Source organism: Mesoplodon mirus (assembly GCF_964341445.2).
Source record: "Mesoplodon mirus genome assembly, chromosome: 6".
NCBI classification, from domain to species: Eukaryota; Metazoa; Chordata; class Mammalia; order Artiodactyla; family Ziphiidae; genus Mesoplodon; species Mesoplodon mirus.
In genome coordinates this window covers 59,289,741-59,421,231 of record NC_138982.1, presented here as the reverse complement: position 1 = coordinate 59,421,231, position 131,491 = coordinate 59,289,741, and the positions used below count along the sequence as shown (strand labels likewise).

The 131,491-nt window shown below is 42.5% G+C and overlaps 2 protein-coding genes across 2 annotated transcripts; one reads left to right on the top strand and one right to left on the bottom strand.

Annotated features, from left to right (window-relative positions):
- The first annotated feature begins 14,756 nt into the window (after positions 1-14,756).
- On the top strand, positions 14,757-29,583 carry CLDN11 (claudin 11). The gene is made up of 3 exons (XM_082625110.1): positions 14,757-15,148; positions 18,695-18,859; positions 28,279-29,583. Exons 1-3 carry the CDS (start codon positions 14,923-14,925, stop codon positions 28,509-28,511), a joined length of 624 nt encoding a protein of 207 aa, XP_082481236.1. The 5' UTR covers positions 14,757-14,922; the 3' UTR covers positions 28,512-29,583.
- Positions 29,584-54,065: 24,482 nt separating this feature from the next.
- Positions 54,066-124,228, bottom strand: SLC7A14 (solute carrier family 7 member 14; the record flags this gene model as incomplete). The annotated part of the gene is made up of 7 exons (XM_082625735.1): positions 54,066-54,388; positions 77,771-78,648; positions 80,833-81,041; positions 83,578-83,724; positions 92,511-92,728; positions 94,314-94,550; positions 123,925-124,228. 7 exons carry the CDS (start codon positions 124,226-124,228, stop codon positions 54,066-54,068), a joined length of 2,316 nt encoding a protein of 771 aa, XP_082481861.1.
- Positions 124,229-131,491: the final 7,263 nt, after the last annotated feature.

The window sequence follows — 131,491 nt, the reverse complement described above, 5'->3', positions numbered from 1 at the left end:
AAACTATTCTAAAATCTAGCAGCTTAAAACAACATATCTCACACAGTATCTGAGGGTCAGAAATCCAAGAGCAGTTTAGTTGAACGTGATGGCTCAAGAGCTCTTAGAAAGTGCTTTTATGATGTTACCTGTGGCTGAAGTCATATGAGAGCTTGACAACTGTTGGATCTGCTTCTGAGCTCACTCAGGGCTATTGACAGGCAGTCAGTTCCCCACTGTACGGACCTGTTCATGGAGCTCTTCACAGCATGGTGGATGGCTTCCCCCGAATGAGTGATCCAAAGGAGAGAGTGATGCCACAATTTGATGACCTGGACTCTTAAGTCATATACTGTTACTTTTGCCTTGTACTATTTGTTAGAAGTCAGTCACTAAGTCCAGCCCATACTCAGTTGGAGGAGATTATACAAGGGAATGAATCCCAGGAGGCAAGTATTATTGGGGGATATCTTAGAGTCTGGTTACCATATCCTCCAAACTTTTTGTGTGTGTGGCAAAAGGTACATATAAAATTTACCATTTTAACCATTTAAGGTGTGTGTATAATTCAGTGGCATTAAGTACATTCACAATGTTCTGTAATTATCACCACTATATCCAGAACTTTTTCACTATCCCAAACAGAAGCTCTGCGCCTATTAAACAATAACTCCCTATTCCCCCTCCCTCCCTCCCTCCCTCCAGCCTTTGGTATCCTCTATTCTACTTCCTATCTCTATGAATTTGCCTATTCTAGGTATCTCATATAAGTGGAATCTAAATATTTGTCCTTTTGTGTCTGATTTAGCATTGTGTTTCAATTAGCATAATGTTTTCAAGGTACATCCATGTTGTAGCATGTATCAATTTCATTCCTTTTTATGGCTGAATAATATGCCATTGTGTATGTATACAACTGGAGAAATGTCTATCCAAGTTCTTTGCCCATTTTTAAATTGGGTTGTTTATTTTTTGTTGTTGAGTGGTAGGACTTCTTTATATGTTCAAGGTATTAATCCCTTATCAGATATATGATTTGCAAATATTTTCTCCCATTCTTTAGGTTGTCTTTTCACTCTTAATAATGTCCTTTGATACACAAAGTTTTAAGTTTTGATCAAGTCCAACTTTTCTATTTTTTCTTTTGTTGTCTGTATTTGTAGTGTTACATCTAAGAAATCATTGCCAAATACAGTGTCATGAAGCTTTCCCCCTGTATTTTCTTCTACGAGTTGTAGTTTTAGCTCTTACTGGAATTGTTTTCTTAGTTTCCATTTCAGATTGTTCATTGCCAGTGTGTAGAAAATGCAGTTGATTTTTGGTGTTGATTTTGTATCCTGGGACTTTGCTAAATTTATTTATTAGCTCTAACGGTTTTTGTGTGTGGAATCTTTAGGGTTTTCTGTGTATAAGATCACATCACTTGTGAATAGAGATAATTTTACTGCTTCCTTTCCAATTTGGATGCTTTTTTTTTCTTGCCTAATTGCTCTAGCTAGAACCTCCAATGCTATGCTGAAGAGAAGTGGTTAAAGCAGGCGTCCTTGTTTTGTTCTCAGAGGGAAAGCTTTCAGTCTTTTATCATTGAGTATGATATTAGCTGTGGTTTTTTCATATATGGCCTATTCATTATGTTGAAGAAGTTCCCTTTTATACCTAGTTTACTGAGTTTTTTTTTTTTATCATGAAAGGGTGTTGAATTTTGTCAAATGCCTTTTCTGTATCAGTTGAGATGATAATGTAGTTTTTTCCCTTCATTTTATTGCTGTGATATATTACATTGCTTGGTTTTCATAAGTTGAAATTTCTTTTGCATTCCAAGAATAAATCTCACTTGTTCATGGTGTATAATCCTTTCATATGCTGTTATTTATTTATTTGAAATAATTTGACATATAACATTCTATAAATTTAAGGTGTATATGTTCATTTCATATATTTATATATAGTCTAATATGCTGATTTTGATTTGCTAGGGTTTTGTTGAGGATGTTTGAAGCAATATTCATAAGGGATACTGGTCTGCAGTTTTTTGTTTTGTTTTTTGTTATTTTATAGTGTCTTTGTTGTTGTTATTAGGTTAATCCTGCTTCATAGAATGAGCTAGAAAGTGTTCTTTCTTGCTTTGATGGTTTTGGAAGAGTTTGAGAAGAATCGGTGTTAATTCTTCTTTCAATATTTGGTAGAATTCACCAGTGAAGCCATCTGGTCCGGGGCTTTGCTCTGTTGGGAGGTTTTTGATTGCTGATTTAATCTCCTTACTAGTGATAAGTTTACCTATTTCCTATTTCTTCATGAGTTGTTTTCATAGATTGTGTATTTCTAGGAATTTATCAATTTCATCTAGGTTATCTAATTTGATGGCATACAATTGTTCACAGTATTCTCAAAATCCTTTTTATTTCTATAAAATCAGTGAAAATGTTCCTATTTTCATTTCTGATTTTAGGAATTTGAGTCTTTTTCCCCCTTATTCAATCTAGCTAAGGGTTTTTTAATGTTGTTGATCTTTTCAAAGAACCAACTTTTGATTTTTATAAATTTTCTCCTTTTTATATTCTTTATTTATTTCCACTCTAATCTATATTATTTCCTTCTACTAGTTTTGAGTTTAGTTTGTTCTTCTTTTTCTAGTTCCTCAAAGTTTACAGCTTGCTTATTGATTTGAGATTTTTTTTTTTTTTTTGCGGTACACGGGCCTCTCACCGCTGCAGCCTCTCCCGCCGCGGAGCACAGGCTCCGGACGCACAGGCTCAGCAACCATGGCTCACGGGCCCAGCCGCTCTGTGGCATGCGGGAACCTCCTGGACCGGGGCACGAACCTGTGTCCCCTGCATCGGCAGGCGGACCCTCAACCACTGCGCCACCAGGGAAGCCCGAGATCTTTTTAAATGGATGCCTTTAAAGCTATAAATTTCCATCTTAGAAAATGAAAAGTAGTTACAAACCAAAACTGCAATAATTCTGGCTTTTATATTTGCCTATGTATTCACCTTTACTGGAGATCTTTATTTCTTCTTACTTCTTCAAGTTATTGTCTAGTGTCCTTTTGTTTCAATCTAAAGATTCCTTTTAATGTCTTGTAGGGCTGGTCTAGCGGTAGTCAGCTTTTGTTTATCTGGGAATGTCTTAATTTCTCCCTCATTTTGGAAGGACAGTTTTGCCAGATATAAATTTGTTGGTTGAAAGTTTTTTCTTTTGACATTTTACATCATTCCACTGACTTCTAGTGTCCAAGGTTTCTTCTGAGTAGTCAGCTAGTAAATCTTATTGAGGATTCCTTATTTGTGATGTCACTTTTCTCTTGCTGCTTTCAAGATTCTCTCTTTGACTTTGTCTCTCAACAGTTTGATTATAATGTGTCAGTTTGTCTTATGCGCAATACATTAAGCTTCTTAGATTTGTAGATTTAAGCATTTCATCATATCTGCAAGGTTTTCAGACATTATTTCTTCAAATAATCTCTTTGCCCCTTTCTTTCTTCTTCTAGGACACCCCCATAATTCTTCAAAATTCGTTTGGTTTATTTTTATAATTTCTATCTCTTAATTGATATTCTTATTTTGTTCATAAAATGTTTTCCTGATTTCTTTAGCTCTTTGTCCAGATTTTCCTTTAGCTTTTTGAGCATATTTAATAGTTGTTTTGAAGTTTTTGTCTAGCAAGTCCAATGTCTGTGCTTTTTCAATGGTGGTTTCTATCAATTTTTTTTTGGATGGATTATATTTTTCACTTTTTTTGTATGCCTTGTGATTTTGTTGCTGTTGAAAGTTGAGCATCTGACAGTTATAATGCGGTAACTCTGGAAATCAGATTTTCCTTATTCCCCAGGGTTTGCTTTTCCTTTTTTAAAATTATTACTGCTGTAGGCTGTGGTAGTCCACATGCTTTGAGATTTTTCCACACCTTTTGCAAAGACTATTCCTTATTGTGTGTGGTCATGGAAGTGTCTGTTCCTTTAGCTCATGTTCAGCTAATTTTTTTTTTTTTTTCCAGTACGCGGGCCTCTCACTGTTGTGGCCTCTCCCATTGCGGAGCACAGGCTCCAGACATGCAGGTTCAGTGGCCATGGCTCACGGGCCTAGCCGCTCCGTGGCATGTGGGATCTTCCCGGACCGGGGCACGAACCCATGTCCCCTGCATCAGCAGGCGGACTCTCATCCACTGTGCCACCAGGGAAGCCCCAGCTAATGTTTTGACAGATTTCCTTGAATGTCAGGAGTTAAAAAACAAGACGACAACAAAAACTCACAAAAAATTTTAAAAAGAAGCAGAAAGACAAAAAAACCCAACTAGTTCTCACAGTCTCTGCATCTTGGCTCTATGTTAAAACACTCCTTCAAATACTCCAGTAGGCTTTCTCTGATCCTAGGAATCAGCCCAAAGTGAAAACTTAAGGCCTTTTCAGGCCTTCCTGGGTATGCAGCTTGCCTGGGCATGTGTGTAACTTTCTAAATTCCCCCTATAGACAGCTGCTTTTGAATGTCCTAATTTCCCAAAGAATCACATCCTAACTCATCCTCCAGTTCTTAGACAATCTATAGGTTGTTTACACCTGTAATCTTTTTTTTTTTCTTCTTCTATTTTTTTGGCCATGTGGCATGTGGGATCTTAGTTCCCTGACCAGGGATGAACCCATGCTCCCTGCAATGGAAGCGCATTGTCTTAACCACTGGACCACCAGGAAAGTTCCTCTATCTGTAATCTTTTGTCGCAGGCATCTGTGAGTCTGTAGTCCACCTTGCATCTTTTACAAGCAGTGCCCACTGCTTTTTCCAAGTTCCAAGTTAGGCAAATTGAAGATGAGCGTCTTGTGTCTGTAGTTCAAGCACCTCCAGAGATGTCAGAATAGATGTACATGATGCTTTTCAAATAAAGCCTGCTCTGTTCCCTTGTCAAGGGAGGGAACTGGGAACTGGGCTGCTGCTGCTTCAAGATCAAGACTGCTGTTGCACTGGGGTGGGAAGGTGAAAGGGTGAATAAAAATGCCCCCAAACTTTCCTATCATTTTGAAGATGGCTTTTTCTTGATTGGGTATTTGTTTTGTTGCTATAAACCTTTGACTATTTTTCAGAGCATCAACAATGGTCCTGACATTTTCTCCTTCTCTCTCTCTCTTTTTCTGTCTCTCTTTTCTGTGGAAACATATCAGTGTTTATCCAATATCAAACATATTGGAGTTTCCTAGTTCATCATTTGTCTTTACCACTCTTTTATTTAGCCCGTCTTTTTATAACCTGATCTTGCAAGTGATATACCATCACTTCTGTCATGTGCTATTGTTCATTCAGACTCACCCTGGAACAATGTAGGAGGAACTACACAAGAGTGTGAATACCAGGAGGTGGGGATCACTGGGAGTCATCTTAGAGGTTGCTTACCACAGCATAGGATGAGAACTTTCCTCTAAAGTGATGTTGGTTGAAACCACAGTTTTTATTTTATTTATTTTTTCCCTTGTTTTTTGGCCACGCAGCTTGAGGGATCTTAGTTCCCTGACCAGGGATTGAACCCGGGACCCGGCAGTGAAAACTCAGAGTCCTAACCACTGAACTGATAGGGAATTCCCTACCACAATTCCCTAGACATTAAGCTAGAACTTTAGTTTGGAAAACATTAAGAGAAGGTGTTTAGCTCAGATAACAATGATTACTGTTTGCCCTGGCCTCACACTGATACTCTACTAGATATTGGACTTCTTAGGGGAATGAGTCAGGCACAGCTTCCGCCTTTGAGGAACTCCCAGACAGCTGGACAGATAATTTGAAAGCAGCACGGCTCAGTCCTATACAGAGGGCTAGGGGAACCTGAGGGGTAGACTTCGCTCACCCTGGAGGGTGAGGGATGTTCCTGTTCCAAATGACACCTGGATAGAACTTAGAGAGAGTGAGCTGTGGCTGTGCTGGAAGGCATTCTAGGTAGAAGGATCTGCATGAGGATAGGTTGGAGGCTAGTAATGAATGCAATATTATTCTTGCTGAGAAAACAATCCACATGGTTAAATTAGAAACTAGACAGCATAGTATGGGTAATTTATGTTTTGATAAAAGCATGCACAAGGTCTTATGGGACCCTTCAGAACTTCATAGGAAGAGGTAGGAAATCCTGTCATAGGAGGTTCTTGGGCTAATTTTGGGTGACTGCAAAGTAGCTGGGTGGAGAGGTCACTTCTTGCAGAATGAAGGTGTAAAGCTTAGGGGACCAGAAAGTGTGGTGTTCTGCTATGAGGAACGTCCAAGGAGTTCATTATGATTGGTGTGGACATTGCATGGGGTAGGGAGCTGCACAGTGGAGGGGATTTCACTTAACTGAAATGTAAGGGTTGTTGAGGGGTTTGTGTCATAAAGGGCCTGTGTGACCCTATATCCTAAAGGGCTTGAACTACGTTCTGAAGGTAAAGAGGACTGCTGGTGAGGTAGTCACATAATCATCAGGAGGGTCACATAGTGTATAGGGACTTGAGTACTCTTCGTAGACCCTAATAATAATGAATATTTAAAAATTTTAAAAATATTTTATTTTAGTTATTTATTTTTTGGCTATGCTGCATGGCTTGCGGGATCTTAGTTCCCAGACCAGGGATTGAACCTGTGCCCCACTGCAGTGCAAACATGGAGTTCTAATCACTGGACCACCAGGGAATTCCCCCAAAATACTTTAAATTTAAAAATTAAACATTTTTTTTCTCATCATAAAATCAACTCATGTTCATTATGGAAAATTGGAAAATGCCTAAAGAACAAAAGAGAGTAAAACCCCTCAATCTCACTACTCCAAGGAACGCTTGTTAATATTTCAGTGTATATTTTCCAAATATATTTATTTATATTTAAAAACTAGTCTCCAACTGTACAGGTATTTTGAAATAAAATTTAGCAATTTCCATTTTGAAATTAATATTTTATAACATTATCATCTAGTTCTTAGTTGAACACTTAATTGAAATGTAAACTGAAAAAGTTAACTGAACACTTTCATAATAATTATTTTATTTTTTGTAGGTAACTAATACTGAATTTTATTTTATTTTAAAAAATTTTATTGAAGTATAGTTGATTTACAGTGTTGTGTTAGTTTCTGCTGTACAGCAAAGTGACTCAGTTAATACATATACATATTCTTTTTCATATTCTTTTCCATTATGGTTTATTACAGGATATTGAGTATAGTTCCCTGTGCCATACAGTAGGACCTTGTTGTTAATTCATCCTATATATACTAGTTTGCATCTGCTAATCCCAAACTCCCAATCCGTTCCTCTCCTAATACCCACCCCCCTTGGCAACCACAAGTCTGTTCTCTATGTCTGAGAGTCTGTTTCTCTTTTGTAGACAGGTTCATTTGTGTTGTATTTTAGATTCCATGTATAAGTGATATCATCAACATAATTTTTTAGATAGACTTTTAGAAGCTGGATCAAAGAATATACATATTTTATTCTATTTGATATATATTGCTGAATTACTTTTGAAAAGGGGTTTATCAGTTGTGTTATTGGTATTTGGTGATGTTCATTCTTTGTGTTAGTTATTTTTATTGAATCACTTTTAAATAGCATTAATGAGAGCCTGTGAGAGCCCCCCAGTGGCCAAGCTAATTTCTGCAAAAATATTATCAGTTGATTAAAAAGGAATTGTATCTAGTTGTTAAATCTTAATGGCAAAAAGAGGGGAGTGGCTAGAAATATCTTAGCTGTTTTAAAGGCCTTATCCTATAGTTAGAGAAGAGGTGCAATTTGCTTTCCTTTCAAATTCTTGTTCATCAGACTACGAAATGTTTTGAATTTCACTGCTGTGTAATTTGAAGGTTAAGATTATGTTAATTTCAGGGCTTCCCTGATAGTGCAGTGGTTAAGAATCCGCCTGCCAATGCAGGGGACACGGGTTTGAGCCCTGGTCTGGGAAGATCCCATATGTCGTGGAGCAACTACTTAGCACCACAGCTACTAAGCCTGTGATCTAGAGCCTGCGAGCCACAACTACTGAACCTGAGTGCCACAACTACTGAAGCCCACGCCCCTAGAGCCTGTGCTCCACAACAAGAGAAGCTGCCACAATGAGAAGCTTGTGCGCCTCAACGAAGAGTGGCCCCCCTCTGCAACTAGAGAAAAGCCCGTGCGCAGCAATGAAGACCCAATGCAGCGAAAAATAAAATAAATAATAACAATTTTAAAGAAAAGATTATGTAATTTCAAACAGGTTTAATATCAACTGATTATTTTTTGGTGTTAAAGCTAATATTTATTGAGTACTTACTATGTGTCAGTGCTCCAAGCATTTTACATGTAGCAATGCATTTAATTCTCATGGCTATTATGAAATAATTACTATTTTAAATACCATTTTACTGGCAGGAAATAGAATATTAGTTTCTAACCAGAGTTACTTATCAAAAAGGTTAAATAACTTGCCCAAGGCCACACAGCTAGTAAGTATTGGAGCCAAGATTCCAACCAGGGCCCTTAACCTCCCTGCTCTAATGTCTCCCTGGGACTTTGGTGTCCAAGAATGTTCCCATTCAGAATAATTTCATAAAATAGGATCTTTATTTATGTAAGAAACAAACAACAAAAACTATTAGTAAGATTGACACATAAGCTTCTCTTCTAGCCATTTTTAAATTGGAACAATATAATATTGATAACATAATCTATGACTTTATATTATATATTGAATGAGTAATGACACATGATAGTTTTGATCACTTTATAGTTCATACATTTTCAGTAAAAGAAAAAGTTTGACAAATTGCTCTGTACTTTGTTGCCTTAGGTAGCTAAATGCAAACACCTGCTCTTAATTTCTAAGCAAATTTAATAGTGTGGCTTTCTAGTTAATTTTCTTATTTTCCCTTTCCATACTTCCATACTTTATTATTATTATATTTTAGTAAATGTGATCCCCAGTTAGAGCTAAAACTAAGGACTTTTACTGCTCTTCAGGAAGTATGATCTCATTGGTTGAATTAGACGTGATTTCATCCAATGTATTCTGAAACTTCTGGTAGAGAAGCAGATAAATAGAATTGGCTGTTAGAAAGCAGAAGAGAGAAAACATTTTGGAAAGGACTCAAACCTTATACCCCAGGTACAAGCTTTTCATTATTTTGCTTTATCTCCAAGTGGACAAAGGGGAAATTTGGAATAAAATGGCTTCTGAAGGAACAGTATTTTAATTGCACCATGAAGGCCAAGAAATGGGACCCTGAAAATGCAAATTTTTCCTTAGTTGAATTTGAAATTCTAGATGGAAGTAATTTGTGAAGATGCTGCTCTTCTCTTGATGGAGAAACCTTGACTGAGGCCAGCATCTCTCGATAATCAGAGATTTTCCTGCTTGAGACCTGAGTAGCACACATCTCCTCCTCCTACTGGAGAGAGCTCCACTTTAGGCCTTCACTCTGCCTCTTGCCCACCCCCTAGACCAGTTATAATCCCCATCTCCTGATTTCTTCTGCGCTGTCTTCAGATTCCCATCTGTCATGGACTGCATATTTGTGTCCTACCAAAATTCATATGTTGAAACCTAATCTCCAATGTGATGATGTGTGGAGTTGGGGTCTTTGGGAGGTGATTAAGTCACGAGGATGGAGCCTTCATTAATGGGATTAGTGCCCTTATAAAAAGAGACCCCAGTGAACATGGTCTTCCACCATGAGAGGACACAGTGAGAAGACTGCTATCGGTGAACCAGGAGGAGGACTCTCACCAGACACGAATCTGCTAGTTGGTGTCCTGATCTTGGATTTATATAAGTTTCATGTGTATGACATCATATTTCTATTTCTGTATACCCTACAGCATGCTCCCCACCAAAAATTTAGTTTCTATCCATCACTATACGGTTGATTCCCTTTATCCATTTTGCCTTCCTTTTGCCTCTTCCCCTCTGATAATCACTACTCTATTCTCTGTATCTACATGTTTGTTTTCATTTGGTTTGTTCATTTATTTTGTTTGTTTGTTATATTCCACATATGAGGGAAATAATACAGTATTTGTCTCTCTGACATATTTCACTTAGCATAATACCCTCAAGGTCCATTCATGTTGTCACAAATGGCAAGATGTCATCTTCTTTTATGGCTGAGTAGTATTTCACTGTGTATATACCACATCTTTATCCATTCACCTGTTGATGGACACTTAGGTTGTTTCCATATCTTAGCTATTGTAACTGGCATTTCATTTTTTAAAGCTTATGTCTGATACATTATTTTACACTATGAATTGGTACTACAATGTTTCTAAAAATGTGTGTGTATGTGGAATTTTTGCATTACCAAATAGCGAAATCCACCAGAGAAATTTCTCCTTTTAAAAAGGGGTCTTATTAAAAGTATTTTTAAATGAATAATCTCACTTAAGTAATTTCATATATGTCCTATGTTTTCATGTTTGGTTTCCTAAAGAGATACATTTTAATATATGAGGAAAGCTTTCACAAATAAGTGTACATTCCACTTGGATCTAATGATCACACATTTGGAATTTGCGGTTAATCATGTTTCCCTACGAGTCATAGGCTTCTTTACACAGAAAATGTTTTTACCAGCTATGCAATGATAAAAGACAGCCACTAGTAGGCGCTGCGAGCCCACTCCTTTGGCCCAAGCTTTGCTTTCAATGTGGGCTTTCGATGCTTGTCAACAAATACATTCGCCAGTACGATATGTATTTGTACTCTAACTGAATCACACTTAGTTTGATTAACTACTTTTAGGTATAAATGGTAGAAGAACAGTTAACCAGGCTGCTTCCTTTGTTCAGTACACATCTGGGGTTTAGGGCACTGACAATCTCTCTAATCCTCCCCTTTAAATATCTTTGAATAAGTTGAGGAACTTATGCTCAGACCATAGGAAAGACTCTTACATTTTTCATCATGGAAAGAGTATTGGACTTAGGGTCAGAAGACCTGGAATCAGATTTCAGGTATACCTTACCAGTTCTGTTACATACTACAGAAATATGAAGAGATGGCATGGCAAAATTTTCTGGGAGAAAATTAACTGGAAAAACCTCCATCTGGGAGGTCTGGGGATCCATTGTGCTCACTTATCTGGGGTGACTGGACCCTGAGAGACTGCTTCTCACAACTAAAAGGGTACCTGGGACTGTGGTAGACCTGGAATGTCAGTTTGTTAAGTTATGCTATGTAGGAAGTCAGATTCTAATGAAGAGTAGGGCTTGGGGAGTACAGTCACAGCCAAAGAATGCAGATGATTTTAGGAAAAGCACCTCGGCTGAGATAGCTTGAGGGACTTCCCCACTTTACAGAGAGCCTTGCCAAAGGGACCACATCCTCGGATTCTGTGGCCACCATACCATTTCCATCTCCTGTGGATAGTAGAGGATTCTCACGGCCTCTCTCTGCCTCTTGGTTTTGAAACATTGGCTGGTGTTAGGACCCTCCATTTGAGAACCAGGAAAAGGGAATTATCCTTCTTGGTTCCCCAAGAGGGATCCAGGGATGAGGAGGGAGTAACAGGAGAGTGTTGCTCGGATTCAGCCTCCTGCCTGGACCCTTCCCATGGGATGGAGATGCCAGGAGAAGGAGGATAAACGGGGGGACCAGGGAGCTGGCCCCAGTTCTCTATTCTTCCATGGCTGCCCAACTTTCTTTTCAAGGGACACACTCTCTCTTTATTTATGGCTAATTCGTTCAAATAGGTTACATTTTGATGGCCTCCCTTGAGTGGCCTTTTGTACATCTGTGCTGTGATCATTTAAACATTCATTTTAGGATTTTTTCTCCCATTAATAGATAACAATAGCAATAACCTAATTATTTTAGTTTTAGTCTTTATCAAAGGCAACTCATATTTCCAGTCGATCAATATTGCCTGTGAATAATACTAAAAGTAGCTAACATTTATGAGTGCCCATCAGTGCCGGGCACTGTGCTATGTACTTCGTAAAAGTTATCTCACTTAATCCTCGCAATAACTGTATCGGGGCATCTGCTAGTCTCACTTTATAGATGAAAAACCTGAGAGTCACATAGGATAAGGGACAGCCCAAGTAATAAAGTTGGAATATGAACTCAGGAAGTTCCATTCCAAGATCTTAACTTCACAACTCCTTCTACCAGTTAGAGCCTGAGTTCTGAAATCTGCCTTTACAGATGTCTCTGTGTGTCTGTGAGACCTCTGGGTGATCTGGGCATCGTTGAATTATGATTGGTTGAATTTTTATTGTTAGAATGTCAAATGCTCATGGAGTCGCAAGAGTGCAGATTGCATAACTTCTTTTTTAATGAATTGATGTTGCTTGGGTTTTATGTTTTACTTCTTACAAAAGCTCTTTTTTATGTTATAAGGAAATATCTGAAAGCATCCAGGTCAATAGACCCTGGTGATGAAATGCCCCAAACACAATGACTCACTCAAAAAAGGGACATATTCCTATAATAGAGTATTTCCTACAAATCAAACTTGTATTTCAAGGAGACCACATAAGAGTGCAAAAGCAAGGGTTCTGAATTATATATTAAAATATGTGTATGTATGTATATATATATATAAAATCATATTATATATATCATATATAATAGCAGCCCAGGTTCCCTGAGGCCCTACTTTGTACCAGACATTGTTTAAAGCTCTGTATGTATATTAACTCACATAATCATCAAGAAACCTATGAGTCAGGCACTATTTTAACCCTTATTTTACAAATGAGAAAACTGAGGCCCAGAGAAGTGAGGTAACTTGAATCCACAGCTAGTAAATGGTGGAGACAGGATTCGAGGCCAGGCAGCCTGCATTCTTACCCACTGTGCTCTCCTGGGTGATTACTGCAGCTTTTTACTCGACACTCTCTCATCTCTTACAGAGCCTTTTCTGTCTGTGCAGTTGATTTCTTTGGGGTCTCCTTGAGGCAAGACTTCTCTAGAAGACATGGTGGTTTGCCCAGCAGAGATATGGGAAAGCTTAATACCTGTGACTTATGATCTATATCTTAGAGTGTTGAGTAGGAAGTTTTGTGCTTGCTGAAATCCGTCTCATCTTTAAATCTCATGATTGTTGATAGAGGGATATAATAAGCCAAATGTATCAAAGGGAGTTAAAACTGTTTAATGTAAATACAGCCCAAGGACAACTTCTCTACATGATAGAAAAGTACATATAATAGGTCTTACCTGAATGCATGGAGAGAAGGGGGCTTGATGATGGTGATGATGACAGCTTACACTCGCAGAGCACTGACTCTAGGCTAGGCAGTGTTCTCAGTGGAGTGCAGATACTAACTTATCTACAGTGAGCAGGAGCCGTCAGCCTAGCTTTTAGTGCCAAAAATGAGACACGAGCCCTTCAGGAATTTTCAGAAAGTGACAATCAGGACAGGTTCCCAGGAATGGTTAATGAGGTGGGATGCAGGCTACCCCTTCCTTGTTATGTGAAGTTGGGCAACTTAACCTCTCTCATGCTGTTTCTTCATGAGTATTATGTGTAAACAATCGTCCCTACCATGAAGGGTTGCTAAGAGAACTAAATGCGATGATTTATAACATATAAACGCGTGCACATGGCACATGGCACATGGCACATGGCACATGGCAGCTGCGTAAATGTGAGTTCCTATTGTTGTTGTTACCATTACTCTGGCCATGGCCACCTCTGAGGAGTTTTGACCACGGGCAAAGGATCATTTTCTTTCTACCAGTAACTATGGTATGATGAATGCTGCAAGTCTGTTTCTTAGGGCAACTCTCAGCTCATCAGTTACCATCCTGGAATATTCCTGGACAATGGACTATTACTCAGCCATAAAAAGAAATGAAATTGAGTTATTTGTAGTGAGGTGGATGGACCTAGAGTCCGTCATACAGAGTGAAGTAAGTCCGAAAGAGAAAAACAAATACCGTACGCTGACACATATATATGGAATCTAAAAAAAAAAAAAAAAAAAAAAAGGTACAGAGGAACCTAGTGGCAGGGCAGGAATAAAGACACAGACATAGAGAATGGACTTGGTGGGGGAGGGGGAAGCTGGGGTGAAGTGAGAGTAGCATCGACACTATATATATATATATATATATATATATATATATATATATATATATATAGCTAGTGGGAAGCAGCCGCGTAGCACAGGGAGATCAGCTCCGTGCTTTGGGAAACCTAGAGGGGTGGGATAGGGAGGGCGGAGGGAGGCTCAAGAGGGAGGGGTTATGGGGATTTATGTATGCGTGTGGCTGATTCACTTTGTTGTACAACAGAAACTAACACAGTACTGTGAAGCGGTTATACTCCAATAAAGATGCATTAAAAAATAAAAACAAAAACAAAACAATCCTGGGCCAAGGAGGAACTGTACTGGGCGCTCTTGGGAGTACCATGGTCCTTGCTCTCAGCTGGGAAGGAGTAGGGAGAAGCTGAGGAGGGATGGAGCGAAGCGGAGACCCAGAGATAGGATGAGAGAGGGGCAGCAAGAAGAGAAAAAGAATTCGCAGCAAAATAGAACTCGTGCCTGACGCGGGCCCTCTTGTCGCTGTCCATTACTTGGACCTGGATCGAATTATTTTCTTTCCAAATTTTATTATTTCCAACACTCACCGTGCGACGCTCGCCGGCGGGGCGGCGGGATCACCCCCTCCCTAACTCCGCTTCCCTCCACATCCCACTCCTGACCCCGCCCGGCAATTGGCCTGCTGGACCCGGGGCCGTCGCGGATTGGAGCTCGCCGGCCGGGTCTGCGGGGTTTAAAGAGGGGGGCGGGGACGCGCTGCCCAGCCGCGCTGCTGTCCTCGCCGCGCGCCCGTCGTGCAGCTGGGCTCGCTGCGTCTCGTGGCTTCCCGCTTCCTCCAGCATCCCGCATCTCGCCGTCGCAGGCCAGCGGCTCGCCAGCGCGGGAGAAGGAGGACCGGGCCAGGCGCCGTCGAGCCCGGGCGCGGGCACAGCTAGTGAGGGGCGAGGCGCAGGGACTCCAGGGCGGCCACGATGGTGGCTACATGCCTGCAGATAGTGGGTTTCGTCACGAGCTTCGTGGGCTGGATCGGCATCATCGTCACCACGTCCACCAATGACTGGGTGGTGACCTGCGGCTACACTATCCCCACCTGCCGCAAGCTGGACGAGCTGGGCTCCAAGGGGCTGTGGGCCGACTGCGTCCTGGCCACGGGGCTGTACCACTGCAAGCCCCTGGTGGACATTCTCATCCTGCCGGGTAAGGACCCTGCCTTGCAAGTGGCTGTCCTAAATAAACCCTTTCCTTCCGGGCAGACGGGGGAGGGGAGCATTAGGCAGCGTTCACAGAATCATTTGGGGGCTTGAAGACTTTGGGGCATCTTTTGACACCTTCCGTCCTACTTTGTTGAGGAGGAATTAGGTAGCCCTGAACTTAACCTCTCTCAGCTTCAGTTTTCGTATCTGGAATTTGGGATGACAGTGGTGGCCACTGGCCGGGTCACCCTGAGAAGGTAATGAACTGAGACAGAGACACATAGTTGGAACTCCGTACGTGTTAATTACCGTAGCCTCACCTGCCGCGTGCTCCCACTGTGGGTGGATCAGAAGCACTTCATCCCCCGGCCTCCTCCTGCAGGCGCCCTGCTTTCCCTGTTAGAATCCACCCGCAGAGGCTGGAGGAGGAAAGAGAGAAACAAAAGCATTCCAGCTATCCGAACAGGCGCAGGCTGAGTTTCCCAGTCCTTGTGGGACGGCCGAGGTGTCCTGGCCAAGTTAGGGCCCTCCTACCTGCGCGCAGTCGGTTCCCACAGGCCCCGGGGCCTGTCCCATTTCCCCCACCCCTTGCCCCCGCAGTGAAGGGCGTCGGTCCTCGGGCCTGCCGAGACTCCCCTCCCAGTCTCCGCACCCTGGGGTCGGAGAGGGAAGAACGGGCGCCCCTGGGAGGGCCCATTCACTTTGGGAAAAGGCGCACCTCCGCGGGTCGCCCCCTCCCCTACGGCTGTGCCTCAGAGTGGGGAGGGGAGGGAAGAGTTGCCTAGTTTCCACCTTCCCCGACGCCAGCCGGTGCCGAATCTTAACTTGCTGCCCCGTTGAAAAATTCTGGGCAAGTTTCAATTCAGATTTAAACCTCGAGCCAGTTGGATGATTGACAAGGTCTCCGGAGCCCCTTCAGGTTTTCTGCTCGGAATCATGGCTTATCCCGGCCCAGGCCTAAGAACGACTGTCTTGCTAGCCTTTGAGGATGGTGCGCCTTTAAAGGCCTATCCCAGTTTCCTTAACAAGTGGAGTAACTGGGCAGTCTGCCGGAGTAACTGGCCCCGAGGCCGCCGCCAGTCTGGGAGGCTTTGGCTTTGGCCTTCTCCTGGATGAGCCTTTCGCTCCCGAAGACTGCCCCCCTTTAAGCCTCACCTCAAGTGCTTCCTATTTCCAGGTCCTTGTCGGAATCTATCCGCCCTTCCTCCTTGCCACCCTGGTATTTGACCCCTATCCCCGTCAGTGCACGTTTCGACTTTTCTGTTCATTGTTTGTGAGCCAAGTTCACCTACCACATTTTAAATTCCTCAAAGATATAGCTAGCATCCTACCCTCTTTGCATCTTCCCCTGTACTTGGCACTGCCCCTGACACACAGCAGGTACGCACAGTGCGTGCCAGTCCTGCCCTCCATTTTGGACTTTCAGAATGACAGAGGTCTGGGGAACCCAGATGTGGACCCACCTTCAGTTAAAGCTGCCGTTGGTAGACCTGGGCCAGACTCTGGGATGCAGTGCTCACAATCCGAGTGATTTGGGACACGTTCCTAACCTCTGTGAACCCCAGTTGTCTTCTTTTAAAAATTAAAATGAAACCAACCGCCTATCTTTCAGAGTTGTTTTGGGGATTAAATGAGATGAGAAGTGTAAGCCTCCTTAGATGTAGTAGAGGCTCCATAAATGGTAGCTATATTTTTTATTAAAAGCCGGGCATGGTATTTTTAAGAATCTGACTTGAAGCATAAAATGACTCTCTGCTTCCTTCCTCCTGAAATTAAGTTTGCTGAGCATTCAGTGACAAGTGGTTTATTTTTAGAGAACATAGACCATCCTACAGATGGAGTACATTTTAGGGAGGGCCTACTCCTTCCTGTGGTCCCCTCCCTCACACAGTAGGTGGGCACAAGGACAGATCTCAGTCTCCATCTTTAGATTCTCAAATGTGGCCTTGGCACCTAGCATGTTCACAGACTGTGCCATGAATTTCAGAATCCGGGTGGCTAGCTGACTCTCCTTTATGCCAGCCCTGGTTCTCTGACCAGTCGCAGGGGCTTAGGACTGAGGTCAGAGGTCTTGCCTCAGACCTCCTATGGCTCCTTTCTGGGGGTCTTCAAGTCAACAGATACTTGATTGATTGATTGCTCTTAATTCGGAAGAAACTGAGTTGGACGATTGTTGGGAGTGTGTCCTTGTGGAGTCTGAATTCTGGCAAAACAAATCTTGCTAAGAGGCAATCTTGCAGTTGGGTCTTGGTGCACAGGTAGGCTGGCCACATTTAGTGTGAGGGTCCTGGCACATGAGGCAGAAGCTGGGGCTTGTTTTGGGGTTTGCCATTAACTCTGCTTCCCCCACGTCACTAGCTCTACTTTCCTCTGAGTCAAGAGGGAGAGTTACAACTCCCCCACCCCCTTTTTTTGAAGGAGGGAGAGTGTTTTAGTGAGAAACGATACATTTAATTGTATCATATTCTCCCAGCATCTTGTCAGATTTATTTTACATAAATATTGCACATATTATAATCTGTTTCTTAATAAAGTAGTTACCTGGCATTTTATTTGACAGTATAAAGTTCAGGTAGCTTTGCTCCACTCTTATTATTCAACTCGTTAATTCCTTCATTCATAATTGTATGTTTACATCATCTATTGTGGGCACTGTGTTAACTCCATGAAGACCAAGGCAGGTGTCTGTCTTCTAGGAATCCCTGGGACTGGAGAGATGCCTTTATGGAAAGTGGACCATTGTGGAAGCATGCCCAGGGCCCAGTCGGGGAGGCAGGAGATGGAGCCTGACCATCTATAGGGGACAGGATTCATGAGCAAGCAGTATCTGGGGAGATATCAAGAGAGGAAGCCTGAGCCTCAGCTTAGTCTAGTTAGGGCCACATACTGTTTATACACAATGTGAATTAAAAGCACATGGTTAAGGGACAAAATCACCTAGTACACCTGGAGATAAAAGTACTGCCTTGACACAGAGTAATATTAGGAATACCAGTAATAATAGCTGACCCTTTTTGGAGTACTTAGCCTGTGCTAGGCACTGTTCTGAGCACTTCATGAATTAACGAATTTAATCTTAGTTGAATTCCATTGGAGAGATGTAGGTACTATTATTATTTTTACTCTATAGGTGAGGAAAGTGTCAAGACACTTGCCCAAGGTCACACAGGTAGAGCATATCAACAGCAGGCTGGGATCAACACAGACCATCACAGAAGAATTCTTCAAAGATTTGAATTTTAATCTGAATTTTTCACAAGGTGATGTAACAGTGTAATTGTACTCTTGGCCTCTTCATCTCGGAAGCTTGGATGAGTGGTCTAAACCAGGGATCCCCATTCAGTCTCTCCAGCCCCCAACCTTCCTTTTTTTGTCACTGAATCCCTTTAAAAGTTGAACATGCAAAGTGATCTTGGACAACATTTAACATATGTCCTGGAGTGGGACAAGAGGGAGGAAGGCAGATGGTGCTGAATTCCCGTGAGGCAGGATTGAGGATTCAAGGGGACCCGTGGCCTAACCCCCACCCTGTCTGCACTCTTGTTCCCAGGCTACGTGCAGGCTTGCCGAGCCCTGATGATCGCTGCCTCAGTCCTGGGTCTGCCGGCCATTCTCTTGCTGCTGACGGTTCTCCCCTTCATCCGAATGGGCCAGGAGCCTGGCGTGGCCAAGTACAGGCGGGCCCAGCTGGCTGGCGTCATGCTCATTCTGCTGGGTAAGACAGCTTTCTGTAGAGCACCCCAGCTCCCAGCAAACCTGAAGAATCTCGGGTCTTGCTGATGCTTCATCGAGTTCAAGAGACGTGTGCAAGGAAGGCATGTGAATCCACTGGGGGAAAAGCCCCCCACAATGTGTATCCCTTTATGTTTCTTGGGCGGTTGATGCAGAGGGATAAGTAATGTCTGTGGGAGTCACTGAACATAAAAGTAAGTTAAGGGACTTCCTTGGCTGTCCAGTGGTTAGGGCTTTGCACGTCCATTGCAGGGGGTGCAGGTTCAATCCCTGGTCCAGGAACTGAGATCCCACAGGCCGTTTGGCGCCACCAAGGAAAAAAAAAAGTGTAAAAAAACAAACAAAAAGGATTTTGAGGGTATACCTAAGAGAGAGAACAGAAGGCAGAAGAGAGTTACAGGGCAGCTCTCCACTCAGGCTTCACGATAGAATCCCTTTTTGGAAACACCTGTGTCCAGGTCCCACTGCAGGTCCATTGAGTCAGAATTTCTGGGCATTAGACCAGGCAAAGATATTTTTTGAAAGCTTCCCAGGTGACTCTTGAGTGCAACCAGGATTGAGAACTTCAGTTAACATATAAAGAAAGACCAGAGAAAGAGGAGGGCAAGATAAAAGTAAGATGCTGAGGGTAGTAGATCACTAGGTGATGATTCCATCTTTTATTCAGTAGGCATTCACTGAGCATCTGCTGAGTGCCAGGCACTATGGTAGGCACTGGGGATATTGGAGAAAAGAAGGTAGTCTCTGCTTTGAGTGTCCTTGGACATCTTGATGTACTTGGTGTGCTTGCTCACCTAAAAAAGGTACACAGGCTGTGCATACACATAGGAAGGCACCTGATCCAGATTGGAGGAGTTTTCCAGAGCAGAGGACCCTAGCGATGAATTTTGAGAGTTGGATAGAAGGTGGTCAGGTCATGGATTGGAGAGAGGGACAGCTCAGGCCAAGGACACGACATGTGCTTGTTCAGTGTTCCTGATTACACCTGCACACGGGGGTCTTGATTTAACAACCTAGGGAGGGTCCTTCTAGCTCTACACTCTGACATGCATTTTAAGAACAACAGCTCTTGTCACCAAGTGCCCTGAGACATTGTGAGGAGACATTGGTGTGGATATGAGTTAGATATAAATCATGTTCTCCTGGGACAGGAAATTCCCATCCCCAAACTGGTATCAGACCATGTGTTTGAGGGGGAAAGGTAAGGAGCCAGGGTTCTGTGTGGATCAGTACCACTTAGTGATGGTCACCCACAGTGACACCGGTGAGGTGAGGGGACATGAGACATAGGGGTAAGGTTTCCCTTGATTGCAAAGGGATGGAGGTTTTTAGAGGCTTGTGAAGCCACGGAGAATTCAGAGGAGGGGCTTGCGTGTGTGTGTGTGTGTGTGTGTGTGTGTGTGTGTGAATAGGAGTGAAAAGACCAGAAAACCTCTGTAATTTCCAGAGAAGAATTTGGGCATGGACATTTTGGTTCCCGCCACAAAGAATTTGTGTGGGAGTGCCACACGGAACACACAATCAGCATCACATGCTTCATCCAACTCACAGGGTCCTTCCTTGTAGTGCTTTTCGATGCCCAGATCTTTGCATCTGAACTCCCTTTCCAGTAGGTAGACAAAAGCTCTACGAGTAAACTGGTTTGCAGAATCCAGGTGAAACCCTTTTCATCCTAGATATTTGCAGTTGTTTGTAACTTTCCTCACATTCTTACAGAAGCCTCAGAAGGATTTCTCTTTAGCTCTGAGGATCCCAAAACCAAAGGATGAGTCCGTTGTGTTGAGTGTTCATCTTTAGAAATCCTAGCCTTCCATATGAGAGTCACGGAATATCCACAAGTAAGAGAATACATGAGAAAACCCCAAACCCAAACCCTGTAGAAAATAAAGATATAAAAGCAAAGTCATAGAGACAAATTGGTATTTTAAAAACCCCTGAAAACAACTTAATTGTCCAGTTGAATATAATGATTATTAAAAAATAACAACCCGTTGTTTGAAACTTCCTAGACGAATTAAATACTGTTTTTCTTCATCTTTTTCAAGTGGGTTGGTGGATGCAGACAGAATCATAGAGAGGAGAGTGAGAGGGATGGGCAGGTATGGGTGTGAGCTTCTCAGTCCTTGTTTGCTTCCCAGAGGGAGACGATGGAGGGGGCATTGAGTGATCTGACACCCCTTCCCCCAGGGAGGCTGCCCCTTTCTGGCCACTCGCTGTAAGGATGGGATGAGGGCACTGCTCCTTGCCCTCTTGTAGCCTTGCATCTCCAGTGGTACTTGCGTCCTCTTTGATGGCTCCTGCCTGGATTTGTTTCTCAGTGGGTCGCAGCTTGCCTTTGGGTTGGATGTTGTTTAGACTGGAACGAGCTCGCTTGCTTGCTTGATCTGGAAATGTAAAGCTCATTGTCTCAAGTGTGGCATCTGCTGGCCTCCCCTAGGTGTTCTCGGCAGGGAGCCCGAGTGCCTTGTTTCCCCTGCTGGGCAGTGGGTGGGAGGAACAAGAGAGAGTGAAGCCTCCCTTTGTGTGGCTCAGGATGGGCTTCTGTCCTAGGGGTCACCAGAGGTGCTCCAGTTGAGGTGTGGTCCCCTTCCAACGGGGGCCAGGCACACTGGGGTGTGGGAGCCTGGGAACCGGAAATGGTGTCAAAGCTAATCTTGGGATGAAAACTGTAAGCACTTTTAATTAAAATCAATTCTTCCTGACTCTGAAAACCTTTCATTATTTTTCAGAAAGCTTAAAAAAAATTATGTCTGTGGTACAACAGCTTATCTTCTCAGGAGTCTGAGTTCAGTGTTGTGAGGATTTGGTTCCTGCTGTGGGGGGAAGGAATGGGCGCCTGATGCTGCCGACTTCTTAAGCCAGATGAGTAGTTCAAAGAGCAGCAGGTGCCTCAGATCCAGGACGGAGCAGAGGCAAATCTAATTCTAACCTATGGCTTTTCTAGAGCCCCTGCTGAGGCAAGAGGTACCTATGCCCTGAGATGCTTCATCTTATTATGTGGAGTCAGACCAACTGTACTAAATCTTGGACCTACCGCTTTCCAGCTGTGTGAATGGGGCCAGTTACTTAATGTCTCTGAGGCTTTATATAAAATGGGGACAATACTGCCTGCTTCTGAGGTTGGTAAGAATAGTGAAATGATGTATGCAAGTTATTTAGCATGCATGGTGTCTGGCGCCTAGTAGGTGCTCAACAACTGGTTGCTATTTTATAGATGTTGTTTAGAGGAAATAGAGAGCTAACCTAGAAGGCAACTGGGTATTCCTTCCATCACATCTGATTTCTGCAGGGTCATCTCCACACGTGAAACTGGTAAGGAGAGATGACGAACTGTTCCTGGAAACACCAGGTCACATCCTGGTCTAATGGAAATATTTTCTTTGCTTACTTTGTAAAAACCAGAGTGTAGGGATCAATAGTTTGAGTTTTTGACTTATTCCATTATGAAAAGTCATGATAAGCTACCCAACTGAAAATGCTCAAGCTTAGTTCTGATTCAGTCTAATTCTCATCTCACTATAAGTTACAAAGTACTTGATTTGGGTGTTTCTTGGGGAGATGGGGTAGGGAATGGAAGGAAAGGAAATGTATTTTCCTTCCTAAGTGGAATCCTTTGTCTTCTCTCCTCCTTTTAAAAAGTATGGCCTCAGGAATCCTATTTGTATTGGAAAAAAGTTTTCAACTTGGAACTTATAGGCTAATAATGAAAGTGCCGTAAAATAAAGGGTATATGCAAATGTGGGAAAAATTGAGCTTGTCACACACAGAGAATCGGATGTCCTAGGGGGATTGGGAATCCTTGGGTGTGAAATAAACAGTGATGCCCTTAATCCCGGAGTATTGAGATAATAGAAAAAGTCTTCTTTCAAACTCATTAACTTTACACAAAGTTCCTAATCTAAATCAAATTTCATGTGGGTAGAAGAAAGGATGTAGCATCTTAGTATGGTTGTGGCTTAAAATGACCTTATTAGTAAAATTGGAGGAATTAACTGCTTTATGAGGTCTTTTCTGTCTCTAACTTCAGTGTTTTTTAAAAAATTAACAAATAACCACGAAGTTGGCTTTTAAAAAATGTTGTAGGAAAAAAAGAGATAACGATGTGTGGAATAGAAATAAAGAGAAAAAAGTGCTGAAAGCAGGCCAGGAAAATAATGTACTCAAATGTTCCATTGACTTGATGATTGTTGTAAATGTTAGATCTTCATAAAAGTCATTGCATAGAGGCCTGTGTCCTTTGGCAGCTGTTTTCTTAAGTCAAAATTTAGACAGTGACAAATGAAAAAAGGAAAGACAAAAAATTTTCTGGTTTCAAATTATAAGGAAACAACAAATACATATGACTCCAACCAACAGCTAGTTAGAAATCTGATTACTTGTTGTCTTGAGTTAGCTGGCTTCTTTGTGAAAAGCTAAAGTGAATTGCTAGTTAGATCGTATGACATAATAGCAGCAATTGCGGAAGATGGCGTTCGGTGCACTGTAAAATGTTAAATGGAAGGGGATTTTAAAAAAAGGTGTTGTGGAAAATTGGAAACATACACAAAAGTAGAGGCTAGTGTAATGAACCCCTGTGAACCCAAACTCATTCCCAATAATGATCAACTCACATTCAATCTGCTTCGTCTCTGTACGTCTACTTTTCTCCCAGTCCCCAGATTTTTTGTTTGTTTGTTTGTTTGTTTGTTTGCGGTACGCGGGCCTCTCACTGCTGTGGCCTCTCCCGCTGTGGAGCACAGGCTCCGGACACGCAGGCTCAGTGGCCATGGCTCACGGACCCAGACGCTCCGCGGCATGTGGGATCCTCCCAGACCGGGGCACAAACCCGTGTCCCCTGCATCGGCAGGCGGACCCTCAACCACTGCGCCACCAGGGAAGCCTTCCCCAGATTTTTTTGAAGCAAATCTCAGATATCAGATCAAGGAAGATTTTTTCCAGTATTACTAATGTAAGTCAGAGTAATTTAAGTTATTTTAATGAAAATATTGCTTTGTGCTGGAAATTATGCCTTTAAAATTTCTTTCAATGCTTAATACTGAAAGTGACAAAGCCTGAAAACAGAGGTGTTCATTGGAGGAAGGAAGAAATGTCAGGGTCTGCTGCTCTTCTGTCTTTCTGGGCTTCTTTGTCTGTCTGTCCGTCTCTCTCTCTCTCTAAGTTGTTACCTCCAAAGCCAAACACACCTGTACCAATTTTATTCAACTTCATCACATTTATTTAACTCCATGTATCATGTATCACCCTGTGTCATCTAATCCCTAAATAGATGAAAAGCTACACTTACATTTCATTCCTCTTAAACTGCCTTCCCAAATATTTTCTGTGTTTGGCTACATCACGATCATTGCTAACTTTTAATAAGGATATTTCCTATCAACTAAAGAACTGACTGTATTAAATTATTTGAAATTTATCAAAAAGGGCAAACAATTTTATTCTATGAAGAGCAAGGAATTCTGCTTGTGAGAGGACCAAGTCCAGATGAATCTACATCTACACAGTGAAGCTTTCTTCTCCCCTTCTCCTTCTTTTGTTTTTTTCAGATGAAGATATTCCTAATTTTCACTTTCTAGTCCCCCACAAGTGGCAGAATTTTTTTCCTCTTGTGCAGGTAACTGTTGCATCTTCTGAAGGTAGAAGAGGAGAAACAAATTGAAAAATCTAAGTGTTAAAATTGCCCCTGTCCTATTTTTAGAGACTTAATTTAAAAATAAATTCTGATGACATAAAAAGAAATGAAAATTCCCTTTATCTTCCTTCAATGTTCTTTACCTTATGGGTAACTGTGACTTTTTAAGAAAAACATTTTCTTTATTTTCCCCAAATATGGAGAGAATCATTACAAACTCTTTGTATGTGTGTGTGTCTCTGCAAATAGCAATAATTCTAGCAGGCCTCCTATGTCTTTAAGAAAGCCAAAAATTACTGCCAGTTCTATTAATGTGTCACATCTTTTAGTTGAGTATGATATGACTTGCATTTTTAACTTTACTGATTAAAACTAGTAAATCAGTAAATCCCCTTTCCCTTCAAACCATGCTGAAATTGAGTAAACTCCTTTTTTAGTTTTTAAACATTCTTCATTGTGAGTTCAGTTGAAGGTCACAGTGAACCTCTCATTCCCTTTATGTTGTGTGGCAGTCTGTCATCTTCTAGTGGTTTTTGATGTGGTCCATCTTTGAGAGCCACAGGAATTCCACCCAGAGTTCAATTATCTACTAGGAAATAAAGAGCCTGCTGGTGCTCATTTGCCTTGTTTTGCATGGATTGTAAAAGAAGGAAATCTTTAATGAGGTAAATCATGAGCTTGTAGCTTTGAGTGTGTTAAAGTCACATTAAAGTTTTATAATTTTGGAAGTCAGTTTTGGTGTGGATGAGGTGGAGAATAGACTAGAAATGAATCTACCTCTCATCTCTCCATCTGTCTGTCCATCCATCCACCCATTCACTCACCCAGTCCTATAAGTTCATTATTTAAATGTTCAGACATTTTTATGATTTTTCCTTTTCTAGTGAATTATATAGGAATAAAATCTAACAAAATCTCTAAAACATTCAAAATCAAGACTGATAATTACTTTTGAATAGCGAGCCTGATTCTTTCCCTACGTGAAGATAACCTAGCTTTATTACTTTGCTTAGGAAAAGGGAAAGAGTTCAGTGAAATTAGAGGCAACTTTTAAATCTTATTCTATAAAATCTAAACCAACCTGCAAGTTAAGTGAGGTTTAAATGAAATGTGGAGAATGCTTTTGTTTGTGTGTGTGTGAGTGTGTGTGTGGTATATATAAATACAAAGTAATTGAAAAACATAAAACTTAATTTGAACCATAACTTGTTTTGAATCCAGTTAATAGTTTATAGGAAAGATCAATTGGATTGAACCAAATCAACTGGGAATCAAATCTTTTTTTTTTTCCCCTATGGAATTCGGCTTTTCCCTCCCCACCTTTCCCTCTAATCAAGCTTGGGTGTTTGGAAGCCCTTGCTAGGTTGCTGTTTTTTCCTGTATCAGAACGAATGCCCCTTTTTGGCATCTAGGGGTGTGTAGCAGGATTGTGTCTTGATATGAAGAATCTAGAGCAATTCTTTCTGGCTCAAACACTCTAGAAAAAGCTTGTGCCCCTTTCATGATAGAGAAAAGGCTTTTCTCTGTGCCTCACTGAGAGTATAACTATGACAATAGCCAAGCAGTTCTCCAAGAGTGCCAGATTTGGAATCTGTGGCCAGAGGAAGAGAAAGAAAAAAATTGTACCTTAAGTATTCAAAGCCCTGCGTTGGAAAGGGAAGGTTCCATCAACCAGATCAACTGGTGTTCTTGAGAATACTCTATTCACAGAAGGAAAATACATCTTCTTATGGTATCGCATATAAAAACATTACAGAAGCTGGCATGATGGTGCTTTACTCTTTAAGTGAAGCTATTAACATATGGATAGATTTTAGCTTCTTAGATAATCTATCAATATATAAACTGCTTAAATATATGAATAGTTCACAGTTAATGGAATGAATTTAAACTGTTAGAAAGCCAGTTGGAGCAATTCAAAGCCCCCAAATTCACTTTCTTACTTCTGACTTCCAACTGGGATCTATACTTTTTTAGGACAGGAATCACATCTATTTATATATATCTATACACACCTTGTGGGGATGGGCTTAGTGTGTTGTCAACAAAACCCTATGTTACAAGCTACACAAGTGCAATGAGATAGTCTAAAAGGTCTTTCAAAATGGGTAAGACTTAAATCTTTTCTTCAGTTTAGAACTAATGTACAGGGCTGTTAGATTTGAGTGCTATGTTAAAGAAAAATTACATTTTTTTCTCTGTGGACATAGAAGTAAGTTAGAAAATTACTCTGTATGAGCAGAAAAAAGCTTTCTGAGTTGAAAGTGACAAGGGTACCCCTTGTAGCAAACAGTGCAGTGCCCTGAAGTGAATTTATCAAAGGCTTTTTGACTAACAATTAGAAACCTTATTATTATTATTACTTTTTGGTCTGTCAACTTTAATGTGCCATCCCAACCTACATCTTTAACTAAAATTTCTGTCCTGCTGTAGTTGTGAGAGATCAGATGATACCAAAAGAAGAAGGGAGTTACTTTGTCTAGAGCGTTGTCGTGTAGTACATTAGCCACTAGCTACATGTGTTCATTTAAATTTAAATTAATTAAAATTCAAAATTTGGTTTTCAGTCTCACTAGCCTCATAAATGTTCAATAGCCCATGTAGCTTGTAGCTACCCTATTTGACAGTGCTAGTGTAGAGGTTTAAAATGTTTTGTCAAGTCTTTATAGGCTCCTGCCTGCCCTGTTTTTTTTTTTTTTTTTTTTTTTTTTTGCAGTACGCGGGCCTCTCACTGTTGTGGCCTCTCCCATTGCGGAGCACAGGCTCCAGACACACAGGCTCAGCGGCCATGGCTCACAGGCCCAGCCGCTCCGTGGCATGTGGGATCTTCCCGGACCGGGCACGAACCTGTGTCCCCTGCATTGGCAGGCGGACTCTCAACCACTGCGCCACCAGGGAAGCCCATGCCTGCCCTGTTTTGTTACTTTGCTTGGGAGGAGGTGAAGAACTAAATGATGTAGAGGCTATTTCTTATGGTGATGACATTTGTTGTGATGGGTCACAACCCTTGAATGGGTAACTTCTTTTACTCTGAGAACTGTTCATGTGTGTATGGAGATTTTGTGACTGTGAAGCAGCACAATACAAACTCAGACTCTTCGCCGATACTCCACTGAGGTCTGGCAGTATTCACCACAGCAAGAGAATTTTCATAGCTTCTTCCGGTCTTTGTACTATGAATTGACCAAACTGAAAGAATAGAGTGGAAATTGGAGTGGACACTGTCTTGTTTCTCATTTTCGAATAGCTCAGGTCATCCAGTCATTCAACTGGTATACATTGAGCACATACTCTGTGCTTTGTACTGAGCTAAACTCTGACTTTACAAACATAAGACATGGGCCCTGCCTTCAAGGAACTCAGAACTTGGAATGGGAAGTAGACATGTAAAGAGAGAATTATAATGCAATTAGGTAGGTGTAAGAGTAGAATTATAATTATAGGTATATAAAGTCAAGATATATAAATAAATACAAATACATATTTTTTGGACTTAAATGATGTATTTCTAGGTTTTTACATCAGAGTTCTTTTGTCTCCATCACCTGTTGAAAAAATAAGGACCTAGCAGTTTGGTACAAGCTTTTGATCAGCTTATTCCATAGATTCAAACCTTTAGGTTCAGATTGCCCCTGCGGGAGCAGAACTGAGTGTATTGAGTTTGGGGAGTTGGTTGGAAGCCAGAGGGGTGCGTATGTGGGGTGAAGGGGAGCCTGCCCGCTGCTGGTGTGTGATGGGGATGCCCAGTCACAGCCCTCTCCATGTCTCCCCAGCTCTCTGTGCCATGGTCGCCACCATCTGGTTTCCTGTGTGCGCCCACCGTGAGACCACCATCGTGAGCTTTGGCTACTCCCTGTACGCGGGCTGGATCGGTGCTATGCTGTGCCTTGTGGGTGGCTGTGTCATCATCTGCTGCGCCGGAGATGCCCAGTCGTTTGGTGAAAACCGTTTCTACTACTCTTCGGGCTCCAGTTCCCCCACTCATGCCAAGAGCGCCCATGTATAAGAGAGCTACCAGCCTACCCATGGAGGTGCTATAGATGCTGGGCCCATGGCCCTAGGTTTGCTTGCCACAGTGAGGGGGTGGGAAGCCCACCCCTCTGCCAGGCTCCAAAGCCAAAGGTCTAGAAAAGCATCCTGTCTGGCATTTTGTAGTCTTAACACCCCCTCTCCTTTTGTTGCCTTAAGAGAAATCTTTAGCTCAGATGCCACACATTTTTTCCATGGTTTTGCCCACTATTAGCTGTTTTCTGGGGGCATTCCTTTGTCATATATATATATATATATATATATATATATATATGTATATATATATATATATATATGTATACACATATATATGGGAAAAAAATTTCCCTCTCTCTTTAACTTTTAAATATCTTGCAAACATTGCTGAGTTGGGTGTGGGGAGAGAAATAAAAGACACTTTCAAAGTGTTACAGATGACAATGGGAGCCTCATAAACATGCCTCTCTGTTCCCTCCCTCCTCTGTCAGCTCCAAGGTCACTTAGTTATAACCAATAGAAAAAGATAGAATTGGGAACATGGGGTGGGGAAGGGAGGGGAATTGTGGAACTTTCCCTCCATGGGAAAGTTTCCCTTTTGTAAGTTGAGGGCAAGGGGTGGAGATATTTTTTAGTTTGTGATTTTACATTTATCTGTACATACTTTTTCAAGATTGCTCATTTTTATAACCATGGTTTTCCTGAAATTCTCAATTCATCAGTATGAAGGAAATGAACCAAATAGACTTTAATGATACCATAAGTAACAGTACAAGTGAGTATAACTCTAACTGACATTCCACAAAACGTTTTTGATTTCCAGGTTTGTATGATGTAGTTTTGAATCCTACACTTGCATGTGCTTCAATTTAACACATTTTAGAAGCTTTTCCCCATTTCTCTCTATTTTCATTCTGTTAGCTGCCTTGAAGCGATATTGTTTAACAAAAATTGTACTGTTGAATTTGGCTTTCTGGGTGCAAACACTGATGGTGTATCAGTATCTGAGACCCCAAACTCTCCAAACATTGATGGTGCATTTTGTTCTTTAAATGAAATCTGTGCAATAAAGTAACGGACTGTCTGCAAAACTGGCCTTTAATATTCTGTTGTATCCAGAGGTATTCATTCATCAATTGAAAATTTTTTCATTAATCTCTACTAGTAATTTATAGGGAACCTGGTCAGGGATTCAAAAACAAGTCATTCTGCACTGCCATGAATAATTGAAAAGTTATATTTTATTCGCTGTATTGTGGTGGTAATGTGTGGTAGTAAAAATGTAACCTAGATGCTCTCTAGGTCTCTTAAGTGGGGATGTTATGGCTTCTTTAAGTCATATATAAATAGGCAGCCATCAATATCAAGTGCCAAGTATCACACAGTTAAACTCCTTTATCTATGTTGAGTGCTTAGTAAAGGAATTGGCTAGGTATAAAGGGAACTATAAAACAATCCCATTTTATTGGATCTTTAGGTCATAATATCTAAATGTATTTCGTTCAAACATATGTATGTATATGTTTGGTAATTTTGAACAAAGACAAATACATTGAATTGATTTATGTGTGTTTTCTATACCAGAAACTTTGTCAAGTTACAAGTCTGCTCTAAAAAAACAGATTACAGTCTATTTTGGCCGTATTTTTCCAAAAATACTAATTTCATTAGCTGATAGTATAATGATTGGCAAACATTTCCTCTTTGGAAATATCCACTTGGGCTAGTCATTTTTGTAGAGATCTGTGTACATCAGGAGATTATAACCTGGTGGAAACTATTTCTAAATTACCTATGGAGAAAAGATAATCTTCTTGTTGACCAAAATATTTGCTTAGTTATGATACAGTCTTGTAAGGGCACAAGTGGTGTGATTGATTATATTGGAGGACTCTCCCTACCTCATGAAAACTTGTCAGGGAGTAATGATTGGGAACATGGATAGAGCAGGAGGCTCTCAGGGGGCGTGGACAAGGAAGGCCCTAGGTCCCCACAACCGTCCCCCTCGTCACAACCACCGGCTTGAATCAGAAGTGTCCTCTTACGGATGCATGCACTCACTGACCCACCCACCTCCCTGAGACTGCTGCTTGCTTTCTCTCATGAGGGGGTATGCTTTAGGAGCCCCACTTTTCCCTACAGCAGGAGAAGAGATACCCCAGTCTCTCCAAGGTGATCGTTGCCCACCTAGTTAGGGAATCCCATATTGTAGGTCATAACTCCAGTGTTGGGTCTTATTATCAGTGTGAGGGTAGGAGGGAGGGGTATAGCTGTTCCTCCAGAACAACACTGTCCAGTAGAAATGTAATATGAGCCACGTGTATAACTTAAAATTTTCTAGGGGCCACATTAAAAAGCTAAAAGTAAACAAGCAAAACTAATTTTAATATATTCTATTTTAATCCAGTGCATCAAAATATTATCATTTCATTATGTAATCCATTATTATTATTATTATTATTATTATTATTATTATTTTTGGCTGTGCCACACGGCCAGTGGGATCTTAGTTCCCTGACAAGGGATTGAACCCGGGCCCTTGGCAGTGTGAGAGAATGGAGTCCTAACTACTGGACCGCCAGGGAATTCCCTGTAATCAATTATTAATGGGATATTTTATGCTCTTCTTTTTGTATTAAGTCTTTGGATTCCAGTGTGGCTTTTACACTTACAGCACCTCTCCATTTGTCCTGGCCACACTGCAAGTGCTCAGTGGCCATGGCCACATATGGCTAATGGCTATTGGATTGGACAGCACAGCTATAGAACAGCAGGTTCTCCCTTAGCAACAGAAGGGGATTCAGTCTTGATGATTTTAGCTGCCTTCATCAGAGCTCCGTTAGAATCTGGCACATATCGTAATTGTCACTCAGGGGAAGACAATGACCCCTGGTCACAGGTAAAATGGCAGACCCAAAGAGCTCTACCTGAATAACGGGGAAAAGGGAAGTCCTGCTCTTGAGACCTGTTTGTGCCAGGAACTTCACACACTCAATCCTTCCCTGTTGTATAGATGAGGAGAAGAACATGTAGAGAGTTCAGGTTATTTGTCAAGGTCAGATTGCCCCTGTAGAGAACTAAAATTGATTCAAGTCTAGCTCTAAAGCCCTTATTCTCCAAGATAAGGATCACTACAGGAAGTCAGGTAAATTGCAGATTCACCTTGGACACCGACTCAATAGATATGGGTTGTTTCCCAAGAAGCTGCATTTTTACTGTGCGTCCCCAGTGATTCTGAAGAGGTGGTTCCCACGCCGCACTTTGATAAACAGTGAAGGGAAGGACCTCTTCCTCATGCCTTTTTTGTAGTGCAGCTAATCCCTTCCTTCATCCCTCTTAGATGGTCCTCGGTGGCAAGATTACTCTAACAGTTATATGCAGCTTCCCTCCAACTCTTTGGCCTATTCGGAAGGGACCACATGCAGGGGACCTTTGGTTTGAAATGAACCAGTTCTGCTCAAGCTTTCCAAGAATTTGATAGAAACCACATTAGAGAAAGAATGTTTCAAGGAAATCTCTGAATCTACAGATGCTAGTTACAATGACAGAAAAAAAGAGAAAAGAGAGAGAGAGAAGATTGTCTACTTTAAGAATACAAGTTACATATTTGTGCTGAACTGGTGGTTAGGGATAACAATAGAACAAGGTTTGGTTGTATCTTGCCCTGTAGTTTTGTTTTTTTTTTAATTTCAAATCTGCGTTTCAGTGTTTCTCTATACAATGTACACAATGTGAACTGCAACATCTTAAATGTTTGGCAGGACATTCATGCTCATGACCTCACATGCTGGGAGGACAGGGAGGCCACTGTAGGGCTGGCTTTGGGCAAAGGCAGCATCAGTGCTGCCATTGAGATGTCCCCACAAAAGAGTGTGTGACAGCCAGATGTGCAGCTTAAAGGAGACTAAACCAGAATTGTGGGTGGAACATTGGCACATGCTGCTTATGGCTTGAATAGCAGCTCTTGAGGAATCTATATTTCTTTACCTCACGCAGAATCTCAGAGCTCAGGCTTTGTGGCCCTGGGGCTGGGGGAGGGAGTGGAGATGGAAGGGCTTGTCACTGCTCCATGCCGCATTGTTGAAATGAAAAACATGGAAACTGTAAGCCATTTCTAGAGGATTGTAGAAGGTAAGAATTGCTTATGCTTTATAGCAAAATTACCTTCCAAATGGCAAAGAGCACCTAGTTGTCACAGTCTGGGGCTTTCTTTAATTAAAATGTTATGTCAAGTTACATTCAACTTTGCTTTTCAAACTGTGATGTTCATACCTATCACCTAGGGGTCTGGTTAAAATGCAGCTTCTGATTCAGCAGGTCTGGGGTGGGGCCTGGGACTCTGCATATCTAACCAGCTCTCAGGGGATGCTGATGCTTTTGGTCTAGACTCATACCTGGAGTTGTATACACTCATTAAAGAAAATTTGAACACTAGAAAAAGACAAGTCACAAGCTCTTAGAACTTTAGTCATCCTAAAATGGATTTTAAGAGCATCTGTTAAAAGTATTTATTTATTCATTAATTGATTCATTGGTTAATTAATTAAGCAAACATTTGATGAGCACTTGTTATGTGCCGGCCATGCATTAGCCACCAGATATGAAAAAGAATCTCAAAGTCAATCCCAGCCCTCAGTTAACTCACAGCCTAGTGGTGTAGTCAGGAACGTCATGAACCGTGATGCCGTTAGCTTCTTATCATTGCCATCTTTAATCTACTTTGGAAATTTATACCCTGACTGAGAGGAGAAAATAAAATACCAGCAGAAGCACATTAGTGCACAGATTAAGAGTTTACAGAATATTTGATATATAAAGGCATATTGACCAGATCTTCTCCCAACTTTGCACCTTTTTTATGGGTGTTGAAAGTCAGCCAATCCCCAAACTCCTTAATCTCTGTTGATTTAATTATGCACAGAAGAGTGAGTAATGGGCAGAGAAGGCCTTCTCCAGGTTTCTGCACCGTGTCCTGCTGAGACCTTCCACAGAGGAGCATGCTGTTTTTTAGGGGTGGAATTTAGTTGAAGTTGTCAATCTTTTCTTGTTTGAATGATATAAAAACTTCCTCTCCAGGTGTCAGAGCTCAGCTTTTATTACGATAGGTGCAACAAGAACAGTGAAGTCAACTGCTACTGACTTGTCGTAGAAGGCTCAACCAGGTATAGTGAGCAAAGAGGAAACTTGAAGCAGTGACCCCATGCTGGGGATTGTAGATGGTCCAAGGGTGCTGAACTGTTCCCAAGAAAAATATGAAGAATAATATTTCTTTTCTTAGCTGACTAAAAAACAAACAATAAAAGTAAAAATCCGGGCATTCACCGAGTGACTAATACAGGCACATGCTATTACCAAGTCATTTCATGAAATCCATTCTACACACGGTAAAAGTTTAGCAATTCACAGTCTTGGCCTATTAGATGGTTCTTCTTCACAAAACCCTCAGGGACCCTGGCTCCTTCCAACTCACTGCTTTGCTAGCCCCAGGGGGTGACTCTTGAACTCATGGTGCAAGATGGCAGCATCTACATTGCAGCTGGAGAAAGGATCAAAGAAAAGGGCCAAAGGCTCATGCCCACCATCTCATCTCAGGGAACTATCGTTCCCTGAAGCTGCTGCAGGAATCTGCTTGCAGTAAGTCACATGGCCACATGTAGCTGCAAGAGAGGCTGGGAAGTATGGTCTTTATCAAGATTGGCTACATAATCTGCAGTGCCCAGGATAAAATGAAAATATGTAGCTCCTTTTACAAAAAGCAGGGAAAAAGTGTGGTTAAAAATACTTAAAACATAAAGCTTTTTCCTTTTTTTTGTGGTCTCTCTCTTGACTTGTCATGGTGGATTTTTCTTTCTTTTTTTTTTTTTTTTTGCTATTTAATGTTGTTCTAAGTAAAGAAAAATTAAAATTTTAAATTACAAGCCTGAATTTTACCATTCTTCTTTCTTTTGTGCATCTGTTTTAAATGCAAATAAAAGAACAGTTCACTTTTACATGGAAACACTAAAATTCCACAATTTCTATTTGGTAGCATGTACACATATTAGTATTTCTTATTAGAATGGTGGAAACATTGCACAAAAGTAACTCATTTTTTATTTTACTTCTTGATATGCACACATTCTGCCAACATGCTCTACCTTCAGCTTACTGATAAGTAAGGAAGGATTGAAATGAATAGGACCTATAAGTTGCCCTATCTTTCCCTTTCCTTCTATGTCATCATTTTCATTGTAAAGTGGTTGGTGAATACAGGGAATTAATACAAAGATAATGTTCCTTGGTCATTCATGTTTCTTAGAATTCCATTGTCTTCTTTCTCTATTTGAAGAAAGTTGTTTGAATGGTAAGTGTGGCCTCTGGGGACTGTCCGTGTACCTGTTTACCTAGGTTTAGTCTGTTCAGGCTGCTATAACAAAATACCACAGACCGGAAGCTTATAAACAACAGAAATTTATTTCTCACAGTTCTGGGAAGTCCAAGATCAAGACACCAGCATGGTCAACTAATGAGGACCCTCTTCCTGCTTCATAGCTGGCACCCTTTCCCTGTGTCCTCACATGGTAGAAGGAGTGAGGGTGCTCTGTGGGGCCTCCTTTATAAAATCACAAATCCCTTCATGAGGGCTCCACTCTCATGACCTAAGTACCTCCCAAAGGCCCCACCTCCTAATACCATCATTTGTGGGTGTTGGGATTTCCACATATGAATTTTGGGAGGATACGAACATTCAAACCATGGCACTCAGTCATAGGCATAACTAACACTTACCTCTGAACTTGCTATGAGTCCTGCTGAACTCCCATACATCATGGGTCCATCAGAAATCTGTGCTCGTGGGAATCACGAACACAGATAAGGTGGCAAGAAGTGATGGACACATGCATTGCACATATTTTCTCAGCTCACATGCATGCTCCATGGTCCCATTAGACTTCACTTACAAAATACAAGTCCCATTAGACTTCACTTACAAAACACAAGTTCAATGATAAAATTATTAAGAATCCGAGATGCCAACAGCAGAGAATTAAGCCAGGGTTTAATGGTCCTTCTGCTTGTGGGGCTTGCGAGACTATACAGGTGGCATGTCCATGAAGCTGGACCTGGCCTTTATTCTATCTGGCTGTGTGCCTGGTTAATTGTTTAAATCTGTAAGAAGAAAGAGTGGATTTTGAGGGAAACTTGTAGCCTATGTCATACCTTTTGACATTCTATGAAGAGGGCATCCGTTTTAGTCAGTTCAGACTGCTATAACAAAATACCATAGATTGGGTGGCTTAAACAGTCAACATTTATTTCTCATGGTTATGGAGGCTGGGAAGTCCAAGATCAAGGTGTTGGCAGATCTGGTGTCTGGGGAGGACTCTTTTCCTGGTTTGCACACAGCTGCCTTCTTGTTGTGTCCTCACTTGGTGGGGAGGGGGGGGGGCTCTAGTCTTTCTTCTTCCTCTTACAAGGACCCAAATTCCATTACAGGGGCTCCCACCCTCATGACCTCATCTAAACTTATTATTTCCTAAAAGGCCCACCTCCAAATATCATCACATTGAGGATTAGGGCTTCAGCATATGAATTTTGGGGAGCACACAAGCATTCAGTCCATTCAGCCATCAGTATCATCCCTTTTATCTATGTGAAGAAACTAGGGCTCAGGGAGGTGAAGTAATGAGTCTAGGCCACAAGCTAGTAAGTATCAAGGTCAAGATTTGAACCCATCTCTTCCAATGCTAAGGCCAGTTCTCATACTGCTACAGCATACTTGGAATTTATGAAATGAAACTAAATTATGTTTAACAAAATACAGTAAAATAAAAATGTCAGAAGCATGCCTCTTTCTCATAGGCTATTAAAGATAAGCATAAATTTTACTTGAAATATCGATAGTAACATAGAGTGCACCATACATGTATTTGTTCATTTAATTCTTACAACAATTTCATGAGTTAATGGCTATCGTATACCCATTTTACAGATGAGAAAACAGAGGCATGGAGAGGTTAAGTAGATTGCCTAAGGTTCCACAGCCTTGCAAGCCTGACTGTAAAGCCTGAAGTATTGACCACTGCCCGAGCCTTCAAGTGGAATTTATTCCTTAAGAAAGGGGAATGGGACTTCCCTGGTGGTGCAGTGGTTAAGAATCTGCCTGCCACTGCAGGGGACACGGGTTCGAGCCCCGGTCCAGGAAGATCCCACATGCCACAGAGCAACTAAGCCATGCGCCACAACTACTGAACCCTGCGTGCCTAGAGGCCATGCTCTGCAACAAGAGAAGCCACTGCAATGAGAAGCCCATGCACCGCAATGAAGAGTAGCCCCTGCTCGCCACAGCTGGAGAAAGCCCGCGCGCAGCAACGAAAACCCAATGCAGCCAAAAACAAATAAAAAGAAGTAAATTAAAAAGAAAGGGGAATGAATTACTACAGAAAGCCATTTAATGAAAGGACAGATTCAAAATTAGCTTAAGATTCTTCAACATAAATATTCTCCCAATTGAAAATGTTAGTTTAGGGGTAGGTTTAAATTCTGGACCTGTTAGTCTTCAAAACAAATGTTCTTAGAAATGGATCATTTATCTGTGGTCACCTGGAAAGTAGAGGAAGCTCAAACTTCTCTATAGTATAAGGGCTAGTGAATATTTATATCTCTGAAAGAGGAAATGTAGACTCATATTCTCCGCAAACAGATTTTCAGGAAATAAGGGGAATTAGCTGTTGAAGGGAGTATAGTCTCTTGTAGGCTTTGAAGTTCCAATGAAAGACAGAGATTATAATCTGTATGTAAAAAGCAAAGTCACAGGGGAGCACCTTTTGCTAGGCATGGGCCACTGTGATCACTACTTGTTAGCAACTCCAGTGTTGGGGGTTGATAAACAGAATTCAGACTGTGGGTTTTGTTTGCAAACAAATGCCAAGATGAGTCAGTACATGCTGTTTTTAGCAAAGAGATCATTGGGCTGGAAAACCCTAAAAATATCAATCATTCAATAAGGCCTCCTTAGGAAAACAATGCTGTGATTTTTGCACAGAGCCTCTTTGAAGTTAACCAATTTTGGCTTAAAATTTGAAAATAAAATAGAAAAGGAGCACTTTTGGTCAGGAGGTCTTTCTGAGCTACTTTCAATTCCAAAAGGCCCCTTGAAGGGAAGTAGGGCCTTGATTTTGCTTAAAAAGTATATTTGGCTTCAGGATGGGAAAGAGAGAGCAAGAGTTCTGATTTCTTAGTCACGTACTTTCCTCCCCAGCCCAAGGAGGGCAGTGCCAAGACCTGGGAGGCTATCAAAGACGCCCTCTGTGTGATAGGATCTGGAATTTATTTCTGATGTCATGGTAAGAACAAAAGAACTTTGCTCTGTGTCAGGCCGGAGTAGCCGCAGTGCTTTTGATGGACAGAGGAATGGGATTCATGTTCTCCTTGAGGTCCATCTCCAGAGCATGGAGCTCTCCCCAAACTTAATTTTCATTTGATAACCCTTTAGAGAGTTATTCTCTCAGAATGCATCTGAACCCTCCTTGAACCCATTTATGCTTGAGTTAGCACTGTCACTTGGAGTTAACAAGTTCCATATGTTTACCACCCATGGTGAAAGTAGTTATTCCTTTTATTTGTCCTCAAATTGTCCTCAGTAAGCTGGCTGCTTTTGTCTCAACAAGAGTTCATTTGGTTGCTACTAAGTTTGCTCACCTCCTTTCATAGGTCAATAAGCTGATCTCAGCAACCGAGCAGCTTTTGAGACGCAACTTTGGGGAGGAAGAGTGGGTAAATATTCCGTAGCGACTGAAGATCTGGGCACAGCAATAAGTGAACTAGCTTCAAATGCAGACATCTTCTAATCTGTTAAATGGAAGCAAAACTCCACAGAGTTTAAGAAAAGAAAAAAAAAACATGTTTGAACTATATTGCTATATAATGATAAGTGATAAAAATGCCTCTTATTTCCCTCTGGGCATTTTCTGGAAACAGACTTTCATTATATTCATGAATTCAAATTAGTGTGTTCTGAGGAAAGATACTAGAATGTGTCTTTGTTTGGTCAAGTGAATTTATTTAATGATGAGATCTTGAGAGTTTGTCAGAAAATGCCACTAAACTTCAGTATTTAATTCCTCTCTGATACATTTTCTTAGCTGAATACATGGTTTCACATTCTTATCTTGTACACAATGCTGTAGTTTACATTCTAATCTTTTACTCAGTTCTATAGTTTAAATTCTAGGACACTCAAATTTTTAGAGAGGATTTCTCTCCTCTTGATTATTACAAAGTAAATAGACCATGGCCTACCTAAAAGTATTTCCCCCCCATTTTATGTTTTTTTCACATTTTATGCACAGGCTCCATGGGCACTTTTTATGTCTCTGCTATTAAACCTTATAAGAAGATTTGCACTCTGCAAACTTTTATTAACTATCTCTTCTGTCTCTACATATACCTATGTATGTTTATTTACTTATCTCTATAGATGAACAACTGTATTAATGTATTATGTACAGTACAAAATGTACAAAAAGTTGAAAGAATGGGAAAAATGAAACATTTTAATTTTATTTCACATTATTTATTAATTTATTAATGATAGAAACTCTTTTTCTTTTTACTAGTAATAATATTTTAATGAGAGCCATGAATTTGAACCTACTTCATTATTTATTTATTTATTTTTTTATTTATTTTTTTTTTTTATTTTTTTTTTTTTGCGGTACACGGGCCTCTCACTGCTGTGGCCTCTCCCGTTGCAGAGCACAGGCTCCGGACGCACAGGCTCAGCGGCCATGGCTCACGGGCCCAGCCGCTCAGCGGCATGTGGGATCTTCCCGGACCGGGGCACGAACCCGTGTGCCCTGCATCGGCAGGCGGACTCTCAACCACTGGGCCACCAGGGAAGCCCCTACTTCATTATTTAATACTGGGATAAAAATATTCAGAAGTCTGATTCTTAGTTCAGTTAATTATACTACTTGGTTTTAATAGCTGCTTTGGCTGAAAAAATGTACTTCATATGAATACATAGAACCATATAGAAGAAGTACATCACTGACTGTCTTCCTCAATCATTATACTCTTGTGTCAACCTCCTCCACAAAGTTTGCAAAGATTTGTATTAAAATTCGGCAGTTCTCCATCTTCCTTGATGCCTTTCAGTTGTTTTTTCAAACTAATCAGGTAGGTTGCATGTTTTTATTTCTAAAAAATTGTTTGAAAACCCATAGAGACTCTCTGTAAAATTTCTTAATCAGATTTTAAAATTAAAAATTTTCTGTATGTACAGTAGACCTGTTTTTATATTTGTTACATATTATTTTCAGTAAGAAAATCACATACATGTCCAAACATCTTTTTTCAAAATGACCTCTCCATTGCACTAATTTCCCTCAAAAACAAATTGCTTTCTCATGAATTGTATAAGATCATAGATTAACAATGTTTATTTTGTTTTAAATCCTTGTCAGATAGCAAACTTTTGTACTTTTTAGCTTCACTGTTTTTGCTGCAAAGGCTGTTTTATGGTTTCTTTGCAGGAGTCTTTTTAGATGACTAGCTCTTTTTGTGAGGTTAGTTTGGTAAAAACAGATAATGCAATCTATAAATCCACTTAAATAGGTATTTGTATTATACAAACTATCATAACTTGAATGAAATAGTGAGGCTGGTGCTGTCTACCCTCCCTCATTGAAGAGGGTCCTCTGGCCTCAGGAGCTCTTGAAGACCCAGATGATCATTAGACCCTCAGAGGAATGGTCTGATGAATATGTGGCTCAATAGATCCATAATAAGCTCCATAATACAATACAATACAAATCAAATTATGCATTGTACTTAACACTGAAAATATTATTATATCAATGTTAATATATTTTAATCAACATATTATATTAATACTTTAATATATACTATAATCAATACATTATACTATATATTAATATTATATAATATACTGAATATAAGGCTTAATTTTGTTCTTAATTTTTAGACCAAAAATATTTTAGAAAAATAGTTCTAATATTTTTTTTTCATATTTTTTGGAGGCTTCTGATCTATAGCAGGAGAGAGACATATAAACAAATAACTGTATTCAACATGTAAATGAAAAAATAAAAATGCTATGGGATCATGTGGTTGGGGCGGAGAGGGTAGGGCAGAGGTTAAATTCCAGAAACTCAGAGAGGAGATACATTTGAGAGGAACTTGAAGGATGAATGGGAGATTGCTGAGTGGACAAGGGGGTAAAGGACATTCAAGAAGATACACGAAGACAGGAGAGTGTGCCCAGGAAACCACGAGGAGTCTGCTGTGGTCCGAATATCGGACGTGGGGGAGAGTTAGACATGCGACTGGAGAGATGGACGGGGTTCAGGCAGTGAAGGGTTTTGTTCTGTTGGCAAGTGGGAGCCACTGGAGCTTTGAAGTAGAGGAATGACCTCAGTGAAGGATGTATTTCATTTATAAATCATGAACAATATGCACATTTTGAAAATAATTACACTTTTGGCAGATGTGGGTGAAATTCTGTTCAACCTAGTTTAACAAATAATTATTGACCATATTCCGTGTGACAGGCAGTATCCCCAAGGCAACACAAAGGTATAATGGTGCATATTTTACTTGGTAGAAGCATTAAACTGAATGTTTACAACTAAATACACACATATCTGCATTTATCCTTTAGCATTGTGATGTCTCTTTGATACCCTTGACATTTGGAACAAATTAACACTGGTATTGAACACTTAACAATACATATGTGAGCCAAGTATCCAAGCTTATGAACTCCACTTGAGTATGGATTCCTTCTGCTGAAGAAATATAAGCATCCTACATTTACACGTGTCAATGTAGAGAGAGAAATCTGTCTGCGGTATGGCTTTGAGATTCTATTATTTGTGTTGTTGGTTGGGAAGACATGCCAAGGTGCCTTGTTGGTTTGTCATTTAGGATGTGGCAAATATTTGAAAAGGCCCTTATGTCATAAGAAATAAACATTAATTACATTGTATCTTTGAAAATAAAATATATTTTGAAGAACATTTGCAAAAACCAGAAAATCATAAAGAAGAAAATGCAAAACCACCCCAAGTCAGACTTCTCAGAGGTAACAATGGTTAATACTTTATATAATCTCCTAAATATTTTTTCTATGCATATATAAAATATATATGTTTTCAAAACGAAGGACATTGTATGTAATCTTTGCATTTCACTTTAAAAATTTAATGTAATTAGTGAATATTTTCATGTCATGAAACATTCTTTGAAGACATTTTTATATGACTGTGCAGTATTGAGTTCTAAAGTTACACTATAATTTATTTAAACGACTTCCAGTTTGGGACATTAGGTTGATTCCAATTTTTTGTTATTTTTTCCTGTAATTACAGAGGTATTCTTTGGCATAGATCTTTGACCATATCTCTGATTATTTATTTTCGTAGGATCAATTTCTGAAAAGATCTGAAATCTGTCAGAGAGGTGAACTGTCGAATATTTAAACAGGGTGATTGAAATTGTTCTCTACTTTGGCAAAATCATAGGGAGGGCCTCTGGATGATGAGAGAATACTTCTATTCATCCATTCCTTCAACAAGTATTCATTGAATGCCTCCTCATCCCAGGCTCTGCACTAGGTGCCAAGGTGCAGCAGGAAGCAAGAAAGATGTGTTCACTGTGCTCATGGCAGTGGTCTGGAAAGTTAGAAATCGTGGGTCAACTTCTTGTTTACAGATGAGGAAACAGGGGAAGCAGCTTGCCCAGTTTTACCTAGCCAGCTGTGGAGAGCCAGGATTGGAATACAGCTTTCTCTCTTGCAGTTCAAGCCTCTTTGCCCCCCACCAGCCATCTCTCCCCTCAGTGTGATCTTGAGGGCATCAGATCAGGTCTGGTTTATGGTGTCTTCTGTATTTAGATCTAACTCTTGGCAAGGTTGTCAAGTGAATGGGGCCATGTGTGTCTTTGGGGCCCCGGCCTCCCCCTTCTGTGCCATTTCACTTCCTGGAGTCCCCTAGCCCTTTCTCAGGCATCCAGAGACCTCATAATCTTTTCTCATGACTTGCGAAAACCTGCTTTCTGGGAAGGAACGGGTGTCAGTCACTCATATGTCAATGTGGATGAATTAAGACACTGTGTTTTTTCTTGCAAGGGGCGTTAACTGTGAAGGCATCTGAAGATCTCTTTCTTCTTGAGGAATGCCAGACCTTGTTTCCAGTGGAGGCATTTTGGGCATCAGGGAGCACACAGTGTCCTCCGCTGGTCCTCGAAGCTCACAGCGCACCTTCTCACACACCATTTCCACCATAGCTGCTTAGCCCAATCTCCTCCTCCTTAAGTACAAGGTCAACGCGGCCGCGGCCGGGCAAGAAAGCTGAGGACATTGTATCCACACCTTGAACTTATTTCCAGCATATTAAAGGGGCTGCTTCTAACACAGAGCTTCAGAGAACAGGGAAACTCATTGCTAGGAAACCCCCTTCCCCCTCCCCACCTGCCCTGTGAGGAGTGACTCCTCTAGGAAGGAAATTCAGTTACAGTCTTCCAGTCACCAGAATTGAATTTGGATGGACTATTTCCTCTTTGGATTCTGTTCCAAATTGTATTCCTGTTGCTGGGTTTGAAGTTAATTAGTGTCACAAGTCATCTGTATTTCCCTTCTCTAGAGGAAGGCCTGCCACAGTGCTTATCCTGTCCAGTTAATTGACTTCCAGAGGGCTCATCCCTTCCTGAAAGCACCCTAAATGGCTCTGATGGGTAAGCATCAGGCTTACACATATATGAAATAAAAGCTCGGAGAATTCAAATTTCTAGGTCATAGAAATGCGGGTGTGTGTTTTTTTTCTCTCTGAGCGTCAGAGCTTAGAGTTTTTCTTTATTTGACTGAGGCCAATATGAGAATGCAAGGAACTTATCCTCAGGTAGATGCATGTGGGCTAAGGAGAGGAAGGGAACTTGACACAGAAAATACTCTTATTGCCAGTCAGTGAACTGCTAATAGTTGGAAATAACATGTGGAAAAGCTGTCAATTTAATGTTTGTCAACTTAATGTTTGGGATATGGGGATTTCTTAAATTTCTAATGGGGTATTTAATTTTTAAAATGGTTTTGAGTTACAGACTAAGGAGAAGATGCCTCTAGAATAACCTTTAAATTTTTTTTTCAATTTTTAGAATTATGGTAAAATATACATAACATAAAATTTACTGTATTAGCCATTTTTAGGAGTACAGTTCAGTGGTATTAAGTACATTCATATTGTTGTGCAAATATCAACCCCATCCTCTCCCAAACTCAAACAGAAACTCTATATCCATTAAACAATAACTTTGCACTCTCTCCTCCCCCAGCCCCTGGCAACCTCCATTCTTCTTACTGTCTCTATGATTTTGACTACTCTAGGTACCTCATATAAGTGGAGTCATGTAGTATTTGTCTCTTTGTGACTGGCTTATTTCACTTAGCATAATGTCCTCCATGTTCCAGCATGTGTCAGAATTGTATTCCTTTTTAAGGCTGAATAATATTCTATAGTATGTAGAGACCACATTTTCTGTATTCATTTATTCATTGATGGACATGTGGGTTCCCTTCATGTTTTAGCCATGGTGAGTAATGCTGCTATGAACAAACACCTTTGAGAATCTACTTTCATTATTTTTGGGTATATGCCTAGAAGTGGAATTGTTGGATCATATGGTAGTTCTATCTTTAATACTTTGGGGAATTGCCAAGCTGTTTTCCACAGCAGCTGCATCATTTTACTTTCTCACTAACAGTGCACAAGGGTTCCGTTTTCCCCACATAGTCGCCAGTAGTTGTTATTAAATAACATTTCAACTTTAAGACCCATGTAATGAGGTTGTATTTTGGTATATCAACTCAATTATTTTTGATCCTGATAATCCCTAGTTCCAGCTTGCCCTGTGACTCTTCTTGGATACTATTTGTAAACAGGCAAATGGGCAACCCTCCCACCAGTAAGAGTAAATTGCAAGGCTTATTGCCCCCAGGAAGGAGGATAATATGTAGGGGAATCCTTGTCAGATGGAAAAAAGAGTGGAAAGCCAGCCCCTGATGGTCTTGCTGGATGGTGGAGAGAGGAGGAGAAATAGAGGTAAGACGGAGAGGGAAAAATACCTGTGCAGGCTTTCCCTGCTCTGTGTGCAGCGGTGTGATAGGAGTGAGAACACCTTAAAACATCAGAAGGCTTATGGTATACTTAGCTGGAAAGGATATAAGCCATGGTGTGCTTATAAATGTTTAACAGCTCTCTGGAAAAACAAAAACAAAAAACAAAAACCAACCCTGATTTTGCAGCATGTGCCAGTTTGCACAGTGTAAATACTTCCACCGTGGCTGATTTCAATCTATCAATGTGAACTCATTGAACATGGAGCTGGGAAGAAATGTGTAATAGCATATCATTATATAGTATTTCCCCCATACACATGTAACAGTTGTAAATAACCTCAAGAGCATAGATAATGGTTACATGTAATAAAATAATTAGTTTTGAGCATTTATCACATTTATTTTTAATATAACTAATTGTAAGTTTGTAGAAGTTAAGTGTTAATAATGGTTGTTTCAGAGTGGAAAACATAGGCAGAACACTCTTTGACATAAATCACAGCAAGCTCTTTTTTGATCCACCTCCTACTAGAGTAATGGAAATAAAAACAAAAATAAACAAATGGGACCTAATGAAACTTAAAAGCTTTTGCACAGCAAAGGAAACTACAAACAAGATGAAAAGACAACCTGCAGAATGGGAGAAAATATTTGCAAACGAATCAATGGACAAAGGATTAATCTCTAAAATATATAAACAGCTAATGCAGCTCAATATTAAAAAAGCAAACAACCCAATCCAAAAATGGGCAGAAGACCTAAATAGACATTTCTCCAAAGAAGACATACAGATGGCCAAGGAGCACATGAAAAGCTGCTCAACATCACTAATTATTAGAGAAATGCAAATCAAAACTACAATGAGATATCACCTCACTCCAGTTAGAATGGGCATCATCAGAAAATCTACAGACAACAAATGCTGGAGAGGGTGTGGAGAAAAGGGAACCCTCTTGCACTGTTGGTGGGAATGTAAATTGGTACAGCCACTATGGAGAACAGTATGGAGGTTCCTTAAAAAACTAAAAATAGAATTACCATATGACCCAGCAATCCCACTACTGGGCATATACCCCGAGAAAACCATAATTCAAAGAGTCATGTACCACAATGTTCATTGCAGCACTACTCACAATAGCCAGGACATGGAAGCAACCTAAGTGCCCATCGACAGGTGAATGGATAAAGAAGATGTGGCGCATATATACAATGGAATATTACTCAGCCATATAAAGGAATGAAATTGAGTCATTTGTAGAGACGTGGATGGATCTAGAGACTGTCATACAGAGTGAAGTAAGTCAGAAAGAGAAAAACAAATATCGTATATTAATGCATATATGTGGAACCTAGAAAAATGGTACAGATGAACCGGTTTGAGGGCAGAAATAGAGACACAGATGTAGAGAACAAATATATGGACACCAAGGGGGAAAGCGCAGGGGGGGCGGGGGTGGTGGTGGTGGGATGAATTGGGAGATTGGGATTGACATATATACAATAATATGATTAAAATGGATAACTAATAAGAACCTGCTGTGTAAAAAAATAAATAAAATAAAATTCACAAAAAATAATAATGGTTGTTTCAGGAACTGACACAAAAGTCACGGAAAGTTAATCATTGTTATGTGCAGGCTGCTGCACACCACTGGCTGTAAGCCTCCATGAACAGAGCCCAGAAATGATAGTGCATCATTAGTGAAGGGAGTGGCTGCTACTTGAGCCCCAGGTGGTGCTCCTGGTTCCCCAGGCCCAGAGGGCATGTGGGGTGGGATGCAGTGGGTTCTAATGTGGAAATGCTGAGGCCTCAGTGGATCAGCAAAGGCCTGGAGTCCGTATGAAGAGGCATCAATGTGCAGGGACTTTTCTGGAGTTAAATGCCAGGCCTATGGACTTTGGAAATGAATGCCATCATGAAACCCCCTTGGCCAGTCGTTCTTCAGTGGTCATCTGTCCAGGGAGCCATCCTGGTAACCATTCTTCAGCAGCATCCATTAAGGGTCCAGAACACCGTAGTTCTCATCTGTACCCCAACTCCCCCCCTCTTAGGAGATCTCATAGGCTCTGTTCCCAGATGCCATTTTGGAAAGAAGCAAGGGGGAGGAAGGGAGGGAATCCAGAAGATGGAGAATTTATCCCAAATAGAATAGATCATCTAAAAAGAGGCCAAACTGGAAGGCAACTGTGATTCCATAAATTAATATATTTAAAGTTGGTTTTTCTCTCCCCTGCCACCCGGGGGGGGGGATGAACCTTTGCAAGGGAGATTAAGGAGGTGTAGGATAAAGACATGGCAGGTTCTTCGCATCTCATGTGGTGTGGGCAATATGTGACCCTGATACTTCCCTCTACCTTTTCTCCAGGTGTCACTACCTGTGCCATCAAAAAGTAAAATAAATGAATGCTACTGTCATGAATTGGGTTTGAGACTATAGGCAGGTAATGTTCCTGCAATTTGTCCAAAAAGTGAAGGAGGGCAATGACTCGAATGTTCCATGGTGCTGAGGTTGGAGTGGTGTGTGGCTGTGACTGGAGTTGGAACTGGGAATGGGGTAACTCATGAGGCAGCATAGTGAGTAGGGTCCCAGGGAGAGCCCTGTACCTTGTTGGAGGAAAATGGTGAGAGGGAGATGGAATCACGTCACGTTCTCCCAAGAGTCTGCTAAAGTGGAATTTTAGCTTCTTCACAGAAGTAAAGTGAACTTTATAAGGTAGGATGGCACTTTCTTCAAATTTAAATTTTAATAGTCGATTAGCTGTAATTTTTAAAATATTTTTATTCTGAAAATGAATTTTCCACAATAATGCAATTAGTTCCAAAAAATGAGCTCATTTATCTGGCTTTTCTACAAAGGACAATTGAAACATTTAAGGCAAGATTCACTTATCTCCATTTTAGGATGGAAAGAAAGTAGCAGACTTCAGATACTGGTTAAGGTAACAAAATATGGGAAAGCTCCTTTTTCTTTTCTTTTTTCTATTGGTCATCTCCTGTGTAAGAGCTTTACATTTTTATGTATATTTTATAGTAAGACACTTGTTTCTGACTTTCTTTATAAACCCATTTTTAAATTTAAAGGCACACAATAAAGCTTTATGCATTTATTAAAATATACACATTTTGGTAAATTTAGAATTTTCCCTTAGTGTCTTGATAAATCAATATATTGTCAACATCACAGTCATTTAAAAATAAAACACACTTCATAACAAAGCTGCATATTATTTCTTTCTTCATGACACTACACACCCCATTGTACGGTGCACCAATGGGAATTAGAAACCACAAAACAAACTTTAACAAATACAGCAAGTTCATACCAGAAAAGGAAAAAAAAAAAAAAAAAAAAAGCAGAGAACAACACCAGAAGTTACCATCTGCAAAAAAGCAAGTTGTAGCTCTCAAGGACCAAACAAAAATGAAACACGTTAGTAAAATTTACAAGCTGTATTTATAACTTTGGATATGAATTAAACAGTAATGTTTCTTTTCCACAGTGAGAAAAGCTAGAATGTGAGTCCTGGTTAGATGGTGTGCCTATATGGGATGAGGACTATAGCTGCTCTTTAAAAGACCTGCAGCCCCTTCTATCAGCCCAGATGGTTGAGGTATTTATGCGCCATCATAGCATTAACTGTGTTTTTGCTTTGGAAGGTGGGTGTTTATGATTTCCAGGGTAGAGTCTAGCCTCTGGAAGCGTGAGTGAGTGAGACAAAGTACCTGCAATTGCCACGACCAATTAGTAGGAGATGTACAAGGAACAGCCTTCTCAGAATGAATACAGTCCTTCATAGTCTGCACTTCCTGGGAAATTCACACGACTCACAATTCCCGTTAGTCAATGCCACCAATGTCAATGTCAGGAAAACGGGGAAAAAAAGCACAGAGGGAGTCCCTAATGAAAAAATCCAGGCTGCCCCTGTTTCCTATTTCTAATATCAAGCCATTTTCTTTCCTATTGTATCAAAATGCACTAAAAGTTCTCATAGAATAAGAAATTACAGCTACCTGCCTTCAGAAGACTTCAAGCCCAAAGCTGTCTTTGTGAAGGTCCTATGTGAATTTTGTAACTCCATGCACATAGCATACCGTTTAATGATTTCTAACACTATTTTAGTTGATGCTACAGAATATATGTTCACTTTTGATGGTCTTCAAAACTTCCAATAATGCCTTTTGGGCGTTAAGTCCTAAAAAACGAAAACATTTTCTTAAAGAAGTAGTTATGGCACAAGGCAAGTGCCTAGGTATTTCAGAATGACCAGTGAGTTACTCAAACCGGGCAAGAAGAGGAAAGCCTTTAAGAAACAAAGTTGCTCCTGATGGGGGGAAAAATTACAAGAGCCTCTCCTCAAAAGTCTGAGAGACAATAAAAGTAGACACAGGACTAACAAATCTGTACACGAAAGGGGCTTTCTGCTACCCATCACCATTCCAGTTGAGAAATACAAACTCCTTTGTGGAAACAGCATCCAAGTTCCCGCTTGCGGTGGGACCTGCGGGTTGGAATGCTGTCCTGCGCTTGCGCGTTGTTTACTTACACCTTATTGGCTGTCTCACGGCGGCGCCACCACTGGTTACCAGTTGGCGCCTCTCTTTGCCTGTAGGCAAGGGGGTCCTCAGCGTGCGGGAGGTGCATGCATATGGGAGAAACTGAGGCTCCGTGGAAACTTGAGAGAGGAAAAACCTTCCTGGACAAGTCTTGTTCTAAACACCATGGAGTGCGAATTCCACCTGGGGAATTTGGAGGGCGGCGAATTTGCTCCGCCCTTTCCTCCAGCATAAGAAATTAAGCTGGTCTTCGGAGTGCGCACTAGCCCGAGGGCTTAAATTCCAGAGTGGACTGTTAACCGCCGCGAGGACTCGGTGAGTTGACCCTAACTGTGGCTTCAGACACATTCTGACATCTCCACCCGACAAGACATTTTAGTCTGAGACACAGAATTAGTAAACGTGCGGCTGACCCTCAGTGGGCTTCCACTGACATCTCGGCCCTGCCAAAATCTAGTGGGAAAGGGGACAGCAATTTCCTCTAGTCTTTTAGACAGATTCTCAAACTCCTGTAGCTTCTCTTTATAATGCGGAGAAGAGGTAGCCCCTTGTAAAGTAGATTTACAAGTGGGATGTAAAGGAGTTCAGGTTCATCAACTCTTTTCAGAATGGGGGAAAGACATTTCTTTGAAGGAGTTTGTGCTTTGTTTCCCTGATATTACTAGGTTTATATCCTGACCAACCCACAGGTTCTAGAGAAAGATGGATCATTAAATTCAACAACCTTTCCCCCCCTTTTTATTAAACAGGCTCATCAAGACCATTATGTTGACATTTGATTAGCTATTAGTTTGTTACTAAGAACTGGATTCTTGACCTAATTCTATCATTCCTTTCCTTTCACAAAGTGGCTTTACACTCAAGTTGAGTAAAATCTTGAGCTGCGGTTTTACTGTTCAGGTTAGATAGATATAAAATGTTGTTAGGTTTGGTTGTTTAAATTTAATGTTGAAAATTTTAAAGTGGCTGGGAATAACTTTGTGTTGTCTGTCCACATGTTAAATGACTATACTTCTCCTAAGTTGATGAAATCAGACAGGATTTCGAAGGAAGAATCATACATTGTTTTAAGTATGGATATTTTCCCCCTTTAGGTATGTTAAATCAACTAGGAGTGTGTATGTAATTTCTTAGCTCCTTGCTAGGCAGATGAAGCCACTGCCCCAGCTTCTTAAAGTCCAGCCTTCCCTGATTCATACTTTCATCATTTCCTCATTGCCGCCCCACCCAAGGAGAGCCAGCCAACTCAGTTCAACATTCACGTCTATCTGTGCGTGAGCCCTGACTTGCCTTCTCAGCATTATTTCCTACAGTTCTAAATACAAATCATGTGCTCCTGTCAAACTAGCTTCTTGCTTTCCCTTGAAGGAGGCACAGTACAAATTATTAGTCAGGAGACAGCTGTTAGCCACAGTCTACACCTTACTCATCTGATCCTCCATCTGGCAAGCATCTCCCTCATTTCTACCTGGCAAAATGCTCCCCACCCCACAAGGCTCAACACAAGGGCTGCATTCTGTATGATCTTTCCAGTGGAGGGAGGTCTTTTCGATATTTGAACCCCTACAGCACATAATAAGCTCTCCACAAAAAATTGTTGAATAAATGATATTTCATTTTCCTTTCATTCATCCATCCACCCATCCATCTGATCATCAGATATTTATTGAACATCCACTATATGCCAGGCACATGCAGTTGGTAAAATCTAGCTCTGAAGCTTATTATGGTATTGCAATTCTCTGCCCTCATGGGGAAGGATATATTCTTATCATCCAGGAATACTTCTTGTTGTCATTACCAACAATTCCATTATGTCTTAAGTTGCCTCCTCATTGGCAAATCTACCAATGCATGTCAAGGTTCTGCATTTGTGCACGAAATACACGTCTAGCCTTGTCTTATCCTTTCTATTTCTATTTTTATTTGCCTCAGTTCCTCACTTAATCTTTCTGTATTATATGTATTTTTATAGCCACCTGAAATCCTCTTGAAATGAAGCAGAGTGCTAATAAAGAGCATACAATTTAAAAAAATCAAGTAATTGCCTCCAAATCATAAATCCACATGATGAAATCTCACTGAAAGAGCTCTTGCTACAGAGGATTCAGTAAAATATAGGTCTTTCTTGGACTCTGTTCAAGGGGCTAAGTTTCTGAGGTAATTATAGGGTGATCTTATAACGTGGTCCCACAAATATGGTCTTAAGATAATTAATTAGGAAACGCTACTCTAATCATTCTAGTGGCTGATGGTATTTGAAAGCTGCATTGTGAAATCTAGGACTGTTTAACAGAGGCTGGGAAACATGAGGGAAAAACATGTCTTTATCTTGAAAACCTTTTTCTATCATATTGACTAATTTTTTTAAAAAGCCAAGGTCACTGGTGAAATGACTAATCAACTTTAGAGCAATAACGAGAGCAAAGCTTAAAAAAATATAGAGATGCTACTGGTGAGAAATGACTCCTGAAATGAGAGTGATTTAGAGAAGGCCTTCAAGAAATCAGGACCAACGGGGTTTACCAAAGCATGCCTTCTCTCTTCTCACGCTGCAGAAACTGCATACGTCTGCCACCAGACAATGGTTATGCTAATACCTACACCTTACTAGTAAAAGGAAGCTCTTTCACTCACGTTAAGATTTTGTTATTTTTGTATTCATATTTCTCTTTGAACACTTTTAAGGAATACAGCCCCATCCCATCTGTCTGGATGTGTCTCAAGTTTAACAGATTATATTTAAATTAGGCAGATTTGTTGAGTCCTAAGACCAGTTCGAAACTTTGTTTTCACAAAAATTACTGATAGTGAATTTAATCCCCAAGGATGTATTTCACACACCAGGCACTGTATCTTTATGGTTAATCTTAGGCGAGAGAAAAATGGCATTGCCAGGCATTACATTAAAATGAAAAAATGACCTCAGGAAACCAGAGCTCTAAACACTTAATACAGAGGAATGAAAAAGAAGATCTGGAAACAGTAATTATTTGAATTTAAATGGCATACATTGGCTATGGGTGGGATATGCAGTTTATTTAAAAAAAAAACTAGTTTTGGTTGATCTTTTAAAAAATATTATGTTAAAGCCCAGGGCATCAACCAAGAGGACTTGTCAGGTTCGGTTGTTTTATCTACATTTATCAGGCTCTGGTGCTGCTCGTTCCCTGGGCTGTGAGCCTCCAAGGACAGATGTTACATTTCTTTTTATTCGCATTGCTTAAGACTTGGTACATTCTTGATCAGTGTTAGTTTTGCATAAAAATGTGCTTTTGCCTCCTGTTTATAATCCTGAAACATGCCAAGGTGGCACAAACTTCAACCTTTAAGAAAGAATAGACTTAAACATTAGTTGATGTTCTGGAAAACTTTTGGCATAACTCTAGATCCAGGAGACAGAGAGAGCAAAGAATTTGCTATTGCGCCTCCCTTTCAGGAAATTCTCACAAAGATTTTAGCTTGATCCAAATTGTGCCTTCACATACATGTGTGCACATCTCAAGGCAGTGTTGGAATCCCTGTAACCCAGGACTAGAATGCATAGACCATGTGTTTTTCTGTTGTTGCAAATGTTCTCTTCCACCTTGTTTCAGAGAAAATACCTTTAAGAGCCCCTCTATGGCCCAGATTTAGACCTTACCAGATTTTTCTCTGGGCTTCAGTGAAACTACTTTGGGAAATAACAGGAAAAATACACATCTAAAAGTGAGCTACTCCAGAGAAATAAGGTTCAGAAGTGAAATGTGATCTCATGGAATGCAGTTACTAAGTAGCTGTGCTTCAATATTTTTGTTTTTAGAGCAGCACCCACCAATCAAGTGGTTGCATATCTCAAAAAACTACAGAATTTATAATTTTAGAAATCTGAAGTAGAGTTTGCAATGTGATCTCAGTGGCTGGGTCACTTCTCCTTGTAAAGCTTTTTTATCTGATCATAAAACAAACAGCCTACTTCTTCAAGGCATACTAGTGCCATGAAATCATGCTCCTACTTTGCCCTCTTTCATCCTATCAGCAGGAGCTTAGAGTCTGGTATAAGAGAAGGCATGACAGAGAGTTAATTTTTGCCAATGCCCTTCTGGCCTTCACTGCAAGAGATGGTTATTCAGGTTTTTTTTTTTTTCCTGGGCATTTAAGTAGAGCTTGATGGTGCTTCTCACCATATTACTGGGTCTATGGTGAGTCTGAAATCTTTGGGGTCATGGTCTCAGAGTCCCTGACCTTTGCTGTGTCCTAAAGTTCTAGTTGGGAGATTGTGAGAACCTTGGCGAAGAACAAGAGCCACGCACCTCCATGAATTTGTTTTTGTGAGATTTCAGGACAAAATGTGGCTTGCTGAGGAAGTGCCATGTGCCACCTGGCCTCAGGGAGCAGCTCTAAGCCCAGCATGCTGAGAACAGAGCTTTGCCCTTGTGGCCTCAGGTGGTTGAAATGCTGCCTTGTGCCCACCCCTGCCTGCTTTGGCACATCTCCAGGAGGAGCTGCAGCCTCAGTGTGGTCCAAGAAGTTTACTCCCTGCTTCTTGGGGCCTTAGTAAGAAGCGAAAAGATTCAACCAGCAAAGCAAAGGCCTGGGAAACGTTTGCTGCCATCAGCTCTGATGGTTGCACCTAAGACAGAACTTCTTGTGGCTTCTTGTTTAGTGTTTTTGTTTTTTGTTTTTGTTTTTTACAAGGGGACCAGCTATGGGACCTGGGTGAAGCCCTTCGACAGAACTATCCTGAAGAGCAGAAGTGGCAAATGACAGGCTATGACTGGGGACTGACTTTGGGGAAGGCTGGGTTTTTGAAATGAGAGCCAAAGACGTTTCCACCTTCTAGCCCACAGGTTAAGTTACTGAAAATAAATCACCATCATTTCTACACATTTCTTGCGTGTTTGCTCCTACTCTGGAGAGTAATCTAACTCATCATTGGCAATCAGGGCCTCTGAGTTCTGTTTGTGTTTGCTTTTGCTCTTCGCCTTGCTACTTGTCTGGGTGTTTGCCTGTGCATCTGACATCTGCTGGTAATAGAAGCCTTTGTCTTCGGCAGGCCCGCCCCAGTTCTCCTGGCTCTCGCCCTCTGTGGCATAGGAGAAACCTTCTTCCACTGAGAAGGGGTCGTCCACGTCGTAACGCTGGTACGTGCTTTGGTGCAGGGCTTCTTCTCGGGCGCTGATTTCCAGGGTGCTGTTCCAGATGCCGTACCCAAAATAAATGAGCATACCTGTAGGTGGGAGGTGGAGGGAAGCACAGGTGGGATGAGCAGTTGCTTTCGGATCTTGGGTCAAGCAGGGAGCTCACTCTTAACTGTGAAAGCAGAGCTGGTGCTGGATGTGTTTTCTTTGGTCTATACAGTGTACTGAAAAGACTCGAATTAGATGCTGTTTAAAAATTGGGAGATCTTGCATTAAGCAACCCATATTTACAGCTTCCCCTAAACAAGTCAGAAGGACTGACAACACTGTACCCACATTCCGATATGGAGACGTTTGGCTGGAGGTGAGAACTGGCTGCCTCTTTAGTTAGGATATGGGCTCTTGAGGTCACCTCAGTCCCCCCTCCCCTGTTGACATCTAGCTCACTGTACTCATGTAGGTGCTAGCCAGGAATTTGCATTTTCTACTCTGGATTAAATAGTTATGGATCACCAGCAGGGTATTCCCAACCTTCTCATAGCATCTTATTATCCCATACCTGCACTTAGGGACTCCATCTTTTATTTCACCACGTAGCAACATGCATATATGATCCTACAATGTACTTTGCCATTTTTCACTCACCAAAGTCATAGTACATTACTGCCACTCAGCTGTCCACTTTCATTTGTGGACTCTCACAGTGTCTAGTGCATGCCACTGTTTTCGGCCCTTAGGATATCTGTTGTGTGCTTATCTGCACAGGGTGGTTCTATTTTATAGACTCTGCAGAAAACTGGCACTTAATGTTTGTTGAAGGAATGAATGAGAACTCCTGATAAGCATGCAGTGTCCAGTGGAACCTTCTCATTCCAAGCGAAGGGAAGAAACCTGCCTTCCTAGTTAATACGTAGCATTAATACGGGCTAATGTTTCATTTCTATTAGAATTTTTAGGAAAAGATATATGAAAATAGTTTGAGAGACCCCATTTTCTACCTTGAAAAGCCCATGAAGGCTCAGGGCCTGGAACACTGAGAACTGTAGCCTTGGAGGCCATGGGGCATGATGGTTAAGAGTGCGAGGTCTGGGTTCAAATCACGCCTCTGTCACTATTAGCTGTGTAACCCTGGACCAGTTACTGAGTGTCTTTGTGCCTCAGCTTTCTCTTCTATGAAACCATGAGAATATTGTACCTATACCTTGGGGTTGCTGTGAGGAGGAAATGAGATAAGCAGTGGTTCTCAACCCTGGCTGCACCTGGAGGGTCACCTGGGGAGTTTTTGCACAGTCCTGATACCTGAGCCTCATCCTCTAGAGATTCTGATTTAATTGGTCTGCAGTGTGACCCAAGCATAGGTGTTTTTAAAGCTTCACAGGTGATTCCAGTGGTCAGCCAAGGCTGAGGACCCCTGAGATCAGGAACATTAAAGCTCGTGATGTGGGAATTCCCTGGCGGTCCAGTGGTTAGGACTCATCACTTTCACTGTCATGGGCCCGGGTTCGATCTCTGGTCAGGGAACTAAGATCCCACAAACTGCGTGGCGTGGCCAGAAAAACAAACAAACAAACAAAAACTCCTGATGTGCATGCTTCACTGCCAACTTTGGCCATTTTGTGGCCTGGCCGCTGGGGGCCCCTCGGTTATGCACCCTCCTTCCAGGCCCCAACGCCCTCTTCTCGGTGGCACTAGTCTCTTTGACTTTGCTAACCCTGTGGGCATCTGCTGGGCTGTTTGCTTAGAACCACAGGGTGAAGCCTGCTTTCCAGCTCTGGTGCTTGAGGTATCCTGCTTCCTTTTGAATTTGCAGTGTGTCTTTTTAAGCTTGGATTCTCCCCACCGACCCCGCCATCCCCCAGTGAAATCAACTTTCCAGGAGCCAAAGTAAGCAGAGATTTACAGTCCTAATTGGTAATAAATCCTGGAGTTAATCATTTGCAGAGGTAGCTATTCTGAAATAGCAACTTCATTTTTTCTGAGCATGGATCTTTACTCTTTCTTGTCTGGGGGTGGGTGTGGCCATGGGGGATAGTTATTATCCTTTGTAGAGCAAGGCACCAAACTGAGGCCTCTCTTAAAAGGGCCAGCATGCTGCTTCTTGGAGAATGTGTCTGTTGGAAGTATGTTTTGTTTGTTTGTTTGTTTGTTTGTTTTTGCGGTATGTGGGCCTCTCACCGTTGTGGCCTCTCCTGTTGCGGAGCACAGGCTCCGGACGTGCAGGCTCAGTGGCCATGGCTCACGGGCCCAGCCGCTCCGCGGCATGTGGGATCCTCCCGGACAGGGGCATGAACCCGCGTCCCCTGCATCGGCAGGCGGACTCTCAACTACTGCGCCACCAAGGAAGCCCTGGAAGCATGTTTGTTTCAGGAGACTGAGTTTATCGTCAGGCACACACCTCCTTATGCCCGATTTTTCTTTCTTGCTGTCTTTACTCTTAGACATACAGGCAGGTGCCAAAGCTTGTCTTCTCCTTCGGCTTGGTATCTATTACATCAATTCTTTCCTCTTTGATCCCCTTTTCGGATCCTATTTATAAGCACGTTATTTCCCTACTAAACAATACCATTTTTTCTTTCCCCCTTTGCCCTTAGCTTCTCTTTCTGTACTATACGGGTCATCATTCGAGCACTGGTTTGACATCTATTCTGACAAACCTTCCCCTCTCCCCACCAAGTATTGGGGTGTCAGGTAGATCGGTTTATGGGAATTCTCTGGGAGCCTTGGTGTGATTACTCATAGAATCATAGATATTTAGAGCTGGAAAAGAGTCTATGTCATTTACCTGTTTGAATACCTTCATTTTACAGACGAAGAAATGGAGGCTGGGAAAGACTAAGTCACTTGCCTGGGTCTGTGAGGGACAGCAGCAGCATTCCATGAGGATAGAGAGAAGGCTGTAGCTTATTCAGCCCCTCACACCCCCTCCACTGCTGCGTTATAGACTGTGCCTAGCACAAAAATATTTGGTACAAGGTTAGGTTCTATCTGGGGAGTGGCTGGGCCTGGAAGGAACAGGAGTGTGTGTGTGTGTGTGTGTGTGTGTGTGTGTACACAAATGTGTCGACTGTGATTACTTTGGGAAAGCAATCCATGGAAACCTACCACATAAATATTTATGGGCCTCCTAATGTTTGCTCTGAGCCCCCTACAGTTTCAAAGGTGTGTCACTCTGTCTTCAAAAATACATTTCAAATATGAGTGCTGTGAACCAAGAATCGACTGTGTGCATGGGCCTGACAGCATGAATAGCCGGCTTGGGCACATGCGTTCTCCTAGGGCTTGGCGTTCTGTCTGCCTTTATCCTTCTCCCTGGCCCTTGAATCAGTTCAGGAAAAGTGGTGTGAGGCAGAGAAGGACTGGAGAAAAGGAAGAATAGAGGGGGACAAAGGAACAGAGGGGAACAAATGAGTGGGGGCGGAGAGAAGAGAGAAACATGTATTACCATCTGTCACACATAAACAAGGGCTTTGTGTTGGAGGAGTAAACAGAGCTGCTAAAAGCCTCCTGTGTAGAAGCAGGGTGTTTTGTTTCTGCTCCTTTTTTCAGTTGGCTTAGAGAAGGAAGCATGAGGTCGTTTCTGAAAAATCTGTGAGGAGCTCTGGGAATCCTGAATCATCTGAACAAAACTTCACACAACCCCTCTGGGTGCTGAGATCCTACAGTGATGCATCCTTTATGTCACACCTTTCCCCCAAGGAACGCAAAATGTTTTACAAATGTTGTCTTGTTTAGACTCCTCCTGGCCTGTTTCAGAATGGTGTGTGTGTGTGGGGGGGTTAAGGTTATGTGCGTTTCACAGGCTGGAAACTGCGGCACAAGGCGAAATACAGGACTTTCCACAGCTACACAGTCAGTGTTTAAGTAGTGTTTGGACTGTGGATCCTCCTGGGTCCTCCATGTCCTAATCCAGGCTGCTTTCAATTGTTCTTTCTCCCACCTACCAGGGGTGGCTGGGAGGTATAGACTGATTGGAAACAATTTTGCTGAACTTTACTTTTGAAGAATTTAAAACATACAGAAGTGGAGAGAATAGTATAAAAAAGCCTATGTATTAATCGCTAGCCCACTCCCTCCCCCCTACCACTTTGTCTTTAGATTATTTTGAAACAAATCCCTTTCATCCTGTTTCATCTGTAAATGTTTCAGTATGTATCTGTAAAATAGACTCCTTTAAAAACCTTAACTTAGTATCATTATCACATCTAAAAATTGATAATAATTCCTTAATATCGAGCTTCCCTGGTGGTGCAGTGGTTGAGAATCCGCCTACCAATTCAGGGGACACGGGGCCCTGGTCCGGGAAGATCCCACACGCTGCAGAGCAACTAAGCCCGTGCACCACAACTACTGAGCCTGCGCTCTAGAGCCCGCAAGCCACAGCTACTGAAGCCCTTACGCCACAACTACTGAAGCCCGTGTGCCTAGAGCCCATGCTCTGCAACAAGAGAAGCCACCGCAATGTGAAGCCCGTGCACCGCAGCAAAGAGTAGCCTCCACTCGCCACAACTAAAAAGAAAGCCTGCGTGCAGCAACGAAGACCCAATGCAGCCAAAAATACATAAAGAAATAAATGTATTAAAAAAAAGAAATTTATTTTAAAAATTCCTTAATATCATCTGATATCCAGCAGCATTAAAATTTCCCCAAATTATTATGTTTGGATAAACTCTTCACTTTTGGGAGCTATACACTTATTCCAATGATGCTGTCATTGCTTGAAATAGGTTTTGGGTCCTGTCATTTAGGTTGTCACTGGGATTGGGTTTACTCTTTTGTAAACCCTTACAGATGGCAAAGTTTTATCTTTTGAAAGTAGATTTGCTTTTAGCATAAGCCAGAAGTCATTCGGAACCAAGCCTCAAGAATAAGATGGCTGATTGATAAATAATATTACTTATTCTATTTGGGTACTTAATTCTCCAGTTCCATAAAAACTTAGATCCACTGCTTTGTAGTTATACATCTGATATCTGAATGAATGAAAGGCAAGTGTGATGTTAAAAATCAGAAGGGAATCAGCTTTTGTGTTGCAGCAGGGTCTTGGAGGCCCCCCTGCTGGGCTGGAGTTATTTTTTTCGTTGCTGGATCGTGGAGGGGAGGGAGCACTCCAGGCAGTGACTAGTTAGCAGCAGGCACAGACGTGTTTCAATATTTTAACAGCAGACACGGCTGTACTGGGCACCCAGTAATGGCAATGAGTCCCGTGAGAGGCTGTTTGCGCTGAAGGGACATATTCAAAGGGAGGCTCTGGCTTCTTTTCCGGACAGAAGTTCCCGGGTGGAGACTATGCCTGCCATATTGTCTTCATCTTGTCTAGCCTGAGAGGTTCGGGCTAGACAAGATGAAGAATCATGCCTTCAGCAATTGAATGGGCTTTCTTTATGTAACAATACCTTGTGATCAGAAGGCCCTTTATACAAACGCACTTCCTCGTCCATCATCCCAGAGAAGTTAAGAAGTGTGCAATATGCAGGGATTGAAATGGCACCAGAACTCACATCTCTTGAGTCTAAATGGAGGGCTGCTCCCATCCTACCCAGGGGCCTCCAGAGAGCTTTTCGGGATGCCAGGTTGCCTTCACGAGTTCAGGGCACCTCAGTGTCAGCTGGCGAAACACCTACTTACTCCACTTGTCTCGGTCCATCCTGTTCAAATTAAGCAAATGACCTCAAACCTACAAGTGAGAGGGGTAGGGGTAGGGGGTCCTCTGAATCATACGGGAGAAATCCAGAACAAAAACTCAATGCTGAAAAGAGCCCGGGTGACCTGGGTCTAGACAGATTTCCAATCCTGTAGGAACAAGCTCAGGTTATGAAGAAGGTCCCTGACCTCTGGAGTCCCCCAGGAGCTTCCTGTCCTCTGAACATGGCTCCATGCTCAGGGCCAAGAGAGGTGGGCCACCTGACCTCAGGCTGGGTGGAGCAGCCTCTTCCTGGAGCAAGCTTTCCAGCAGGAAGCCCTGCCCGCTGAAGGTAACAAGGCACTTTGTTATGCCCGGAGGCTTTTTTATTTTTACTACTCTGGGATCAACTTTCCAAAACAGACACTTGCCAATGCAGAAATGAAGATGGTAATGAGAAGGTGGCCTCCCATCCAGCACAATCCCCACCAGCTCCCACTTTGCTGGTTATTTTTTAAATACTCACAAGCCCTGTTGATTGTAATAACAGTAAGGTTTGTTTAATATGGTGTGGCCAGGAAGAGCAGGCTCAGGATGGAATGGGGACCGGGGGAGCTTCTCTTCTGGCCCTGCAGCTGATCTAACATAAAGTCACATTCTTTATGCCTCTGTTTCCCACCTGCAAAATGGAGCTGGAGACCCTCACGTTATTTGTTGAGTATAATGGCTGTGAGACAGAACGCAATCTTGTCTAAAGACATATTAAGAAGTCCAATAATCCAAGCCAGCAGTTCCACCTCTAACTAAATAGAAGCCCAAGGGAAATGTGTCTGTGTGTCCACTGAAAACATGTACAAGAATGTTCGTAGCAGCTCTGTTCCTAATGGCCCTGACTGGAAACATGCTAAATATCCATGGATACCAGGATGGATAAATACATTGTGGTATATCAACACAGTGGAATGCTAGACAGCAAGGAGAACGAACAAACTAAAACTACAAGCACAAGTCGGATGAATCTCACAAATGTAATGCTGAGGGAAAGAAGCCCATCACCCACTCTTTCACAGCGCTGTCTGTTAAGGGTGCACGGCACACACCCGCTCCAGGGCCTTCCACTGCCACGTTCTCCTCTCCCTTCATTCTCAGCCAGGTGTCTCCCTGTGTAGCCCAGCACCTCTGCCAGCAGGCAGCCCCAGCTGCTGAACGATTCACCTCCTCCCTCCCTCCCTCTTGGAATCACCCTGGCCCTGTGGCCATCCTCACTCTGGCCTCCGTGATTTTTCTTGCTCTTCTGAGCATGATTTTGATGTTGAAGCTGCCAGTTTTCTTGTTTCCTTCAAGGAGAATTTCAAACTTATTTATGGGACACATCATCAGGAATTTGTTTATCTTGGTGCCCTCTCAGGTCGAATTCATGGCCCCCTTCTCTCCCTCCTCTTCCCTTCATCACAGTGGCTGCTTTGGGTCAGTTTCCAATAGGATTTCAGATGAGAGCTCAGGCGAAGACCGTAAAGTATGCCTTCTCTTTGGGATAGTGATGGTTTAGTACAGGATTTATGAGGACCATTGCGCAAATCACAAGTCCTATCTGTTCTTTAGAGCTATAGATGGTAATTTGGTTTCCTCAGAGGGACTGAAAAAATTCCAGATGAAAACTTGACAGACTCCAGAGTCAGGGCACCCACAGCTGGTCTAACAGATGATTCATTTACAATAAAGGCCCACAGGGACCAGTAGACCTGACACATGCCTGGAAAATACCATTGTATAGTGTTCTTACTGGTCCCTCCTAGTTTCATATTCCCTGAGCCTCTGCCCAACCCCTGAGGTATTCCTTTACAAAACTGCATCATCGAAGAGAAAAGGTAGATGAAGGCCGCTTTGTGTTCATTTTGTTGGGGATTATTAAACATTTGCTATTCGTGTTATTTCTCTTGTCAAAAGGAAAATAAACAAGTGCTGGGTGTCTAGTTAGGACCGTGCCTCGTTTCTCACTGTGAGTTGTGCTCTTCTCAAGGTCAAAAGCTTAGAAAACATTGTTACAAAAATGCTGTAATTAAGATTCATTTAGAGAAATTTGGGTAAAAAAATGTGTTTAAGAAGATTATCAAGTTATGACTCAGCCTAACCGTGTAAATCTTTTTAAAAAGTATCAGAAGTTTCATAAGAAGCTCCATTTAGAAATCTCTCTACTGTTCTCCCCAGGAAACTTATATTATGAATAGAGAGATTAAGAAGAATAATCTGGCATTTTGGAGGCTCAGATGTTTAGAGATAGGATATTTATTCTACAAGATAGTTAAAAATTTTACAAACCAATTTGGGGTTGTGGGATGGATATACTTTATATATCCAAAAATAGGGAGTTTTATAATTAAATTATCTGCCCTTCTTGCTAATATCTTCTTATTCTTCTCTCTAGATCAGTGGCTCTCAAATTTGAGCATGCATCAGAATTACCTGGGGGGCTTGTTAAAATCTAAATTGCCCTCAGAGATTCTGATTCTATCTGTAGGTCTGGGATGGGCTCTGAAATTGCATCTCTAACTAGTTTCCACATAATATTGATGCTGCTGGTCTGGGACCACACTTTGAGAACCACTGTTCTAGATCATTGTAAACCTGGCTTCACATTAAAATTACCTAAGAGAGCTTTAAAAATACCCAATAGTTGGCCATACCAGACCAAATGAATCAGAACATCTCTGTGAGGGGATCCTGGTCATAGAATGTTTTAGAAGCAACTCTCATGATTCTGTTGTGTAGTCAAGGTTGAGAATCTTTGTTCTAGGCGAAACTTACTTATATTCCAGCCTTCAAAGATCATGATACCAAAGCAGTTAATAGCTAGCAGTTGGGTGCTTCTTAAACTGCAGGCTTCATTGCCCTCTGTCTGGCCAGCCCAAGCTGCAGGGTGGCATCCTCCCATGCCAAGGAGTAACAGTTTCTGGAGCTAGTTTGAAGTTTGTGCTATCAGCAAGATTACAAAAGGTTCTCTGGGAGTTTTCTTCTGCCTGATAACTGGGAAGGCAGCCTGAGTCAGAACAGGTTCATGTTGTACTTTGGCATGTGATAGCTGCTCTGGGAGACAATGAATCATTCTAGCTTTTTAAAAGAAAGGCAACAAAACAATATTTCTTACTGCTTTCTCTGATATTTTCTTACTTAAGCCCCAAACAGCAACTAGATCAAGGCTAAAAGAATTATCTGCATTTTTACAGATGAGAAAACTGAGGCCCAAAGGAGTTAAGTGAACTTCCCAAGGTCACAAGGAAGTGGCAGAGCTGTGATTGAACTTGGGGCTGTCTGACTCCAAAGGCAATATACGCAAATCAATCAATGTGATACACCATATTAACAAATTGAAGAATAAAAACCATAAGGTCATCTCAATAGATGCAGAACAAGCTTTTGACAAAATTCAACACCCATTTATGATAAAAACTCTCCAGAAAGTGGGCATAGAGGAAACCTACCTCAACATAATAAAGGCCATATATGACATACCCACAGCAATCGTCATTCTCAATGGTGAAAAACTGAAAGCATTTCCTCTAAGATCAGGAACAAGACAAGGATATCCACTCTCGCCACTATTATTCAACGTAGTTTTGGAAGTCCTAGCCACGGCAATCAGAGAAGAAAAAGAAGTAAAAGGAATCCAAACTGGCAAAGGAGAAGTAAAACTGTCACTGTTTGTAGATGACATTATACAGTACATAGAAAATCCTAAAGATGCCACCAGAAAACTACTAGAGCTAATCAATGAACTTAGTAAACTCACAGGATACAAAATTAATACACAGAAATCTCTTGCACTCCTATACATTAAAAATGAAAATTCAGAAAGAGAAATTAAGGAAACAATCCCATTTACCACTGCAACAAAAGAATAAAATACCTAGGAATAAACCTACGTAAGGAGGTAAAAGACCTGTATGCAGAAAACTATGATACTGATGAAAGAAATCAAAGATGACACAAACAGATGGAAAGATATACCATGTTCTAGGATTGGAAGAATCAACATTGTGAAAGTGACTATATGACCCAAAGCAATCTACAGATTCAATGCAATTGCTATCAAATTACCAATGGCATTTTTCACAGAACTAGAACAAAAATTTTTTTTTTTTTTTTTTGCGGTATGTGGGCCTCTCACTGTTGTGGCCTCTCCCGTTGCGGAGCACAGGCTCCGGATGCGCAGGCTCAACGGCCATGGCTCATGGGCCCAGCCGCTCCGCGGCATGTGGGATCTTCCCAGACCGGGGCACGAACCCATGTCCCCTGCATCGGCAGGCGGACTCTCAACCACTGCGCCACCAGGGAAGACCTAGAACAAAAAATTTTATAATTTGTATGGAAACACAAAAGACCTTGAATAGCAAAAGCAATCTTGAGAAAAAAAAGGAAAAAAAACGGAGCTGGAGGAATCAGGCTCCCTAATTTCAGACTCTACTACAGGGCTACAGTAATCAAGACAGTATGGTACTGGCACAAAACAGAAATATAGATCAGTGGAACAAGCTAGAAAGCCCAGAGATAAACCCACACACATATGGTTACCTTATCTTTGACAAAGGAGGCTAGAATATACAATGGAGCAAAGACAGCCTCTTCAATAGTGGAGCTGGGAAAACTGGACAGCTACACGTAAAAGAATGAAATTAGAACACTTCCTAACACCATTTACAAAAATAAACTCAAAATGGATTAAAGACCTAAATATAAGGCCAGACACTATAAAACTCTTAGAGGAAAACATAGGCAGAACACTCTGTGATATAAATCGCAGCAAGATCTTTTTTGACCCACCTCCTAGAGTAATGGGAATAAAATCAAAAATAAACAAATGGGACCTAATGAAATTTAAAAGCTTTTGCACAGCAAAGGAAACCATAAACGAGACAAAAAGACAACCCTCAGAATGGGACAAAATATTAGCAAACGAAGCAATGGACAAAGGATTAATCTCCAAAATATACAAGCAGCTCATGCAGCTCAATATCAAAAAAATAAACAACCCAATACAAAAATGGGCAGAAGACCCAAATAGACATTTCTCCAAAGAAGACATAACAGATTGCCAACAAACACATGAAAAGATGCTCAACGTCACTAATCATTAGAGAAATGCAAATCAAAACTACAATGAGGTATCACCTCACTCCAGTTAGAATGGGCATCATCAGAAAATCTACAAACAACAAATGCTGGAGAGGGTGTGGAGAAAAGGGAACCCTCTTGCACTGCTGGTGGGAATGTGAATTGGTACAGCCACTATGGAGAACAGTATGGAGGTTCCTTAAAAAACTAAAAGTAGAACTACCATATGATCCAGCAATCCCACTACTGGGCATATACCCTGAGAAAACCATAATTCAAAAAGATACATGTACCACAATGTTCACTGCAGCACTATTTACAATAGCCAGGTCATGGAGGCAACCTAAATGTCCATTGACAGATGATGGATAAAGAAGATGTGGCACATATATACAATGGAATATTACTCAGCCATAAAAAGGAACAAAATTGGGTCATTTATAAAGATGTGGGTGGACCTAGAGACTGTCATTCAGAGTGAAGTAAGAAGGAAAAAGAAGTATGGTATATTAATGCATATGTGTGGAATCTGAAAAAATTGGTATAAATGATCTTATTTACAAAGCAGAAATAGAGACACAGATGTAGAGAGCAAACATGCATACCAAGGGGGAAAGGGGGAGGTGGGATGAATTGGAAGATTGGTATTGACATATATACACTATTGATACTATGTATAAAGTAGATAACTAATGAACCTACTGTATAGCACAGGGAACTCTACTCAATTCTCTGTGGTGACCTAAATGGGAAGGAAATCCAAAAAAGAGGGGATATATGTATACATATAGCTGACTCACTTTGCTGTACAGTAGAAACTAATACAACATTGTAAAGCAACTATGCTCTAATAAAAATTAAAACAAAAACTGTAAACCAATCACATATATGAATTTAGATATGCTAACATTAAAAAAAATTTCAAATCTAGCTTTGTATCAAAAAAACAAAACCATAGGCAGGGGGTTCCTGCCACCTCATCACTTTTGCAAAATTCCTCTGGTTCTCCAGAAACATAGATATTATGCAGGACTCACTACATAATTTGTAGGTCCCAGTGCAAAATGAAACCATGGAGCCTCTTGTTAAAAAATTGTTAAGAATTCAAGAAGACAGCAGCAGAGCATTAAGCCAAGTGCAGAGCCCTGTGTAACTGCACAGATCATCCACCCATGGAGCCAGCCCTGATGTTATGTGTTAATCTGCACAGACTACGTATCAAACGTTCTGAGCAAATAAGAAGGTCTGTTCAGAGGCACCCTGGTGGGGAGGTAGGAGCCCCAGATCTGAGCATGGAGATTCTGGATTGTAGTAATAGCTCTATGAATAACTTCCTGTTATTCCTGTTGACCTTGAGCATGTTATTTAACCTCTTGGAGGTTCAGTTTACTTATGTGTAAGGTTGAGAGAGGGAGAAGTGGGGAAGTGGTGGACTGTGTCAGTGTTTCTCAAAATTTATTTATATGTTATTTATATTCATATACTACATTTTTAGTATAGTGGTTATGATCATGGACTCTGGACCCACACACCTGAGTTCTAATTTGGCTTTGCTGTATTCTAACTGTGTGACCTCAGTCAAGTGCCCCAGTTTCCTCATCTGTGAAATGCAGATGGTTGTGCAGATTAAATAAGTTAACATAAGTAAAGTCCTTGGAATGATGGCTAATATGTAGCAAGAGCTGTATAAGTGTTAATTATTACTTTGAATCATATGGCACATGTACTAGTACTAATGTTTTCTTCAATTTGACTCTTTAAAAAACTTTTATTGCAGTATAATTGCTTTACAAGGTTGTGTTAGTTTCTGTTGTACAACAAGTGAATCAGCTATAAGTATACATATATCCCCATATCCCCTCCCTCATGAGCCCCCCTCCCATCCTCCCTATCCCACCCCTCTAGATCATCACAAAGCATCAAGCTGATCGCCCTGTGCTATGCAGCAGCTTCCTACTAACCATCCATCTTACATTTGGTAGTGTATATATGTCACTGCTACTCTCTCACTTCGTCCCAGCTTCCCCTTCCCTGCCTGTGTCCTCAAGTCTGTTCTCTATGTCTGCGTCTTTATTCCTGCCCTGCCACTAGGTTCATCAGTACCGTTTTTTTTTGTTGTTGTTGTTTGTTTGTTTGTTTGTTTTGCGGTACGTGGGCCTCTCACTGTTGTGGCTTCTCCCGTTGCGGAGCACAGGCTCCGGACGCGCAGGCTCAGCGGCCATGGCTCACGGGCCCAGCTGCTCCGCGGCATGTGGGATCTTCCCAGACCGGGGCACGAACCTGCGTCCCCTGCATCGGCAGGCGGACTCTCAACCACTGCGCCGCCAGGGAAGCCCAGTACCGTTTTTTTTAGATTACATATATGTGCGTTAGCACATGGTACTTGTTTTTCTCTTTCTGACTTATTTCACTCTGTATGATAGACTCTAGGTCCATCCACCTCATTACAAATAACTCAATTTTGTTCTTTTTTATGGCTGAGTAATATTCCATTGTATATATGTGCCACATCTTCTTTATCCATTCATCTGTCAATGGACACTTAGGTTGCTTCCATGACCTGGCTATTGTAAATAGTGCTGCAGTGAACATTGTGGTACATGTATCTTTTTGAATTATAGTTGCCTCAGGGTATATGCCCAGTAGTGGGATTGCTGGATCATATGGTAGTTATATCTTTAGTTTTTTAAGGAGCCTCCATACTGTTTTCCATAGTGGCTGTATCAATTTGCATTCCCACCAGCGGTGCAAGAGGGTTCCCTTTTCTCCACACCCTCTCCAGCATTTATTGTTTGTAGACTTTGTGATGATGGCCATTCTGACCAGTGTGAGGTGATACCTCACTGTGGTTTTGATTTGCATTTCTCTCATGATTAGTGATGTTGAGCAGCTTTTCATGTGTTTGTTGGCAATCTGTATATCTTCCTTGGAGAAATGTCTATTTAGGTCTTCTGCCCACTTTTGGACTGGGTTGTTTATTTTTTTGATACTGAGCTGCATGAGCTGCTTGTATATTTTGGAGATTAATCCTTTGTCCATTGCTTCATTTGCAAATATTTTGTCCCATTCTGAGGGTTGTCTTTTTGTCTCGTTTATGGTTTCCTTTGCTGTGCAAAAGCTTTTAAATTTCATTAGGTCCCATTTGTTTATTTTTGATTTTATTCCCATTACTCTAGGAGGTGGGTCAAAAAAGATCTTGCTGCGATTTATGTCAGAGTGTTCTGCCTATGTTTTCCTCTAAGAGTTTTATAGTGTCTGGCCTTATATTTAGGTCTTTAATCCATTTTGAGTTTATTTTTGTGAATGGTGTTAGGAAGTGTTCTAATTTCATTCTTTTACATGTAGCTGTCCAGTTTTCCCAGCTCCACTTACTGAAGAGGCTGTCTTTGCTCCATTGTATATTCTAGCCTCCTTTGTCAAAGATAAGGTAACCATATGTGTGTGGGTTTATCTCTGGGCTTTTTAGTTTGTTCCACTGATCTACATTTCTTTTTTTGTGCCAGTACCATGCTGTCTTGATTACTGTAGCCTGTAGTAGAGTCTGAAGTCGGGGAGCCTGAATCCTCCAGCCCCATTTTTTTCCCCTCAAGATTGATTTTGCTATTCGAGGTCTTTTGTGTTTCCATACAAATTGTAAAATTTTTTGTTCTAGTTCTGTGAAAAATGCCATTGGTAATTTGATAGCAATTGCATTGAATCTGTAGATTGCTTTGGGTAGTATAGTCACTTTCACATGTTGATTCTTCCAATCCAAAAAAAATGGTATATCTTTCCATCTGTTTGTGCTGTCTTTGATTTCTTTCGTAAGTGTCTTATAGTTTTCTGCATACAGGTCTTTTGCCTCCTTAGGTAGGTTTATTCCTAGGTATTTTATTCTTTTCGTTTCAGTGGTAAATGGGAGTGTTTCCTTGATTTCTCTTTCTGAGTTTTCACTGTTAGTGTATAGGAATGCAAGAGATTTCTGTGCATGAATTTTGTATCCTGCTGCTTTACCAAATTCACTGATTAGCTCTAGTAGTTTTCTGGTGGCATCTTTAGGTTTATATATGTATAGTGTAATGTCATCTGCAAGCAGTGACAGTTTTACTTCTTCTTTTCCAATTTGGATTCGTTTTATTTCTTTTTCTTCTCTGATTGCCATGGCTAAAACTTCCAAACTATGTTGAATAATAGTGGTGAGAGTGGGTACCCTTGTCTTGTTCCTGATCTTAGAAGAAATGCTTTCAGTTTTTTCCCATTGACAATGATTTTGGCTGTGGGTTTGTCATATATGGAGTTTATTATGTTGAGGTAGGTTTCCTCTATGCCCTCTTTCTGGAGAGTTTTTATCATAAATGTGTGTTGAATTTTGTCAAAAGCTTGTTCCGCATCTATTGAGATTATCATATCGTTTTTATCCTTCAGTTTGTTAATGTGGTGTGTCACACTGATTGATTTGCATATATTGAAGAATCCTTGCATTCCTGGGATAAACCCCACTTGATCATGGTGTATGATCCTTTTAATGTGCTGTTGGATTCTGTTTGCTAGTATTTGTTAAGGGTTTTTTCATCTATGTTCATCAGTGATATTGGCCTGTAATTTTCTTTTTTTGGTGACATCCTCATCTGGTTTTGGTATCAGGGTGATGGTGGCTTCGTAGGATGAGTTTGGGAGTGTTCTTCCTTCTGCTATATTTTGGAACAGTTTGAGATGGAAAGGTGTTAGCTCTTTTTTAAACGTTTGATAGAATTCACCTGTGAAGCCATCTGGCCCTGGACTTTTGTTTGTTGGAAGATTTTTAATCACAGTTTCAATTTCAGACTTGTGATTGGTCTGTTCATGTTTTCTATTTCCTCCTGGTTCTGGAAGGTTGTAGTTTTCTAAGAATTTGTCCATTTCTTCCAGGTTGTCCATTTTATTGGCATATAGTTGCTTGTAGTAGTCTCTCATGACCCTTTGTATTTCTGCAGTGTCAGTTGTTACTTCTCCTTTTTCATTCCTAATTCTGTTGCTTTGAGTATTCTCCCTTTTTTTCCTAATGAGTCTGGAAAAATGTTTTATCAATTTTGTTTATCTTCTCAAAGAATCAGCTTTTAGTTTTAATGATCTTTGGTGTTGTTTCTTTCATTTCTTTTTCATTTATTTCTGATCTGATCTTTATGATTTCTTTCCTTCTGCTGACTTTGTGGTTTTTTGTTCTTTCTATAATTGCTTCAGGTGTCAGGTTAGGTTGTTTATTTGAGATTTTTCTTATTTCTTGAGGTAAGATTGTATCGCTATAAACTTCCCTCTTAGAACTGCTTTTGCTGCATCCCATAGGTTTTGGGTTGTCGTGTTTTCATTGTCATTTGTTTCTAGGTATTTTTTGATTTCCTCTGTGATTTCCTCAGTGATCCCTTTGTGGTTTAGTAGCATATTGTTTAGCCTACATGTGTTGTAGTTTTTACAGTTTTTTTTCCTGTAATTGATATCTAGTCTCATAGTGTTGTGGTTGGAAAAGATGCTTGATACAATTTCAATTTTCTTAAATTTAGGGAGGCTTGATTTGTGACCCAAGGTGTGATCTATCCTGGAGAATGTTCCGTGTGCACTTGAGAAGAAAGTGTATTCTGTTGTTTTTGGATGGAATGTCCTATAAATATCAGTTAAGTCCATCTGATCTAATGTGTCATTTAAAGCTTGTGTTTTCTTATTTATTTTCTGTTTGGATGGTCTGTCCATTGGTGTAAGTGGAGTGTTAAAGTCACCTACTATTATTGTGTTACTGTTCATTTCCCTGTTTATGGCTGTTAGCATTTGCCTTATGTATTGAGGTGCTCCTGTGTTGGGTGAATAGATATTTACAATTGTTATATCTTCTTGGATTGATCCCTTGATCATTATATAGTGTCCTTCCTTGTCTCTTATAATAGTCTTTATTTTAAAGTGTATTTTATCTGATATGAGTATTGCTACTCCAGCTTTCTTTTGATTTCCATTTTCATGGAATATCTTTCTCCAACCCCTCACTTTCAGTCTGTTTGTGTTCCTAGGTCTGAAGTGGGTCTCTTGTAGACAAAATATATATGAGTCTTGTTTTTGTATCCATTCAGCCAGTCTGTGTCTTTTGGTTGTGGCATTTAATCCATTTACATTTGAGGAAATTATTGATATGTATGTTCCTGTTACTGTTTTCTTAACTGTTTTGGATTTGTTTTTGTAAGTCTTTTCCTTCTCTTGTGTTTCCTGCCTAGAGAATTTCCTTTAGCATTTTTTGTAAAGCTGGTTTGGTGGTGCTGAATTCTCTTAACTTTTGCTTGTATGTAAAACTTTTGATTTCTTCATCAAATCTGAATGAGATCCTTGCTGGGTAGAGTAATCTTGGTTGTAGGTTTTTCCCTTTCATCAGTTTAAATATATCTTGCCACTCCCTTCTGGCCTGTAGAGTTTCTGCTGAAAGATTAGCTGTTAACCTTATGGGGATTCCCTTGTATGTTATTTGTTGCTTTTCCCTTGCTGCTTTTTTATTACTTTTTTTTTTTTTTTTTTTGCAGTACGCGGGCCTCTCACTATTGTGGCCTCTCCCGTTGCGGAGCACAGGCTCCGGACGCACAGGCTCAGCGGCCATGACTCACAGGCCCAGCCGCTCCGCGGCATGTGGGATCCTCCCAGACCAGGGCACGAACCCGCGTCCCCTGCATCGGCAGGCGGACTCTCAACCATTGCACCACCAGAGAAGCCCCTCCCTTGCTGCTTTTAATATTTTTTCATTGTGCTTAATTTCTGTTAGTTTGATTAATATGTGTCTCGGCATGTTTCTCCTTGGGTTTATCCTGTATGGGACTCTCTGCACGTCTTGGACTTGATTGACTATTTCCTTTCCCATGTTGGGGAAGTTTTCAACTATAATCTCTTCAAATATTTTCTCAGACCCTTTCTTTTTTCTTCTTCTTCTGGGATGCCTATAATTCATTGTTGGTACGCTTAATGTCGTTCCAGAGGTCTCTGAGACTGTCCTCAATTCTTTTCATTCTTTTTTCTTTATTCTGCTCCCTGGCAGTTATTTCCACCTTTCTATCTTCCAGCTCACTTATCCATTCTTCTGCCTCAGTTTTCTGCTATTTTTTATTTAATTAAAAAATTAAATAAAGTATTTTTAATTTCAGTTATTGTGTTGTTCATTACTGTTTGTTTGCTCTTTAGTCCTTCTAGGTCCTTGTTAAACATTTCTTGTATTTTTTCTATTCTCTTTCCAAGATTTCTGATAATCTTTACTATCATTACTCTGAATTCTTTTTCAGGTAGTTTGCCTATTTCCTCTTCATTTATTTGGTCTTGTGGGTTTTTATCTTGCTCCTTTGCCTACAAGATATTTCTCTGTCTTCTCATTTTGTCTAATTTACAGTATTTGAGGTCTTCTTTCCCTCGGCTGCAGGGTCGTAGTTCCTCTTGCTTCTGTTCTCTGCCTCCGGTGGTGGGGTTGATCCAGTGCCTTGTGTAGGCTTCCTGATGGGAGGGACTGGTGCCTGCGTTCTGGTGGGTGGAACTGAGTATTTTCCCTCTGATGAGCAGGGCCATGTCATGTGGTATGTTTTGGGGTATCTGTGAGCTTACTAGCACTTTAAGTAGTCTGTGTGCTGATGGGTGGGCTTTTGTTCTTGTCTTGTTTGTTGTTTAGGGTGAGGCATCCAGCGTTGGGAGCTGCTGGCAGTTGGGTGGAGCTGGGTCTTGGATTCATATAGAGGCCTCCAAAAGAGCTCTTGGTGATTAATCTTCCCTGGGTCCAGGAATTCTCTAGCGGTCCAGCATCCCGGGCTCCATGCTCCCACTCTAGAGCCTCAGGCTCGACTTCTGGTTGAGGGACCATGACCCTGCAAGTCGCTTGTCCTGGCAATAAGGGGGATTAAGAAAAAAAAAAAGACTAACAAAAACCCAGACAAATGGTAAAAAGTAAAATCATACAAACAGAAACAAGGAAACATGCACACACACAAAAGAAACAAAAACAGAACAAAATAAATCAAATAGAAAAACAACCAGACAAACAAAAGAACCCAAGAAGAAAATCAAACAATTAAGAAGAAAGCTGACAAAAACCCCAAACCAAAAAATAAAACCAAAGCAGAGTGCTAACTGAAGAATGAAGCAAAGAAACAAATCAAACCAACAAAAATGGTATTAAGAAAAAAAAAAAGAAAAAGAGAAAGGGGAAAGAATACAGAAGAGCAGAAAAGCAACATAGAAACAAATATTAAAAAAAATAGAAAATATATTAAAGAGAAAAAAGACAAACAAAACCCCAGAGAAATGGTGAAAACAAAATCAAACATAAACAGAAACAAGGAAACACACACACACATAAAAGAAACAAAAACAGAGCCAAATAAAACAAAAAGCCAGAGAACAACCAGACAAATAGAAGAATTCAAAAATGAAATCAAACAATTAGGATTAAAAGTAACAAAAACACATAACCTAAAAACAAAACCAAAGCAGTGTGCCAACTGAAGAATAAAGCAAGGAAACAACAAACTGATAAAAATGATTAAAAAGATAATAATAAAATAAAAAGGGGAAAAACACAGGAAAACAGAAAAACAAAGTATAAATAGAAATGTATAAAAAATTTTTTTAAAGTTATAAAACAGAGATCGCAAAAGACTAAATAAACAAAACAAAAAACCCCCCTAAAACAACAAGAAACAAACAAAAAAAGAAAAAGAAACCAAAAAAAAAAAGCTAGAACCAACAACAGAATGAATCAAAACATAATAAAGTCAATAGTAATAATTATGTTTCCATGGGTGTCTGCTGTAAGTGTCCTTGCACACGCTGTGAGCCACAGCCCCAGGAGGCTCTCCTCTGCCTCTGGGCTGGTCTTTGGACCTGCTGTGGGCACTGTGGGGACCACTCAGGCTCTGATCTGGCCCAGTTCCTGCTTGTGCTGCCCCCAAAGTCCACAGCTGCCAGAGTTAGACTGTTTTTTTTTTATTTTTAGAAACTTATTTATTTATTTTTGGCTGTGTTGGGTCTTCGTTTCTGTGCGAGGGCTTTCTCTAGTTGCGGCGAGCGGGGGCCACTCTTCATCGCGGTGCGTGGACCTCTCACTGTCGCGGCCTTCTCTTGTTGCGGAGCACAGGCTCCAGACGCGCAGGCTCAGTAGCTGTGGCGCACGGGCTTAGTTGCTCCGTGGCATGTGGGATCTTCCCAGACCAGGGCTCGAACCTGTGTCCCCTGCATTGGCAGGCAGATTCTCAACCACTGTGCCACCAGGGAAGCCCTAGACTGTTTTCATTTGTGGGAACACTCAGTGTCTACTCAGATATTCCATAGACGGAGGGTCTACCTAACTGATTGTGGGGATTTAATCTTCAGCTTGTACAGCTGGTGGAAAGATTTTCCATCTTCTTCCTTATTCACCCCATCCCTGGGGTTCAGCTTTGGTTTTATTCCCAGCTCTGCACATGGTCCACCCACAGGAGTCTTGTCCTGAGTCTGCCTTGGAGCTCTTGGGTCTGCCCCTGTGAGGACCAGGCGCAGAGGTGGTATGACTGCTTGGATCATGGGAGCCCCAGGGGCGCCAAATGCGCTGGGAAGCCAGTGGCCATGGGTGCAAGAGATATGGCCCTAGCGAGGGCCTTTTCTGCAAGAGATATGGCCCTAGCGAGGGCCTTTTCTGCCTCCTGGCGTAAGGCACATGAGGGCCAGCCCTGAGGGGGCTTTTTTTATTGTCACTGGCAGGTGCTGGTGTGTAGGTAGAGAGAGGCTACAGTAGTGGTTCCTCCCCCTGTGTGTGACTGAGCAATAGCACCCTGCTTCCATGGCAGTCCAGTCTTCCTCCCTAGGCATTCCCTGCTGCAGATTTCCTCCCTCCCATCCCCTCAGTCCGTCTCCCCACAGCCAACAGCACTTCTCCCTCTGAGCCTGTTCTCCAGTCCCCACGCACCAGCTCCCAGCCCCTTTGCACACCTGTGAATACACGTCCCAGTCCTGGGCACGTATGGCCACAGTATGGACCGTCTGTGTATTTCTCATTCTGCCCTGTCTCCCACAAACTGGCCGCTTCACCCTCTTCTGACAGCCTCTAATGCTTCCCCTCTGTCCCAGTCTATTTCCACATCAGAAAGGGGGTTTCCCCAAATTTGGGGCTCTCTCCTCTGCTTCAGCTTCCCTTCCCTGGGGTGCAGGACCTGGCCTGCTTCCTCTCCTCCTCCTTCTCCCTTCTTTTTTTCCATCCTACCCAGTTATGCAGGGATCTTTATAGTCCTTTCCAGTGTCCAAGGTCTTCTGCTAGTTTTCAGCTGGTGTTCTGTGAGAATCGTTGCATCTACAGATGTATTCCTGATACATCGTGGAGAGGGATGAACTCCACGTCCACCTACTCTCCGCCATCTTGAATCTCCTTGACTCACTTTTAAAGTTTAAAAATAATCACCAGATTCATGGGAATGTATATATTTTTCTAGTATTTGTGAAAGTGAATAATAATCATATAATATTTTAAAAAGTTCATTTATATACTCTCTAAAATCAGTCCAAATATTAACAATGGAATGGTCACCACACTGTGGGTAACACTGTACTGCATGTTGGAGGCTTCTTCTAGCTTAAATAATCCAGGAAAAGATGAATAAATTCATGTGTATTTGTGTCTGTGCCTTCATTCATTTGACAAATACATGACTCTAATATTTCTACCCACTTCATTCATTTCTACCCATAATAGCATCTTTCCATTGGTTAGCTTCTTGTTCCAGTGGGAAAATGTTTAAACAGAAAAGAGAGACTGTGAATGAATCATATAAATGCTTAGAACTTTGATGAGTCGGTGGGGTCCTCTCAAGAGATCCCTTAAAGTCTAACAAGGAATGAGGCTTAGGGTAGTGAAAAATTGGTACAAAATGCTTACAGGAAGGCATAGGATGGCCTTTGGATGTGAGGAGTTTTCTGGGAGGCATATGTTCTTTCCTTTGAATACTGTGTTTTCCCCCCAACCTCCCTCTACCTAAATCCTATCTTATAGGCCCAGTTCAAATTCTACCTCCTTAAAGTCCTTTCCAGCTATTCTGACTGGAAGTTTCCTTTTTTTCATCTGAAGAGTACTTTACAATCATAGAGAAGTATTTATTAAGCACAAACTATGTTCCGGCACAGAGGTCACCAGGTTGAACACCCATATCCCTGACCTCAAGGAGTGGATGGGCTACAACTCAATGACTCTCTATGCTGCCTTGCCCAGGCTGGTTGATTCACACATATTTGTCTTGCCTCCCTTAAGGCTGAGTTACTTTTTCTTTATTTTCCTATTCCTCAAAGCACCTAAGGACTCTCCTTAGCTAAGTATTTGTTGCCAGAGACCCCAGGGTTACCAAGTTGTATAGGAAATATAAAAATAGTAACTAAGGAACTTTAAAATTAGTCTTCACTTAAATATCCTTCTCAAGTTATCACGAGCACCAATCCCAAGCAATTTCATAAACATCAGTGATGGTCATATAGGATAAACATGTAATGTGAATATAATATAAATTGATCCCAAAGGAAAACTAGAAATCTTGGGAATGATACAGGACTTCCTGAAGGCAGTGAAAGTGAGTTTAGAGAGAGCAATAGTAATTCACTCAAAGCTGTGGACGTTGATGACCCAACAGAGTCCTATCAGTTATCAATAGAAGAAGAGAAAAGCAACAAGGATGATGGTATGATGGGTACTTCCCAAGAGAATGATTATCAAAGGATGAAGAAAGATCTTGGGGAAAAAATGAAAAACTTGAATATTTTGCAAAGTCAACAAAAACTGAGGGCTGTTAAATGGTGCCGTGATACAATTTTGTCAAAAAACTGTGCCTAAAACCCCATACTTAATTCATAGTTTGCTCATTTAAAAAAACATGGCATGGGGCCTCCCTGGTGGCGCAGTGGTTGAGAGTCCGCCTGCCGATGCAGGGGATACGGGTTCGTGCCCCGGTCTGGGAGGATCCCATATGCCGCGGAGCGGCTGGGCCTGTGAGCCATGGCCGCTGGGCCTGCGCATCCGGAGCCTGTGCTCCGCAACGGGAGAGGCCACAACAGTGAGAGGCCCGCATACCGCAAAAAAAAAAAAAAAAAAAAAAAAAAACATGGCATGATTGCTATTTTATTTTATTTATTTATTTTTTTGCGGTACGCGGGGCTCTCACTGTTGTGGCCTCTCCCGTTGTGGAGCACAGGCTCTGGACACAGAGGCTCAGCGACCATGGCTCACAGGCCCAGCCGCTCCGCAGCATGTGGGATCCTCCCAGACCGGGGCACGAACCCGTGTCCCCTGCATCAGCAGGCGGACTCTCAACCACTGCGCCACCAGGGAAGCCCAGCATGATTGCTATCTTAATTTTGTTGAATGTAAGATAAATAAAAATTTTCATAATTTTTAGTTTCTAAGAATTCCAATCAGCCTTTCCCACCCTCATTTTTATGTTATTTTTGTCCTTTCTAAAAATGTGGATTCGTTTTAAGTGGCCTTTCTATGATACTAATTATCCACAAGAAGAACATTCAGTAATAGTATTCAATGAAGTGATGGATTGATCAGTATCATTCTTCAAAACTAACAACCAAGATCATAACAGGCAGAAAGGGCACAACTGGCTTTTCTGACTCTAAAGCAGGAAGTAGGGATCTACAGAACCAGCCAGATTTCTCTTGGAAGAGTGATGCCCAGTCCAGCTAGGAGGTAATTTTGAGATAAGCCTGACCAAGGTCTTAGAAGGGAACTCTCAAGGCTTCAAAGGAAGTTGCTTACCCACAAAGCACCAGACCGCAAACCGGATCCACGTGATGGTCGAGAGCTTTAGCATGAGATAGATGTTCACCAACATGGCAAAGGCAGGCACAAAGGGGAGACAGGGAGCCATATAGGGCAGCTTCTTGGGGTTCTCTGGCTGCTGCAGGATCACAAACACCAGGATGCTGATCAGCAGGACCATCAGAATGACCAGAAGGATGGCCCACCAGCTCTGCTCTGAGATGTAGTCAGAACCAAAGATGATGAAGGAGCAGAAGATGAACATGAGGATGAAAAGCAGGAGCACACAGATGGTCACCGTGTGCCCTGTAGCTGCTGTGGGCCGGTCCATTTTGCCTGGAAGGCCCAGCCGGATCCTCATGGTGTAGTAACGGGGCCCAATCAGCTTCTTTAACTTGATGAGATAAATGTTTTCAGTTTCATCAGCTTCTATGCCTGTGGTCACGTCCACGGTGCCGTAGTTTGGGTGGTTGACGTTGTAGGTTGACTTGTCTGATTTCCCTATGAGCATCTCATTGTCTCCCAAGGATGGTAAATTCTTAGCCCCACATGTGTTGGTGGCTGGGCCGGAAAACTCTTCCCCTTCACTCACAGGAGAGCCAACTTCCTTCTCACAGTCAGCCAGAATGCCCTCCTTCTTCTTTGTGTGCTCCTGAGACAAAAACTTGACAAACCCGTCAATGTCACTTTCTGGTTGGTATCGAAGGAGCAAGACGCAGACAGAGACCAAGGTGTAGGCGAGGAGGGTGCCGATGGACATCATCTCAATCAGATCTCTCAGGCTGACTAATAGGGAGAGGAGAGCCGCCAGGAACCCCGACACAATGCAGGCCACCACTGGGGTCTCTGTGTAGGAGCTCACGTGTGCCAGGAACCTGAAGGGAGGGGCAAGCAGAGGGTTCACGGTGAGCTACACGTGGGGATTGATTCAACATGGTTTAACACCTCCTGGTCCTGTTTCTCCAGCTTACTTCTGGATTCACTGCCTTAAATACAGCTGCTATTCCTGCCCCAGGATTCGGTTCCCGGAATAGAATTTAAACAGAATTTACTTTAATTCCTTGAGTTTGAGTCAAACTTCTTTATTAAAATTCCTACTTCATTATGTGATGTGATGGGTTGATTGAATCTAGGGGGTTCTCAGAAATCTAAATTGAAGCATAGGCTTTGCTATGAAGAAGGGATACTTGGCAAAGTCATACAGACTTTGGGGGTCCTCTACACCTGTGTTACCCAAAGTGTGGTCTGTGGAGCAACAGCATCAGCATCACCTTGGAACTTGTTAGACATATGTATTCTGAGATTTTACCTGAGACCTACCATGTCAGACTCTCTGGGAGTGGGGCCCAACAAACTACGCTTTAAAAAACCTCCAGAGGATTCTGATTTATGCCAAAGCTTGAGAAGCACTTGCTCTACAACAGAAGTACAGGGATTTGGTTGGCAAAATAGTACAGTCATTGAGAACATGTGCTCCTGGATGAAAGCTAAATCTGGCCACTCACTAACTGGAGAAGATAGAGAAGACCAACAAGGGTGACTGAATGGCACCCTTCTTTAGCAGTTCCTGGAGGCTTAGGTAGGTTCCTGCCCTCCTCCTCTCTCATTCTGGCACTCCCTCCTCCCTCCATTTCCATTCCTCCCTTATTTCCATGACTCAGTCCAAGAAACAGGAATATAAACTGTGCTCGGAGCCCCAGCATCTTTCCTCTTGGTTTTCTTTGACAGGTGAAAAACCTTTTGGGTGTGTGAAGTTGTCACACCTCCATTATGGTCAGCCTTTTCTTTTTTTTTTTAACATCTTTTTTTTTTTTTAACATCTTTATTGGAGCATAATTGCTTTACAGTGGTGTGTTAGTTTCTGCTTTATAACAAAGTGAATCAGTTATACATATACATACGTTCCCATATCTCTTCCCTCTTGCGTCTCCCTCCCTCCCACCCTCCCTATCCCACCGCTCTAGGTGGTCACAAAGCACGGAGCTGATCTCCCTGTGCTATGCGGCTGCGGGGAGGGGGAAAGGTAAGCTGGGACGAAGTGAGAGAGTGGCATGGACATATATACACTACCAAATATAAAATAGATAGCTAGTCAGCCTTTTCTTGATCTTTCCAGCTCCCCCAAGGTCACAGCTCGGTGGTGACCTTAGGGGGTATGCGGAGGAAACCGTGCAGAATGTGACAGCCGATGGCAGAGATAAAGTCCCTGAGCTGGATCCCTCTGCACTCCTGGGAGCTCCTTGGAGGTTTACTCCTTGTTTTGTGCGCTTGAAGAATGCCTTCCCTGTAAGCTCTTCACACAGTAGACACTAGGAACCAAGAGATGGGGCCACATCCCCTTTGTACCATGGGCAGATAGGCTACTTCATGGCCAGCTTAGGGGGCTGGAAGTGTCAGTGTACTGGTGTGGTTAAAAGTCTGGTTGTCGGGGTCAGACAGTCCTGGGTTCAAATCCTGACCCCGCCACCCAGCACCTGGGGGATTTGGGGCAAGTTTTTTTTTTTTTTACCCTCTCTGAGTATATTCATCTAGTATACTCTTCTGTAAAATAGAGTTATTGTGCTGACTAAGGGAGATACCATATACCTGGGATACACAAATGTTCAATAAATGGTAGCGATTGTTGCTACTATTACTAGGCTCTGTTCAGAGGGTCTTATCCTCTCTTTGACTGTAACTGTGAACTTTTTTAGCTTCAGAGGGGGCAGTCATCAGGCCTCAATGTGAGGGCAAGCCTCAGATGCCCCTGGGATGGGTTCTTCCTTCTGGAGGCCACCCAATGTAGCATTTTGGCACTCACCATCTTTATACAATGTCAAATAAGAGGGGAGGGGGCCATTGGGGGGACATATTATTTTTTTGCTAGATTGAGGGACCCAGAGTCAAACAGAGGGGCTGTTTTGGGACCTAAACTAATTTCACTCAAACCCTTTGCTAAGATATATGACAAGTTCCATTGTCTATGTGACAGGCACTCACATCAAAATTACAGTCAGGCTGACAGTCTCCCTGGGCAGGCATGGAAGAATAGAATAAATGCCACCGAGCATAGCCCTTACCTGAAAAGGAGCCCATCGCCAGCCATGGCATAAATGACCCTCGGCATTGGAAAGAGGGAGCCCAGCAAGCTGACTGTCAGTCCTGCAACCGACCCGATGGCCACTATGAATTTCGCAGCATAGAACCCACGAGCCACAAACATCTCCATGAGCGGGGATTCCGTGTCAATTGTGTAATATGGCACCATCAGAGTTAAGATCATGCTCACCTGTAAAACAAGAGGAACCATGGCTGGAGGTAGAGGGGTCTGTCTGAAGCATGGATGGAGGTCCCATAGGAGAGGAAAGAGGCCTGGTCCTGCATGGGGGCTTGGATCTGCCACTTCTTGGCACCTGCCTTTACTTTAGACCAGTTATTTGGCCTTTGGAATGCTTGGTCTCAGTATTTTCTCCCCACATGTGAATTTAGTGGACTAGACCAAATCATTTGCAATATCTCTCTGTGACCCTTTTGTATCTGAGGGATAAGTCTGCAGGTATTTCAGCTCCATGAAAGCAGAGCTACACTGATAGTTCAATGAAGGGCAGATATTATCCGATGGAAGGAGCTGCAGCCAAAGGCACTAGAGCCAGGGCCTGGCAGTGACCATGAGCACCCTGCCCACATGGACAAGAGTCTCATTTCTTTTATACTTTCAGGGTCCTACAGGATCTTAACTGTACTAGATCTTACCCTAAAGACCAGAGATCACAACTCTAAAGATAAATGTGTAGGAGATCCACAACCGATTAACTGACGGGACTCATGTTTCCATTTCCTCTCTGTAGCTCAGTCCCAGGAACCAGGCAGGCCAAGAAATAAATTATGGCATCAGGATGGAATCCAGTACTACTGTGGGCTCTAAGACCACTATGGCTTTGCTTAACCAGGACCTATTTCTCCTCACATGTCATAGATCTGCTGTAACATCCCTCCCGTCATAATTGGCCCCAGGTGATGGAGCCGCCAGTCATAAGACCAGGTGCCCCCTGGCCTGTGAAGGCCAATCCTGGCATCAGTGAGGGAGTCCAGAGCCTGAAAAGGAGAGAGTGGTTCACTTCTAGATCACCTCTTTGCCTATTGCTCAGGAGCCAAGATCCTCCAGTGAAGCCATGCGCCACTAGGGAGGACAGCAGGATGAATGACCACAGCCCAGCAATTTGACTTTTTCCTGGTGGTAGAATGGGCACCTGCTGACCAACACAAGACCAAACAACCCCTGAGGCATGGTTAGGGTCCACGCATTCTAAAAGGGAATCTTTCCCAGCAACATCGGGGTAGACCTGAGGAGAGAGGGATAGATTCTTACAGCAACTCTCGGAGTGTCTCCTGCCCACATTAGGTTAGGATGGGCAAAAGTTGGTAGATGCATAGACATATTCAGTAGTCTATAAAGCACTATTCTAAGGAAGGAGCTGTGATTATTAACTTTACTGTGTGTGCTACAGTGGTTGATTACTGGAAGAGGGGAGGCATGAGGGAGGGCGAATGCAGAGCAGAGTGTCTCTGCTGCTACCCCTGCCTGCTTCCCCCACCCCCAGCTGTTCCTGAACATGCTCTCTACAGGGCTAATCAGGGTTGGATAAGATGAAGCCAGTTGCATGTGTGTGCATGGGATGGGGTGGGGGGGTGATAACTGACCTATCCATAAAGATTTGGGTGGGCAAACCACATCCAGTGGTGCTCTCATGTTTTCCTTTGGCTTCCAGGACAATCCTGTTTTGCAGCTTGCCTTAATGATCCCTTGGCCTGGTTTCTTCAGGTTGTTGCTGAAGGTGTTTTTCCGGTTTTTTTGGTAGGGGTTGTGAAGAGGTTCTTGTCGCATGCTGTGGCAGCAGGAGCGGCAGGGCCGACAGCGTGCACCCCGGCTGCTGGCTCTTTCTATGATAATTGTGGTGGCTGAAGTGAGTTGGACCCCCAGGACTTGGGGGGATTTGTGTAACCACGCATCTGTCGGCTTACCAGCTGGTCCTCTCCACTGCCAGGGGCTGAGGGGGATGTTGCATGTGGCTGAACTATTTCTGTGATAGGAATTCTGGGATGGGAGCTGAGAGATGACACATCAGAAGTGTGAGGAGTGTCTGAGGGGCGTGATCCTCAGGAGACAGCCTGAAGGCTTCATTCTAAGGACTTCCCTTGGCAGGGAAACCTGAAGGGGCGAACTTGAGCCAGTGTAAAAAGAGGGAGCAATAGCAGAAAGAAATTACATCTTCTCCCACTCTGCACCCCCCCAACCCACCAGATTTAAGGGAGAAGCATTTCTAGAGGATGATGAATTCTCTTTCCCCACCCTGGGAGAGCCTTGTCTCTTTGCTGCCGGGAAGCTCCCAGAAGGCAGAAGAGCATTGAGGAGGGCGCGCAGAGGCCCACAGTGCCTCTGCTTGCACACCCGCCCGTTACTGCCAGCCTGTGATCTGAGCTCCTTGGACGGCAGCCCACTCCCTGCACACTATCCCGTGGGCAGCAGTGGACACCAAGAGCCTGTGCATAGGACGGAGCAGGGACGGGGGCCATGGCTGAAGTGAGGACCTGGGGCTTCTCCTGTCTCCAGTTTGGAGCCCTGATTTCCTCCTTGTCATTGGTGGGTGGGGTGAGCTTGAGCCAGTGTAAAAAGAGGGAGCAACACAAAACATATGCGTACAAACACCGAGAAGGCACAAGTAAAGGATTACTTCCTGACAGAAGGAAACCCAGTCCCAGAGCCACATTTTAAGGTCAAATATGAAAAGGCCATGAGGAGGGTCACATAAGCGTTTGGTACTTACAGATACATATGCTGTCAGGCAGATGACCAGGGAGGCAGTGATAGCATAAGGGATGGATGTGTTGGGATTCTTGGCTTCCTCTCCAGTGGTGGCGATGATGTCAAAGCCGATGAACGCATAGAAACATGTGGCTGCTCCTTGCAGCACCTATAGGGATGAAGACATTTATCAGACTCAAAGTGTCAGGGCAGCACCAGGGCCTGACGTGGTCCCCAGAATTGCCTGGTGCCCGGCAAACAGTACTGAGTGGTAGAAGGAGTAACATGGTGGAACTTGTGCTAAACGCTTGAGTTCTGATCTCTACTTTCTAGCTGTGTGACACTGGGAAATTCCCCCAAGTGTAAAATGAAGATAAGAAGAATTATATCCAAATAAAAACGAGGTCAGGGCTTCCTTGGTGGCGCAGTGGTTGAGAGTCTGCCTGCTGATGCAGGGGACATGGGTTCGTGCCCCAGTCCGGGAAGATCCCACATGCCGTGGGGCGGCTGGACCCGTGAGCCATGGCCGCTGAGCCTGCGCATCCGGAGCCTATGCTCCGCAACGGGAGAGGCCACGACAGTGAGAGGCCTGCGTACTGCAAACAAACAAACAAATAAAAAGCCAACCCCCCCCCAAAAAAAACAAGGTCATTCAACACATTCAAATAATTTTTGGAAGTAAGTGGGGTTATGAATAAATCAATAAGTTGGCTATCCCTATGTCTTGGGGAACTCATTAACTTCTTTATGCTCTGTTTTCATTCAGTGGTTCTCAATCACAACCAGAGTCTGTATGACTGCCCGTAGTTGTTTGGAAATGTAGGGAGGTACTTGTGACCGACACAGAGACATGGGGTGGGCACTTCTGGCATTTAGTGTAGGGGGCTCAGATGCTTTTGCACAAATTGTCCTGCCCAAATTACCATTAGTGACCCTGGTAGATCATTTCCAGGGCATCTTCCAGATGTGAAATGATATAAAAGATTTTCAGATCTTCAAATCGTGTAGTGTCTTTCATGGGAAGACAGGTAGAGACAATTTGACTTTACTGTTCCTTTTGGGGGCTTGAGTGGCCTTGTTGGGCTACAGGGCAGGGGAAGGATGAGGAGTGAGGCAGTGTGAAGCTGAGGCGGTGGTATCCAGTGACATCTGCTGGATGTCTGACAGGAGCCTATGTGATCCCAAGGGTGGTTGTGACTTGATGAGTCAAGCAGTGAAAATCTTCCATTGAGGAGTGTGTGACTTTCTTCCAAAGAATCTATCGAAGTTTAAATTATGTTTTCCCACCTTAGCATTCTCATTATCAGCTGAAAGTAAGAAACGTGCCTCTTTGAATGCTTGGGGGTGTCCCATTTGGGGAAGATGAAAGAGATTTTTCTGGGGTTTTGTGTATGGGGTGAGGGCATTTGACAACCTGCAAGCTCTAGCCAGGGGGCCAGGAGTGAGGCTCATTGTGGACTGACCATTTTTTCCTTTTCTCCATATTCAGTTTATACATGATGAAATTCTAAACACGTGCCAAGCAGACACCTGTCCCTAAATTTTCACTCTTACCTTTCCTACTGACTTCTCAATAGGTAAAAGACAAAATACTGAGAAGTGGAACCTGCAAGGAACATCACAAAATGGAAGATTGTCTCAAACTTTCAAAAGCAACCTTTGCTCATCTGTAAAATGAGTTGGTCTCTTCTACAGTCTCTCCTGTCAGGACTTTAATGCTTCAGTTCTCTAACTGGAAGTTCTTATTCTGGGGTCCATGCAATTCGCGGGGGAGGGTCTGAGAATTTTTCAGAGAAAAAAATACATCTTTCTGTTCACTACCCTTCAACTGAATGTTATCATTTCTTTCAATTATGAGTGTAGGTGACTAACAGTACCTGTGACTTTGTCACCAATAGCAATCAGCTATTTTCCCATCGTATTAGTTGTTGCAGAGATCTTGAAATACCACTTGTGCTCATTGTGACTGCCAATTTATGTCAGTTATTAGACATAGATATTAATATTTAAAGCACTAATAACAAAGCACGTTGTTATATCACAATTTAAAAATATTTTTATAACTATATTTCAATATACAATTGACCCTTGAACAACATGGGGGTTAGGGGTGCCGACCACAGCACAGCTGAAAATTTGAGTATAACTTATACTGGCCCTCTGTATCTGTGGTTCCCCCATGTACTCGGTTCCTTCATATCTGTGGTTCTGTATCTGCAGATTCAACCAACCACTGACTGGTGTAGTACTGTAGTATTTACTTTTGAAAAAAAATCCACCTAAGTGGAACCGCTTGGTTCAAACTCATGTTGTTCATAGGTTAACTGTAATTGATTTCTTTCGAACTCCTATGTAATTAGGTTATTCATTTATAAACACAATTTATACATAGTATAAACATAACTCAAAAGGGGTCCATCGGCTTCACCAGACTGCCAAGGAGTCCACTGCACACAAAAAAATCTAAGAACTCCTGATCTATTCTAATAGAAAGAACTTCTCAAACAAGCAGTTGTCACCAGAGGGGTACTTTCTGGGAGAGGAGATAACTCCCAATTTCACAGCAGCAAAGTCCTCCATTTGAAGATGTGGAAACTGTCTTTGGCATCCAGACAAGGAGGTCAAACAGATCTCACCTCATCGTATGTGGAGGTTCACAGGTTTGGAAGCGTGCTTTGTTTTCATTTGTCTAAAAGATGTCTCTGGTGTTCAGGGATGAATGATTGCTGGGACTGTAGGCTCGCTAAGCTGCTCCAGTTAAGGAAAGCCTTGCTTTAAGACAGCTTCCAGAAAACAGTCCTGTCTTCTCTTCCTTTAACATCTTTCTGCCCGTACACACACACACACCTCTTGTAAATCATACAGTGACCTTCTCTGACAATCAGTCTAAAGATGCATTGCTCCCAATTAGGATGTCCCACGGCTACGGTGCCATGCCCACTTGGTGTGATCAGTGCTGGATGGAAAGGTCATAGATACTGGAAGAGCTCCCTGCTGAGGATAGGTGGGTAGGAAGGTCCTAAATAAGAACTATAGGGCCAGTCTACCCTGGAGAAAGGTGAGAGGTCTGTAAACCATGCCATATGAAGATTAACTGAGGACCAGGGGATGTCTAACTGAAAAAGAAGACTCAGTGGAAGATACCTCCAGACAGAATTGGAGGGACACCTTCCAATTTTGAAGGCTTCAGAGGGAATCACAGAGCCATGCAAAATGGGTGGCATAGGACTTGGTTAGGAGTGCAGATTCTGTAGACTGTCAGACCTAGGTTGGTTCTGCCATGTACTAGCTTGGTGACCTAGAACAAGTTCCTAACCCCTTGGGGTCTCATTTTCTTTATCACTTAAATGGAAATAAAAATCGTGTTTAGCTCGTTGGATTGTTCCAAGGATTAAATGAGATAATACAGTCAACCACAGTCATAGAATACAATAGGTACTTAATAAATATTCCTCTTATCAGTAGTATTTTTATTACTATTATAAATTTTTCTAGAACAGATGAAACCAAGGGCACAAATTCCTCCTCCTCTTCCTCGTCCTCCTTATTTTTCTTTTAGAACTTGACACATTTTTAAAACTGCTCCCAAGAACCAGGAACTGTGCTTGGTGATGTGGATGCAATTATGTGCAAAAAGCACTCTGAGCTTGACTTCCTGGGGCTTGGAGCCTAGAGGACACTGCACGACCCGAAATGCTACCTTGACTGTGGTAACAAACTGAAAAAGATTAATAAATATCTATATTATTTGTAAAACACGGATGCTACTATTTCCCAGATGAATGAAAGAATGGATAGCAATTACTGATAATGATTAGATACCAGAAAATTAACTATGATCAAGTTGGGAAGAGAGAGAATAAGTTTGCAAAGAGAATGTCTGTTAGCCTGAACTTGCATGTGTAGAACTAGAAAGAAATTATGGTTGAAGAAAGACTAAGCAGATCAAAGGTAGGACATCTGGAGGTTCTACTGTGATAGGCAGGACACGGAATTTAACTCAGATGGTTCAAATGAATGATTTCAGTGAAGGCGCTCTAGGGGTCAAGGCTGGGAAGAAGTGAGGAAGAAATACCCTGGCCTTGTTCTCTTCTCACCTTCTGATCTGATGATATCTCCCATTGGCTAAACCCAAAAGGAAGCAACCAGCAGGGGGTCTTCTGGAGCACAGAACAGAGCATGAGGGGTAGAGAACGGATCTGGGGACTGTGGGCAAATGGAGAAAAATCAGCACATCTGCCAAGATCAAACAGACTCTGGCCTAACAAGATATAGATTAAATAAACAGATTATGTAAGAAATAGGGTCACCTTTTTACCTGAGTTAGTTTGAATGAGTTTTTCTTCCTTGTAAGCAAATAATCTCTGGTAAATACAAAAGAACCACGAAATGAAACTGTGTATGGGTGTGTCTCTACCCAAATACCCACTAAAACTGCTTTCCACTTCACTCTACCCAGATCTCAGATCCGGCCTCTGGTATTTACGATTAGGATACAATTCCATGCATGAAAGAATGTGTGCGGTACCTAGGGGTGAGCATCTGTGAATTAAATTGGTGGGTGAAGTGTGTGTGTGTGTGTGTGTGTGTTTCTGGGTTCATTTGTACTTTATCCTAACTTTCCTTTAATGTTTTATATAAATAAAAAAAACAGTATTGATTTTTATTTGATGACATTAATGGAAATTGTTTTCCAAAGTCCACCTGGTGTAGCTGCTCAGCCAGGCGATCCAGATGGCTCCTTCCCTCTACAGAGGGAAACAGCACGTGCCTCAGTTGCTGGCGGGCCGCTGCTTGATTAGTTGACAAAAGAATGACATTGCTGGCCTGCTACTCAGCGTCTGGGATCCCTAAAAGCTGGCCCTTGTGACTTGCTGATATTTGAGAGGCATTAGGATGAGGCAGCTCTCTGTATTCTGCCTTGGCGTGTCTGCCAGATGTGCCTAGGAGATAATTAGGCACATTTTATAATTCACTCTCAAGGTCACAAGCCAGAACTCCAACATTAACAACATTTCCTACCACCCTCATGCTCCAGATCTATTAGCAGCCTGTCCACAGCGACAGTGGAATGTGCTAATAGGTTCCAACAAGTGGATTCAAATGTGGAGACATGGGAAACAGGTTTTCCTTTGTTTAGAGGCTGTCAGCATTCCCCACAAATACTTGCTCTGAACCATTTTCCTGGGAGCTATTTGTGCTGGTAGAGTGTCTTACTTGGTTAAAGAGAAACCATAAGATAGCATCGAGAACAAATAACATATAGCGAATATGCATCCGACAATGTTCAAGAGCTGAGGAATTGCAGATAGAAGCAGGGGTTCAGCTGAGGGCCAGCAGTTACTTGATATAGGGGAAAAAATGTTTGTTGTTCTTAAGCTCTTCAAGACCAAAGAAGCATTTGACCCAGAACCTGTAAGTGAGTAAACCATTCCTTATGCTATTTTCTTTGGAAGGAAGTGGTTGGAGCAGGGAAAGAGTAGGCTTCTGAGGGGTCCATGGCCAGAGGATGGATTGCTCTTTAACTCTTTCAGAGTCCTTGAAAATTGTGTTTCAAGTCATGTAATGGTATCCTTATAAACCACTCTGTCCACAGTGGTTTCCTCCATCCTGTCTTACCTAAAAGGATTGAAGAAGAAAGTGGACTGGAACTCTGCACTAGTCCCCTTGTCAGGGGTGGGGGTCAGAATTTCCTTACGGAGTGAAGAAGTTCATGAAGCTGCCAAGTAGGCAACTCGATTTTGTTGACAATTGTCAGATGACAGAGTAGGGAGTGTTTATTCACTTGGTGGATGACATGCTCATGAGAAGGTGTCAGATCTCAAAAAATAGCATCCATATTCAAATTGGCCTTGCTGGACTGGAAAAGCAACCTGAAACCAAAGTCGAGAAAGAACAGGTCTAGGCAGTCAGCTGTGGAGGAAATGTACAATGCAGAAATCCAAGGCCAGGCAGATAGCAGAGAGGACGAGTCAGCATCATCTTCACACTGGGCTGTCCTTTGTGCTCAGATGATGTTTTTAGGCACAGCCACTAGGACATATATTTGAATTTCTTGCAGGGAATATGGATTTGCAGTGAAAAATCCAAAATCCAAGCCAAGCTTTTTTGGTGACCAATGACAAGCCTACTCCAGGTAGCACGTTTGGGTTGGAGTGAGGTCAGTGGCCAAAGGTGCCAAAAAAGACAGTTGGTTCGATGCATGCAAACTTGGGCATAATGGAGTAAATAAGGGCTTTGGCTCATCTAGGACTGGGATTGAATTTCAACTCTATTACAGTCTAGATCTGTGATCTTAACTTTTCTAAACTTCAGTTATTTTGATGTAAACGTGGAGATCATTGTACTTATCTTGCAAGGCTGTGGTGAAGATTAAATGAAAAGTGTATATGAAAGAGTATGTCATAAGGAAAAAATTGTTAGGGATGGCATCCTTCCTTTCTTTTTTATGCCTGATTTCCAATTTTCTTTTCTTTCTGTAGAAGCTAGTGAGAACTGGGATTGGGTAAATGGGAAACCCCTAAGCCTAGCTTGATTAGCTCCTTCTGTGATGAGGCAGCTCCTGACTGAGGACGGATGTGGAGCCCCTGAGCAGGGAGAGGAGATCCCCCCAAAGAGAATAAAGACCCCAGAACAAAGCACAAAAGGAAGAGCTAAAAGACTGGTTCATCTTCTTCAGCATGGGCAAAGGGTATTTACACAGAGGATATTGACTATTTCCAGTCTTCACATGGGGCCTAGACTACAGTGTGTGACATTTAGATAAGTTCTTAGGAAGATTTTGAAAATTAAACATGATCTGAGTAATTAAGAAGAGTTTTCAAATTGCTTTGATATGATGTCTCAGTAAAAATGCACATTTGGCCTGGGCCGGCTTAACTATGCCCCCATCTTAATGCTCCTTCTAGCTCCAAGACCCCAAGACTTTGTGAAGGCTTGAAGGAAATGAAAATGTAACATGTCAGATTAATTACATTGTTACTTTTTTTTAAAGAAGGCTCAGAAGGGAGGGGTCATCATACATAAGGCACTCAGTGTAGTGGAAGGCACTTTGGAGCCACACACCTGGGTGGGAATTTCAGTCCTGGCACCGACTAGCTAAGTGACTTTAGGCAAGTTACCCAGCTTCTCTGAGCCTTGAATTCTCTATTTATAAGTTGGGGATAGCAGCACCTGCTTTAAAGTTTTGTTATAAGAGTGAGATAATATTCATAGAGCAGAATGCTGGGCACCCAGCAGGTAGTGGGTAAATTCTAACTCCTTCCTCCTGTCATAATCGCTGTTGCTAACCACACAGTGTGCACATAAAAACATCTAAGATTTTATTCTTGTTTTGCAAACATTTGGTTGTCATTAGTTTTACCACTTGATAGATGAGAAAACCTGAAAGCACAGAAGTTAACTGTTGGCCAAAGTCTCGTAGTAGGTCCATGACCCAGTAATTTCTTACATTGTTAAGAAAATGGTGAGAACATTTTCATGTGCTATGATGAAAATGCAGTTGAGTTCTGGGAAAACATTCTTTCTTTTTCATTATTACAATTTGTTGTTTTCTTATTTGATAGGAAGGGAACGATTTGTATCATAAGAAAATATAGACTTGGGAATCCAGAATGGGGTTAACAGTGTTTCTTTGTCTCTTCTTCTGGTTTTAACCAGTTTTAGGATTTATTCACTTCAAGGGGGAGGGATGAACTCTGCAAATTCTTACTGATAAGCAGAAGACTAGAAACCTTGGCTTAAATTGCTTCCTTGCTTGTTTCTCTGCATTGAACAGCGTGGCATGGTTTAGAATACACAGAAATTATTTTGAGTGTTCTCCAAGAGCTATTTCTGGTCCCTGGACCTCTTGGAGGAAAACCAGTGTAAGCAAAAACTACAAAAGCAAAACTGGTGGAATCCTGGACTTGCTTCTGTCACTGATTCTGGGTGGGTGTGCCTCTCCCAGCGTCAGTTTATTTACCTGTTAAGTGAGAGGATGGGATCAGGTGACCTCTGTGATCCCTTCTAACTCAAAATTCTCTGATTTATATTCAACTATTTAAAAAAAAAAAAGAAGAACGAGCTGGTGAATTTTACCAATAAATCCATAAAGTAAGCATTTTTAGTCGTGCTAGAGAAAGAATCCAGGTGCGACTTAGAACTAGTACTTCTCAGTATAAAGAATTTGCCACTCGGACCTTCCCATCTTTCTTCAGCATAAACCACACCATCAGATCACAGGGATGAGATCTGAAAATGTCCTTTTGGTCCAGCGCACTCTCTTGCCAACCCCCAGACCACACCAGGTGGGCTTCTCTGCTCTCAGACCCCAGCAGGACTCTCCACCTTGGGCCAAATGTTGGGATTAGATTTGAAAACTGTTCTTTTCTTTTTCCATACCCAGGCAACACTCATGCTTTCCTCACCCGCCCACTCTCCCGGCCTCCTTTACTGCCTTGTGTACTTACGGACTGTCTGAATAGACTGTAGAGAGATTCTGTAGGACTGAGCTGTTCTTGTACAGGCTATGGAGTCAGACAGTCCTGGCTTTGGGTCCTGACTTGGACACTTACACTGTGTGCTTAATAGCAAGCCATTTGACCTCTCTGAGTATGAGTTTTTTTCATCTGTAAGACCAGAATGTAAATATCCTCCTTGCAAGGTTATTAGGAAGGTTAAATGAGATATTATATGCGGAGCACTTAGCGTAATATTAGGTATATTGCAAGTGACCCGAACTTCAAGTCTATTATTGTTTTCCACATAAAATAGGATCTCAAATGTTTGTGAAACAAATAAATAAAAAAGAACCACTTCTTCAGAACATTCCAATTAAATTCAGATAAAAGAGATGAAAAGAGTGCCATGAAGGTTATGAGACAAACAGCATTTTCTTGAAAATATGTCTCAGACTGTCACAGGGTGGAAAGCAGAGCGTGCAACAGGTACACTGGGATTTAGGAATGAACTCACCCCTGACCAGCCGTAGGGCAAGAACTGGCCCTCAGCCCAGTATTTCCCATTGATGAAGAAGAAGCCTGAAATCATGATGAATACCCACACTGCCAGGTTCAGCACATTGAGTACGTTGTTGAAGCCCACAGAATTCTTCACCCCCAGTGCGACAATGATGGTGACGATGACTGCAATCACCAAAGCCAGAAGATCCGGGTATGATTGTTTTCCTTTCCCTAGAGTGGAAAGACATGAGCTAATATTGTCCAGGGAGAAAAACTCCCAGGCCTACCCCGGTGCATCTGCACTCAGCTCAGAGAAAGGTGGTCAGTTTGTTACGGAGGGAGAAGGAACTGTGTGTGTGTGTGTGTGTGTGCGTGTGTTCGCCTCCACTGTGGTCCACAGGTGTCTATTTGCAAATGGGAAGGTTTTGGTGTATAGGTGAGGCGGCCTAATATCCTGGACCAAAAATTGGAACACATGATATGACAATTACAGCAGTGTCTATGGAACCATCACATGGAACATCCAAAATCAGGACTGTCCCAGGACATTCAGATGTATATATGGATCTGACATGCATGTTTATTTGAACTATTTTATCTTCATTGTTGTTTAGTTTATAGTCCATAAATTTCTCTTTGTTAGCAAATTTAGAAATACGTGTCTTTGAAAATTATTGGAAGAAGGGTGTTCTTTCCATTTGCGTGAATGTGGTTGCGGAGAAGATGGCCGGGGAACATGCCCCGCTTTTTTGGTCTTGTCTGTTGGCCAGTGGACTCCTGCCCTCTATAGAATGGAGACGGCACTGCCTCAGCAGTCACGCTCCTGGATTTCAGCTGAGCTCTTGCCTGTAACCAGCTGTGTGGCCTTGGGCAAGTGCCTCCTTTCTCCGGACCTCATCTGTAAAGTGAAAGGGCGGGCTACCTGGTTTTGGAGGACACTTTCAGACCTAAAATTCTATGCAATCATTATACTGAGAAAATGTGGTCTTCATATTTTTTATCTTCTCATGGTATCTAGGTGCTCAGCATTTTGGTCAGTTCTTCTGAGATAAGGGCACCAAAGTCAAATGACTTGCATGCAGCCACTGAATTAGTCCCTGGAAGTTCTGGGGCAAGACCCCAAAGCTTCCTCAACTACTGTTTAGCTTCCCTTGAATGTAAAGGGATAGTCAGACATCAGGATGGAAAGTGGGTGGTAAGTGAGGCTCAGAGCCTGAAGTGTCAAAGTATTTGTTACATGAGCTTCTGATTATTTAGTATTCACTCATTTCGGTTACTCATCCATTCTGTTTCTTTTAGAAATATATTTTGTTATTTAAAAATTAATGCATGCTTATTTATGAAAAATTTTTAAAATGTTCTAAGGAAACCACTGGAGAAGTTCCTTATAGTTCTTTTTCCTGTATTCGTTTTATTTTTATATAGTTATTAACATGATGCACGTCCAATTTGTATCCTTTGTCATACAGCATCACATCAAAAACATATTCCATGCTATTACAGCAGTCTTCCTGGTCTTCCTTTTAATTGCTAGCTATATAATATGCTGCCCTAGTTTATGTAATCATTGTAGGATATTTAAGCTCTTTCTAATTTTTTGTTATTATAAATAAAGCTGTGATGAACATCTGTTCATATAAAGCTTTTATGGAAACTAGAATAATTTCCTTAGGCTAGATTCAGAGGGGAATTACTTGGCAAAAGAAGATGTATTAAGGCCCTGGATACATTTTGTCAAATTGCATCCTGAAAGAGGAACCCATTTATTTGACTCAGCAAGTTTGCATGTTGGGGTTAGAGTCTGTGGCAGTCTCACCCAGGCCGTTGAGGGTCCCCACGCTGTCCGCCATCCGGCGGCTGACCGTGTGGTTGGCCAGTGAGTCAAACATGCTGCTCAGAGCACTGGCGCCGGCCGCAGTGCCAATCAGGTACTCCAGGATCAGGTTCCAGCCGATGAAAAACGCCACAAACTCCCCGACAGTGACATAGCTGTAGGTGTAGGCTGACCCGGTGGTCTTGGGGACGCGGACTCCAAACTCTGCATAGCAGACACCTGCATGGGACACACACATGGATGATGGATTTCAGGAGATGAGCTAAACTTCTGGTGGTTAACCATCTTGGGTAGAAAATACTGGAAATCTCTGGGATCTTAGAACAAATAGGCAAAGTTTTATATAAATGAATCAATTCAAAGTTCTAATGTGTTCCAGCTTCACTTCTGGAAAACTTTTTAACCTGAGTGAATGCCAGAACTAATTCTAAGGAACTATTAGAAGCTGATCTTTTTCATTAGGAAAACTCCCGGTTATTGTATGTGTCTCTGTCATTGTTCCTTAGGTGTCAGATATCCTGAGTGAACATGGATCTAACTCATTATGACCCCACAATTGATGGCACCAGGGTTAGATTATGCTAGCATTCTTCTCTTTCATTTTTACCTGTTACAAAAGGTGTTCCTCATTTGAGAGTGATACCTCAAGCAACCCTCGAAAATCCTGTACTATACTGGTGGGTGGGTGGGTAATAACAATGCAAATATAAGTAAATGACTAGTTATTAACTAGGAAATTTAGCACATACAAAAGATAATTTAATGAACACTTTTAGAGTGCCTACTATGTGCTTGGGAAGGTGCCAAGTGCTGGGACTAAAAAAAGACAAGTAAGGTAGGGCCCTGCCTTCAAGGGGAGCTATACCAGGAAATCAGCTCACATCATAGGCTGTATAAGCTCAATAATCCAGAGACATACAGGAGCAAGGAGAGCAGAGGTATGACATATGCCTCAGCTGGTTTTGAGGTATACGGAGGAATTAATTGCACTCAGAAGGTGGAACATGAGGCAAAGACATGGTGGGGAGAGACAGTATGAAGCTTTGGGTGGAGTGGGATGTGCCTGGGGGTACTAGGAGGGTCTGAGGCTGGAGAGGCAAGCAGAAGTCATGTGTTTTCCAAAGTGGGTCAGGGCCCCCTTCCACCAGAGTCATCTGTTGAATTGTAGTTTCAGGAGATGGAGACCAGGAATCTGCATTTTAACAAGCTCCCCACTTATATTTGAGAAACACTGGTATATTGCCTCATTTTTTGTTTTATAGAATTAGAGATCAAATTAGAAAGAGACAGGGAATACACCAAACTTCTGGAAGTTGGGAGAATATTCTACATTGTACTAGGAACTCTGGATTTGGGGCCAATGGGTGGGGTACCAAGTGGAAGGACAGACATAAGACAGCTTGGAGGAAATGCACCAGGAATGGGATATAGGAGGAGGTAGAAGGGAACTCAAAGTAAACTTTACTTTCAGTCCCAATTTTGTTAAGAGCCAACCTTGAGGTTCTCTCATCACAGATCAGGGAAAAATTGTTCACTCTTTTGTGACTAAAGAGAACAAGTTTCTTCTCCTTTTGAAGGGAGTAAAATCAATGCAAGGAAGCAAAAAGAGAGATGTCAAAAGCATGGACACAATGAATGATTAAAAGTGATGCACTGTCTCTTTTCCTTCCACTCAGTGGCATCAGTGTCAGGGTGTCCGTGTGGAAGGAGCACTGGACCAGCTGGGCTGCCCTCTTGTCTTGACTCTACCTTGAACCTGTGTACCCCTATACGCTGTTTCCTTCCTTGTAAAGTAAAGGAATTAGGCTGGGCTGCTGTCTTAAGTGTCTTTCTACTCTGACAATCTAAGATTCTATTGTTATATGGAATTTTGCTACAAAATATATTGAACATAATTTTCTTTTACATTAGTTACTGTATTGTCCTGTATTATGGAGATGCTCTCAAGGCTAGCAAAGCTGTTTGTCCCTACCTTGAATGGCCTAGGCTGCTATTTATTTTGAGTTTCTATGTCATCCCCCTTCCCTCCACTTTGTAAAATAGTTTTCATCCACTTCCTGGAGGTCAGACTCTCAGCTGTTTCTTCTTGTTGCTGTCGCAAGGCTTACATGGAGCAGTCTGACCTCCTCCTATTCTAAATTGCTGCTTCCAACACCTGATGTTTAAATTGTTAGGGTGAGTCTAAAATTAAGAGGAAGTGGTGTCAGAAGGAAGGCCTGAGGAACTCTATAAGGAAAGTATAGAGTGTGTAAGTGCTGAGTGTGAGACCTGGTGATATTTTCTTGGATGCTTGGCAGACTTGTGTAACTTATGTGTTCTTTTCTCCTGAAGGGGGTTGAGTTTGCACATAGAGTAGGTTTCTTTCTAAGTGCAGTATAAGGAAGGGTTTAGGAGGTAACTAACTTATTCTCTGTAGTGCAGGATCCACATCTTTACCCAATAATTCTTTTTTTTAATGTTTATTTATTTATTTATTTTCTTATTAGTCATCATTTTATACACAGCAGTGTATACATGTCAATCCCAATCTCCCATTCAGCACACCGCCACCCCACCACCCCGCCGCTTTCCCCCCTTGGCGTCCATACGTTTGTTCTCTACATCTGTGTCTCTATTTCTGCTTTGTAAACTGGTTCATCTGTACCATTTTCTAGGTTCCACATATATGCGTTAATATACAATACTTGTTTTTCTCTTTCTGACTTACTTCACTCTGTATGACAGTCTCTAGATCCATCCACATCTCTACAAATGACCCAATTTCATTCCTTTTTATGGCTGAGTAATATTCCATTGTATATATGTACCACATCTTCTTTATCCATTTGTCTGTCGATGGGCATTTAGGTTGCTTCCATGACCTGGCTATTGTAAATAGTGCTGCAATGAACATTGGGGTGCATGTGTCTTTTTGAATTATGGTTTTCTCTGGGTATATGCCCAGTAGTGGGATTGCTGGGTCACATGGTAATTCTATTTTTAGTTCTTTAAGGAACCTCCATACTGTTCTCCATAGTGGCTGTATCAATTTACATTCCCACCAACAGTGCAAGAGGATTCCCTTTTCTCCACACCCTCGCCAGCGTTTGTTATTTGTAGATTTTCCAATGATGCCCATTCTAACTGGAGTGAGGTGATACCTCATTGTAGTTTTGATTTGCATTTCTCTAATAATTAGTGATGTTGAGCAGCTCTTCATGTGCCTCTTGTCCATCTGTATGTCTTCTTTGGAGAAATGTCTGTTTAGGTCTTCTGCCCATTTTTGGATTGGGTTGTTTGCTTTTTTAATATTGAGCTGCATGAGCTGTTTATATATTTTGGAGATTAATCCTTTGTCCATTGATTCGTTTGCAAATATTTTCTCCCTTTCTGAGGTCTGTCTTTTCATCTTGTTTGTAGTTTCCTTTGCTTTGCAAAAGCTTTTAAGTTTCATTAGGTCCCATTTGTTTATTTTTGATTTTATTCCCATTACTCTAGGAGGTGGATCAAAAAATATCTTGCTGTGATTTACATCAAAGAGTATTCTTCTTATGTCTTCCTCTAAGAGTTTTATAGTGCCCAGTCTTACATTTAGGTCTCTAATCCATTTTGAGTTTATTTTTGTGTATGGTGTTAGGGAGTGTTCTAATTTCATTCTTTTACATGTAGCCCTCCAGTTTTCCCAGCACAACTTATTGAAGAGACTGTCTTTTCTCCATTGTATATCCTTGCCTTCTTTGTCATAGATTAGTTGACTATAGGTGCATGGGTTTATCTCTGGGCTTTCTATCCTGTTCCATTGATCTATGTGTCTGTTTTTGTGCCAGTACCATATTGTCTTGATCACTGTAGCTTTGTAGTATAGTCTGAAGTCAGGGAGTCTGATTCCTCCTGCTCTGTTTTTTTCCCTCAAGACTGCTTTGGCTATTCGAGGTCTTTTTTGTCTCCATACAAATTTTAAGATTTTTTGTTCTAGTTCCATAAAAAATGCCATTGATAATTTGATAGGGATTGCATTGAATCTGTAGATTGCTTTGGGTGGTATAGTCATTTCACAATATTGATTCTTCCAATCCAAGAACATGGTATATCTCTCCATCTGTTGGTATCATCTTTAATTTCTTTCACCAGTGTCTTATAGTTTTCTGCATACAGGTCTTTTGTCTCCCTAGGTAGGTTTATTCCTAGGTATTTTATTCTTTTTGTTTCAGTGGTAAATGGAAGTGTTTCCTTGATTTCTCCTTCTGAGTTTTCATTGTTAGTATATAGGAATGCAAGTGATTTCAGTGCATTAATTTTGTATCCTGAAACTTTACCATATTCATTGATTAGCTCTAGTAGTTTTTTGGTGGCATCTTTAGGATTCTCTATGTATAGTATCATGTCATCTGCAAACAGTGACAGTTTTACTTCTTCTTTTCCAATTTGTATTCCTTTTATTTCTTTTTCTTCTCTGATTGCTGTGGCTAGGACTTCAAAAACTATGTTGAGGGCCTCCCTGGTGGCGCAGTGGTTGAGAGTCCGCCTGCCGATGCAGGGGATACGGGTTCGTGCCCCGGTCTGGGAGGATCCCATATGCCGCGGAGCGGCTGGGCCCGTGAGCCATGGCCGCTGGGCCTGCGCATCCGGAGCCTGTGCTCCGCAATGGGGGAGGCCACAACAGTGAGAGGCCCGCATACCGCAAAAAAAAAAAAAAAAAAAACTATGTTGAATAATAGTGGTGAGAGTGAACATCCTTGTTCCTGATCTTAGAGGAAATGCTTTCAGTTTTTCACCATTGAGAATGACGTTTGCTGTGGGTTTGTTGTATATGGCCTTTATTATGTTGAAGTAGGTTCCCTCTATGCCCACTTTCTGGAGAGTTTTTATCATAAATCGGTGTTGAATTTTGTCAAAAGCTTTTTCTGCATCTATTGAGATGATCATATGGTTTTTATTCTTCAATTTGTTAATATGGTGTATCACATTGATTGATTTGCATATGGTGAAGAATCCTTTCATCTCTGGGATAAATCCCACTTGATCATAGTGTATGATCCTTTTAATGTGTTGTTGGATTCTGTTTGCTAGTATTTTGTTCAGGATTTTTGCATCTATATTCATCAGTGATATTGGTCTGTAATTTTCTTTTTTTGTAGTATCTTTGTCTGGTTTTGGTATCAGGGTGATGGTGGCCTCATAGAATGAGTTTGGGAGTGTTCCTTTCTCTGCAATTTTTTGGAAGAGTTTGAGAAGGATGGGTGTTAGCTCTTCTCTAAATGTTTGATAGAATTCACCTGTGAAGCCATCTGGTCCTGGACTTTTGTTGGTTGGAAGATTTTCAATCACAGTTTCAATTTCATTACTTATGATTGGTCTGTTCATATTTTCTATTTCTTCCTGGTTCAGTCTTGGAGGGTTATACCTTTCTAAGAATTTGTCCATTTCTTCCAGGTTGTCCATTTTATTGGCATACAGTTGCTGGTAGTAGTCTCTTAGGATGCTTTGTATTTCTGTGGTGTCCTTTGTCACTTCTCCTTTTTCATTTCTAATTTTATTGATCTGAGTCCTCTCCCTCTTTTTCTTTTCTTTTTTTTTTTTTTTGCTGTACGCGGGCCTCTCACTGCTGTGGCCTCTCCCGTTGCGGAGCACAGGCTCCGGACACACAGGCTCCGCGGCCATGGCTCGCGGGCCCAGCCGCTCCGCGGCATGTGGGATCTTCCGGGATCGGGGCACGAACCCGTGTCCCCTGCATCGGCAGGCGGACTCTCAACCACTGCGCCACCAGGGAAGCCCTCCCTCTTTTTCTTGATGAGTCTGGCTAATGGTTTATCAATTTTGTTTATCTTCTCAAAAAACCAGCTTTTAGTTTTATTGATCTTTGCTATTTTCTTTGTTTCTATTTCATTTATTTCTGCTGTGAGCTTTATGATTTCTTTCCTTCTGCTAACTTTGGGTTTTGTTTGTTCTTCTTTCTCTAGTTCCTTTAGTTGTAAGGTTAGATTGTTTATTTGAGATATTTCTTGTTTCTTTTTTTTTTTTTGTATGGGGGCCTCTCATTGTTGTGGCCTCTCCCATTGTGGAGCACAGGCTCTGGATGCGCAGACTCAGTGGCCACGGCTCACGGGCCTAGCCACTCCGTGACATGTGGCATGTGGGATCTTCCTGGACCGGGGCATGAACCCGTGTCCCCTGCATCAGCAGGCAGACTCTCAACCACTGCGCCACCAGGGAAGCCCTTTTCTTGTTTCTTGAGGTAGGCTTGTATAGCTATAAACTTCCCTCTTAGAACTGCTTTTGCTGCATATCATAGGTTTTGGATCATAGTGTTTTCATTATCCTTTGTCTCTAGGTATTTTTTAATTTCTTCTTTGATTTCTTCAGTGATCTCTTGGTTATTTAGTAACGTGTTGTTTAGCCTCCATGTGTTTGTGTTTTTTACATTTTTTTTTCCTGTAATTGATTTCTAACGTCATAGTGTTGTGGTCAGAAAAGATGATTGATATGATTTCAATTTTCTTAAATTTACTGAGGCTTGATTTGTGACCCAAGATGTGATCTATCCTGGAGAATGTTCCGTGCGCACTTGAGAGGAAAGTGTAATCTGCTGTTTTTGGATGGAATGTCCTATAAATAGCAATTAAATCTATCTTGTGTATTGTGTCATTTAAAGCTTGTGTTTCCTTATTAATTTTCTCTCTGGATGATCTCCATTGGTGTAAGTGAGGTGTTAACGTCCCCACTATTATTGTGCTACTGTCAATTTCCTCTTTTGCAGCTGTTAGCAGTTGCCTTATGTATTTAGGTGCTCCTGTGTTGGGTGCATATATATTTATAATTGTTATATCTTCTTCTTGGATTGATCACTTGATCATTACGTAGTGTCCTTCCTTGTCTCTTGTAACATTCTTTATTTTAAAGTCTATTTTATCTGATATGAATATTGCTAGTCCAGCTTTCTTTTGATTTCCATTTGCATGGAATATCTTTTTCCATCCCTTCACTTTCAGTCTGTGTGTGTCCCTAGGTCTGAAATGGGTTTCTTGTAGACAGCATATATATGGGTCTTGCTTTTGTATCCATTCAGCAAGCCTGTGTCTTTTGGTTGGAGCATTTAATCTCTTCACGTTTAAGGTAATTATCGATATGAATGTTTTTTATTATCGATATGATAATTTTTTAATGTTTTTTAATTATCAATATGAATTACCATTTTCTTAATTTTGGGTTTTTTTTTTTTTGTAGGTCCTTTTCTTCTCTTGTGTATCCCACTTAGAGAAGTTCCTTTAGCATTTGTTTTAGAGCTGGTTTGGTGGTGCTGAATTCTCTTAGCTTTTGTTTGTCTGTAAAGCTTTTGATTTCTCTATCAAATCTGAATGAGATCCTTGCCGGGTAGAGTAATCTTGGTTGTAGGTTCTTCCGTTTCATCACTTTAAGCATATCATGCCACTCCCTTCTGGCTTGTAGAGCTTCTGCTGAGAAATCAGCTGTTAACCTTATGGGAGTTCCCTTGTATGTTATTTGTCATTCTTCCCTTGCTGCTTTCAATAATTTTTCTTTGTCTTTAATTTTTGCCAATTTGATTACTATGTGTCTCGGTGTGTTTCTCTTTGTGTTTTTCCTGTATGGGACTCTCTGTGCTTCCTGAACTTGGGTGGCTATTTCCTTTCCCATGTTAGGGAAGTTTTCGACTATAATGTTTTCAAATATTTTCTTGGGTCCTTTCTCTCTCTCTTCTCCTTCTGAGACCCCTATAATGTGAATGTTGTTGCATTTAATGTTGTCCCAGAGGTCTCTTAGGCTGTCTTCATTTCTTCTCATTCTCTTTTCTTTATTCTGTTCTGCAGCAGTGAATTCCACCATTCTGTCTTCCAGGTCACTTATCCGTTCTTCTGCCTGAGTTATTCTGCTATTGATTCCTTCTAGTGTATTTTTCATTTCAGTTATTGTATTGTTCATCTCTGTTTGTTTGTTCTTTAATTCTTCTAGATCTTTGTTAAAGATTTCTTGCATCTTCTCAATCTTTGCCTCCATTCTTTTCCCGAGGTCCTGGATCATCTTCACTATCATTATTCTGAATTCTTTTTCTGGAAGGTTGCCTACCTCCATTTCATGTAGTTCTTTTTCTGGGGTTTTATCTTGTCCCTTCATCTGGTACATAGCCCTCTGCCTTTTCATCTTGTCTATCTTTCTGTGAATGTGATTTTTGTTCCACAGGCTGCAGGATTGTAGTTCTTCTTGTTTCTGCTGTCTGCCCTCTGGTGGATGAGGCTATCTAAGAGGCTTGTGCACGTTTCCTGATGGGAGGGGCTTGTGGTGGGTAGAGCTGGCTGTTGCTCTGGTGGGCAGAGCTCAGTAAAACTTTAATCCGCTTGTCTGCTGATCAGTGGTGCTGGGTTCCCTCCCTGTTGGTTGTTTGGCCTGAGGCAACCCAACACTGGAGCCTACCTGGGCTTTTTGGTGGGGCTAATGGCAGACTCTGGGAGAGCTCACGCCAAGGAGTACTTCCCAGAACTTCTGCTGCCAGTGTTCTTGTCCCTTGGTGAGCCACAGCTGCCCCCCGCCTCTGCAGGAGACCCTCCAACACTAGCAGGTAGGTCTGGTTCAGTCTCCTATGGGGTCACTGCTCCTTCCTCTGGGTCCCGATATGCACACTACTTTGTGTGTGCCCTCCAGGAGTGGAGTCTCTGTTTCCCCCCGTCCTGCCAAAGTCCCACAGTCAAATGCCGCTAGCCTTCAAAGTCTGATTCTCTAGGAATTCCTCCTCCAGTTGCCAGGCCCCCAGGTTGGGAAGCCTAACGTGTGGCTCAGAACCTTCACTCCAGTGGGTGGACTTCTGTGATATAAGTGTTCTCCAGTTTGTGAGTCACCCACCCGGTGGTTATGGGCTTTGATTTTATTGTGACTGCGCCCCTCCTACTGTCTCATTGCGGCTTCTCCTTTGTCTTTGCATGTGGGGTATCTTCTCTGGTGATGATTGTTCAGCAGTTAGTTGTGATTCCGGTGTTCTCGATAGAGGGAGTGAGAGCATGGTCTTCTACTCCGCCATCTTGAACCGATCTCTATATACCCAATAAGTCTTATATTCTATGGGCCTCATCTCTCCATCCTTCTTTACCACCTGATAATGTACAAGGCTTATAAGTAGAATTTGTGCAAGGAATGCTTTTGAAATTGGCATCAGTTTGATTGCAAATTTAATTTGGAGAGCCAGTATTGTGAAGTTTGGGTAGTCAAACGTTCTCTCCTTAATATTTGATCTGACAAATTAAATTTAAAAACATCCAATTCACCGTCAGAACCCACTGACCAAGGGTAATTAGCAAAGAGCCAAGTCTTCTTTAGGTCTTGTGAAGGGACCCACCCCTTGATCTGCTGGATTGGAGGAAGAGGCCCTATGCTGTGCATGGTGCAGGAACATATAGAATCTTAGTCACTCATTTCCCCAAACCTGATTGGATCCTGATGACTAGAGTTTGGGGAGAACAGTGGGACAATCAATTAGCCACTAACCCTGTAAGACAATTTCTGCTACCATAAATCATTCTTTGGGACACATTCTCATTTTGAACACATTGTGAGGGATTTTATTTTTGAAAACTTCTAATTTATTTGTATGCAAGAATCCAAGCTTTTGTTGGACACTAGAAAGTTTACAGCTTGGCACTGAAGCTCAGTGGTGAGGAGTGAGTGATTTCAACCCCAAGTATTCTGGAAAAAAACTGGAAAATGTTGTCAGCCATTCAATGTTTGTTTCAACTATCTCATGTGTAAGAGAGACACATTCAAGGGTATCTTTCTAATTTCAATGAGAAATAAAAACCACGGAAAGGGAAGCCTTGTTTTTCATCCTAGATTATGTGGTAACCGAGTGTCCAAAGGCAAGTTACTTACCTCACCTGGGTAAAATGAGGGGGTCAACTAGATGAGCTTCAGGCTACCTTCTCATGCTATTGTTCTTTGGTTTTACAGCTAGAAGCAACTCTTAATCATTTGGGTCAATGGGGGAAACCCTGTAGGAAATACTGCAAGCCAGTAGTCTCAGGAAAGGTAGTACTGCCTCCTAGGGGAAATTTTGGAAATCTATGAGGGTGCCTGTGGTTCACATGATTATTGTGGGCACTCATGGCATTAAATGGGTGGGAGCCTGGGCTGTTAGACATTCTGCAATGTGTGGGACTGTCCCACTGAATGAGGCATTGTCCTGTGTCTTACATGATTCCGAAGGTCCCAGTGGACATTCATGTAAGACAAAACCTGTTTATTATTTCTGAGCTTGAATCTATCTTCATTTTACATATAACAAAAAGCATTTTTTTGGTATGGTTTTATATACATTGAATTTTCCTGGGATGTAACGACTGGGTAAATTGAGGGACAGTTGTAATTTGTTTTGTCTCAAAATTTACCAGGAGTTGCTCATCATTTGGGAAAACCACGTCAGCAGCAGCTCAAGACTCATGGTCTTTGAGAACCAAACAGCACACCTATGTGAAGGTACATTTGTAGCAGTTGCATTCATAGTGGTTCTACAAATGACGGCAGGCAACCGACAACTCTGTTATGTCCCCTAATGTACTTATGCCCCAGCATTCACATGCTGATATATTATTTTTATCAGAAATTACTCTTCTTTCATTTATCTTCTATACAGAAGGCATGGTGATTTTTTTTTAAAGTTAGTATTTAGGAAGGTAACATTATCTCTAGTTTGCTTTGCAGAATAGTAGAAAAAGAATTGCAGTGTATTTATTATCTAAAGTTGATTTGGTGTACTAGGATGGAGAATCACTATTCTAAATGTGAGAGAAGTTTATAAACAATCTCTACTCAATTTAGTAAGGCATTTCAAAAATTTCTTGCCCCAGAGTTACCTTCCCAATCATATTTGCCTTATGCTATTATCAAAGTGACTTTGCATTCCTTGGCTATTCATCAAGTGGTTGGAGAGGGAGAGGCATATTGATTCCAAAAGTATAACCGTTGCTGGGCCCGTGAGCCATGGCCGCTGAGCCTGCGCATCCGGAGCCTGTGCTCTGCAACGGGAGAGGCCACAACAGCGAGAGGCCTACGTACCGCAAAAAAAAAAAAAAAAAAGTATAACCGCGTAGCTGGAGAAAATCAATAGAGAGTACAATGTCAGGGTGCAGATGGCCATCAACGAGCGACAGTGTGCTGCAGAGAACATGACGGAAGTTTTCCCATTAGGGCTGTTCAGAGGTGGCAAGTCCTCGAGCAGTATGGAGCATTCATTTCTGCAGGACTAGAGAAAACAGGAATGGTTCCTCATAGCCTGCAGCTCTGATATCCTTTTCGGTTATCTACCTTTTAAGTATATTGTAAACATACCCCTGTTCTTATTTTGTAATATCCCTAGTGTTCTGTTTTACTTCCATACCTAGAGCTACTTTTGGTAAAATTGAGTAATTCCCAGCCTGAAGAGCAGTCAAACTTAGGATTTACACATTGAAAAGTGGGTTGGGACAAGATACCAGAAGATTCCATATTTGAAACATTCTCTATCCTTCCCTTTGTGAGTACCCCAAATGTGTGATTTGAGGTTCAGAAAAGTTTGGTTCCTTTCAGTGTGAATTTCTTTTTAACTCCGAGAGTCTATGGTCCTATCATATATAGGTATAATAGGCCAGGCTTCGGTTAGATACTTCCAGGGAGCCTACAAACAATATTGAACTTTCTTAACTTGTACCTAAGACAGCGCTGCCCAAGAGTTAAGATGATCACTACATGTTCCTCCCCGTCTGATGTCATCCTGTCATTCACAGCCTGCCCACCCTGGTTCTCTAGTACCTTCTCAGGACTAGGAAGCAAAGATTCTCCACCCTAAGAGGGTGTAAAGGAGAGAGATCCCGCTGGCGGTAGGTGAAAGGTAGAGAAGGGTTTCTGCACTCGAGAAATACATTTCCCTCTTCTTTCCACCAAAGAAAGCCATCAGACAAATAAGTACTTTTTTTTTTTTTTTTTTTTTTTCTTTTTGCGGTATGCGGGCCTCTCACTGTTGTGGCCTCCCCCGTTGCGGAGCACAGGCTCCGGACGCGCAGGCCCAGCGGCCATGGCTCACGGGCCCAGCCGCTCCGCGGCATATGGGATCCTCCCAGACCGGGGCACGAACCCGTATCCCCTGCATCGGCAGGCGGACTCTCAACCACTGCGCCACCAGGGAGGCCCATAAGTACTTTTTAAAAGTGTACTTGGGCCTGGGAAGATTAAATCTAGTGGTTAGGGCTTCCCTGGTGGCGCAGTGGTTGAGAGTCCGCCTGCCGATGCAGGGGACACAGGTTCGTGCCCCGGTCCGGGAAGATCCCACATGCCGCGGAGCGGCTGGGCCTGTGAGCCATGGCCGCTGGGCCTGCGCGTCCGGAGCCCGTGCTCCGCAACGGGAGAGGCCACAACAGTGAGAGGCTCAGGTACCGCAAAAAAAAAACCCCCCAAAACAAAAAACAAATATAGTGGTTATTACACCTGAACACCAATTACTCTACTCAGATAAAGAGAGGTTTTCCCATTACCATGTAGTTTAACATATTGACTAATTCCCTAACCTACTTGTCAGCGAATTTGCTGATTTCCTGAATAACTTCGGACATCCTAATTTCCTTCCTTTAGTGCTTACTAAATCAGGCACTGTGGTGAGTATCAGAGACTTAAACGGAAAGTAAGGCAGGTCTCCTGACGTTGAAGCGTCTATATTCCAATCGGCAAAGAGCTTAATAACCGGAAGATTCCACACGGCTGATACGTAACGTTGTAGGGTATTTATGAGGTGCTCTGGGAGCCCCATGGGGTGAGTGTGGTTCTGAGGGAGCATGGTTCTCTGGTTGCCGGGGGAGTGGGGAAACGAAGTGGGGAGGCTTTTGAGTTGCATCTTGAAGGGTGAGCTGGGCTTTCCCAGGCAGAACAAAATGGGAAAGGGGGGTCTCAGGCAGATGAAAGGGCACAGCTGGAATGACGTATAGGCTGCTTTGGGGATTGAAGATGATGAGTCTGCAGAGGTGGACTGGGGTCAAGTGTTGAGGGAGCGGGACCTGGTTAATAGGTTGGGGGAATCTAGCAGAAAAGGGCCGTACGGTTCATCTACTATAGTCGTAAAGCTTTCTCTTGGTTGTAAAACCCACTCTGCCCACAAAGTCTTATTTGAGAGCTTAATACATAAATAAGTGAAAGCAGGGTGCTCTGTCTGAGGAGAGAGTAGGAGACCTGAGGCTGGTCTGCCCAGGATCTCCCGCATCCCACGCCTCCCCAGAGCTTTTGACTATCCTCTGAGGACCCACAGGCTGTACTGAGCGCAGGGTGGGGAGGGGTATCAGCTGCTCATCTGGGTGGTGTTCTTACTTGATAGAGGATGCAGCTGAGCCCCAGACCTGAAGCTGCGTATTCACGTGCTGACAGAGCAGGGGCTAGAATGGAAGTCTCCTGATACCCAGTTCTAGGAGCTTTCCAATTCATTCATTCATTTATCTGAAACATTTATAAGGTGCCATCTTGATGCATCTGTGGTCGATTTTAGGGACTTCAAGGTGAATAGGAAGAATACAGTTCCTTTTCTGTGGGTCTTATAGTCTAGTGGCGAGGACAGACCAGAAAAGCAACAATTATAAGAAAACAAGAAAGGAGATATTAGTGCAGGGAGTGGGGGAAAATGCGTGGGCTGCTTTAAAGAACTGCAACCCTGAGTTCTGAAGTGAGGTGTTCAGACAGCCAGAAGGACTATCCATAGAGAAAAGGAGGTATGAGAAGGAGTGGAGGTATGAGAAGTGTCAGGAGGTATGAGAAGGAGTGGAGAGGAGCGTCCAAGAAAACAATTGGCCAACTCTGCAGTTTCATTCAGGCTTCTGGGATCAGTCCCAGCCTGTGTGTTGCTCAGAGGAGCCTGCCTGGGGTGACTGGCCACAGGTCACAGATAACAGGCCTGATTGGTTGTTTTGAACATGGCGTATCGGTCAGCGATTCCTTGTCCATGAAGTCAGTTCCTCCTGAGTGCTAATTATCCTCTGTCTCCTAGACTCGGGAAGGAATCAGCTGTTGGATGACACCAGTGCAACTCACCACTTAGACCCAAACATGTCTTTAAGGAAGTCCTCACCAAAGACAGCATTTTGCTGAGATCGTTGCTACCCATTTCCTTCTCATTTCCTTAGTCTTCTTAAAGCATCTCTGTTCCATTAATAAATTCACAGCAGGGCTACACATGCTGTATATACTGATGTGGTTGCTAGTACCGCTGGTAGGTTGGGAGTGGGGCATAAGGAGAAATCACAGGACCCTAGAGAGAAACAGAGTGCGAATTCTCTTGGAAACATTTGTGTTCTTTGCAGCACTGAATTCCAGATGGTGGTAATGAAGTATCCCCATCATCACTGTCCCCCTTGAGAAGCACGTTGCTGGATTCTGAGAAACATCTATTCAGCCCCCTGCGACCCTGCACCAATGTCCTCTTCCCAATGCTCTTGATCAGCCAAGAAAATTGTGGGTTTCTTTTTCAGGGAGTAATCCATCAGGCTCTCTCTCCCTCGCACTTCGACTGTCTCTTCTACCTGAGTAACCTTGGTCACTCCATCACCTGTCAGTGAAGCCCAGGCAATTTTTACAAATGCATCTGGAAGAAAAGCAGTCTGTCTGGGAGTGCCATAATTTTTCTGCCAAAGCGGGTCCCAGGTGGACAGTAAGAGCTTGTGTTTAGGGAATGGGTGGCATCTTCAATCAGGGGGTGTGTGACACTATTACTTACTGAACCTGACAGGCCTCCAATTAAAGTTGGGTAGGAAGCAGAGAACTGGAAAGTTCCCCAACCTGCTGTACCAATATATCCACATATAAACAGGAAGGAGAGAAGCTGTCCTCATAGTCAGAGAAGTGACCCCCAAAATAGGTCAAGGAAGTTTATTAATTTACTTATGAAATAAGACCAGCCTATCTGTTTACTCTCTTGTCTACATCTCCCCTTTGAAAATATTTTAGAGGTTATTGGAAGGTGCAGTTTTCATAACATGATGAATTCCAGTATTATATTGTCTTGTCATGCTATTGTTAATGTCATCATTAGTGTACATTAATTTTATTGCTTTATCAATGATAATGAAGATGGTAATAATAATAATAAAGATCATATGGTTGCTTTCAACTGAAAAATTCACAGGGTTAGCTGTTCCTGAGTCCATCTTCTGGCCCAGATTGGTCCCTCTTCATTGCTGAGGTGGCAGGTGGGCTAGAACTGCCCTTTTTTCTGCTCATAACATTTTTATGTAGGTGACCTTGGGTTAACATCAAAGAGAGCCTTGCAGGGGAAAAGACGTTACAAAAGGGAAAGACACATGTGTTGGGGCATCTACCCATGGTAGGCCCATTGTACATGGTTCCTCATCTGATGCTCAGGTAAGCTGCGAGGGAATGTTGGGGCCTCCATCAGCAGCCCCTCTTTGCTTTAGGAGAAGCCGTGAGGTGTCATAGAAGACACACAGCCTCTGGAGAGAGACCCAGAGAGTGCTTATAACGATTAAATGAGATAATGCACACAGATCACTTTGCCCAGTGCATCGCACACAGTAAGTGCTTGATAAATGGCAACTAGAATTATTACTAACTGTGGCTTTGAGCAAGTCATCCAATTCACTGACCCTTAGTTTCTCAATCTGGAAACTGGCAATGGCGATGCCTACTGTGCAGGTTGTCATGGGCAGGCACTCCTCCAGCGGGAGCTATGGCTGTTACTACAGTTGAGGAAAAGGGTATCAGAGAGCTTTACTTAGCAGTAGCTTCTGGAGTGTCTGTGCAGAAGCCTTTGCCTCGTAGATGGGATAAAAGAGATTAGAAACAAGTATTGTTGGCTGATGGTTTTAGAGACTCGGCATTGGCAGCGAAGTCATCTAGAATCTAGACCAAGCCCTATGTGTGCTTGATTCACTTCTAAATCAAAACCTGGAAAACTTTCTTTTTAGGTTCTTAATCTTTAATCTAGAATCATCTGTTCTTTTCCACAAATCCTGTTAGAAATGGTGAGGGTGAAGAGGAAGTTCCCATTTTCTTGTTCAGCCTTTCTTTATGAGACCTACTGCCCCTCGTCCAGATGACTCTGATGACTGAGCCTAAAAGGCTTTGTGCAGAAAGGCAAGGAGGGCAGGCACTGAAGTGACAGCCAGTCAAACATTTTCCAGCTCATCTCTCCAGGAGTAGGCAGCGCCCCCGTTTCTGAAGCAGAGGAAAGTCGTGCTGACAGAGATGACAGTCCTAAGAAGCTTCTGTGAGGGGACCAGGCCATCACCCCCTTGCCCTGAGAATTTAGTGGGCAGGACTAAAAGAGAATGCTGAGAGAACACACCTGAGCCCTGTGTGGCCTCCTCAGCCCATTTGACAATCACGTGGGACCAGGTTCCCCTGGGACAGGCTGCGTTCTTGACAGGGGCCCAGGAGGGTGAGACCCAGAGAATCTCTCATGGACCTGGATCTGCTCTCAGTGGAGGACCTTCCCAGAGACATGAGAAACCCCTCCTAAAAGGGGTGCCATCTTGACTTTTTTCCAAAATGGGCCAACATGCAGAGAGGGAGGACCAGAGACTCAGGATTCAGGACGTTGTTAGAGAGAATCTTCTGGGTGTGGGGATTTGGTTACAGCTCCTAATTCTTTCTATTATAGTTCTCCTCCCTCCAGGGATACAAACACGTTTGGGATACAAACACGTACCACTTTCACCTCCCTCCCTCTCCTTCGCCCTTTCTACCCTCCAGCCCACAAACTCTAGAAGAATTTGGCCTTCTGTAGGGCATAAGTATGAAGTTTGTATTTTAAGGAGTGAGTGTTGCTGCCTACTGGTCCATGAGGATGGAAGGATGAAGTGCATGGTAAACAGTACTGGGGCACAGCTGACCAGGATCTGGGGTAACTGTTTTTCCTAGATTCTCACCTAGATGGTCCTAATGGATTGCTTCCAACTGGACAGCCCCTACCAAATACAATAGCGATGGTGGGATTTTAGCTGACTTTTCTACAATACAACTCCAGTGAATGGAACAGTGAATCCCTTGGATATGTTGGTGGCTTCTTGACAGAGGCATGCCCTCCAAGGAAAACACTGAGTGCTCTTGACCTGTTTTTTTGTGTCGAGTGCTCTCATAATTAAAACATGCTTAGAAGTGTCTGCAAAGGAGCAGGCATTTGTATCTATGTTTTATACATAAGAGAAATTCATTGCATTGTTTATTTTCTTTAAAAAGCCTCAGAAGGGCTTCCCTGGTGGCACAGTGATTGAGAGTCCGCCTGCCGATGCAGGAGATACGGGTTCGTGCCCCGGTCCGGGAAGATCCCACGTGCCGCGGAGCGGCTGGGCCCGTGAGCCATGGCCGCTGAGCCTGCGCGTCCGGAGCCTGTGCTCGGCAACGGGAGAGGCCACAACAGTTAGAGGCCCGCGTACCGCAAAAAAAAAAAAAAAAAAAAAGCCTCAGAAATTATAAACTGGGGTATTTGTAAATAAAGTCTCAAGATAAATAACCAAGGGCTATTATTGAATTTATTACAGAATAGGAAATTCCTGAAGAGTTGATAGGATATAAAGATATATTTATGTGTGCCTGTGTATACATACATATTTATGTAAATGTATACATATATTTATATGTGTTCAACTACTTTGCAGGGACTTGGAGGGCCAGGTCTATGTAAATGGCCAGTGGTGAAGCAGAGTATGAAATGTTTGTGATGCATGCTAGCAAATCATTGCTTTTCACACACATACAGCTACCCATGGACACTCAATAAGGCACAGGCACAAATGAATGCATTTCTTGGGTTGTTAAATCAGAGTTTCACTTTACTGCTTGCTGTTCCCTCTTCTCCATGCCAGCTCTACCCTTTGTATTACGGTGTTTGTCTATGCTGTACCCCAGAGATTGGCAGCTCCAGTCCACAGGCTGTCAACTGGAAAGGCCGTTTATCAGCGTCCCTGCAGCTTGGGATGCCAGTGCTTACACCTTCTTCAGTTCCATGTGTAAGAATATACTCTTCCTTCAGTTTCACTCCTCCTCCTCTGCCTACATTTTTCTTTCTCCATTATTGCTTTCGATTTCTCCATCTCCATCTGATTGTAGCCATTTAACCAAGTTCTGCCCTTTGTTCTTGTCTCTTCATACCCCCTTTGCTTTGGTGATCTCACCCCCTTGCCAGGGCTGGTGGAATTTGCCGGGGTAGGGGCAGTGGGCCTCCCTGATTCACTCGGCTGGCCATGGGCCCTTAGCACCAGCCTCTGTGGCCTGGCAGTGTGAGGAGGGGCACCGAGTGGGGCAGGGTGTTCAGAGCTGATGGCTGGCACACGCAGAGCTCCTGAGCTGCTGTGGCCAGCCAGTTAGACTCTGTACATAGTCTGCCTTTCCCCAGAGCCCCAAGGGCAGGAGCTGGTGCTAGGAATAACTCCTCTATGAGTTTCCATGAGCACTCCTGTCTCAGGTGGTTGTGCTTTCTTGCTGTGCCTGACTCACCTCTAGCCCCTGTTTCAGTGCACAGATTGGAGGCTGCTTAAATATCACTTGTTCAGAGAGAGAGAGTACTTTGCATTGGTACCCTGTTTAATTTCCATAGAGCACTTACCACAATTTGTAATTCTCTTATGTACTTATTTACTTGTTTTTTGAGGCGCAGCTTTTCTGTATGTTTTGCAGCACGGCTTGTTTGAAGGGGACTGTCCTTGTAGAGATGAGAGTTCCTCTTGGGCAAATGCCTTCAGAAACAAAAGTATGCTTTTTGCCCAAGGTTTATCTGGAGAAAGGGTGAGTAGGAGGTGGGTCTGAGTCTTTTACTAGGTGTGCGCTGAGGGGTTTCAGAATCTGAACCTGCTCATTTGCACTAAGAATGAACCTAGCCTTGTTAGGTTGGAGCTCTGGCCAGCCGTAGTGGTAGTAAGGATAAAAATAAGAGCAAACATTACTAAACATTTACTGTGTGCACCAGCTCTACTGAGCACTTTACATACTCGATCTTAATCTCACAAGATAGAAATGATGCTGAGGCCATCGTTATTCCATTTACAGAGAATGAGTCCAGGATCTAGACAGGTTCTCAGGACTTCCCAATATTTTCCACTTGACAGAATACACCTAGAAAATGACGTTTGTACGGCTGTGGGAAGGAGGTCATATGTAAAGGGACGAGGCCGTTCACAGGTAGCGGTGAGTAGCCTTGGGCCTCTCCCACCTCCTGCTGCCCTGAGGGCTGAGGGAGCAATACCTTGGCACACCTATAATTTTTGGCGACCTGCTTGGGAAGCTCTAGGTTAAGTACATTTTTCAAGTTGCACAAGTAGTGAATGGCCGAGCAGGGCTTGAAGTGAGGTAGATCAGCTCTGGGGCGAATTGCTCTGATGCTACCTGGTGCTCCTGTGCTACGTGGTGTTGGGATGTGTGTGGGGGGAGTTGAGGCGTTGGACCTTTCTTTACAAATCTTTCTGCTCCCTAAGTTCTCTTTTTCACCCTACCTCATACAGGCAATCGAATCTGAACTCTTCATTGTGCATAGGAGGAAACTGAGGTCGAGAGACGTGAATGACTTGCTCCAGGGTCCTGAGCTGCTGAGGGACAGAGCTGGAACTAGATCGCAGGTGTCCTGACTTCTGACCCAGGCCCTTCGTCTCTTGCAGCTCCCATGACTATTGCACGTGTGCCTGTCTTGTTTCTTTGCATCGATCGATGCCAAGCCCTTTGTCTCGGAGTTCTTGCCTGTCTTCTGCGGCACCCCGCCATGCTGAGCCCAGAGCCGGCGGCCAGTCCCTCTGACAGCCGTGCTGGGGGCTCTCGGTATGCACTGTCTACCCCAGCAAGTGCTGGAGAAGATGCAAAAGAAGCCCAGTTTCTCCTGGGTTTGCTGGAGGAAACTCATTTTCACAATCAGCAACTTGAGAAACTTGCATATTTCCATTAAACTGTGCTCACCTTTTCTGAACTGGTAACTGACATCCTTCCTACAGGGCTGTCAATCCAGCCCCACATAGAAGAGGTACATGCACTTCACAACACCCTTCTCACTGCTGACAGGTGAGAGGAAGCCGCTGAGCTTGGAAGTCATTTTCATGACCTGGGTTACAGAAGTTTAGAGCTAGAAAAGTGCTCCCCTAATAAACGGAATAGAATGAGCTGCAGGCTCTTTTGAAACCCATAGGAATGAGGGTTTCCTTGATTCATTCGATTCTCTCCGGCGAGTTTTTAAATTTTTTGAGGGGGTGTGTCTGCATGGAGCAACATGGTGGTAACAGTCTCTGGAGCAGGCAGAATCGAATTTAGACTTGCCTTTTGCCGCTGACTGCTTCGTTGCCCCGGACAAGTCACCCATCCCACGCAAGCCTCAGTTTTGTCATCTGCAAAATGAATCTGACAATGGTATTTATTTTGTAGGATTTGTTGAGAGGATTGTGCCACTGGTGTTCAGCTAGTGCCAGGCATGTTATCAGTGCTCAGTGGCTTAGCTATTGTGATTGGGCATACTACAGGAAAGCTACTATCACCTACCAGGGAGGCTGAGAGGATTAAATGAGGTAGTATATGCATGGTGCCCAGGGCACAGAATTTGCCTGATGATAATAAAAACAATAGTAATAATAAGAGTAATGACTAACATTTACTGAGTGTTTACTAACTTCTGTCTTAGAGACTTTACAAACATCAGGGGCAGCTGCTATCATTATTAAGATTTCAACCTACAGCTGTGTATCTGGACAGTGTTTTGGAGAGCTAGTCTTCAAGAAGCTTGAAGACGGCCCTGAATTTGTTCATCTTTGCATTTCCTCTCTACCCTCTCACCCACTTTGCATTTCTGCCTCTCCTACCCACCCAGTGTGGTTAAGAGCAGTTCTCAGATATGTTTGGGGGAACAAATAAATGCAAGTTTGTGGAATGAATGAGTGATCTTAGGTCATTGAAAATAGGTTGCAGAAGGGCCAACCCTTCCGGTGGTCACCTCTCAGGTCTGGCTTCAATTTGGGGAGGGGGAAATGGTCTGTTCTGGAAAACAAAACAAAGAAACTCACCAGACTATCTAAATAGATCCTAAATATTGAGCGATCCTCCTCGGCATGAAAATCCAACCTGAGATGAACACTGGAACGAGGGGACTCTGCTTAAACTTTGCGAAGGTCTGCGGAACAAGCCCTGGGAGGCGGTTGGGAGCCTCGTCTATGGGAAAGACCTCTGTTCCCCTTAGCACCTCTCCAGGGATTCAGTTACCAGGGTTCACCTAATGATGGTTGAGAAGATACTAAAGAGCAAGTGAGGATGGCAGGAAATACAAATGATCAACCCTAGTGCTGAACCATAAATTTAGAGTGCCGAGAAACATACTACTCGGTGTGACGGTCCTTTATTGCCTTTTAGACCGTTTCATCCATTGCAATTTATTAATTCCCATCTAACGAGAAAGAGTGTTTTGCTTTAAAGATATCAGAGGCAGCTTGCTGAAATGGAGGACCGTGTGTTTTGGAGTCCTGCAATCTTAGATTTGAGTTCTGGCTCTGCCAGTAAATATCTGCCTGCTTCTCAGGAAGTTACTTTAACCTCTGACCCCCTGGCTTCTCAGCTGAGGGCAGAACTAAAATCACCTCTCCCTGCACTGGCTTGGTGGGGATGGAGAGGAGGCGCTCCACAAGAGCACCGTATGCAGTGTTCTGAACACAAAGATTAGTTTACTGTACCTCGTGGTGTCCTGTGGCGGGGCTCTTTCCTGGAGTTTTCTGTTTCTGCCTTCACTTTCTTTCACCAGGATGGTATTGTAAATCCATTGTTCAAATGACATTATCTCAAAAACGTTCTCATTTATTATGTGCCTTTTCTGAGCTAGAAAGAGCATTTATCCTTCTCCCTCACCCTCCCTCATCCAGCCATGCCCCAAATCTTCTTCTCCATCCCAGGCTTCCTGTCAGCTCCGCTTCAGGGCCTAGAGCCCCGTAGTCTCTTGCCTGTTCTGTACAATATGCACACAGCCAGATTCCCACCTCTGTTCTCTCCCCGCTGTGTTACTAAAATACAGATCTGGTCACGCCACTGAACTTCTCAATGACTACAGAATGATCTCTAACCTTTCTGCCCTGGCCCCCAAATCCCTCCTTCTAGACCTCACTTTGTTTAAATGAATGATCCTGGTGGGCCATTTTGGTTAGGGGATGATGGTCTTTGGAGAATGGCCAGGATGAACTTGGAGGGCGATAGAAAGATATGTAGACTGCTCTGGATAAGATACGAACAAGAGTTTTAGGGCTTGACAGTGAGCAGGTGAGGGAGTAGAAGGTCAGTTTAAAGGAGGAAGGCTGGGGCTTCCCTGGTGGCGCAGTGGTTGAGAGTCCGCCTGCCGATGCAGGGGACGCGGGTTCGTGCCCCGGTCCGGGAAGATCCCACGTGCCGCGGAGCGGCTGGGCCCGTGAGCCATGGCCGCTGAGCCTGCGCGTCCGGAGCCTGTGCTCCGCAACGGGAGAGGCCACAACAGTGAGAGGCCCGCGTACCGCAAAAAAAAAAAAAAAAAAAAGAAGGAAGGCTGCCCATCAATGGGGCTGGAGGCTGAAGTCAAGAAGAACAGAGGGTTTGTGGACATTCTCTAAAGCCAGGGAGAATTGGAGTAGCCTATATTCCATCATAAGCTTGCTGTCTGCTGGGATGGACTGCATTATATCTCCTATCTCTGGCCCAAACTTTCCATAAAGTTCACTGCACATACAGCTTTACCTTGCTGTTACTTGGAGGACAGGAGGGACTGGGGTATCATCTAGTTGGATGATGACTTGAAGAAAACAGAAGAAGCCAATGAAACATGGAGTGGAGACAGAGACTCTATGGAAGCAGAGATTCAGAGCTGGAGGAAGTAAGCTTCACAACTCTCTAGGTTTACTGAGGGAGACTCTAGATTTTCTGATTGTACATTACTGGGAATCAGAACAAATTTTACTTAAATGTTTCAGAACAACTTGACCTCAGCAAACTGGAGGGCTTAGGGGCTATGCATCCATTATAGATGTGGCAGTGACGGCTAGTTTTCCTTTTCTTTACCACCAGTAGAACCCCTAAAATACTTGGGTTGGCAATGTACCCAGTCAGAAGACTACATTTCTCAATCTCACTTGCTGTATCTTAAGTGTTCAGGTTTTAAGCAGTACAAATGGAAGTTATAGGAAAGGGTTTATGAGAACGCTACTTTAAAAAGGGACAGAAATGTGGGAAATGACCTGCCTCAACTTCCTGTTTCCTTCCTGCCTTCCAAAACTCAGACAAATTGACTGGAGCTTCAGCAGCCATCGTGGATCTTGCAGTCACCTTGAGGATGGAAGCCAAGTATCCAGATGGTGGAGCAGAAAGATCAAGGGGCCTGATTACCCATGACTGCAGAGCCACAGTAGCAGCCTCCCTCCAGACTTCTTTTATACAAGAGGGAAGTGAAATTATCTTTCATTTTTAGTTTTCTGCTGTGTCAACTGAACCTAATCCTAGTCTGCTAACACAGTAGCAGAATAGCAGAGTGATTCATGAGAGGGCTCTGGAGTCAGACTGCTTTCACTCTATTCCTTGCTCTGTCACCTCTTAAACAAGAGCCTTAAACCAGTTACCAAAGGTTTCAGAAGCCTCCTTTTTCTCATCTGCAATATGAGGAAAATAACACGACTTGCACATGGGGTTGTTGTGAAGATGGAGTAAAATAATGTATAAAGCAGTTAGAGCTCTTTAGGTACACAGTAAGTGCTCAATAAATGGTAGCTGCTACTATCATTATTATTATCATTACTAGTATTGCCATAATTACTTATCAGGTTTAGCATTCATCTCCATTAATGGAGATGATGGGTCCTTTAGGGTAGAGACAATTTCTTATTTATTTTTGGTATTGCTCCAGGATTGGCATGTGGTAGGTACCCAATACAGCTTTCCCAAACCATATCTTATTAGATTTTTGCTACTATTTCTCATGAGCAGATGATAAAAATTACTGGTATTGTGTACCGGGCAGGGGACTGATACTATGCATGCTTACTGTCATTTAATCCTTGCCAAAACCACCTGAGAAATGGGCTGAAAGGGTAGTTGTAGACAGTGCAAGAGCTTAGGAGTCATTCAGACCTACACTCTGTTTGAGGTTCAATTTTATTAATATTAAGAGAACTGGAAATAAGTTTTATTTCTCCACGCACGTTCCATTCATAGGAGCCTCTTGGGGCAGATTACTTTTAATGCCCAGGTGTCACTGACACAGAGGCTTTGCATTGTGTTTCATCCCAAGCCAGTGAACTAGAGAACCTCTATAAACAACCCTCCTTCCATCCCTCATCTTGCAACAAACCTGTCAGTGGGAACCAGGAAGAAAAACTATTTCCCCTATCTGGTTTATACAGTCTGGTATATATAAAAGGGTTTTAAGGTTTGGCATGGGCACGGGGTCTGGTTGTGGGCTGCTGAGCTATTCAAGAGTAGATAAGACCTTTTGGACAAGGGTAAAGGTTACAGCACAAGCTGCTTCCTCTGATAAATTTCCCTCCACCTGTGATAGGGCTGTGGGCAGTTATGGTGTTGGGGCAGGAACAGTAGGAGGAGCCTGGGAAGTTTTTTTCTTTTTTAAATTTTATTTATTTTTGCTGCGTTGGGTCTTTGTTGCTGCACGCAGACTTTTCTCTAGTTGTGGCGAGCGGGGGCTACTCTTCGTTGCCGTGCGCGGGCTTCTCATTGTGGTGGCTCCTCTTGTTGTGGAGCACGGGTTCTAGGTGCGTGGGCTTCAGCAGTTGTGGTGCACGGGCTCTAGAGCACAGAGCTCAGTTTTTGTGGTGCATGGGGCTTAGTTGATACGCGGCATGTGGGATCTTTCCGGACCAGGGATTGAACCCATGTTCCCTGCATTGGTAGGCGGATTCTTAATCATTGTGCCACCAGGGAAGTCCCTAGGAAGGTTTTGTAACTTTGGGTCTTGTCAAATTATAGAGAAAGTGGCTCTCTCTCTTAGATTTGTTTCATGTTATAAGCTGGTTTGCTTATCTCATGGGAGGTGATGCCACAAGGGCAAAAGTCTCTTAAGAATCTGCTGGCCAAATAGTTCCTATCTTAACATACATTTCCTCTTCTTGTAGGTCATGGCTATTCCAGAGGTAGCTCCTGGTTCCTATAGTGGAGTAGTTCTTAACCCTGGCTGCACATTAGAATTCCCTGGGGAATTTTTTTAAAATGCCAGTTCCTGGGCTCTACCCCAGTCCAACTGAATTAGAATCTCTAGGGCGTAGAGCCTGAGCATCAGTATTTTTAAAAAGAAATAAACAGAAATTAAAAGAAAATTTTAAAATGAGTCACAAACTGACAGAAAATATTTGCAAAACCATATATCTAATAAAGAACTTGTATCTAAAATATATAAAGAAGTCTTAAAAGTTAATAAGATAATGAAGACTCCAATTAAATAATGAGAAAAATATTTGAACACTTTACCAAAGAATATATTTGCATGGCAAATAAATACATAAAAAGATGCTCAAAATATTCATAATTAGGGAAATGCAAATTGCAACCATATTGAAATATCACTATACACCTTCTAAAATGGCAAACAAACAAATAAAACAGCCACAAAAAAACACACCTGACAATTCTTAGTGATGGCAAAGAACAGAGCAACTGGAACTCTCATGTATAGCTGGTGAGAATCAAAAATAAGATAGCCACTTTGGGAAAATGTCTGGCAGTTTATTATAAAGTTAAACATATACTTGCCACAAACCCCAGCAATTCCACTCCTAGGTATTTACTCAAGAGAAATGACAATTTGTGTTCACACAAAAACCTGTACACAGATATTTATAATGGCTTAATTCATAATGGTCCCAGACTGGATCAACCCCATTGTCCTTCAACTAGTAAACTAATAAACTGTGGGGGGCTTCCCTGGTGGCGCAGTGGTTAAGAATCCACCTGCCAATGCAGGGGACATGGGTTCAATCCCTGGTCTGGGAAGATCCCACATGCAGCGGAGCAACTAAGCCTGTGCGCCGCAACTACTGAGCCTGCGTTCTAGAGCCCGCCAGCCACAACTACTGAGCCCGTGTGCCACAACTACCGAAGCCCGCATGCCTAGAGCCCTTGCTCTGCAACAAGAGAAGCCACCGCAATGAGAAGCCCGCGCACTGCAACGAAGAGTAGCTGCCGCTCACTGCAACTAGAAAAAGCCTGTGCACAGCAACGAAGACCCAACAGAGCCAAAAAATAAAAATAAAAAATAAAATAAATTGAAAAGAAAAAAAAAAAAACTGTGGAATATCCATAAGGTGGGATACTACTCAGAAATAAAGTGTAACGTCTCACTGATAACACACAACACGAATGAATCTTAGATGCATCATACTAAGTGAAAGAAACTAAACTCAAAAGGTTACATACTGAATGAGTCCATTTATATAACATTCTGGAAAAGGCGAAAGTATAGAGACAGAAAACGTCTGTGGTTGCCAGGGGTTGGGGGTGGCAGGAGGGGAAAATCACAAAGAGGTAACATGAAGGAATTATTTGGGGGGTGATGGAACTCTTCTGTATCTTGATTGTAGTGGAGGTTACACAATTGTATGTATTGGTCAAAACTCATAGAATTGTATATTTAAAAGGGTCAACTTTACTGTATGTACTTATAACTCAGTAAAGCTGAGCCTCCCTCCCCCAGTCCATTATTCAGAAGCAAATTCCCCAAGTAATTTAAATTCATAGTCAGGGTTGAGAGATATTGCTGGCGTAATAAATTCAAATCTAGTTTCTGTTATTTAAACTTCAGTTTCCTCATATGTAAAACTGGAGATAATAAAACCTACTTTGAAGAGATATTATGAATTTTAAATGTGATGATGTATGGCAAACTCCTAATATAGGGTTTGGCACAAAATAATAATAACCACTTAATAGGTGCTACGTGCCAGGTGTTGTATGGGCATTTTACAGATACCTCATTTAGTCTTTACAACAGCTCTATGAAGTAGGTATTATTGTCACCATCTTCAGGGTGGAGAAACTGAGGCTCAGAGAAGTTATGGAACTTGCTCAGAGTCTCACAGCTGATCAGTGGCTGAGCCAGGTTCCAAGTCTAAACTTATTGTTACTGATTACTTTACCTCTCTCAAATCTTAATTTCAAGCATCCTACCCTTCAACTTCACTTCTGTCTTCTAGTTCACTTTCTCGGTGTTTTTACTTCAGTGATTTCCTGACCTCACTGAGAACACCAGTCTTCATCGGTCCTACCACTTCTCATAAGTCACCGCTACCTTCATGTTCTCACTTCCCTTCTCATCCAACCTAAGTTGTGTGGTCCAGTAGTATTTCCTCTTCCTTTTCTAGTATTCCCAGCCCCATTGCTTTTTCCCCCTCTCTCTCTGCCTGGGAAAAGCTAAATCTAGTCAATCCCAACTTTTTCTTTATTCTACTCTTGCAACCAAGCAGCAGTTATTGCTGGAGATAGATGCAGATATGGAGAAGCAATGGGAAGTTGGGTCCAGAGAGAAGCTCTACGGAGATGACGGTGTGGGAGTGGAAAGAAGAGGGTGGAGGGAGACTTTCCTTGGTTTAATGACAAAGGATCATAGAGTGAGAGGCCTGGTTGAAGAAAACTGATATAAAAATGCTAACCTTGGCACAGTTATTTTGGTCCTGTCCCTGGCTGGGGGCTCTAGGAGGATTCTGGCTGGCCTCAGCTGGGAGATGTCAGTTACAAAGTGTAGAGAAGTGTTTTGGACGAGGCCATGTGCAGAGAGGGGCATCCCTACTGGGACAGAAGCAGGGCTTTCTTCTGGTGCCTGGTGCCTTGGTGAAGGCACCAATTACTGGCCAGTACCAGAGCCTTCGGTGGAGCTGGTTCACTGATGTGCTGGTAAATGTTTAACAACTCACTCTCTGAAAACAAACAGCAAACAAACAAACAAACAAACTCTGATTGGTAGCATTTGCAAATTTCTATGGTGTAAATACTCCCTCCATAGCCCCAGTCTAGGTTACACAGCACCCACGAGCACGATGTCAGGGGGACAGGCTACCGGAATGTGACTGGGCCTTGTTCTAATTTCTAAATGTAATGAAGCACCTTGAAGGATAAGAAGGAAGGATTCACTTGTGGGAATTGTCATGGTTTGGGGGACTGGGCCTTAATAGGATGGGATCTAGAGGAGGCTGTGCAGTCTGCACTGACCAGGCAGGACTCTGAACCGTCTGCCCTGCGCCCTCTGTAGCACTCCCTGGTTACATGCCTGCCTTTTGTCTTACCCCTGCTCTTCCGTTCTATGTGCTAACATTTTTAGATTTATAAATTTATGGTGAGTAAGAATCTGGCACCTTCCCCCAAATAATTTCCTTGCCAAACAAGTTTGAAAATGATTGCAATCAGGTTAATATTAATAGAATTTCAAGCATCCACAGAATTTATTCATGTGAATAATTTATTTTCATCTATAAGGAAAAAATCCTCTATTCTGCAGGAATCTCAAATATTAGGATATTCATGCATATTAGAGAATGACTTCAGGAAAAGATAGTGGTAAGACCAACAAGGATATAAGCCATGACAGGAGATAAATAAAATCGGTTCTGGAAATATTTTCCTCATCACATTAAAACGATGTCAGATATAAACCAGTGCACTTTCTGACGGCGTATCCCTAGTCTGTGCATCCCACATGGATGAAGACTGTTTAGTCTGGATGTACGATACTAATGTAGAACTCTTCTTGTGATGGTGTGCATTAGTACACAGAACTCCCAGTGTAAGTTAGCATCTTTACTTCTCCAGAAACATTTGAAGAGGCCACAACATTCACTGCCAAGGCATGAGTTGACCCACGTGATCTGCCAATCCCAAACCCAGCAAAGCCTCATGCTTTTGCAGTATAACCATCAAGAAGCAGGAAGTTTTCCTTTTCTTTCTTTTTCAAGGTGTCCATTGACCCATCCCCAGCATCTGGGAAGATACTGTGGATTCCAACTCAAGAGAAGAGGAGGAAAGAGGAAAAGGAAATAGAGCTATTTCACAAGCTATCAACATGTTAAGTCCTGGTACTTCATTAAAAAAAAAACAAACAAACGAGTTTTATGATTCTTTCTCAAGGAGAGAGAAGGCGCTAGCTGAGCTACCTCTGCAGAATATCAGTCTGTTGAAGTGCTGTGGCAGATGGTGTTTTGTGATTCTCACGATGGCTTTATTTCCTAACTGGGTTTCCTCCTGCTTGGAGATCACAATGCCAGTTTGAGGCTCATAAAATCCCAATCATATCAGATTTACTGACTTGTCATTTTGCTACTCTGCCTATCCAGTATTTATTATTTATATCCTGGCTATATCCACCCCCCACCGAAAGAACTGACCTATCTTCTCCTGAAAGGGAGACAGAATAAAAATAGAGCCATTACGACATGACAGGGAATGAGAAGTTGGGCAATGGCTAGGCACCAGAATATTTATTTGGATCGAAAAACCAAAGAAAAAGGAAGCTGCTACATGAGCCAAAACCTAGCACTGAACTCCCTGATAGTCAAGGCAAAAAGGGAGCATGATGACCACTTTGCTCATCTCACCACTAAATACTCTAGGAGGGTGGGACGAACAGTAACAGGCCTGCGGGCACGCTCTCCACAGGCCTGCGCCCGCACAAGATGCTTACCTGACAATATGGATGCAACGGCTGCAATGATGAAGGACACGATGACGCCAGGTCCTGCCATTTCCTTGGCCACCAGGCCAGACACCACGTACATCCCAGTGCCCACGCAGCTGCCAACTCCGAGCGAGATGAGGTCCACGGTGGTGAGCACCTGGGCTAGCTTGGTGCCATGTGCTGTGGTGGCCCCAGTTCCCTCCAGCATGGACTCCACCGGTTTGGTGCGCAGGATCCTGGAGTGCATGGCGTACCAGGCAGCCCCCCACTGCACTCGCCGGGGGTCCAGGGAGGCGAGGAAGCCACTCATCCTGAGCGAGATGGGTTGTGGTGAAGGTCAACTGATGGCAGAGGGCTGCAGAAGCCTTAGTGGATGCTTCTGGAACTCATCTAGTGACCAGGGATCTCCCTTTTAGGAGAGGTTGAGAGGGCCCCAGGGCAGCCTTCTCCTGGGAATGAATGTCTGCAGGAAAAACACAAGAAAAAGGAAGGTGAGACCAGGTGGGAAACAAACCATGGCTTGAAGGCATGGATGGAGGTCCGTGTACTGAACTGGTAGAACTGATCTAACCTGTGTATTTATAATGCAGGAGGGTTGCATTTCCCCCTTTGTCTTGCCTCCAGTCCTAAAAGACAGTCCATAGTTTGCAGTGTGTGGCATAGTCGTTATGAAGAGGGTGGTCTGAGTCAGGGCTCTGCTGCTTACAGTTCTGGGAACTTGGGAACGTTACTTCATGTCTCTGTGCCTCAGTTTCTACTGCATAGTGGGGATAATCAAACCTCCTGCCTTGTGTCAATGTGAGAATTAAATTAGTGTTTGTCTAAAAAGAGCTTAAGACAATGCCTGGCCTGTGGAAAACGCTCTTCTGTCAAACTCTAAGTGCTTCTTACCTGGTTCTGCCAAGACTTGGTCTGTGATTCTTGAGCATAATCTCTGGGGACACAAATCTTCATTTTTTATATAAGGATGTAAAATTAGATCTACAACTCTCAAGAGGGGTAGTGCCACCCCACGGGATTGTCTTCGAACTTTGTTCTCAAATGAAATGAAAATGTTTTGAGAAATTTTTTGCTCTCAGAGGTTGGGGTAGGGGGAGTGTTCATGGCATTTGGTTGGTGGGCCCCAGAGATGTTAAACATGTGGGATGGTGTCATACCATTTTCAGATGTCGGACATTTTTTTAAAAATTAATTTATTTTATTTTTGGCTGCATTGGGCCTTCGTTGCTGTGCACAGGCTTTTCTCTGGTTGCGGTGAGTGGGGGCTACTCTTCGTTGCCGTGCATGGGCTTCTCATTGCAGTGGCTTCTCTTGTTGCGGAGCACGGGCTCTAGGCATGCAGGCTTCAGTAGTTGTGGCGCACAGGCTTAGTTGCTCCACGGCATGTGGGATCTTCCCGGGCCAGGGATCGAACCCGTGTCCCCTGCATTGGCAGGCAGATTGTTAACCACTGTGCCACCAGGGAAGCCCCGGACATTCTTGTAGGTGAAAATTCTGGTTATGATGATCTGAACCTAAAACCTAACTCTGTTTTACATATAAGCACATGAGATTATTTTGGATGGTTTCAATAGACAAGTACCTTGACTTTTCCAGGAAGGCAATTACAGAATAAATTGAAGGAAGATTGTAAATTCTTTAGTTTTGAACTTAAGTGGAGTTCATCACTGTTTTAGAAAACCAAGACACGCTTTCAGTGCAGCCCATGGTGCGGCATCACGCATTCAGCACACCTGTAACAGACTCTGCCATTTGAAACTGGCACGTTTACAGTACTTCTTCATATAGTGCAAACATCTCAGGATGACAGCTGTACTTGCCTGAGTGTTTAAATACTGAAATATGTTATATATAGGCAGGGTACCCATGAATTTTGCTTTAGGATATTAAAGAGGGGTGTATCAAAACATGTATCACAAAAAAGAGGTGCTGGGTCTGATAGACTTGAGAATTATTATACTAGATGATTTCTAAAGTTTTGTCAAGTTAGAAAATGCCAAGATTATATGAAGTTACTTTCTTTGGAAGCCAGAAGCTTCATAAAATTCTATAAAGAATTTAAAAAATACATCTGGAACATTGATCCCAAGTACTGTGCTGATAAGCCTAGGACATTTACATTTACAGCAAGTTCCAGCCTGTGTAACCTACCCATATTATTACTTAATACTACTTAGCACTTAATGTAACACTTGTCCACTTCTAAAAGCTTTGTAGATACAACCTAATTAGAAGAATCAGGTGAAATGTAGCAGTTTGGTTCACAGGCATTGGGTGATGGAACTACTGGTTTAATTTCCTCCTAAATTTGACAGCGTTGCTTCATGCTGTGTGTTAATTCTCGACATCTTAGATATCAGTACATTTAGATAGTGCCACTGTATATACCAGAGTCATTCAAAAGCCTAGAGTGCCAGCATTTTTTTTTAAGATTTCCAGATTTGTGAGAAAATGTATACCAGGAAGGCTGCAAGAACAACTGCTCTACTTGAGCTCTTGTGGGGAAATCAATGTACATATCTATTTAATTTCAACTCAGCCAGCATGTACTGAGCATCTGTTATGTGCCAGGCATGACGTTAGGCTCAGGGATGCTAAGACATGGTCCCTGCTCTCGTGGAGTTTCCAGTCTAGAACTGGAGATGATGGTCACCCAAATCACCATGCAAGGGAGAAGGTTTTTTTTTTTTTCTAAAAACCTTGTCTTTACTTATTTTTCATATTACAAATGTATATAGCATGGCCTTTGCAGAAAAATCAGACAGTATCAACAATAACATTTAGTGAAGATAGATAAGACAATTCAACACACAGATAGAAAAATAAAACCAGATCATTCTAGAGAGGGATAAAGGGTATGTTGTAGTGTCCCCCCAAAATTTATATGTTGAAGCTCTAATCCTCAGTACCTCAGAACGTGACCTTATTTGGAAATAGAGTCGTTGCAGATGTACTGAATAATTAAGATGAAGTCACATTGCAGTAGGATGGGGCCCTAACCCAATACAACTGGTGTCCTTATAAAAAGAGGAAATTCGGACACAGAGCCACACACACAGGGAGAACGAGCTGTGAAGATGAAGGCAGAGATCAGGGTGATACATCTGCAAGCTAGGGAACACCAAGGCTTGCCAGCAAACCACCAGAAGGTAGGAAAGAGCCCTGGAACAGATCCTTCCTCACAGCCCTCAGAAGGAATCAACCCTGCTGACACCTTGATCTCAGACTTCCAGCCTCCAGAACTGTGAGACAATAAATTTCTGTTATTTAAGCCTTGCAGTTTGTGATACTTTGTTATAGCAGCCCTAGCAAATGAATACAGGCTATAAAGGAAGTCAAACAGGGTGATGAAGGGGCGAGAGGGTCTCTGTGGTCACAGCATTGGCTCCTGAGTGACGGGAAGCAGCCAGTCATGCCAGGTGTCAGAGGAGAGTGTCTTGCAGAGCTGGGCCAGAGGGGAGACGGGGTGGCCTGCTCTGGGAACTGAGTGACACTGGGACAGTGTGATGAGGAGGATTCAGGTACCACGTGAGAGATTTACATGTGTCAACTAGTTAAATCTGCATTTACAGGTGAGGCAGAGAAGGCCGGGGAGGTCCAGTAACTTCTCCAAAGTCATGGAGCCTATAAGTGCAGAGCTGGGCCTTGGCTCCACTTGCCAAGCTGTTATTCCTGGCTTTCCTGCCTGAAGGGCACAGGGTCAGGCTGCTGAGGGTCTCTCAAGCCAAGACAAGGGGTTTGTGTTTACTCTAAGAGCCATGAGAAGCCATGGGAGGGTTTTATTCAGGTGGGCAACATGATATGATTTACATTTTTAAAAGCTCATTGTAGCTGCTGCGCAGTTAACTGAAGACTCATGCCCAATGATGAGTCAGTGCCAGGACAGATGTATCAGTACAGAGGGGAGTGAGGTGTGGACCTGCTGCTGAGGGCAGCCATGGTTCTCCAACTTGGCTGCACAGGGGAATTACCTGGGGATCTTTCAGGAACAATGGTGCCTGGCCTCAGCCCCAGAAATCCCAATTTAATTGGTCTGAGGTGTGGCATAGATATAGGGATTCCTTAGATCCTTAGAGCTCCCCAGGTGATTCTAGCACAGCAGGGTTAGGGTCCACTGCCCTGTGAGTAATGACTAAAGTGCTGGTGTAGAAAACCAGATGCTGCCTGTGATGGTTAATTTTACTTGTCCACCTGACTGGGCTAAGTGATGCCAAATAGCTGGTAAAACATTATTTCTGGGTGTGTCTGTGAGAGTGTCTCTGGAAGAGATTAGCATCTGAATCGGTGGACTGAGTAGAGAAGATCCCCTCATCAGCGTGGGTGGGCATCATCTGATCCGTTGAGGGCCTGAATAGAACAAAAAGGCAGAGGAAGAGTGAATTCACTGATTCTGCTTGAGCTGAGATGCCCGTCTTCTCCTCTCCTCGGACACTGGTGCTCCTGGTTCTTGAGCTTTCAGACTCAAACCGGGACTCACATCACCTGCCCCTTCTGATTTTCAGGCCTTCCGACTCAGACTGAATGATACCACCAGCTTTCCTGGTTCTCCAGTTTGCAGACAGCTGATCATGGGACTTCTTAGCCTCCATAACATGTGAGCCAATTCCTCATGTAAGAAATCCCCTCATATGTATCTGTATAAATCCTATTGGTTCTCTTTCTCTGGAGAACCTTGACTGACCCATTGCCATTTTCTACGTGGGGTCCCAAGGCCGACAGGTACTTCCTGTTTCTCTTCCTGGGCAGGTAACTGGGCCTTTCAGCAGCAGTCTTCTGCAGGCAGTGACTGTGGATCTGGAGATACCCTTTGGGATATTTGTCCTGATCAGCCCTTCATCAGAAACTGTCACAGAGACACTGAAAAAGAACCAGGCTGCTTAGGGACGTGACAGTTTCAATTTGGTAAATAATTAGAAATCATGGTGAAAACATAGAGAATCAACTAGAATAAAGATTGAAGGTGGTAGAATTCCTTCCTGGCTCCATTCCCTCCATGTAATTCCTCTGAGTGCTTGCTTTATTGATGAAAACAGGGGCTTGGGGCATTTCCTTTCTTGGTTGGAAATTTACTGGAGAGAACAAAATGTACAAAAGAAAACATGCTTCTAAGTGACTATTGACAATATCCATATTCATTACCCCCAGATTATGTTAATCAAAGAGAGTTTTGGAAGCTTATTGCTGTTGTCTTTCCAAGATGAGCAATAAATGTGTGTTGTGCTTTCTCTAGCACTTTAATTCAAGTTTCTCAAAATACTTCACAGCTATAGCTAAGGAAGGCTTGCAGGGCCCCTGGGAGAAGGGAGTCATCATTGTGGTGTTTGCCGGCATGCTTGAGGGTTCAGTGGGCTCCGAGTATAGTGACAGTAAGAGCAGGTTTGTGTGAGGATGAAAATAATTATGGCTTGGAAGTTCACCGACTAGGTAGGATTGTTGAATTAGGTCGGAGCCTGCGTTTGGAGGTGAAGAGAGGAAGGAAACGAAGGCTAACAAAACAGTAAACAGCCTCCAATCATTCCTGCCTGGTTTTGCAAATACACTAAGGGACTACAAAAATCCCTTCCTGACACTTCCCATGAGCTGGTGTCCAGCCTTTGCTGGAACATCTGGAGCAGCAGGAACATTGGCCGGTGGAAGCTGCCCCTTCACGTGGTTGAACAGTTAAGATTGCAACAAAACTCTTCTCATCAATGTCCCCAGGCAAAAGGAGGTTGCAGTTGAAAGTGCCAGGTTTGATGAGCCCTTCCAGGTGACCGCAGGATCTGAAGGAGCCTTCTGAGGCCCCGCCCCCAACTCCTGTACCCTGGGTCGTGTGCTAGCCTTCCTCCCCACCAGCCCCGCTGCTTCTCCTCTGGGCTGAGCTCCTGGCTCCTGGTTAAGGACCTAATTCAGGAGCCAGTTCCCCTGGGTTCAAAGTCTGGCTCTGCCCTTACTCGCTAAGAGCCTCTCCATGCTTCAGTTTTGCCATCTGTAAAATGGGATAATAAGGGCGCTAACTAGCTCACAGGGCTAGTTAGGAGCAAAGGAGTTAACGTGTGGAGCTTTTAGCACAGTGTCTGGCATACATGACTGCCAGGAAGTGGCAGCCTGCTAGCATCACCCTCCTCTGGCCGATGACCAGGTCTTTTTGTCCCTGACTGCTGACACCCCCTCCCACCTCCCTAGGCAGCTCTTAGAGGGTCCTTGGCCTACTGCCCAGCCCTTACCCGGGGCTCTTCTCTGCTGAAGCTCCCCTGGATTCTATGGCTGCAGACTGTACACCCTGGTATTTCACTCCTAGGTGTTCATGCTTGCCTTTTTCATGCTTTTAGGGAAGGGCTTTCTCCTTTCCCGTGTTTTGTTATCTAAAGGGGTATCCTCAGCCGATTTGCTTGGACCTTTGGATGTTATATCTGCTCTCATTCCTTTACACCCTTGACTTTTTTGCCCAAAATGCACACACACAAAGGTGGCTAGGGCATGGTGGATTCACCTGTAGTCACCACCCGATCCCTGAAAGCACAACCTCCTTTTGACTTTCTTGCTGTGGCTTACTGTGGCTCACTTAGCCAGAGTCTTTGATGGCAGATTCTCTGCTGAGGTTCTGGCTTCTGTTGCTCTTCTATTTCTTCCAAACTTGCCAGTTATAGCTCTAAGTTCATATCCCAACTGTGGAGTCACTTGCCTGTCAGTCACTATGATTTTACACGGGGTGGCCAGATACAGGTCAGATATATGTGAATCCCAGGGTCTGCGGCATCCGAACAGAACACCCTAGTAAATTGAATTGAGATCTGTGTCCTGGTAAATTTCTCCTGTTGTCCCCAGTTTTGTTCTCTGTATCTGTACTGATTAGGGCTAATCTGTTTATAGGAAAGTCTTCAAGTTTTTGAAGGCAACTAACATATCTATTGGAGTCTTATCTTCCCCAGACTAAACATCTTCAATTTCTTCAGTGATCAGCAGTGTCTCACATGGTATGGCTTCTAGATCAATCACATTCTGATTTGTACTTCTTGGGCAGGTTGCAGTTTATCATGGTGACATTTTTGGACCATAAAAGAGTGGTAAGGGAGATGTTTTTGATCAGTCTGGCCGTGTGTGTGTGTGTGTGTGTGTGAGTGTGTGTGAGAGTGAGTGTGCGTGCGTGCACGCATGAACCTCCTAAATCATACAATGCTGGTGCCTGACAAATTCACTCAGATGTACAACTGGCTTTAAAACCAGGGTTCCTGATTTTCAGACTGCCAACCTTCCCAATTATGTCTTTGCTAAGTGTTTGATTGATCAAGTCCACTTGAGGTATTTCTTGATCACCTACTACGTTACTTATCAATGTGCTAGCCCATTTTACATTGTATGTGAGATCTCAGACACAGCTGGCTTTGTTTTGCTTGGAATGTTTTTTACAGGAAAGTTTGAATCTATGACAACTGAATAGCTATGCAAAAGAGGTGGTATCATTTCAGCTTCCTTTACAAAGCTTACTATTTCTTTTTCTGTTTCTAAAAAGTTATTGACTGCGTTAATCAGCTTTTGCTGCAGTAATAAGCAGTCTTAAATTTCAATATGTTAAAACAATGACATCTATCTT

What these genes read in the sequence shown, in the direction of transcription:
- CLDN11 (XM_082625110.1), top strand. Translation starts at nt 14,923, where the DNA reads ATGGTGGCTACATGCCTGCAGATAGTGGGTTTCGTCACGAGCTTCGTG. An exon ending in GGACATTCTCATCCTGCCGG is followed by an intron (nt 15,149 to 18,694) that starts GTAAGGACCCTG and finishes TCTTGTTCCCAG; the next exon opens with GCTACGTGCAGGCTTGCCGA. An exon ending in CGTCATGCTCATTCTGCTGG is followed by an intron (nt 18,860 to 28,278) that starts GTAAGACAGCTT and finishes ATGTCTCCCCAG; the next exon opens with CTCTCTGTGCCATGGTCGCC.